Source organism: Antedon mediterranea, chromosome 6 (genome assembly GCF_964355755.1).
Source record: "Antedon mediterranea chromosome 6, ecAntMedi1.1, whole genome shotgun sequence".
NCBI classification, from domain to species: Eukaryota; Metazoa; Echinodermata; class Crinoidea; order Comatulida; family Antedonidae; genus Antedon; species Antedon mediterranea.
In genome coordinates, this window is record NC_092675.1 from 7,623,083 (window position 1) to 7,733,867 (window position 110,785).

Sequence of the window (110,785 nt, forward strand, 5' to 3'; positions counted from 1 at the left end):
AAATAAAGTGTTCCAATGCTTCAATTTTCGGTGACTTTTAATATGTCATTATAAACTACATTTGGAATGAAAAAATCAATGTTTCGTTACTATTGCAATTTGTGGTGGGTTTACCTCTAAATATCACTAGATTGACTGGACTAAACGTACTATTGTAGATATAACCCCACCGCTATTTAATAAAACAAACGAGGGCTATAACGTGTTAACACTGGCCAACCCTTTATTCAGAGGGAACAACCAATTTAGGGGAAGCATTGTTTTGTCCCAAAGGAAAGTCAGGTGCGTTGTGTAGAAAATGTAGTCATTTTTAAAGCTTTGTTCCCACAGGATACAAACGCAATCACGTAACGCAACATGTTGACCATTTAAGCTTGGTTCCCACTAGAACGTAACGCAAGGACGTAAACGCAACGCAAGCGTTTTAACCAATGACAAGCGAAGTTGGTTCCCACTAGAACGTAACGCAAGGACGTAAACGCAACGCAAGCGTTTTAACCAATGATAAGCGAAGTTATCACAAGCGAATAAGCCATCGCTTGTGATTGGTCTATTCACTTGCGTTGCGTTACGTCCTTATGTTGCGTCGCTAGTGGGAACCACGCTTTAGCAATCACAAGCGAATAAGCCATCACTTGTGATTGGTCTTTTCACTTGCGTTGCGTTACGTCCTTGTGTTGTGTTGCCAGTGGGAACCACGCTTTACAAGCGAAAGTTTGAATAATCCAAAGCTTGTAGTATAATTAGCGCGCACATGACATAAAAATAATACGCATTTGGCCCTCTACCGTCTTGTGAAGTTTCAGGCAAATAAAAAAAAGAACGAAGGTTGGAATCTATCTATAATTTGTTTATTTCAAATATTGCAAATTAAGTGTACACCAAAGGAAGCAAACGTAATCAATAGCTGTGATTATGGCTATAATAATTATTATTATTATTTAATGTATTATTAGGCCTATTTATTATAATTACTAGTAAGATAAATATAGCTATATGCATCTACCACATATCAGACAAGAAATACAATTCCATTATTGTTGTTTAAATACTAATAATAATGCTTTGATTTATAAATAGGTACAAAAATCAGTAATTGTCGTAATGTTAACATAATGCAGATATATCCCGAAACATACTTTTAATGTCTTTTACTTGTCGCGTTCGTTTGGCAGTTGTTTGAAGTAGGCCCCTAAAAAAACACCTGAGTACTTAAAATAACAGTGGAACGTATTACACTTAATAATTCATTAATGTTATACAGTAGGCATATATAATAAATAATATCAATGGTAATAATCCCGTGACGTCACTGATTGCACTAAGCGAGGACCATCTAATGGAGGGTAGACCTATAGTTATTAAACCATTTAATAAAAACAAAAGCAAACTCATTAATACTATTTTATCAACATAACATAAATAAATTTATAAGCACCGTTAAAATGACACTGTCGATTCTCCAATCTACAAAACAGGAATAAAAAATAGAGGGTTAAATACATGTTTGGAAAAAAAGTAATAAAAAAATATCAACTCAACTCGTAATTAATCTTCACAAGAATAAAGGTCAAAGGTTATGAAACCTTTCCCCAATCTTAAAAAGAAAACATACCCTAAGTTGAATGCTCTAAATTAAAGATTCGATAAAAATGCTGCAATATCAATACTAACATTACATGTGCTTTTTAGTTGCAATAACGAAAACAAAAAAGTGTGTGGGGGGGGGGGGCGGGGTAAACTTGGGAACATACTAGCACTTAAACTTATCTTTGGTATAAACTATTGGTCAAATAAATTAAAATGTAGGTATTTTAAAATGTTCTTTAGTGACTGGACACAGGAGGGCATAGTTTATCATAGATAATTCCCAACCAAGTTAATGTAATATTTTACTTACAGTATTCTTAGTTAAATTTTCCAATATTATTCAAATTATCCTAAACTATAAACCAGATAATAATGTTTAAAAGTTGCATCAAAAACATGATATTTAAAAGTATACAGAATTAGATTATGTATATATATATATATATTTCATATAAACTAAATACAGTATACAAAAACATTGAGATGGTCTATTGATATACATTGGTATACTGCAATTAGCAGAGTAAATACTTAATTGAATACAAAGTATTGAATTGCTTCAATAACAATAATGTAAACAGAGAGAAACATGTATATTGTGTATATGAATTAACTAACACTAATTGAAAAAAAAAATAAAAATAATATAATAAAAATAAAATAACTTGAATTTGTCATTAAATCACAATTTTATAATAATTCCAGTTTAAAAAAAAAGAAATAGCAAAGAAGTGCCTATGAAATAAATTAAAATAATTTGATAATATAATAGATAATAAAAATGAATGGACCCTATAAACACATACTGAATATATCTGTGCACCAAGTTTGTTTACCATTAAATTAAATGTTTTAAACATTTTTAAATAAAAATTAACTAAGACATGTTTTAAACCATTTATGAAATACTGTTCTTATTCCATAAAGACAACTCAAATGAGACACTCTAATTAAGGACCAATTTTTCCCAATTTTCAACAATCTAGGACCAATGTTGGTCATTGCCGGGATCTAGAATCCACCAAGGGGTCAAGAGAAGAAGTTTTAATGTCTTCAAATATACACAATGAATTAAAATGATGCAACTAATGCCCAGGTCCTAGGTGGTCGATGATTTAAAGCTGCCTAATCACCAGAGCAGACTTCATAGATGCTCAAAGAATATATGCTTATTAAAGTGGTCTTTAATTAGAGACAAACAGAAATTTACAAGATTATAAAATCTTAATGAAATCCTGTTCCATCCGATTGACTGTTAGAAATACATTTGTCTGATTATAAAACATGATGATCAAACTATATAACTTAAACCAGATTACAATTATTTATGAATATTCCAACACAACTAAACTATTAACTAAAATGTTAACAGGCAATATGTAAACTAATATGTAATATATTATTATTTGTTTGCAATAATAAACAACAACAAAAAACAACTATAAATAATATTATAGAAATAAAAACAGTATCACTAGTATAACTATAATAAATATTAAACTCCAACAAACGGAAATCAAAATATTACATAGCTAATATGTTTTGCACCATTTAAAGAATACAAACCAAAAACATCACACACTTAAGAAACATAACATTTCTTTTAAATAGTTAATTTAAGAATAAGTTATCCTATTATTCTGTGGTATAGGTAAAACAATGTACAACTGTATATTTACAAGATCAATAGATTATTTCTTACATACATACATATCTAAAGTAGATACTGATTAGTAGATATATGTTAAGGCTTAATTATTATTTGCATTCAATTCACTGAAAGATCCTTAAGAATTTTATATAGTATTTATCTATAGTTGACTCATAATGTTTAAAATTGCAATTAATACTACATCGCTATAAATGCTAAACATTCAGTGTCGTCCAATAACAAGAAAAATGTACAAAATAACTATTTGTCCTCAAACTGTTCTTTTATCGTCAAAATCAGCCGTAAATGAAAAATGTCTTTTAGTAATTTTGATAATTTTTCAGAACTCAAAAATGCATAACTATTGTTTTAAAAAATAAAGAAAAAAACAGTGAGAAATTTAACTAAATTAAATATGTGGCATGGTTTAAGTTAAATGTTTGAGTTAGCATGTGAGGTAATCGGAGGAGGCAAATTGTGGCCAAATAATTCAATTAAAACAACCAAAATAATTTTCTGGCATGGTTTAAAAATACAATGCTGAAATGTTGAATCACTATTAATGGGACACCACTGGGACCTAAAAAACTGTCCCCTTAAAACATATATATATTTATTTCTTCTTGTTAATTTCACTTCAGAGATGTGTCGCTAAAAGATATATTGTCCCCCTAAAAAAAATTTTTTTTTAAATTTTTTTTTAATATGCCATTTTAATTTCACATAATATTAACTCTGACCAACAATTGGATAAAAAAAATATTTACTTAAAAAATGTAATTTAAAGCAAAAATTACTTCAATTATCTGTCAGAAAATGGTTTTTGGTTAAAATTAAACATTTCTTTTGTCTTTTTATAAGTAGTGAAATAATTTTTTTTCTTACAGAAGTTAAAAACTTTATTAAAACTGCAAAATGGCCTATTTTAATTCTGATTTTATTAATCTTGATTTTTCATGTTTTTGGGGGACAATACATCTTTAAATAGTGGTTGGCCATAATGTTAAAATATAATTTCCCCTTATTCCTTAATAACATGTCTCCTGAATGAGGTAGTACCCCCAAAGGAGAGGTTCAACTGTATTAGACTGATGGTTAAAATAGTACATGAAATGCAAATGTGAAAACCAAATGATTATTAACATTTCAGTCCTGCTGAGGAATATGATATCTCACACGGCTCATTAATGAAATTTGATTTGATATAATGGACCAAAACTACACAATTGTAGACACATGATTCATTAGCCAATGCCAAAATGTGATAATCAATGCACATTTTAAATAAATGCGGATTATTGTATTCTGTATTTGAATAAATTGAACTTGATATGTTTAAAAATTGAAACAAAATGTCCCCTGTGTGTCATAAATATTTTAGCAACTTATCAGGCATACCATTATTGGTAATAACTATAAAGAAAGATACTCCTGAACATAAGGTTGGTGGAGGTGTGAATTAGTTCACCTATACAAAATGTGTTACAATACAAAAATGACCATATTTCGGCATCCACCATTTTCTGCCATTTTTGCACCATCCTAAATAATAGATATTTTTTAAAATTAATAACTTAAGCATTGTAAACATTGCACGGTGGAAATTATGTAAAGGTTATTAAGTTTTACAAAGAAAAATGTATTTAAATATATGACTTGTTGTAATAATGTAAGTTGTATGAATACACATAAATTACCACACATACCTGTTGATGTGCACGTTTGGTACACACACACACACACATTCATAATTACTCCATGTTAATACTTACCAGAAGTCTGACAATTCTATACTTTTTAAAAATGCATTTTACAATATTGCTTTTGGTTCTTTAAAAATCGAACTATTTCATGCTATTTATAAATTATTTATAGTTATCAGATAAATAGTGTATTACCACAAACTTAGCTGATATGCATTGGTCAAGTATTTTTTAAACACTACCATAAAAAGTCCAAATACAGTGGACATTCTAGATTGGAATAATTATTATAGTGACCATTAGCTCCTTGTGCATCAGTAGATATTCAGCAATTACTTCATGTTTCCATTAAAGAACCACATTTTCCTCTAATGCATAAGGAGATTCCACTGTATTTTATTCTGGTACAATCTAGCCTATTTAACAGTATATAATAATCTGCCCTTCAAACATTCTAAACCTCTATTTGACAACCACAATCAACAAACTTCACACTCAGAGTGGTATTAATACTGTAAAATAGAAATTTTAAAAGTTCACAGTAAAGTTTTAAATTTAACCGGTTTGCTAAAAAAAAGTGTACTGACCCTGTTTCGAAAAGATTCTACGGATTACTGCAATGATCAGTAGTTACAATTATTAAAACTTCTTAATATTTCTTTAAATTTAATATAAAACAAACGAAAACACAATTCTAAATTATAATAATGATATAGTAAACATAGAACCCTTATTCATAGATACAATGTCAAAATTATTGTTTGAATAAACAGTCAGAAGAATTCAACCAAGAAGAACATGTTGTATCTGCTATGTAATTTGTACAACTTCTTGATGAACTCCGATTCTTACTGGATTCTACCGAAATATCTAGTACTTTAAGTTTAGACTCACTGCCAAATGCAGTATATAGTTAGTGCTTGCTGCTGCTTGTAGCCTCTGATTCGTCAACGTCTTTTTCGTCCGTCACCCCTTTTTCCTTCAGGCCGCTTATTCCAACTTTTCGTCCTTCTTTCAACCAGTTTTCCCTGTTTTCTTCAGTACCTTTTTTCAATGGATACAGTTTTTCAAAACCAATTGTTAAAGCCTAATACATAGAAAAAAAAACAAGTATATTAAAGAAATTTATGTTATAAAAGAGTTTGTACCTTGATTCATTTATATTTTTAATGTGTACTGTGATAAATTTGAAACCAGTACTGTGATACCAAACAAAAGACAAGTAAATACAAGCATTCATTATCAAATCAATACATTAATTTTCCTGAAAATCAATAGACATGTTCTGTAAGAATATACCTACTAACACCAAAACATTCAGGACGATAACTAAAAAATTGTGAATACTATCGTGTTAAACAAAGAAAGCAAGTACCACTTGAACAAATAAATAGCTCAGTACATTTATAGAATAGTAAACAAAAATGATAATATCATACCTTATATATTGGAAGGCATATTGCATCAATAAAACTAACTTGCATTTTTGGCAAGAGATGGTGTTTCTCTCTGTTCATCATATCCTTTAAAACAAATAAATAGGTGGATTTATATAGCTCATAAGATCTTTAAGGTAGATTTTACTCTATTTAATAACATGCTCCTCCTCTTAAGCTTGGTTCTAACTAGGACGTAACGCAACGTAAGTGAGTTGACCAATCACAAGTGATGGATTATTCGAACTGTCGCTTGTCGTTGGTCAACACGCCTACGTTGCGTTTACATCCTTGCATTGCGTCCTAGTAGGAACCAAGCCTAAAGGCCATTTTATGTCATTACAACCATCAGTCATTTTTTCACTATGACAGGTGATCAAGTACACCAGAGAAACCGCGCCTTTGATCACTTACTGCTGGAATTGGCGCGTTACAAATTAGTACTATTGTTATTATTATTATTAAACTGAAACTCTTTTCATGTTTTTTTTGGTGTATAGTCTTTGTTTGGTGTTTCAGTCGAGCGGTTAAGGAAGGGGCCTAAACAGCCAAAAATATTTTAAAACTGGGTTCAAGGCCAACACGCTTCTAGTTTATTTCGGTTAAGGACTCTAAACCGTATATCATTGAGTGTACACTGTTTGTCCATGTGGACAAAATTCATTTGAGCTGAGTAGGGGGTTATCCCGGTGGACTGGCTTATTTACTACCTATCTGATAGGATAGTGATTAATTTACAGTTAGTAATGCTTGGTCATTTGCCTAAAAAATAAACTTAAAATAAAATTTTGTAGGGAAACATACCTCTGGCTCCACATTTAATTTTCGCTCCAAATCACCCTGTTCAAAAAACTCTCCAGACACTAGCTCAGCAACCTAAAATGTCAAACAAAAGTGGAAAAGGAAATGTCAAACAATGTGGGTGAATTTTATAGCAATTCAATAAAAACAGAAAAAAAATACAATTATCAATAATTTACATTTTTACACAGCCTTTTAACAGTGGCAAATCAATAGAAAAATCAATCGAAAAAAAAAAAAAATCATATTAGCATTTTTTTTAAAAATAAAATTGATTGCTTATACTAACTGGGTTTAATATATTTAAACCTTAGTGTATGTCGATGTGATGTTGATTCATATATTTCTATTTTTCATGAGTAGTGTACAAAAAAGACAAAATTATGTACATTTTTTAAATGTTGGACAATAGATGCCGTTGAAGCTTTCGTATTTCATTTCATTGATTTTATTTCATTTATTTTATTATTACTATATTTAATCTAAAAATTACCAGCAATTTTAAGATTGCAGAACTACCTCCTAAAAACTTGCTGGTTATATGTGAGCAGTGGAGTAGCTCAATGTAAAGCTCTGTCTACACTATCAAACTAGTTTGACAAAAAAAAAGTGTGATGTGCTCAAATATGGTAGTGATATGCCCAAATATGGTAGTGATATGGCATCATCCCATTCATATATAAGCATTTAAATTTGTTTGCCATATAAAGTTTGATAGTGTAGACAGATCTTAAGTGTTTACGAATGCCAGTTGGATACGCCTAATATGTATTCAATATTTTACTTAATTTATTACTTGTACAAACCTCTTTCTGCACTTCCCACGGCTTGCTGATCGCAGACACATCGCAAGCTGTCATCAGCATGCCTCGCAAAATCTCCCGGTTTTCCTCATCACACCAATCGCAGTCTTTTGATTTGACTAGGTTAAAAAAATCTCCTCTTGATCTGGAAATTCAAAAAATAATTGATGCCGATCATAACTGATGTGTTGAATTGTTAGTATTAAAGAGATCTTTCTATAATGGCCTGTTTCTGTAAAACTGTATATTTCACAAATATAATTTTTAGGCTAAACCACATTTCCGCTCCCAATTAAACCGTTTAAATTTGTACATTGACTAATAACATTAACAATGCCCAAAATGCAATGCAATCCGGCGTTAAACGTTCACGATACAGCTGTCAATCAAATAATCATTATTTTGCGTTGCCGCTGAAAGTTGCATAGCGATAACCGGTTAAATGGTGTTCCAACATGGATTCAATTGGTGTTTTAACCGTTATTTTCAAGCTGCCATTTAACCGGTTTTTTAAACTGTTGCCAGGAAATTGGGGTTAATTTATTCACACGATAATTTTTTTTTTTCGAAGCAGAAAAAAGACCTACATGTATGTACTATGTGTAGTATAATCACAAGATGAATACACTAATGTCACTCCTATAAAAAATCTTACTTGAAATAAACAGCCAGGTCTGTTGAGAGTATTGCATGTTCTACAAGACGGGTTACTTGTGAGTAATCCTCCGGAGATAGGTTGTTAAATATTTCACAACCCTAAAATTTAAAGTTTAGCAGAATTTATTTATCCAACAAATTTATATTTTAAGTACTCCTATGTGATAAGTGGCATTTGTTTTTTTTATATTTTATATCAATATTATTATGTTTATTTTTTCAATCATTTTACTGTAAAGCTTGGTTGCCACTAGTTACGCAACGCAAGAATGTAACGCAACGCAAATTGATTTGACCAATCCCAAGCGACCAAACCAAGTTTAATATAAACATAAACAGTCAACTGATGATGAATACCTAATATAAATAACACGTCAATACAGACATTAATTTTAAACATTTAATTCAGCCTGATTAAGACAATACAACATCTATTTTTTTCTGTTAATTTTTAGTTTTTAAGCTTTACCTTGCTATTTAAGATCATAATGCACTGATCAAAATGATGATGCTCCATAACAGACGTAGAATACAGCTGTGCCAACGATGATTCAGTCCTGAAAAATACACAAACTTCAATTATTTCACTGAAAACAATAAAGGTTATATACTGGGGAGTAAAAAAGATTCTAGGCCAGTTTTCCAAATGAAAATGACCAAACAACTCAGATTGCGAACTGTAAGAAAACCATCGAAACATACTTATAAGTTATATAATAATAATAATTCATTCTACGAAATGTATAACATTTATGGCATAATTAATAAAGTATATTACCTTACATACCATGGTATTTTGTAATGTTTTTTTTATTTCCCTAATAAAAACTATGTCAAATTTATGAGCCTAGCTAGGCCTGACGCACTAGGCCACCTAGGTGTATGTATTATAGTAAGCAAATTTCACACGTTGAAAGCTATGCTAAGCAAACTGGATGAGGAAAGTTGAGATTTGGCAAACATTTCAGGGCAATCCGGAAGACAACATGGCAATCATGGAGACTGCAGGACAACCATATTGACTATACATGGCAACCTTTGGAAGAAAGAGTAACCATGGTGACTAAAGGGAAATAAAAGGGAATACAGGAAACCCTGGATAATTCAGGAAAACATCCATCGAGACTCCAGGCTAACTTTCATTCATTCAGTCATTCATCAGTGGAAAATTACTTCCATTTATTGTCATTTGCAAATAAAATATACATAGAAATTATGTTTGCTCCGCAATATACAAAAACAGATAAAAAAAACTCAAAAGTGTCACATCAGTCTTGTACGGTATACTGACAAGCATTCAGTGGCCAAATAAATGAATGATTGACTATACACCAAAGACACCAATGTAGATATCTATTTAAAGATATATATTGTTGATATTTCAATAGAATTATAAATTAAACAACATCTATTTTTCATTGTAATCAAATTTAGTATAGTAATTGGTAAAGATAAGTTAGAACATAACAGGTATAAAAGAAATTCTGTGTACAGTAGACAAGAACGTCAATACCCATCTATTTAATATGGATATTTAGAAGAAAAAATATATATAATATGCTGATTAATTCCCTGTTCGCTGTACACACCATAATTACATAAATTTGAAATCCATAGAAAGCAGGTTGCAAAAATGATATGTACACGCTGAGTAGCTAATCAAATGGCTTAATATGTCTGGCTTTATAATAATAATAAAAATCTAGTGAGGCATGGTTTATGAATATAACTTGTATAATCATTGAAGCTTGAATGTACTAGGTGGATAACATGTTTTATGAAAAATAGTACAGCAATATTTTGTGTACTTCGTGCATTATGTTTAGATTGGATTGTGAAATTTCATTATCGATCATAAGCGAAATTGAAAGAAATGTTGGCGTTATATCAAAAGAATGTATTTAAGTGATGTGCTATTGATTACAACAAATAACCTTTCAAAAGTATTGTCAGTGATACATATTTATATCAACTCAATTTTAAATTCTTATTTTAAACTATTTTGATACAAATGGCATCTTAAAGTATTTAATCAGTTTCATTATTACATTTTATGGAATACCTTATAACATGCATCCTAAAATCCTCCGTGTCAAGAAGTATTGTCAATCAATTATACTTACATTATCTGGTACTTATTATTTGTACCTCGATGATCAAGATCGTGACAAAAACATGCGACTAGGAGTGCCATACATTCTAGGTCAGAAATCACATTGCACAGTTGACCGGTCTAAAACATAACAGTGGAAACAAAATGTCAGCATCACAGTGTGGTAAATAAATTTTGATATAGAATCGAATTCAGAAATTCAAGACACCACAATTTTGATAAATAAGTTATTATTTTATTTGTTTGTTTTTATTTATTTACACTGTGTAACACCCTACTCGTCTCAAAAGATGTACTAGGTTTTTTAAAGTGCACATGTGCTAGATGTGTACACTAGTTGTACGGTTTTATAGTCCTTTTCCAAGAAGACTCGTTCTACCACAAGAACTATGGAGCGAGTGAGCCTCGAAGGCTTGCCGATGTTAGAGCTACATAATATACGGATCAACTGTTTTAACTGCTCGGTCACTCACTCACATGTTCTCAGATAAGGACAGTGACTAATAACTGGAGATCTGACTTGGCTTGTACTTTCAAATGAGTAGGGGATTACCATGGAGGATGGGTAAATTTCACACTCTGTCATAGACCATATGTAATGTAAAACCTACTGTTTATAGTCCACTACAGTGTGGACATAGTACAATATTTCATCCATAAGTAGAAATACATATTATTCGTCATATTAGTAATATATTGTTTTAAGATTTGCATGGCGAATTCAAATGTTGATATAAAGTTTGTGGTATATTAGTTCTGAAAAGAACTGTTGAGTTTCTCGACGTTTCGATCAATATGCATTGATCGTCCTCAGGAGTGAGAATGCAGAAAGTCCAGGAAACTTGGAATATAAGTGGAAAGGGTGGGACTGGTGTGAAAGCCAGAAACAATAGCAAGTTCACACAGTGGGAGGGATTGAAACTAGATATAGAAGAGCATTGTTTCTTTTTTGATTAGTTATAATATTGTAAACAATGACTTACTTTAAGTATTGCAAACATTGTTTGGGACACACTAAATGCATGTTTCCAATTGTGATATGTCACATTGCGATAATTTTTTCGTACGCTCAGTAGCCACCGACACATTGTCTGAAAGAAACAAATATCTTCAACTTAAATGAAAGTAATACCAAATATTTGAATAAATGTAATTATATACAAGTGGTATATCCATTTGCTAACGGTTAAGCTGAGTTACAATGAGAGTACGCCCACACTAAAGTTTACATTTTTTTATACCAACCAATACACATTTGATAGCATTTCACTTTTCAATGCACATTAACAATAAGATCTGCTGAGTAGTAACTAATTATGATCAATCCTTTTGTAGAGTCTAGTAATTAATACAGGGGAACTGCAATCCACTGCCATAGTATCAGAAATTGCTAAGGACCTGGGTTCAATTCAACAACAACCTAGGTTGTAATGCACGACTCTTTCAACTCCACTCCCTAAGCCTCAAATGAGACTTAGTTTGTAAGCACAATAAATTATTAAATAGTTATCCATCCTGTAATTGAAGAGTTACTCGCTGTTGGATGTGTATGAAATCTATACAAAAAAAACAAAAAAAATGAGACACTCCTCGACCATAGTTCTGGCAAGGAAGAACTAAATGTAAGAAAGTAGATGTAAATTCACTCTTCCCTTGTCCATTTAACCCTGTCATTTCACTGTGTTCAGTTACTACATCCATATTATGGAAGCTACAAGAGTAGCCCTATATTCCAATGGAATAAGAAGAAACTAACTATATGGCAGTCTACCCATCATCCAAAAGAGACTATAAACAATCCATATTGGACAAAATGTGGATTACTTCAGTTGATGTTTCCGCGTTTATAGTACTATCAATAAAATATACATGCATGTATGTATCAATTCCAAAAATTATATAAGAAAAATATTCATAATAGAATATATTTAGGCTGAATGCACCAATGCGTAACCAATTTGCTTTTTTTTGTAACACGCACGAGACAGGAAGTACAACATAACCAAGGCCGTAGTGAGAGTTTAAAAACAGACGAGGCAAAGATGCTTTAAATATAATTATTATTTCATAAAATATAACGATCTGTGCTGAGGAATTGGGGTGGGTGAAGACAATTTTAATCCAAACCATTCCTATACTATGCAAATTTATCACACATCTATGCTAGTATAATAAAATATCGTATACTCTATCTCTAACAAATATTTCAATCTACTATCAACTAAAGCCGAAGTATAGTCGTTATCTCGGAACCATTCTACTGTCACCACCAGGTAGGCTTGTTTCATCAGTGCTTCTGTGAAGGGATTAGTTGGGAGCAGGAACGCCAGTAGACCAAACCAAATACTGTTTTGATTAAGATCATGCTGGAAATTACCTCAAGAAAATTGAAAATTTTAGTAAGGATGGCTCTGGCCCTGATAACATTCTACAATAAGACTTGGTACTACTACTAGCTCTGTTATTGGTCTAGTGAAGCATTTGGTACTGGACCATGGCATTGGTAAGGAAGCACCCAGGTACTCATTTATTTGCCTTTTAAACATACTATATAAAGCTCTGTCTGCACTATCAAACTTTATGTGACAACAAATGTGATGTGCCCAAATATGGTAGTAATATGACATTATCATGTCCATATATGGGCACATCATATTTTTTTTGTCACAGAAAGTTTGATAGTGTTGACAGAACTTATAAAATAGAAACATGGAGAATAGATTAAATGACAAGGCTAACATTGAAATACACTTTATTAACATGGATCCATCAAGGCAAACTAATCAATGCACTTACAATCTTCTAATACCTACCTCATAATTTATTCGGAACTTGTTAAAAAAGTCCAATTCGTGAAACATGCGGATTCCCGCGATCAGCATATCATCTTCTGTAAACCTGAGTTCATTGAATGAGAACTTTGCCAAACCTAATTCAGTATTTGACGGGATAGACATTTTCTGTAAACAAAAAGATACAGAGTGAAATAATGAGAAATGCTGTTTATATAATACTTAAAGGTGCATTCACACTGGATTAAAAAAAGGAAGATTTTATCATGACTATTAGTAATTATGAGTAAATATCAAAGCAGCTCTAAATTAAATTTAACACAGCTATTCAATGTAAGTCAGTAAGACATACAGCTCACAAATTGTTTAAAAACAACAATTCTACTTAAAAAGTTTAACTCTGTCAAACATGTTGTTGAGTGCTTGTGAATGTTAAATGTATTATTCTGGCCCTCAAGCTTAACTGTAAATTGAGGAAATTCGGATTAGGCCCTCCACGAACCCACGGCAGCCAGCAGTGCAGCGCCTACCAGATCAGTACACTGGGAGACGATCTCCTACTCTTTTCAAATAGTGTACCAAGTTATATAATGTGCACTACTAAGTACACGGGACCAACAGCTCATCCCATCCAAAGGATGAGGCAATGAGAGTAAAACCTTTAGGATGCAATTAGTATGGTACAGAAACCTCGAACCCATGCCTATCACCTGATAGTCTGATATTATCATTACATCATCACTCTTTGGTATATATACAGCACCCGCCGCTATTTATGGTCTCCCATCCAGAACGCAACCGGGCCCAACATTGCTTAACTTCGGTGATCTGACAAGAACCGGTGTTTCAACGCATATATATACATATGAAGTTTTAAGTTCATGCTTATTTATTTGCCCAGGTAAGTTTGTTTCATTTTAATATGACTAGATTTACCTTAAGTCTTAATGCCTCTTCTTGAGAAGCTGTCGCATGGTATGAAAGTGTCTGTAAAATAAAACATTGATACCAAATGATATTCATGATATAATGTATAAATAATTTTTAAATATTCTACAGTAGATATTAATACTATTATATTTTTATTGAAAAATATTACTCATCCCATAATGCTAATTTAAAATAAAAATATTTTGATACAAAAGTCAGCAATAAAAATAAAATTTGAAAAAAAGGTAATTGAAATTAGGTTAGGTACGAATTACTTTTTCTACTGCTACTCGTGGTAAGGCCGTATGTTACGTTATAGCATTAATGCACTTGTCAATTGCATGACCCACTATACGACCCCCGGGAGAGGTGCGTCATTTTTCCGATGTGCGTCATACTTTTGAATACCATGACGCACCCGTGCGTCAAAAAGGTGACTTACCTTTAGGTGACCATGACGCACCCATTTTGACGCACAGTGACCATGTTGTTTATGATATGGTGGGTGGTAAAGTGACGGACATTGACACACCTTGTTCATTGATGTGACGTACCATCTAGGTTTTTTGACGCACCCCTGCGTCAGTAATTATTTATAAATGACGCACCCATGACGCACCTCTCCCGGGGGTCGTATAGTGGGTCATACAATTGACATGTGCATAAACAAATGTAATATACTGCAGTACTACAGTAGAATGATGACATGGTCACTCATGTGTAAAAACAAGACAAGCAACCTATCTCATTGTAATACTAAACTAATATTTATGAATAACTAAGGCTTGCAAGAATTAGGGCACACCGATAAATAGTACTTATTCCAAGCATGGTAATTCCTGATTAATGATCTACTATGACTACTATAGTATATAATTTGCTTAGATACACGTATTGAGCTCTGTCTACACTATCAAACTTTATGTGACACAAAAATGTGATGTGCTTATATATGGACATAATGATGTCATATCACTACCATATTTGGCCACATCACATTTTTTTTGTCAAACTAGTTTGATAGAGTAGACAGAGCGTGATACTTTTGTGTTTAGTGGATCTTAATGGTTTTTTTGTTTTTGTTTATTACAATTACAATACATTTTTGCTCAAATTAATAGCTGTTAAAGGCTACAGTATCTTGTCTATAATACCTTCGGGAGATAATTTATCAGCTTGCGATGTAAACATTAGAAATCGCTTTAAAAGAAATATGAAATGTTAAATGACCCATGCAACTGCCTAAAGAATTGTACCCTGGAGAAGGAAGACTTTTATCTCAAGATTCATAACTAGTTTGGCAGTTAATTTGTACAGACGAGACTGGCTTGCCAAATAGGCCATAAGAGAGGCCATCACAACTAATAGAAAAACTCTGCCTGTAATGGTAAATCTATGCACTACCAGGATATATTTTTTACGCATTTAGCTGGAGAAACATAACGAAACTCCTATGATTATTAAGAGACTTAAGAGATCTGTATATTATACTATGTTGGAATACACTACAAATAATAAATAAATAATCAAATTCTAGGTGCTAATAATGGTAGTGAGTTTAAACAATGGAGGAAATAGTTTGACTTAAAATTAGAATTTAGACCAACTTACTAACCTCTAAAGCAACACGTTGCTTGGCAACAGCTCTGCAAGCATTCTCATACATGTGTGTGTTTGTTATGCCAAGTCCACAAAAAATTGCAAATGCCTGCAAAAACATAAAAAAAAAACATAATTAAACGCAAAACTACAATTAAATAAGTATTAGGTAATGTTTAAAACAAATTAAACGCAAAACTACAATTACAATCTTACAATTAACTAAATATTAGGTAATGTTTAAAACAAAATAAACGAATCAATTGAATAATATGGAAGATCTTTTTGTTTCGCAAAATTGAATGTATTTCTAAATGCAAGATTATTATCTAAACATCAGACTAGTGTCATAAAATACATTCAGAAGTAACATCAATAAATTATAGGAAGTTTAATGAGTATCGACTGATTGCAATGCCAGTGATGTCACATCATACCAGACAAAGGTCATCACAATGTACCATTTACAAATTTTCATATTATAGTATGTATATAGGTTAATTTTCTCATTTTCTAAATTAGCAATTTAAAATCAAAGTGCGTATCCACCACACTAAGTAAATGTAGATAGAGGGTACTTATAGTACTGTATCTAAAATTTGCCCAGTATCATAGGAAAATTCTGTAACACAGTTGTATCATAGATGATAAGCCTAACCCACCCTTCTGTAACATAACACAGGGGTCACATGTGATACATGTATTGAAACATTTGCCTATTATGATAAACTGGACATGCCATGTGGAAATATAATACAGAGAATCGGTCATAGGTGGGCTAAATTAAAAAAACAAATCTACCAAAATGCCCATCTTGTTTAAACCTACTTTTATTAGTTAATTGCTCTAAAAGCTCTGCCTACACTATTAAACTAGTTTGACAAAAAAAGTGTGATGTGACCAAATATGGTAGTGATATATATAGGCACATCACATTTTTTGTTGTCACATAATGATGTATACAGAGCTTTATTTAAACCTTAAAAAATCAACATTACCTCAAACATCTCTTCATCATTCTTGTTGAAAGCAACTCCGTCTATTTTGTTTACAAGTAGACTGACGCCCACGATGGTGCCATTTGCATTCCTTATTGGCATGCACAACATTTGTTTTGTTCGGAACCCTGTTTGCTCGTCACACTGTGGATTAAAAAAATGGTATTAAATGCAGATGTTTACATTTTGTAATTTTTGTAAATATAAACAATGAATATTGAATTAGTCAACACTTATTAATGGGTTATCTTAACTGTCAACAATGGTAGGTGATCTAACTTTGGGCCAGCCCAGGGCTGGTCTAAACGTTTTGGAGCATTTAAACTTCCAATAAGTAAATATAGTTGGTTTCTATGTGTGACAAATATATGTACTGTTATGCTGACAAACCAATTGAAATATGCAATATTTACCCCAATTTTGCACAAGCTATCACAAGACTGAATTGGCTTGTAGACATGTGCAAATGTAATAGCTCTATGCTCTATTGATGTGTTGGTATATTGCAATTTTAAATGGTGTGTGTTTAGGTACTCTAAGAAAAGACGTTTTCCCCCTATCTATGATGTATGGAAATGCCATTTGCATATTGGCTCAAACATGCAGCTCTTTCTTCTAGTAGGCACTCATAAACACATGATTTTTTGTTATATCAAGCCATTGCATATTAGGTCAAACATGTCAAATTCACAAAAACCAGCAGTTGCAGCCAGCTTTCAAACAGAACAATTTCATTTACTCTGGCTGGCATTCATTCAAGCATTGATTCACTTCCCAAAGTCCCTGGGATTACGTGCGGCTTAATTTAATTGGTGAGTACATTACGAGACAATCATTCATAAACAAAAACCAATTGAAACTGATGTTGATGGATTAGAATAACCAGATATTATAAGAATGTTAAATAATTAAATTTACAGTACTGTGAATACTAGAGATACAGAATGGACACATATGTATAAGATATACTGTATTTCTGAAAAACAAGACAGAACTACTCGAGCTACAAAGAAAGCCGTAAAAATGTAAAAATCAATTTATATTTGTCCTAGATATTATTTCATTGTCTTTCAGTACCCCCCATGAGAATAAGTGGCTTAATGTGTTAACGCTATATCACATGTTTACGAGACTATAAACTATGACACGCAGCTCGCACTGAATGAGCCTGTGACGTTTGTTGTGACAGAATACGGTAAAGGTCATGTTCATCTACTAGTTACTTGTCAGATGCATTCAATGCTAAAAATACATTATTGACAACATATAAATGTAATAAATCTTATCAAGTTGATTTTGAATTGCCTTATTGTCTTATTTCTATTGATCTGATTTTATACTTAATTTAATTCCAAGGAAATGAGTTATGTCATCCATATCATATTCAACTAAATTGTTGAACGAAAGTGTTAAGAAAATACATTTTTCATTTTTGTTTAAATTTACGATCAGCCAGACTGTGTAATACTAATAAATCTTGTTTAAAGTCATTAACTGCAGACAACCAGTGGTGGATATGTATCAGAGAGTTACGTTGGCAGAGAAGGAAGAAAAAGAAAATGTGACCAAACTTTAAAGCTATGTCTACACTATCAAACTAGTCAAGCAATTTAAAAGATAACTTGAGACGTTTTATATTTTATTCTTTATATAGTATTTTAATATTTATACTGTTCATAATGTTTTATACATAGCATATTTTCTTATATATTATCTTATCCATTGTATAGTATTGTATGTTTTTAACTGTTGTTATTTTTATTGTAATTTCAACCTTGGAAGGCAAATTTCATTTACTGTGTATTTGACAATAAATTTGAACTTGAACTTGAACTTGAACTAGTTTGAAAAACAAAGTGTGATGTGCCCAAATATGGTAGTGATATGCCCAAATATGGTAGTTATATGACATCGTCATGTCTATATATGGGCACATTTATTGTCACATAAAGTTTGATAGTGTAGACAGAGCTTTAGGGAAATGTATTTAAGTTTAAAAAAATATTTCTAATACATAATTTCTCCTTACCTTTGAATCAAATTTCGGCTCATTATATGCATCTGATATATTCAAAGTCTGTAAGATAAAATTGGATTGGATTTTCATTATTAAAAGACTCTGAGCTTTTATAACAATATTACAAATTAACTTTTGTCATGTTTGGTTGCTTAATCTCCTGTATGTTGATTTTTAAAATTACCAGTTAACTTGAAGAAAGTTATGCTTGGTTGAACAGTTCTAGGGTTTTAGGCTGGCCAATTTCTATATAATACATATGTGACATTCAGTCTTCAGAGCTAGCTTCTAGTAAAATTTGTTTGAACAGTTCCAAATTCTTAGGTTACCAATTTCTAGAGTTTGGTTGCATGTATTCATATAGTTGTGTATGGTTGAATGGTTACTGTAATGTATTACGGGTAATAGTTCCTCTCATTCAGTCTTCAGGGCTGCCAGAAAAATTCTACTCATGTTTGGTTTCAGATTCTTAGGCAACGACTTCTAGAGTTTGCTTGCTTAGGGGTTAGATCTTTATCCATTAGTTACCAGCCAACTTCTACAAAGTCATGTTTGGTTGCACAGTTTCAGGTTTTTATGCCTTATTTGTTTACTGCAATGTATTGTGGGTAATAGTTTCTCCCATTCAGTCTTCAGGGCTGCCAGAAAAATTCTAGTCATGTTTGGTTTCAGATTCTTAGGCAACCGACTTCTAGAGTTTGCTTGCTTAGGGGTTAGATCTTTATCCATTAGTTACCAGCCAACTTCTACAAAGTCATGTTTGGTTGCACAGTTTCAGGTTTTTATGCCTTATTTGTTTACTGCAATGTATTGTGGGTAATAGTTTCTCCCATTCAGTCTTCAGGGCTGCCAGAAAAATTCTAGTCATGTTTGGTTTCAGATTCTTAGGCAACGACTTCTAGAGTTTGCTTGCTTAGGGGTTAGATCTTTATCCATTAGTTACCAGCCAACTTCTACAAAGTCATGTTTGGTTGCACAGTTTCAGGTTTTTATGCCTTATTTGTTTACTGCAATGTATTGTGGGTAATAGTTTCTCCCATCCCGTCTTCAGGGCTGCCAGAAAAATTCTAGTCATGTTTGGTTCCAGATTCTTAGGTAACCGACTTCTAGAGTTTGCTTGCGTAGGAGTTGGGTCTTTTTCTATTCAGTTACCAGCCAACTTCTACAAAGTCATGTTTGGTTGCACAGTTTCAGGTTTTTACGCCTTATTTGTTTACTGCAATGTATTGTGGGTAATAGTTTCTCCCATTCAGTCTTCAGGGCTGCCAGCAACATTCTAGTCATGTTGGTTGCACAGTTCAAAGTTTGTAGGCAGGACAACTTCTATGTGTTAAGTTGCATACAGTAGGTAATATCTTTTCCATTCACTCATCAGTTGTTCTTCTAAAATTCATCTTTGGTTGCACATTTCAAAGTTTGTAGGCAGGACAACTTCTACAGTTGGTAGCATACAGTGTAATATTTGCTCCCATTCTTCAGAGCTCATGCCAGCGATCACACCTAGAAAATTATTTGTGAATCCAGAGTAGCTTCCAGTTTATCCTACAATCTACGATCCTCTGGGGAAAGTCCGTGTTTGGCTAGTTAGCTGGTTAGAAAGTAGTTTGTTGCATGACACTATTATTTTCCTTCAGTCCAAATTGCCAGCCAAAGTGTAGCCACCATGCCATTCACTTAACAGTTTTTTGTGTCATAAATACACATTTTTCCAACATTTGATAGATCTACAAACAACCTTTAGCTGACACTAATAATAAACTTTCTTCTCATAAAAAAATAATGTTAAATACATTCTTGAAACACATCTTGGTCTGAACTCTGATATTTAAAGTTACACTTTTGAACTGTCAGAAAAAGATCTTTTGTAATGTTTACTTCAATAAAGGACACTTATGTTAGTAAAATATATTAAATATACTATTTTATAGAGTATTAACCTTTATTAAAGGGACATTTTTGGAACTAAACAAATAGTAAATAGGTGTGCTAGTGTTAACAAATATATAGCTCGATGTTTGATTCACAAGTCCCTTATAATAGGTTCTACTGTTATAATAATTTAAAAAAAAAACAATATTCAGTTTTAAAAAAATGATTTAAAAAGAAGAAACATTTCCATGTAGTAATGTACAATCTGTTATTTCTAAAAAATACAACAATAACTGATTACTTTTATTGATTTTAGTTTAGTATTCATGAAACATAACTATTTTAAATGTTAATGCCAGGACTCTGTAGAAGTTATACACTAATGGACTTTAATAGTAACATAGCCATGTTTAATGTTTAGCTACTGTATAAAGTAGGTCTGTTTTCTAGACATGCTTGTATGAACAACTCATTTACATGTCTACAGCAATATAAAATGTACAATAAAATTATTTTCATCAATAAGGGAATTTGTTAAACTGTTCCCTTTCTCCACATTTTGTGGTTATCAGAATTTCAGTTAATCTTAAGAAATACAACTTCCTGATGAAAACCAATATATCAGTGGATAGTTATATATACAGCACTTTAGTCGTGTAATTCATATTAAATCATACTAATAACTTTAAGGTTTAAATTTAAATTAAATCACATCTAAAAATAAACAATGGTTATTTATACTACAATGAAATAGATACAGTAGAACATCTATAATTAATCAATAACAACAACACCACCACAAACAACCATTATTTAAGGTAAATTAATCAATTAAAGAAGATATATAGAGAAAATTGTATACATTTGCCTGTTAGAATGTTTAAATTATTCAATAACTGATTTAAAAATAGTAAATTTTTGAAATTTGCAAATATATACAAAATGTGCATGTTACATTTGTTTCTATTTAATAATGTATGATTATAGAGCCAGGTTTGAGTATTTATTATAAAAGGAGCACATTCCTTCATAATAACGACGACATAACACGTAGAACTTGAATTCCGTAATGACGTTGTAGCGTGAGACAATGAAAATTGACACTTGATAATGTTTTAAAAACCATACCTTGGGGAAATGTTAAACAAAAAGTAGAGCAGCAAAAAATCATATTGAGAAGTTACATCAATTTTTAATTAGTTTAGTGATTTTACAAAAACAAAACATGATATGTAAGTTGTGTTTATTGATTTAAAATAACAATACAGTAGACCTCTATTAAGGGGACACTTTGGCATCCAACAAAGGATCTCTTAATAAAATGTCCCCTAAATAGGGATTAAATGTAGCGTTAAAACATATACAGTACAACCTCTATTAAGAGGACACTTTGGCATCTAACAAAGGATCTCTTAATAAAATGTCCCCTAAATAGGGATTAAACGTAGCGTTAAAACATATACAGTACAACCTCTATTAAGGGGACACTTAGGCATCCAACAAAGGATCTCTTAATAGAATGTCCCCTAAATAGGGATTAAATGTAGCATTAAAACATATACAGTACAACCTCTATTAAGGGGACACTTAGGCATCCAACAAAGGATCTCTTAATAAAATGTCCCCTAAATAGGGATTAAATGTAGCGTTAAAACATATACAGTACAACCTCTATTAAGGGGACACTTTGGCATCCAACAAAGGATCTCTTAATAAAATGTCCTCTAAATAGGGATTAAATGTAGCATTAAAACATATACAGTACAACCTCTATTAAGGGGACACTTAGGTATCCAACAAAGGATCTCTTAATAAAATGTCCCCTAAATAGGGATTAAATGTAGCGTTAAAACATATACAGTACAACCTCTATTAAGGGGACACTTTGGCATCCAACAAAGGATCTCTTAATAAAATGTCCCCTAAATAGGGATTAAATGTAGCATTAACACATATACAGTACAACCTCTATTAAGGGGACACTTTGGCATCCACAACAAAGGATCTCTTAATAGAATGTCCCCTAAATAGGGATTAAATGTAGCGTTAAAACATATACAGTACAACCTCTATTAAGGGGACACTTAGGCATCCAACAAAGGATCTCTTAATAGAATGTCCCCTAAATAGGGATTAAATGTAGCATTAAAACATATACAGTACAACCTCTATTAAGGGGACACTTTGGCATCCAACAAAGGATCTCTTAATAAAATGTTCCCTAAATAGGGATTAAATGTAGCATTAAAACATATACAGTACAACCTCTATTAAGGGGACACTTAGGCATCCAACAAAGGATCTCTTAATAGAATGTCCCCTAAATAGGGATTAAATGTAGCATTAAAACATATACAGTACAACCTCTATTAAGGGGACACTTTGGCATCCACAACAAAGGATCTCTTAATAGAATGTCCCCTAAATAGGGATTAAATGTAGCATTAAAACATATACAGTACAACCTCTATTAAGGGGACACTTTGGCATCCAACAAAGGATCTCTTAATAAAATGTCCCCTAAATAGGGATTAAATGTAGCGTTAAAACATATACAGTACAACCTCTATTAAGGGGACACTTAGGCATCCAACAAAGGATCTCTTAATGGAATGTCCCCTAAATAGGGATTAAATGTAGCGTTAAAACATATACAGTACAACCTCTATTAAGGGGACACTTAGGCATCCAACAAAGGATCTCTAAATGGAATGTCCCCTAAATAGGGATTAAATGTAGCATTAAAACATATACAGTACAACCTCTATTAAGGGGACACTTTAGCATCCAACAAAGAATCTCTTAATAGAATGTCCCCTAAATAGGGATTAAATGTAGCATTAAAACATATACAGTACAACCTCTATTAAGGGGACACTTAGGCATCCAACAAAGGATCTCTTAATAAAATGTCCCCTAAATAGGGATTAAATGTAGCATTAAAACATATACAGTACAACCTCTATTAAGGGGACACTTTGGCATCCAACAAAGGATCTCTTAATAAAATGTCCCCTAAATAGGGATTAAATGTAGCGTTAAAACATATACAGTACAACCTATTAAGGGGACACTTTGGCATCCAACAAAGGATCTCTTAATAAAATGTCCCCTAAATAGGGATTAAATGTAGCATTAAAACATATACAGTACAACCTCTATTAATTTTAAATACTGTAATTTGTAAATGTTTGTAACATTTGCAATTATAATAAAATAGAAATTTAAAAAGTAAATAAACAGTTTGTTGTTCTCATAATACTCATAATAAATGCACCTTATCTTTTTATGATTTGTTTCAAAAAATAGACATTTAAAAGACAATTGAGGTGATTAAATTTAATAAGTATTGTCACTAATTGTGACCTGATCGAGTAATGCTGCCCCCAAGGGCTTTACAATGATGCACATACTACGCAAAAACAAACATGCAATACGCTTTACTCTACTCAAGCAAAAAACTCACAATTAGCATTGCCTTACAAAAGGTTGATTTACAGTTCGCAATTCTTATTCAACTGTCACAAATATTCCCCTGCGTGTCAAGGAAAATACGGTCGTAGATAGATGAGGCAGCTTACTACGAAACTATGCGGTGTAAATCACTCTGCGTTTAAAACAATTAGCATAATATGTGCTGTGATCCCTGCTGGCCAAATGCTATAAACCTTCCAATTGGTTTTATTGCGATTAATTTCCACGAATAAACACTTCGAAGATGACATTATCGCAATGTCATCATTTGGAAAACACTTTAATTAGATTTGATTTATGCGAGTGCTTTGCTATACCAATGCGCTTTTAATTACAGGCCCATTCGAGTGAGATATCTTTCGTCTGGAATGTCCTTCTTGTTTCTAGAGTTATATCCTGGTGGTTCCTTGTAGCTTTAAATAGCGTTGGATATTTTCAAAAAACTACTAAACTAATCTACTATGGATATTATATCAAATGTTTAGATATATCTTTGATAACCTTTCCAAAACTGTTAATAATGTTAATAAACTTTCAATGGATTTACTGTAGTTATGACTAGAACTAACTTGCGTAAAATTACCTTAATTCATGAACTTGTTTTACGTTGTCCTGGCATATCTTTTATGATTATTCTAATTAATAAATTTTGTTGACAAATGCAATTAAAGTGTTGGATAATCTGTAAGAATCTCCAAATAGTCACACGATCTCATTAATTCTATTCTGGATCCTATTTTTAATACTATTCAGATACAAAGGCTATGTTCCTATTCCTGTTATTATCCTCATGAAAGTAAATCCTGTTTTCAATGTGTTCATTATTAAATCCAAAGTCCACATAGGCTGCCATCCATCTGTATGTATTACTTCACCTTTCCTAATAGTCCAGATGTCTATCATAGCAAAAATGATTATTCTGTATTTAAAGAATAGACTTTTGTTTTGTGACACGGTTTGATAATCTAAATTATTCTTGCAGATAGTGATACCCATAACTTCATCCATGTGATAAATAGTTCAGTTTGATAATCTCAATTAATGTTATTTAATCTGGTAGTGATCTTCAATCACTACAGTATGTAATAAATCCATGGTACAGTGAATATTCCATATCTTTGCTCCTTTTTTTTTATATACAAAATCCAATTTTTGCTACGGCTACAAGGTAAATCTCAAATCAACTTTCATTGTACTCATCATTGGTAATTAGCGATCATCACTACTTTTAATGGCCTAATCTTTATTTTAGTAAATCCACTTTACGACATTTAGTAGAATTCTCGACAGTCAAATCTAACAACGTGGGTGGAACTATCAGAGATTGGATTATGAGGTTCAAGTTAACCTTACATATGACAAGATGTCAACTACTCACACAGTGAGAACTAGCATTGAATACAACAAGCTAGGCCTCACATTCCTGTCCAGAATTAGTACATATAAGGGATTTTCAACTAAAGAAACAAAGCCTTGTAGAATTCAATGTGATAAATGCTATATAGAACATGGTTTTGAACTATAAATCATTCACACAGTATAATGATAATAGATTTGTCTCAAAGGAACAGTGGACATCTCTCTCTCTCTATAGCATCCTTCATGTCATGTGGTTTTTCTACACATTGTCAAAAACTAGATCTTACCTGCCCTGTGGTAGCCACAAATCCTGTAATACCCATATGTACAGGGAAACGACATGAGGAACTGTGAAATGAGAAAACAGAATATTGATTTAAAAATGTATTAACTGCAATATGTTTGATATTGTATTAAAAAACATCTATTAAAATCTCAGGAAAATTGCAGCTTTCAAGAGATTGCTATCTCAGTAGTGTTAGAATATTGCGGTTTCTTAAACGTACTGTAAAACTTAGGCCTGTTGATATTTACCCAGGTAAGTTGGTTTTACTGATAACTTTGGTGGGCAGAAAAAAGAAATGAAATGCCTAATAAAAAGAAATGCCTAAAGATTGCTCAAAGTATGCATTTAAAAATATATATAAATTGAAAATAATAAACTTAAAGTTAAAATATGTATTACTTTCATGTGTATTTAAATTTTGCACTGATTGCTTGCTGGAGGAGAAGAGTGATTGTTTGAACTCTCACATATGTTTCCTAAAATCAATTTGTGTGCACTTAATAACGAGCTAGGGTGGTATGCCCTGGAAAAATGAACAACTTGGGGGTTTTACTGGTGTCATATTGAAAGATCTGTAAAGTACATGTGAGCCAGTGAAGGTGAAATTCGCACATATTCAACACCTATTTAAATATATGTAGGGGTAAAGGTGTACATTTCTGCCTCCACATTCACACTTTGCTATTACACGTTTGGATAGTTAGTATTGACAGGATGCTTATATCTAGATATAAATAAGCAAGATAAATTGCTTATTGACATATTTTAATAAATGATTAAAACATTTTTAAAAGAAATGGGAAAAAAAACATAGGTGCATTCTTTATATGATATAACAAATGTTTATTAATAAACTATTTTTAGAATATTACATCTTTATTACAGTTATTTTCTAGAGATAAGAAAAAGAAAACATAGGTCTTATTTTTATATTATTTATAAAAATATTCTCTTTAATAAACTATTTTAAGAATAAATATTACTTCTTAATTACAGTTATTTTAACTCAAGAAAGGACAGACTCTTTATCAATAGATTGTTTTTTGATAATGGACCATTAAATACGGCAATGTTGCCTTGGCATTTATCAATCTTTTTGCTTAATTCAAGACATTTAAGAAATGTTCTTTTTATCTTGGGCAGTATACCAACATTTATCTCGAAAGATGCAATAGTTTTTATAATTGCACGTGAGCAAATCTTAAGTCTTTACCAAGAGAAGACTTGTTTTACCATAAAACCATTAACATAGCGATAGACATAAACCCATGTCAAAGAAGTGACATGGGTTACGGTAGCACTGTCAACTGCTCTGTCATTGACTCACTCACAATTTACTATACATACCCAGTACTAGAGCTGTTGATATTCTGACCCTTATTTTCCAAATCTGAAGTCCCTAGCTCATAGACCTGTGAGAATATTCCCTGTAAATTACAGAAAAGAAACAAGAAACTGTAAATAAATCAAGTTATAATACTATATTTTCAATTGAAATTTGGGGATTCATTAGATTCTATCACATAACCATTTATTATAATCTCTTGGGAGTCAACTATCGCAAGGGAGCCCTCAATTGGCAATGACAAACAAACAAGTCATGTTAATTCATTGTCTGCCTGGTTGTGATGGATTTAGGATTTTGGGAAGCCCATAGGGCCTAAAAAATGTAAAATGAAGTATAGAATTAATGTTCTATTTTTTTGCATTGCAATTTATTGGGAACAGGGCCGGTTGGGCTACCATTGGATCCACTTATAATTGGTGGGACGTGCTACTTCATTCAATTCTTCAATACAGTTTTGGTGGATTCTAGGACCATGTTAGACCAAATAACAATATGCCTATGTCCTTAGGTTATTACAAATCGAAGGCCCCCTATAGGACATTAGTACCCGGTGTTACAGTGGACTAAAGGGAAGTGGAGTAAAATTGAGGCTATTTGTGAAAGAGCCTATGCTGTGCATTGAGTTTCAAGTTTAGGTATCATAATGCATTACATTGTATCGGAAAAAATATCCACTCTAATGTTATACATTCACCAAATATCCCATTATTACCACTGACCACAACAAATACATCCAAATTTCACATTAACAAAGCAATTAAAACCAAGAGATTATTAGTATAGTAAGTTTTGGGATCAAACCTAGAAAAACAAGACTTAGAACAAGCTGTTCAAATGATTAATAACTATAAAAGAATAATTATTTGTTGATAAAAAGTGATTTTCCAAAATGTGTCTGTACCTCCACCCGTGTATTTAGTAATCAAGCATTTATGGTAATTTTGCACTGTATTGTTATCAATTGTTTTATTTTTAAAGTTGAGATGTAAAATTTTAAAAATAAAATTTGTTAGTACAGTATAGTTGTTCATTCATGAATGTGTACAGAATGGATTATCATGAGCTCATAAAAAACTTTGTCTTTTGGAAAATATCAGTAATTTTAGATTTGATTTGATTCACTGGGTGATAATTTCAATTTAATGACTTTTTATTAATATTATAATTTTGGGGGAAAATGACTTTAAAAAAAAAGAGTTTTTTTTTATTTATAAGAAACAATCAATTTTTATCTATGAATCGATGATTGAAAAATAACTGCAAGTGTAAAATCATTATCCAAGAAAACAAACATGCAAACCTCAAACAGATATGTATAAAAGAAGAATTTAAAGTGCATTGATGCGTGGTGAAATGTTTTTATTTAATACTATTCATTTAAAAAAAAAACAAATCAAAACAAACTTGACGTGATAAAGAAAATATATCGACCGAGAGCATAATTGTTTTTCTATACATTCATTTTTAACACAAAGTTAGAATAGAAGAATGAATATCATGTTATCAAATTTAAAATAAAAACCAAACCCAATCAACCGAAACAATAGTGTTTCATATTGAATATTCCAATAAAGATCTTCTGACGATAATAATTATAATGATAATATGATTTTAATTATGTAAATTTGAGCGTCAATGATTATAATGATGATGAAGATGATGATAATAATAACAAAATTGAATTTATTGAAGTAATAAGAAATGAGATTATCCTTGACCTTATAATGATAGATATTTATGAAGTATAATTCTCTACTTCTAAAGTCAAATTGTTAACATGAGCTGGATTCCATAGCTACAATTATAAACAAACATACTGGAAACTACACCTGGGCAGAATGTTCTGCATCGTAAGATAACTCTATCGGACAGTTCTAGTATGTGTAGGGGTATGTGACAAGTATTAAGCTCTGTCTACACGATCAAATTTTATGTTAAAAAAAAAATGTAATGTGCCTATATATGGACATGATGATGTCATGTCACTACCATATTTGGACACAGCACACTTTTTTTGTCAAACTAGTTTGATAGTGTAGACAGAGCTTTATAAGGAATTAAAGTTTACATCCCGAGAAAGACATATTGATACCAAACCACAACACCCATCAATACATCCATGATAACCAGTATAGGAAAATTACTACAAACAATTTACAGTATAAACTATTAATAGTCATGGTTTAAATCTTTCAAAAAACTGACAGGCATGTCAACTTTTCTTAGAAAATATCATTTTTATTTTTACATCCAGCAATCTTTAAAACCAGCTTTTAAAACTATTAGATGGTCAGCTAAATTGGATTTCGGGCTAATAAACAAACATACTGACTTGCTAAATGGGATAGTTGAACATTAAGCTATTAAAATCAACAAAACAATATTTTTACAAAAATATTCATATTCTTAAAAAATATTTGGTAAACTGTGTCTGATTAGAAAATGAATTAAGAAGTCAAAGTATAAAAAGCGGAAATTAAGTTTAATAGTTTTTTCTATAAATTTTGCAATTATAGTTGATTAATAAACGAATCTAACTTTTGCTATTTATATATTCTCATTTAATACTTATTTATTACTTATTTTTTAACCTTTACAAATTAGTCTGTCCATATTACTGTATCTCTTTACTTTATCATCTATTTAAATAATTTCTCTTCCTGTTTATCGTTAAAGAATTCTGAACTGTAATTGTAAATTAATATTTTTCTTTGCTATTTGGTATTTAAAATACAACATAGTCATCAGCTCTAGTCTATAACATTAAGTTTGACGTCAATTGAAATGGAAATGTTTTTATGATGTACGTAAATGATTGTGTTTGTATTTTTAACTCATGAACAGATAATGGATGACCTCAAAATAAGAAAAAAAAGTTGTAAGTTCAAAGCATAATTACAATGAAATAGTGTTCTACATTTAAATTGTATGCCTATAAATGTTGCCAAGCAATATCAACCAAATAATGTTCAAATTTCTTCATTCAATATGATACTAGGACTAAAATAGTTTTTCTAAATTCTTTGTTTTAAAATAGTTTGGTGTTTCAAACTGTATGACTTTTACATAAACCATCAAGCCACGATGCTGACATCATATTTTTAACTTAAAAACAGTTACCATACTCTTGGTAGAAATGTTGGTGGCATGTTTCTCTATAAGTCTACAAACATAATAATTAATTGTTTTAAACTAATCAGCATTGACTGTCACCTAATAAAGCTTCATACGATGGTTTATAGGGTGAATTTACATACAATAATGTGCATCAATAAATGGTTAAATATTAACACATTTAAAGTCTTCTAATTAAAGGTTATACACATTTTAACCAGGATTATAGATTCTACTTACAGATCAATCAAGGTATTAGAAAAAATGAATATTCAAGTAGAAAAAAATTATGCTTTAAGATAAGGAGGCGATGGACTGCTTCATACATCATTGTGTTGTTTATCATATTTTCTAGTAAACATGTTCTGTTTCTCTCGTTTATTATTATAAACGTACTCTCTAAACATTTATCAACAGTCCAAGTGTTTAGACACTTCTTCCCTAAGGACACTATCATATGGAACACCATGTTAAATTTATGAGGCATATATATTCACAATATGTGATATACCGAACCAAATAAAACATGGCAAATTCTCGCTCATAAATAATGAAAGCAGTGTTCAGAGCGCCGCCATTTTGCTATGAAGCATCTACAGTATGGCCGTACAACATTTATGTTGAGAAAATTTAATACAACACTATAACTATAATTCAATATTCCCCTCCTTTCTTATTCTCCATTATTCATACAAAAGCTTCCATAATTAGTTTCAGACATATTTTTCTGCTTTGGGCAGGATGGTTTGTTATTTGTGTTCCTGCATTTTTTTTCATTTCAAATGTTTGTTTATATGATTATCCAGTCTTTTTGTCTCCTAGTGGTCTTTTTATTTTCCTTTTTGCTTCCTCCATTGTTTGTTTAATTGGTGTATCACCTGGTAGTCTAATTATTATCATTTCTTTACAATTATTTAATTATAAAAAATAAATTTATTGCATGGTAATCTTTTTAAGCACAATGATAATAATAATAATAATATTAGAGTTACAAACTATTATATAAAATCAAATGTTTTTACTATTACTAAAACTGTATTTTTTGAGTGAGGGTGGAGTTTTTATTGCATAATCTAACCAGAATGCTAAAATATGTTTAGATTGTACAATATTCCTAAAGTTATATTTAAAGTGAAATGCACTGAATTTACTACATTGGCAATGAGATGAACAATTTATATCATGAATAAAGCAATGGTAATTGATTGACATCATTTTAACATTTTTGGGGATACACAAATGATTTAAATATAATATTAGTATTAAATCAATAAGCTATAATGTTAAACACATTATTTGTTTTTATTACCTACAAAATAATCTTTAAAATGCAAAAACAGGATAGGAGATAATTTCCAGCGGTGTACTAAACAATTTATTTAAGACCAAAACAGTACATAAAAAGGTAGAAAAAGAATACAATATAAAAGTATATAATATATAATATGTAAATAGAAATAGTTCAATAGGTTATATAAAATATACATAAGCACACGAAAATTAACTTTGTTGGAGAATGCAAAGAGGAGAAAAAAGCCATTTTAAATATCCAAAATCGCAGTATTATAAGACATAAAAACAACAAAACACATCAATCGGCTAAAGCTCAGAGACAAAAAAAAAACCAAATAAAAAACGACACTCTTAGAAAAAAAGTATTATAAACACCAATTCATTCATTAAATAATTTGACATACATGATATGTGTTCATATATGGCAAAGAAAAATAATCATTATATATTTTTGAGGTGATAAAGAAAATTTACAATATTAGTAGGCATGCCTATTATAGTAGAGTTGTACTTATTTTTTGCTGAACGTAAAATGTTAAGAATTTATGACTTGTAAAATAATTGGTTATGTAAATAGGATAAAAGCAGGTAAAAAGCAGACATATCACAGTCTCAATGCTTGAATAAATGCAATTTCTACAAACACTAATAGATTCAGGGGAAGAAATAAAAAAATAGCAAGGTATAAAATGCAAAACCAATATTAGTAAATAGAATAATATAAATAGCGTGTTATTTGTTTAAAATGCGTGAAAATAGATGGAAAAAAGTCAAGAGAAAGCAACAAAAAATGTGAGTATGCAAAGGAGGAGCAAGTTGCTTATGAATATGCAAATATGGGAGGAGCTTAGGTTATGAATATTCACCGTATCCTTCTCCTTTATCTGTCGGCGTTTATTTCGCTTCTGTGAACATGAGCAGAATTAGATGAGAAATAAAAACAATAACTAACAAAGCGATGAACTAGGGTAATTTACTTTTTTTTCAAGCAAAGAAAATGAATTAGAAAAGATGGATTTTTTTTATATTTTGTGCCTTCTTCATTTCTTAAAAAAAAAAGAAGAGAACAATATCAACACACAAGCATGTACCACAGCCAACCATATATGGAGCAAAAAATATCAATTCATGAATAAACATGAGATGGTTGTGGTGGAATGTCTGAATATTACGCTACTGCAAAACGTTTCATTATCCAGAGTAGTAAGGAAAAACAAAATTACATGTAAATATGCAATTATTATAATACATTATGTATATTAATAATATTGTCTGTTGACCTCTCTTCAGCATCTGACCTTTAACAAAGCAATGCATGAATATGAAATCAGCAATACATAAATATAGTATGGCTATTATATTATAGTTTTTATTAACAATGTTGTTATAATAAAAGAAAAAGAAACATGATACAATTATAGCACATGATTTCTTTCACATACATACCACAACATTGAACACATTTAATAACATGAAACAAATGACAACATTAAAACAATGTTTACACCTGAAAACAAATAAAAATATGGAAAAAAACATTCAATCATCAACATGACATTTAAGACAGAAAACACAACATTACTGTACGTTTTTCTTGATTTTTAACCACACTTCACAATAGAAAGTTAAAATAAAAGTGGAAAACAGTTATGCTAAAATGGTTTCTAACGTGAGTGAGAGACAGCAATGTGGGAGTTATACTGAAAAAGACAAAAATCGATGATGAAAAAGCTGAAGATGATAAAGATATGATCATGATATTATAATTCATGAAGACGATGATGATGATGATTATCATATTAGATGATTATAATATGAAAATGATGTCAATATGAATATTATGATTATATTTTTTTATAATGTGATAATGGTAATGATTTCTAGCATACTTTGACATGAAGTTTACAGAAATATTCTATTCTTGGACTATTCTGGAGCATTTTTAATAAACACATCAATTCATAAACTTGGTAGAACGAAGCCTATAAATAGACTCATCTTACATACAACAACAAGGTGGACCTTTCTGGCTTAATGGTTTAATTGAGTTCTCTGCTTGACTCCAATCTACACACAGGGTTGGGATGAAGAGGTGTTAGTAAGCCTAAAACTAACACACATTTCATTGCAATAACAAGCTGCCGAGCCTGAGCAAATCTTTCAAACCATTCTTTAAAACGCAAAAATATTTACAGAGGCTGAACCTGATATAAGATTTCAAGATCAGTTGGCAAAGATTACGATTGAAGCCGTCTGTACTTAAGGGATATCTTGTTTAATTATAGCAAATTGTCTTGTTTTACTTTATCAATTATTCATAATCAATTTCCTTTTTCATACATACTGTAAACATTTTTCGATAGATGATACAAGAATCAAATAAATTTATTGCTATATATTATTTTGGTTATAATATATGAGGCAATCTATTTGTTGTAGCTATACTTCAATAAACACACTAAAGTATCAGTGAACAAATTACTATACCTGTATTATGATAATTCTGTCTATAAAAATGAGGAGGCACAAGACCTAATGTTTATGGTAGTAATAATAATAAGTTATGTTTGCCCAGACTACCATGTTCATTTCTTTGTAATGGTCAAGTATACCCATTTCTACAATGTCTTTCCTTCTTAAAGCCTTCTAGCATCCCTCCCTCCTCAAAAGATGATCACAACATCTTTGTTGCAATCCCTCCCTCCTCAGAAGATGATCACAACATCTTTGTTGCAATCCCTCCCTCCTCAGAAGATGATCACAACATCTTTGTTGCAAACATAGTTGTCATGCTATCTCTCATATTATATTCCAAGTTGCGATTCATCTTCTCTTTGACAGCACACATCTATGACAACTTAAATTGATGCATTTTCAATGAGAATTGTAATAAAAGATCATTTCAACTCAAGAAATAAAAAAATGCTTAAAGAGTCATTAGATTGCAAGACGGTTTAATGTTCTCAAGTCTAGTCTACTTGTCTGGGGTAATTTTCAATCCTCTGTATTTAATGTGTTCTCTCGAATATCACCATAATATTGTCCGTAATAAATTTGTATGATAATGTAGAATTGTTTATATCCACTTTTTTTTTTAATGAAGAAGAATAAAGATACAGCAAAGAACCTATGGAATGATCACTGCAGAATCTGTTTAGGATTTAGCCTATTCTTACTCCTAGTTATTTTTCATTGCTGACCTAATAAATATTAGTAAAGTGTTTTATAGTGTTCTTCTTTTCTGTTAAATATTTTATATTCTACTATGAAATACACCCGGAACTATAGTATACCCCTTGTTCATTAAAAATGTCTTCCTAATAAAAGGTTGTTCCCTGAATAGGGTATCACAAAAAAATCATTCTACTGTAGTTTATAGTATCAAAATGTATCAGTTTTGTTTAAAAAAATATTAAAAAGTATTAGAAAAATGTACCAAAAGTACAGTGAAATGTATTTTCTGTCAAAGAAATGTTAAATACTGTGTTGTTTATGTCCAATATTTCTGACAGGTGACAAACTGGTCTATTGATTTGGATTTATCTACAACATTTGCAACAACATTTGTCGAAAAGAGTGAGTGGCATTTAATACAAAGGAATGATAATAACTGGATGTATGAGAATTTTCAAATAATTTAAATAAAATTGGGAAAAAATATAATATTGTCATATAAAAGAAGTTCATATATGTTTTTTTAATTTAATTATCATTTTTGGCTAAATTGTTAATGTATATTGCATCCCTGTCATCATATATCTGTTTAATTACGTATTAAAGAAACGTTATAGCTAAAATTCATCTTTTGTACGAATTTTATTATTGTTATTATTATATTTAAAAAAAAAGACAAATGCGAATTTCAGCTTTGTCGCATACATAGATAAATGTAAAGTCTCTTGCATACGTCAATGCGTATGCATTTGAATATGATGACAATTACGAGACAATTGTAATAATATTCCACAATGAACGGAGATTGCTATGCATCAGGCTTCGGGCTTGCAAGATATGAAATGCCTATAGTTTGTGTTGAATTTCCGACAAATCGTGCAATATTATAAATTTGTCAATTTATTTCAACTGAGCAATAAACTAATTCATTAATTTAGTATTGCATATCACAGAAAATTCTTGATAAGAATTTCACTGTTTGAATCATTGATTATTTTGTGGGTAGATTGTAAAGAGCAAATCTAATATTTTTAGTTTATGATAAATTAAGAGCAAAATTAGTTTATGTGTGGAATTATTTTCCAAAGTATTGATTCAATTTGTTAGTTTTCTTTAAAAAAAATGTGCCTGCATCTCATTTGAGGCTTAAGGAGTGAATAGAAACAGTTGTGAGTATACCTTGAGATTAAGCACCAACCTAGAGCTCCACTACATTATACCTAACATAATTTCCAAATGAGGAACAGAGGTAAAGGGAGGAACCAGAATTGTCAAATTAACCTGTTTCAGGAAGTGAGGTATGGAAAACTCTGGCGAGGAAGCTGTCGCAAGACAGAGAACTCAGTGAAGGATCCAGGAATACAGTGCTAGGGGCAAGCCCTCCTACTTTTGACAGCTACTTTTTGATATATTTAATTTAATATTATTTTGCCCTTTCCCATTTGGAACTGGGTAATGTAATTAGATATGACAAATAGGTAATGAGAAACCCATTGATTTGTTAGAGTGGGAAGGAAAAGAGATTGAAGACTGAGGTAACTTTAAGCATCTATTTGATTTCTCTAGTAAAAAGAACAGCTTATATTCTTACATAAGCAACAATCTGGGCCGGATGTGGAGATTACAGAACATAGCCTCAAGAAATACAGCGAATGAACTTACAACCTTATTCGTGTGTCAAACATTAAACCTATACGCAAGTCAATTGGAAACCAACATAGGGTATCGAGTTGTGTAGGTCGAAGTATCATGTTTCGCTGACAAAACACTGAACTGCCTACGTTTGATTGGACAAGGCAGACGAATATCTCTATTTAGTCCGTACTAATATTGAGCTATTTTTTTTATAGATTAGAGGCTTTGTTGTTAAAAGCAGACATCAAGCTGGGGTGAGTCGTATAACATTCGATGATCACATGACCACATCATAAACATAACTAACGAACAGAACATTAGAGATTCAAACGCAATGCAACACCCTATTTGGTACGATATTACTGCAAGATTTGCAGAAAAATTATAAGATAATACAATAATTATTTAATGAAGAAATACTACACTCGGATTTCATGAATGATTAAACATAGAATGAAGAATAGATTTGATAAAGACTATTAGGTTACTATAGACAAATGGTCTATAAGATATATACTGCATTCTAACTTTGATAATGCCGAATGGTTCTATAGAACATTAGATAAACATCATTTTGTTGACCATAAACAGAAAAATGGTTTTAATGGTTTTAAATTTATATAAATAACATTTTTTTACCATTTTTGTAAACAATATCTGACCAATTCTTGGTCTGTAGAAATAGGTTTTAAAACAATGACCTCCTTTCTTATTTAAGATTTAAATGTTATATTTTATTACTTTTCTCATTGTTTTTATACTGTCCTATCACGTCACGCATGAAAAATTAAACTTGGGTGTGAGTCACCTGGCAGTCCTCTTTTGACCTGTTATTTTATATTTTGTCTTGTCTGTCTATATTTATATCTATCTATAGTATAATCAATGCAAATCAATGCTCCAATCCAAATAATTGTTTCAATAGCACTTTAGGGTAAAGAAGTTTTCTTTCACAATATTTTTAATGTTATCATTTCACATCGTAAGTTGGAAACTTCTTGATATTTAAATGGTGGATTTTAAACTTTACAATGATATGGGTTTGCAGGTCGCTTCATTGATATTGTATTTACAGATACAGTATAGAGATTCCTTTTATTATCCAAACTCAAATATTGGCTTGCCTAAAATAAAAATATGGGGAAAAAAAACTACTGTATCTAACAAATCTGTTATATTTGCAAATCTTGTATTGTAATTCAAGAGAAGGGAATCATGTACTGGATTTTACTTCCTGCAACTTGTTGTTGTTTGATCTTGACACCTTGTAAGAGATAAGACATTCAAACAGTCTATGGTGACAAGAACCTTGTATTCATTGCAGTTCTTCTGTTGCTTCGTAAGTTTGGGACATTTTATACTAATGATATGCAACGATCTGATTCCATGCAATTCAAAAATATCATATTTTCAAAGTCTTCAGTTTCATCAAGTTTTAAACATCTCAACTAATTATACTTGGCAATTCGAGACTACAAATACGGTAATGCATTTGCAACATTTTCTACTTGGCCAATTTTGGAGCATCGTGATACTACGACTGTCCCTCTTAATTATATGCAATGATGATACTACAGCACGCTCTCCCCGAGGCACCTTCTAAAAACAACTCATCGTTATCGATTCAGCTGCAAGTTTACTATAAGTAATAGCACATATGAAATTACATAGAGAACGATAACGCCATTATAAAAGGTTGACCAGGAGGTTTAAAGTGGGTCTCTTTGTCGTTTCATTTAAATTTTAAACATGACATTCTTTGAGATCAATCGAAATGCATAACTTACATAGCTCATTATAGTATGCATTTACTATCACAACAACCACGCTTGATTTATTATTGTCAAAAGTCTTGTGTCTAAAATAATACTTGAGCTTGTTTACGTAGCTTTATATGAAAAGCATAAGGACATGTTCAGGTCTATGTAGTTTTTTTTTATTACAAATAAACAAAATAACATTATAATTAGTTTTACGTTTTTGTTACAAACTGAAGTGTCACAGATCAGGGAGAACATCTGGTATGTAAATTTGATTCGTTGCATGACTTTCAATAAATGTTTACCCCACTATAGCTTTGTGTCAAACGAAAGACAGTGTCATAAGAGGTGCCATCCAATAATCTTTTCCAAGGTCTAACCAACTGTAGTTTACGCTAAATGCGATAAAAACCATATTAGACTATATTAATATGAGTTTAACACATGCCAATACTTCACTATGACATGAGACAGCAAGCTTCTTTTCACACTCCAGCATGGGTTTAACACATGCCAATACGTCACTATGACATGAGACAGCAAGCTTCTTTTCACACTCCAGCATGGGTTTAACACATGTCAATACGTCACTATGACATGAGACAGCATAGCTTCTTTTCACACTCCAGTATGGGTTTAAACACATGTCAATACATCACTATGACATGAGACAGCATAGCTTGTTTTCACACTCCAGTACGGTTTACTCATGCCAATACTTCACTATGACATGAGACAGCATAGCTTGTTTTCACACTCTATTATGGGTTTAACTCATGTCAATACATCACTATGACATGAGACAGCATAGCTTGTCTTCACACTCCAGTATGGGTTTAACTCATGTCAATACGTCACTATGACATGAGACAGCATAGCTTGTGTTCACACTCCAGTATGGGTTTAACTCAATGTCAATGCGTCACTATGACGTGAGACAGCATAGCTTGTTTTCACACTTTCGTATACTGAACCAATTTAGAGGCTGCCACAATTAGGCAAGCCCCGAGTCGACTTAATAAGTGTGAAAGGGCTCTCATTTCTGATGAGAGCTTAGCAGTTCCTAATTCATCAATTATGAGAGCTCATATCGGTTTAGTAGCTCTAATAGAAGAGGTACAGTACTTAAAAACATTTTTCATTGCAATGACTAAACTGCTACAATTACGTAACAAACAATGTAAGAATCAAATAAATGTGTGTATTTTTCCAAATTTTTCCAAATTTAGAAGTTTTTAAAGATTCTGCCAATCCATAGTTGTCATGTTCATATCTTTTCCGCCGTATCGCTTTATTTACATATTTATAATTATATTTTATAACTTATAGTTATTAGTTAATTATAAAAAAATATTTGGAGCTATAATAAGTTTTTGGACAAATAATAAATTAGAGATTATTTGTAAATTTTGTTAACACATTGTTTAAACTGGTAATCAACAAACAGGACATTGCAGATACATAAAAATTGAATATATTTTAATTAATTTGTATGTAATTAATATTTTTTCATCATCTTGTACTCCAATAATAAACATGACATCAGTTTTTGCAACTAACAGAGTCATTATCATTGACAGTTTGTATAGGTAACAGGACAGATTGTATTAATTGTGTTTACGTTAAAATTTGCTCAAATGTAAATTATGACTATTCTTTCTGACATACAAGTATCTTATGACATGATAATTTGTAAGCTATTAAAAACTGAAAAATAATAATTTAGTCTTTAACAATTTTATAAATGTATATGTATTCAAATCCAAAGAAAATAAATTGGTTATACTTAATATGTTGTTTTATATTATTTCATAAATTAAACATTTTTTAAATTAATTATAATAATTTAATATAATTAATCACTACTAACATAAAATAATTATATATCTTCTTTGATTGACTTGTTTCAATGAATTGTGGCCCTGATTTTTTAACTTTTGGCAAACAAGCTAAAATTTTGAGTAGAAATGGCCGAAAGTGTTTAAATAACAAATTTACACATTTTTATTTTGCAAAAATAATGTACTAAACACATAAAACATTTGACAATTAAAATCTACCACACAAATCTACTCTTCATCTGTCTCTATAAAAACTAGGCCATAAACATGTTTAATAGATTTTTATATAATTTTTCAACATTTTTATAGCTTTAGCAATAAGCATAGTATTATGTAGAATGGTCGTATAAATATTTAAGGCTAATGGGATGAGGGGGCGGTACAAACATATGCAGTTAAGGTATTAATTCACTGTATAATGGGACAACGAAAATGACATTTAAAACTGTAGGTTTATAAATACAGAAAATGAATATAGAAATATAATTTACAAGAAAGCTGTTCTGGGTTAATAAAAGCAATTATAAAACTTAAACAGTTAATTGGATAGATAATTACATACAATAAAAATAAACAAAACAATTTTAAATATAAAAATAGCAAAGCAGAAAACTAAATTATTTAAATGTTATGTTTCAGTGGGTTACTACGTCAGAATTAAACAGCTAGATAAATAATCCTAAATTAGCAAGCAAGCTTTTAATCCCGTTAAATCCGTTAAATATTATTTAAGTAATTAAATAACTTAAAAATAATTACTTGGGTACTGTAGAATTACACAACTAAGATACTGTAGCTAGATAGAAAACATATAATTAATATAATTTATGAAACAGAAAAATTATATTAGTTAATGTATAAAGGGGACATTATGTCACAACTAGATAAAATAAGCTTAAAATAAAATTATTTTATATTAATATCATATGGGTTTATTCTTACATTCTATAGAAATTAAAACATGCACATTATAATAAAGAAGGGGCCATCACAACTCGAACGGCTGAATACAAAATACCTTTTATACAAACTTCACTATAAGCTTATTACGAGGGAGTAAATAGCCTAACGAATAAAATCTATACGACGTGATTGCATGGTGTTAAAAGTGCGGCAAGTGTCTTTCGTGAAAACCCTGAAGGAATGCCCGAGAGGATACAAAATCATCACGTTACTTCACAAGTATTTGTTAATTTTACGAGTAGGGGTGAGGGCATCTTTACAAGTTTTTACTATTTATTATATTACTGAAGAAGTTGTGAACTGCTAAGTAAAGATATCAAATCACATTTCAATTCAATTGATTTATAAAGAAATATGTATTTTTATTTTATTTATTTATTTAATCACACTCTTGTATGATACAAGATCCGCCAATTATGGCTATGTATTTATATATGTATTTAAAAAAATAGAATCATGATTTTAGAAGTACTCAAAAACAAGTTTCAATGTTGTTGTTTTTTTTGTCAATAATTATTGTTTGGTGGTATACAGTAGACCTACACTGAAAAAAAAAGACCCGCAAAATATGGACAAAAAGGATTGTTTGTTTGTTTGTTTGTTTTTATTTTTTGCTGATATAAAAATCAACAGTGGTACAGAAAATATATATACATCAAAAGTCGCAGACTTAACAAACAACAAAATCAGAATAAAGACAACAACAAGCAACGAGTAGGAGCAAAGGATAACCCTCTAAACCCGGAGGTTTGTATCCTGAGGGGTCCCGTACAGGTTGACTTGAGAAGAATATTAAAATTACACTTGAGATACACCCGGCCCATGACAGGAATAAATGACACAAATAGTAGAACATGCTAATGACGATGAAGTGTGTTGATATACACTTGCACTGATGAAGGGCTAGTGTTGGCCGTAAGCTCTGCTAACTTTTCTGGCTGTTTTACTTTATCGTTTTGCTTTTCGCTTTTTTTTTTATATCTCCATTTAACCAGCCACTGATCCCACAGCATTGTAATTTTTTCAGTATTTTGCCTTTGGTTTTATACAAATATATATATATATATATATTATAAAGTAAATGGTCTCCCATAATTTTCTATGTCTCCTTTATAAATGGCAGAAGTGGTCCTGTTCAGTCTGAGTGAGTGAGTGGCCGAGCGGTTAAGACAGTGGAACCGTAATCACGTAGTCATAACATCGGCAGGGGTTCGAGGCTCACTCACTCCATGGTTCTGGTGGTAGAACGAGTCTTCTCGGATAAGGACTATAAACCGTAGGTCCAGTGTACACAACTTGCTCGTGTGCACTTTAAAGAACCTAGTACATCTTTCGAGACGAGTAGGGGGTTACCCGGGTGCATTAGTACATCACAGCCACTGATCACCAACTGGGCCCTCTGGGAGATCAGTCTTTGACTGAAGAGGTCACCCAGTATAAAGATAAAAAAAAAATAAAAAGACAGTGTTCCAACTATTCCATTTTCAGATGGGGTAGAAAGTTAAATGGAAACTCAACTGTACTTCTTGAAACTATACTACTTTAAATGTTTGTATAAAAATGAATCAGTAGTTATTGTGTGAGACAATGATCCTCATTGCCAATTATATATATTTGGTGTTGATAGGGTTCATTGCTAATTTTGTATAAATGGATTTAAGTATACAATTTTTACTTTTCCTGTTGAATAAAATGAAATAATGCAAATGAGATTTCAAAAACAAAAATCCTGATATTTGTTTTACTCGATGTGAAATTGATTGTATGTTTAAAAAAAAAATAAAAACGTCAAACAGTTCTTGATGAGTACGTACAAAATATGTTAATTTCATATAAGGCAATATTTCCGAATCAGAATATGCATGGTACACCTGCAACTGTACTGTAAAACACCTGCTGATAAAAAGCAATGACAAACAAATCGGAACACATAAACACACAACAATTTACATTACAAGTAGCAACACAGACAAAATATAGACAGATTACATAATAATCATACACTTATAAACCACTCAACATTTAAATTTTAAATGTTTTTTGTACATCCATATATGGGCTAAAAATATATAATTGAAGATTAAAAATTACATTTTTTATTAAAATTTTAATTTAAGCATCAATATTCAAACATCAATATTGGTCTAATGAATGATATTCTAAAGCAAGAAGTCACATGTTGAAATCAAGCTAAAGACATTTATTAGATTGCGCAAAACAACAAAAAACTTTGATAGAAATTAGCGATTATCCCATCCTTTTTTCATTAAAAAATTATTTTTTTTATATTAATTTGCTTGTTCATTTTATATAAGTATTTTCTTTATGGTTATTTTTTTAAGGCTTCACAAGCAGTTCTACAAGAAATGAATGCATATGGTTAGAAGAATGCACTGGTAATTACATACACAATATAATGCCATAATGTCATAACAATTTTTGATTAATTCCTAAAAACCATAATATTTAATATCGCAAATATTTAATCAACAGCTGTTGATGCTCACTTACCCTTGGAGACTCGTCCACAAGCAGAATTGAACACCGTTCACAGCGAAGAAGCGATATTGTTAGCTCCAGTATCCGACGCATTATGCTAGAGAGTGTACTCTGCTCTTCGAATATCACCCTTGCTAAATCAAGAAGAACCTAAAAAAGTACACAAAATAACATAACTAAAGCTCTGTCCACACTATAAACTTAATGTGACAACAAAATGTGATGTGCCCATATATGGACATGTATAAGTATGTATATCACTACCATCACATTTTTTTGTCAAACTAGTTTGATAGTGTAGACAGGGCTGAATATGTATATCTTCTAATTTATCATTGTCATTATCAGCACTTTTAATGCTCTTTTTTATTTCAAAAAAATTTTGTTTTATAAATATGTGGCATTTAATTGCTTTTTTTTAATCATTAGTATTGCAGTCAGGATTAGAACCCAGGCTTTTACAATTGGTAAACAGCCACCAAGCTACTGTGTCACTCTAATAACCGAGTAGAATCTTATATCTACAACAATGCTACTGTCTAATTTAAGTAAGTTTCAAATTAATGATAATTGGTTGTTATTCCTCTCTTCTTAGTATAATTGCATTCAATAGAACTCCTCATAATAGTGGCATCTCACCCATATTGAGGTAACACCCATATTGAGGGAAAACCCATATTGAGGTAACACCCATATTGAGGTAACACCCATATTGAGGTAACACCCATATTGAGGTAACACCCATATTGAGGTAACACCCATATTGAGGTAACACCCATATTGAGGTAACACCCATATTGAGGTAACACCCATATTGAGGTAACACCCATATTGAGGTAGCACCCATATTGAGGTAACACCCATATTGAGGGAAAACTGTTTTGGTATTGAAAGTGTCCCATAAATAAGAGTTCTTAATACAGTAGTAGTACAGTACCTTGTTGCGTTTCACTTCCAGCATGGCACGCTGGTACAGACGAGCATTATTAATACCGATTCCACAAAACTGCAAGTATTGTTCAAACACCTGTAAAGATAAAATAAGTTTCCATGTTTATTTGAATAAACACCTTGTTTTAAATACATGCCGCTCATTAATAAATGCTCCCCAACAAACCCCTCAGAAAAATTTCTTTAACAAATAAGCGCCCTTGAGTGTTTATCTGAATAAATATGGCAATAGTCATACAGTAAATCTTGTATAAAAATTGAGCAATTATAATTAAATACAAGGACACGTTGGATTATTACTTTTCAACATCCGTAAATATAATTGTTATCTGTAAACGTGACATCTAATACTCCGATGATAGTGCGCAATTAAATATTTTTGAAAAAGTGAAAAACCACATGTTTATTGGTAATACTCTATTACTGTATGTCCACCATAAAACTTAAATTTTTGTGGTTAAGTACGGCTGCAAGCATGTAGGTAGGGGTCCGGGACCGCGACAGAACGAGAACGGATGGGGACCCTCTAAAGAAATTGCATTTTATTTGTCAGGCATTTGTATGATTTTTTTTTTTTTTTTTTTTTTTTTGTTGATTTTTTTTTTAATGCGCCTTGAGCACTCTTGAGTGGAATGTGCGCTATAAAAATCCTGTTATTATTATTATTATTATTATTATTATTATTATGTAATTCTTATATATAGATCAGCCAGTATTTATAATAATTTTTAATTTTCAAGTCTTTGTTGGGACCAGCTTCCCAGACCATTGACAGATGCTTCAGTCCTAAAGCCCATAAAGTTCACCCTCATTTTGATTCACTTTAACTGTATTTTGTCTTTATGTCTTTTATGTGTAAACTGACTTTGGGGTTGGGTCAACCGGCTCAGCTACAGTGATTACGTTCACTTAGGTTGACGCTCTTCTCCCTAATTTCAGTTTTTTTTTGTTATGTACAGTACATACTGAAAATGAAATAGACCGAATAAATAATGAAATAAAATGAAATGAGCATGACAGCGGTTAAGATGCAATGTTTAAATTATAAATGGGTAATAATTGTAAGTAATTATGAGTATACGAACCCCTGTTAATGGGACACTTTAGTGGCTTAACAAAGTGCTCCTTAATAAGGGTGTCCACTGAATCTACTGTATCTACATAATGGTGCTATTTTAAAAATAATTTTTAAATAATAAATTAATAAGACCATTATCTTAAACATGATTAAATAGAAACATTTCAGTTGCTTTTTCTGAAATTATTAAATGGCTTTTCTGGTGTATGTAATGATTTATGTTTAGCCCCTAGATATATTGGATTGGTAAGGTTGTTGCCCTGTAATTTCCTCTAATTATGCATTTGCATGGTTCTTTTTTTCTTTAAATTTGCATATTATTACTATACTCATGAGATTTTTCATCTTTATACAAACTACCTACTGTATGCTATTGAACTCTACCAAAGTGTACAGTAGGAACGTTGACAAAAGTCAAGTTACGATAGTTGCTTTCCATAATAATGTATGTGTTAGATAGGACAACACAGGACAAAATCAAAGAAAAGTACTGGTATTTAACTGTAGAAATTTATCCTAGTTTAAAATTTTGTCAGACTTTGTGCAAGACGTTTTTTCTTTACAGTTTAGGCGTGGTCATTTTTTTTTTGGAGAGTCAGAACATAAATCAAAAGGACAGGACAATAAATCTAGTCTTTGAATATGATTGGCGGATATGTTTCAAGTTGTCAAAATGCTACATCAAGTAGGGCAGGTTTAAGCAAATAGAGTCGGCAAACAACGTTAGAAGACGGAGGTTTTACCTGTCAACAGACATGGTTGCCATTGGCTACAAGTCATATGCGTACAACATGTACAGTATCTTGACATGACACATTCGACAATATTGAAGCAAAAAAATATATACTAATGGTGCGTACAACATAGCTAATAAATTTCTCAATGTTACTGAACATAAAACTATGTTAATAAATTCTCAGATGTAGTAGGAAATAAAATAGGTAATTGAAAAGAAACCTATCCAATGTTTTATACATTTGTGTGTTAAATGTATAAAATGTGTACGGTATGTATAAAAAAAGATTATAATGTACATACATTATTGTTCAACAATATTTTGCCAATTTTAATTAATTTAAGATTCAATGACGTAAATAGAAAATTTTTCTTTTAAAAATAAATTATTAATTCATAAATTTTCATTTTAGTTTGAACTCCCCACACAGGTTCTTTAAATAAAACATTAAAATAGACCATCATGACAATAAGAATTTATTAAATACGTTAGTATCTAATTATAGAAACAAAAATTATCTAAGCTATGCTCCATTTAAAGTCATTATGACGAAATGTAGAGCTGATCTCATTCAGTCTTTGCAGCACTACCCTAGAAGCTACAGCATGGTGCTGCCAGTACAGCTCTGCCTTAATGATCCAATTCAATCTGTTTTTGCGAATTAATTACTATTATGAATACAATATTTTTCTTTTATAATTATCCAATAAAAAGTTTAAATTAAATTACTAATAGAATTCAATTGTGGGGGAATATTTACATAGATCCTGCATTTAAAATTACTCTCACAATATGTGACAACACCTAACTTATTACCAAATGTTAATAATGGACAATCAATGGTGGAAATGGTTTTGATAATAATATTAATATTTATATTATATTTTATTTTTAGAAACTTATTTTGTGTACCTAATTTTGTACAAGAAATATTTTAAATGAAAGAGAATGGTTCGTGAACAAATTTTTAATTTTAGCCTAATTCCAAAATTTTGCTTTTACAAAAACAGGTCCTCTTTCAGTATATAGATGGTAAAGGATATGTACAGCCTTACCACATTTAAACATCATTTCTTGTCACTTAAGTTATAAGCATTGTTTGGCCATGGTTATAGAGCTTGGATGGGTGACCATGTGGGAATATCAGGTGCTATATATGGAGCTGGGGCCCCATTATGCAATTAATACAAAACAGCAATGCTGACCCTTATGGCAGCCCCTGCATCTAGTAGTATCTGCCTCAGACCATGGAGAAAGTAACTTACTATATTTCTCTGGACAGTCGGCATTGGACACTGGCATTGGACACTGGCACTGGTTGGTCCTATCATTATCAATGATTGATTCAAACAACAGTAATAACAGAATTATCTATGTGAATCCTAATACTCAACAGACATGAAATGTACAGTATACTACTGATATCGGGACAGTGAACAGATTCAGCCACATTTCCTACACCTAATAATTTATATTTACTGTATATCAATTTAACACCAAAACAAAGTAATACAGTCGCTACACTTAATAACAATTATTTACTGTAATATCAATTTAACACCAAAACAAAGTAATACAGTCCCTACACTTAATAATAATTATTTACTGTAATATCAATTTAACACCAAAACAAAGTAATAGCAGGTTGAGATAGATTGTTGTATAAAGTCTACATGTAATACCAATACTCAATATACCCTTCACGTAACCTATGATGTTTACATAAGACCTTTCACATTAGACATTTCTATGTTTGCTTAACCGCTTTACGCCTCTATATAAAAGCAATAGACATGGCTTTGGCATTTTATATATCAACTCAAAATCTGTCAATCTTGTGTGAGCATTGTGAACGAATAAACTTATCAGTCAAGATGACCTATTCATTATTGTATATTTATATGGAAAAATATGCTTATGGTGTTTACAGCTACTATAGGATCTGATGCATATCAATACATAGGCCTACAGAATGACATTTTCAGTTGCAGTTTAATCTTCTAGCAACCAACCAATTGGGTAATTTTATTTTGAAAAAAAGCAACGGTTAACAACAGTTTATGTTCATCAGAAATGGGGGTAATTTATTCACACGGCCTATTACTCAGTTAACAGGCAGAAACAGGCAAAAAATAATTTGTTTTAAACTATTAAACCAGATTTCTTGACATCAGGATTTGGCCTATGGATATACAATAAAATATCTACTTTGTACTCTATAAATTATTTAAAGGAAACAGTGCTATAAGCAGTCACAGACAATTATGAATATATGCGTAAAGAGCTCTACCAATTTGATTATACAAAACATCTGAAGGCAATATAATCAGGTGATATTCCCATCGACTTCCCACGGGACACCGATACTCTTAACACAACACTTGGATATTAGGGAAAAATCATTTTCTGTTTAATTATCTTACGGCACCTAGGCAAGTGATAATGGATTCAAGGCATGGAGGGAAATCATGTTAGCATAGGATATTAACACTGTAGACTGTTTTGCAAAAAAACGATAATTAGTTACATCTAAAACATTCGGGCTCTATTGGTGCTTTAACTGGCGCCTGTCCGCTTTGCACTTATATTATGTTGCAAACCTCAAACTGCAGAATTTACCTGGAATATACAAGTTGTTTTCGCACAAGTGGTGTGAATTCACAGTAATGCAAGAAAAAACATTATTACATCAATTCACTGAAGCTTACATTTAACACACAATGGACTCTACTTATTCAACCTAGGAATGCTTTTCTGCAAATCAGAAAAACTATCAACTTACAAACAACTAACTATCCAACTAATGTTTTCCAAACCCCTCAGTCATCCATGTGTAAGTTTTCAAATAGCTTGTGTTTATGGGAAATCTTTAGGCAATTTGTAAAAATGAACGATAGATATGAATAAATCTGCTCACATTTCATCATGGTTAAAGACAAGACAAGCTTTTTTTTAGATTTTGATTGTTCTTTACAAAAACTACTTTGCTGCAGCTAAACACTAATGTAGCCTGGAAAAAAAACTAGGATACATCAAGGTGCAATGATGTCCCGCCTTAGCCATTAAGTTTGTGTTAAGCAAACAATTACTAAAAAAAATGCAAACAAGAAAATGAGAGACAAGGATAACCGATGTGTATACAAATCTGTGTCCCGAATGAATTGTTATGAAGATACGACAGTATACATTGGATGTATACAATGAACAGAACATTGCCAGAAGGTGACGACTTCAACTAGACGTGTTTAATCAAGAACAAAATGCAAACAACATACTATCGATCAAGGCATTGGCAAATTGTAAACATAGGTTTAATGAGCACCTCACAATTCTCCTTGAAAAAGAAATGTAGTAAGAAATTTATTAAAAATGAAAAAAGAAAAATGAGATGTTATTATAAAGACAATGACAATTCAGATGAATCCTAATAGTGGAATCCTAAATACATGTGCTTTCAAAAGCAGATGACCATCTCAAAATATAATTAACCACAAGAGATCATTATAGTCTATTTATAATTATATGGCTTCCCTCAATTAGATAACAAATAAACCCAATCCAACAAACAAAAATAATTAGGAAAAAACACCTGATTAATTTGTTATTCAAAGAAAAGGCATAGAAAACTGGACAGGCATCCTGTACAGTGTAAGTAACTGGTAAATACAATGTAGCGTATTGATAAATTATACTCAATTTCGTGGCAGCAAAAACAGGACAAATTTTAAATTAGATGTCAAAATGGTGCCTTTGAGTCAATTACCGATACATCTTGACTGTTTGATGAGCACATCACATTTTGGATGAAGTTTTTTTAACAAACCACTCCTTATTATATTAAATGGTTTTTTTTATGGGAACTTGAAAAAAAATTTGAACAGAAATGCAGTCTAAAAAATATATTGTTTTAAAAATCATACAAATAAACAGTTTTTTTTTATTACAGCAGAAAAATTCTAAAGGCTTTTTTTTTTATTGTTTTCGCTTTATCAGTGGTGAAGCTGTGTGTTTATTACCTTTCTTTTCAAACAAACTTCAAACAACAATAAATATTTCTAAAACCACAACAATTCACTGCCATCAAATAATAGAGAATACAATTTTTCATATGCTACCAGAATCCCACCTGACGTTCAGTAATAGTTTTAATAATAAGGTTAAAAAACTTCTTTGAAAATTTGACAAGTAAATTAAGAAATTCTGGATTTCTGTCTTCTTACAAGTAAAGCTTCACTAACAATCAGCATGTCTATGGCCCGATCTATATGCAAATAGTAATAAATGCAATTTATCTTCCGAGACTAGATAACCATAATACATGTGAATGCGAATGGATACATTTTACATTTGATCGTTGACAAAATTGATCGTATATGAATTGATAGAGCATGCAAAATAGTAGTAGCCAATGGAAATTGAAATTATGATGCTGAATTAGTTTACAAGATGATTTCTAATCTATAATTTTCACTTTCATTAAAAAATATATGGTACAGTACAGTAGAGAATTAAAAAAAAATTTTTAATTTTGTTATACTAGCCAATTTGAAGGGGATTTATTTAAAAATAATTTTCATTTTATTAAAGAACCAACAAATTCTAAAACAGATGACAGGTAATGCTATTAAATGTACAGAGAGCCCTCTAGAGGTTGTGTTCTCACTTCTATACAGTAGGTTTTCCTACTGTTGGTTTTCAACCCTGGATTTCCCCTTCAAGTTCATTTCATTTTCACAAGATGTCTGCGAAGTAGGACGGAGGAGCTACCAGTTCAAATTCCAAGCAATGCGTACACAGAACTCTGTCAGCTCTCTATCAACTGACCAGTAACCTGTCATGTAAGCTAAAGTCGTCGATTGGACATCTTCCTAATTGCAATCCAATTAGGCCATGGAAAATAGGTCTGTACACCAGAATTGTTGGACAGAAAGTTGAAATATTTTTATCAATGTAGCACCCAGATTTTTTAATTTCTTAATTTTGATGACCATACCATACATCATGATCAAGTACCCTTTTACACCATGTTTAATGGCGGGAAATTTAATTTTTTTATGTTTGAAGACAATGTCTTTTTTTAATCCTTGTAAAAGTCATCTTTTTGATAAATAACTGAGAAAAATTTCTATAAAAAAATATTGTCCCAATATCAATCCCACCCTAACCCTCATATTCCCATCTTATACATTCATTTTTTTGTTGCTTAATATTTATTTTAAAAGGTTATTGACATGTTAAATGTAACTGTTTAATAATTATTATAATACTTATCTTTTGTATGTTAATTCAAATTGTGATAAGCTATGATTAGCTATATAAATAGCTACAGTATGCGCCTTATTACCATTTTGCCAATTATTTTGTTATCGTTGACAATAGAGAGATTAATATTTATAAATTCTGAACATGGTTTTTAACAAATATTTTTTGAAAGCCAATTAGTGTGATTTTAAATTTACTTATTTTAATTTCATCTATTTGTTCCACAGTGAAGCTCTTTTGCTCGAAAGCCAGAAGTACCAGAGATTCATTACAATCTCACTCTTAGTAAATCCTTGAGTCATGAATACTCAATTCATTCAATCTATGTGATAATTTTTAATGACAGTTGCTACTGTATCATGGACCTACAGTACCTTGTTATTAACTCATGCTAATTTAACTGCGACAACAGTTCAAGGTAAAGATGCGATAATAACCTATGTGATACTTTCTTTAACACATTTTCTTAATATGTTGATCACCTTATTATAGGATAAAATAAATATTAATTATAAGCACATGCATCGAAGACAGTTGCAAGCTCATGGTTATATCAGAGCAAGATAAAGTTTTAATTCATTTAATTATCAATTTTAATTTGAAAATTACAGTACCTTATTAGGAACTTGCTATTTAAATTTAACCTTTAAATAATATTAAAAGAGATTTAAATGGTCTGCAATATTCCAATTTCATTTAGAAATTGTATTGACTCACTGTAGGTTGAACTAGCGATAATAATATTCAGTTTATATGGAAGTATGTGTATTGCATTGTGAGAGGTTCTCTGGGCTGTCCACATACGATAGACGATTTCAACATAGTCAACCATGTATCATAATTTACAATTTACCATGGAGGATAGACAATATTAGACTGTGCGTCAAATTCATTGTTTCTTATTAATAATGCCTGTTTTCTATCACCATGGTTGACTGATATGTGTCTAATTAATTCTGTTTTTATATCAATACAAACCTGCCAATAAAAAAGACACAACTTCAACTGCGCAGCAGAAACGTGAACAATTTAGAATTAACAAGTTTGGTGTTTTAAACAGGCCCAAGATCAAACAGTAAACTTCAGTATCTAATTCAATTAAAATTACCATTAGCAAACATGACTTAAATACAGCCCAAAAGCAATATTTATTAGGAAAAGAACAAAAAAAAATAATTTCAAGAACCCCAAGGTTTTATTTTACATTTGAGTAACAATTTGTGTTTAGCTCAATTAAAATGTAACCTTCAACAAGAAGTCCGCTCGTCATGTCAACAAACATGCATTTTAGAAATTTAAAATGAAAAATTAATGTTTATATCTTACAATCATCTCATTTCAATCATCTCATTATCATCAATTTTATTTATTTAAATACACTATCAAAGATATTCGCCCCAAAGTGGGTACATCTCCCCCAACTACTCAACCTCCTGATCTAAACCCACTTCAGGCTAGTTTTTAAATGCTGTAAAAATGTCAGTGCAATTATGGTCACTTTAAAACCTTATTACCTTCTGCCAACTGAATTTTTGTACTCTGTATTCTTTTTTCCGAAAATAAAAGATGAAATGAAATGAATAAAATTATTATTACATTCAGTTGATTTGTACCTGTAACCTTTCACGAATATGATAGGGTTTTAACCATTAGACCACAGAAGATAAAAGAAGACAAATATCATACTGTACCTGTTCATCAGTCTCATCGAATGCCTCTGGTTTATCGATGCCGCCAAGTTTGTTGATGACCTCCGCCACACCGATGACCTCTCCGCTAGGATCTTTGATCGGCATGGATAGCATACTACGCGTTTTATACCCTGTGCAAAGGTCGACTTCACAATTGAATCTAGAATCCTGTAAGAAATAAATAAACAATTAATTAGTACTGTACTCTTATCTTTATATTACATTGACGGTATTAAATTAAATAATTAAATAAGACTGAATAATAATGATAAACATAAATAATAATTGAAAACGGATTAATACATTGATGAAACAAAATTATGTTACCATAAAATAAATATTAAATTAATAACTTTCTTAAGTTAAGAATTTAATAAAAACGTTAATAATAAAAAAAGACTCTTTATCATTCGAAAATAATTGTCATTGCTTAAATAAATAAAAAACAATTATGTAGGCGTATATAATACTTGAATAATAATTTTTAATGATACATATTTATAAATTAAATTTATTCAATTTCTGAATTTAAATAACATCATTGCAGTCAAATTAAAAAAAAATTGTTGATTAAATACATATTGATAAAATCATTTATTGAAAAATGATGTAAATATTATGTATTTTAAGTCAACTACAGCACCTGCATAAATATATAATTATAATAATAATATGGACTAAGATTTAACTTTCATATTTCAAAATAACATGATTGAATAAATTAGATGTTGATTTTGAACAAAAAACAGCAATAGTAATTACATTTAAACTACCTGTATAATAACAACATTATAGGAAGAATAACTTATTATAATTTGCATTATTGATGACAAAATGGCAAATATAATCACCCATGCATTTCTATACCTTCACAAGAGGTATTTTTACAGTCTCTAATAGTGTAGCAATGACTTACTGTATATAATAATATCAAGGTTGAAGTTGAAAGTATACATAGACTACTGTAGCTTCTATTAGCATTACATTGTAAGAAAACATATATTATGGGTATACACAGGATAATGTACTCATGATACTAGATAAAAATAAACATTATTTTACTACAGTAAAATGCTCATGGTATAATGATGTGTATGAATATAGTTTTATCAAAACTATAAATATCATGTTTAAACTATTTATAATATATTGATTATTATTATATGCAAGTTCCACAAACATTTATTAAACAAGGAGATGTACTGTATTGGGAAGATAATGGACCTAACTTTGAGATATATTTTTGAGGTTAAAACCTGGTTTTTACTGGGAGGAAGGCACATTATTTATCATTCAAATTTTGTTTTAATCGAAAAATGTTTATATTATAGTTTCTATTTCTATATATAAATACTATTATTTATTAGTTTATAATATTTAAATCGTCTATTGTTCTGAAGGCCTCGGTTAATGATCAGCTTTTGCCACCCTCGTAAAATATAACTTAAAAAAAACCCCAGCATTTTCTTGTCAACAAAAACAGGATAATGTGAAATAATGTGTAATATTCCCAACATGCAACACAGGTGCAGTGGTGCATGACTGAGCAGTGGGCACGACCTCAAACTAGCGTACTGTCTGATTGGCCGATTAGATGGTCGTTCTCAACTTGCTTTTTGAGCTGTGAATGTGTTGATTATCTAGTTTTATCTATGGCATGATCAGATCAACATTAAAGGTTGGTAAGATCCATCACCGGTCGGTAAGAGCCATCACCGGTCGGTAAGAGCCATCACCCGGTCGATAAGAGCTATCACCCGGTCGATAAGAGCTATCACCCGGTCGGCAAGAGCCATTACCCGGTCGGTAACAGCTATCACTCAGTCGGTAAGAGCTATCACCCTGTCGGTAAGAGCTATCACCCTGTCGGTAAGACTTACTACCAGGTCGGTAAGAGTCATCACCCAGTCCGTAAAGAGCTATCACCCTGTCAGTAAGAGCTATCACCAGGTCGGTAAGAGCTATCACCAGGTCGGTAAGAGCCATCACCCGGTCGGTAAGAGCCATCACCCGGTCGGTAAGAGCTATCCACCCAGTCGGTAAGAGCTATCACCCAGTCGGTAAGAGCTATCACCCAGTCGGTAAGAGCTATCACCCAGTCGGTAAGAGCTATCACCCTGTCGGTAAGAGCTATCACCCTGTCGGTAAGAGCTTTCACCCAGTCGGTAAGAGCTATCACCCAGTCGGTAAGAGCTATCACCCAGTTGGTAACAGCTATCAACCAGTTGGTATGAGCTATCAACCAGTTGGTAGGAGCTATCAACCAGTTGGTAAGTGCCATCACCCGTTCGGTAAGAGCCATCACCCGGTCGGTAACAGCCATCACCCGGTCGGTAACAGCCATCACCCGGTCGGTAAGAGCCATCACCCGGTCGGTAAGAGCCATCACCCGGTCGGTAAGAGCCATCACCCGGTTGGTAAGAGCCATCATCCAGGTCGGTAAGAGCTATCACCCAGTCGGCAGTCGGTAAGAGCTATCACCCGGTCGTTAGAGCCATCACCCGGTCGGTAAGAGCCATCGCCCGGTCGTTAAGAGCCATCAGCCGGTCGGTAAGAGCCATCGCCCGGTCGTTAAGAGCTATCAGCCGGTCAGTAAGAGCTATCAGCCGGTCGGTAAGAGCTATCACCCGGTCGGTAAGAGCTATCACCTGGTTGGTAAGAGCTATCACCTGGTCGGTAAGAGTCATCACCCGGTCAGTAAGAGGTATCACCCAGTTGGTAAGAGCTATCACCCGGTCTGTAAGAGGTATCACCCAGTTGGTAAGAGCTATCACCCGGTCTGTAAGAGCTATCAGCCGGTCGGTAAGAGCTAACACCCAGTTGGTAAGACTTACTACCAGGTCGGTAAGAGCCATCACCCAGTCGGTAAGAGCCATCACCCGGTCGGTAAGAGCCATCACCCGGTCGGTAAGAGCCATCACCCGGTCGGTAAGAGCCATCACCCGGTCGGTAAGAGCCATCACCCGGTCGGTAAGAGCCATCACCCGGTCGGTAAGAGCCATCACCCGGTCGGTAAGAGCCATCACCCGGTCGGTAAGAGCCATCACCCGGTCGGTAAGAGCCATCACCCGGTCGGTAAGAGCCATCACCCGGTCGGTAAGAGCCATCACCCGGTCGGTAAGAGCCATCACCCGGTCGGTAAGAGCCATCACCCGGTCGGTAAGAGCCATCACCCGGTCGGTAAGAGCCATCACCCGGTCGGTAAGAGCCATCACCCGGTCGGTAAGAGCCATCACCCGGTCGGTAAGAGCCATCACCCGGTCGGTAAGAGCCATCACCCGGTCGGTAAGAGCCATCACCCGGTCGGTAAGAGCCATCACCCGGTCGGTAAGAGTCATCACCCGGTCGGTAAGAGTCATCACCCGGTCGGTAAGAGTCATCACCCGGTCGGTAAGAGTCATCACCCGGTCGGTAAGAGCCATCACCCGGTCGGTAAGAGCCATCACCCGGTCGGTAAGAGCCATCACCCGGTCAGTAAGAGCCACCATCCAGTCGGTAAGAGCTATCACCCAGTTGGTAAGAATTACTACCAGGTCGGTAAGAGCCATCACCCGGTCTGTAAGAGCTATCACCCGGTCATAAGAGCCATCACCCAGTCGGTAAGAGCTATCAGCCGGTCGGTAAGAGCTATCAGCCGGTCGGTAAGAGCTAACACCCAGTTGGTAAGAATTACTACCAGGTCTGTAACATTAGCAATTATCATCTTGTCAGTAAGACTGTTTTTAAATAGACCAAATTCCAATAGTTCCTAGTTTATTGTTTTATTAACACAATTAGTATAAACTAGATTTAAACTTGCTAACTTGACAACATGGAATTTAGTTTTTTTAATAGAACAAAGTCTTTAATGATTCCAATTGTTATTAAACACAATGATAAATTACCTGACACTGTTTATTTTTAGCAGTATTAAGATACTTGATACTAAATATTACCTTGATTTATCATCAAGACTAACCCTCTTTAAAAGAAAAATTAAGATTAAGCTATATCCTAAAAATGAGTGTTGTACGCCTAGCAAACAAACTACTTAAATACCTTAGAATAATCCATACAATTTAACCGTTACTTTATATCTATAAAAAAAATCCTTCATCTGACACTTATGCCAAATGATAGGATTAGGTTTTTGATTATAGGAGTTATTCTACCTTGTGTGAGAGTAGGTGAAATAGCAGTATAAAACCTATAACTGTTGATAGAATCTTTCTCAACAATCTATCAATCTTCAACTTAAAGCTATGCATAATATACTTAAGAACGCCACTCATTTCCTTTTTTACATACTTATCGTGATAAAAATCAAAATGTTAATTATAATTTATAGGTATTTAGTATTTGCTGGTTTATGGTTGGCTATAAAACGTCACATTTAAGAATATATATGCAATAAAAAATATTCTTTTTTTAAGGGTATACGTAATTATGAAAAATGCTTGTACAGTTTAAAAAAACCACCTACTGTACAGTTGTATAGAGAATTAAACAGAAGTGTGGCACTTTTAGTTGGGCTTGAGCCTAGTACCAAAAATCTATAGCTTGTGAACATTGAAAGTTTCATATTTCCAGCAATCATGTTATTGAAGTATTAAATAAATTAATAATTTGGTTCCAAAATAATTTTTTTCATATAATTTTCAATTTATGTTGGAATCAATGTAAATAGTAATTAGTAAATCAATTGTGTTGCATAGCCCTGTGTAAATTATATAAATCATACTGTAACATATAGAAACAGTGGTCATATTTGGAAAATCATCTTATAATCACGTTGAGCATAGTTCATCGGCGAAAGTTCCGTATTTTTAGTATCTGCGACCTCTCGCTTACAGGGCAAGTTTTATACCACCAGACCACAGAGCCATATATGGTAGTATATTATTATCCTTTATAGATTTCATTAATAACAATTACTGTAGACAAGTTAAGTAAAATTACATGAAAAATATGATTTTGTAGGTAAATACTAGGATAGTGTATAAAAGACTAAATCAAACATCTGCTCACTACTGGATACAAATTTGAATTTGCACAGAATTCTTATAAAATCCTGTCTTTATATTTAAAAGCCGCAACGACCGATACCTACCATGAACATTTTCTTAGACAACTCCGACCTCCGAAGTCCAATTATATCGATCAATTAAAAAAATTATCTGGAGAGATCACAATAACTTTGTTTTGTTTGTAAACCTACCCTAACCCGGCCATAATTTTTGATATTTTTTTTTATTCATTTATTCAATTTTCAGCCACAAACAACATAAAATACATGACAAACGGTGCAGCACCCTGGAGATTGCCATGAGTGCTAAACACTATCGAATTGGCTCTTCATACTGGACTTCAAACATAAAATAAACATACTGTATGAACCATTCCATGTATGAACAGATAACAATACGCCGGGTCAACTCCGGCCTTCAAAGACCAACTACTGTACAAACGGACAATTATTAAAAAACCAGTACGGAATGATGACGTAGTTATTCAGAGAATTTTGTAAACACATTGTAAAACCACACTAGTTATCGATTACAAACACATAAATTATACGAAGAAAAAACTATTGCTGTTAATTTATTCATCAGTTACAGTAATATTATAAACAGGTGATTAATTACTGACAGCATTACGAATAAATTAGCGACAATTGTCAAAACTGTACTGATTGACAGATAAAAAACATGTCAGTCAATAATCAATTTATTTATTTTAGAGCTCTTTTGAGACAAGATTTTAACAGTAAAGAAAAATACACATGTTGTTAATCAATCACCAGCACAGCAGAAAAATGCAACTGACACTGACTATAGCCTATCTTGAATACATAATGTTGGGCTTTACTTAAAGATTTAAATATCATTTAAAAAAATTAACTAAAAACCAATGAGCCATATTCACCAATCACACTTAAGTTATACATTTTCATTAATATATAAACTTCCTAAACACTAAAAATCCATATAATTATATTAGATGGGCAGGGCCATGTTTGGGAAAAATCGTCTGTTTGACACGAAGGTGGAAAAAATCCTTTAATAGAGGTCGTACCATCACTTACTATCTTTAGCTACAACTCTTAAATATTACTGCCACAGGGACATCTTTGTGGATGACAGGGAATAATTTCGCCAGTGTAGCATAGCAAAAAGCTATACAAATCAACCTTTTTGCTACATTTTTCTAAAATTGTGTAGCAAAAAATACAATACAAAACTATGTTTCTCGACTCAAAAATCAGTTTGATTAGCAATATTGCTAAACAAAATTTATAAATGAAATTTTCCCCTGGATGATACATACTGCCACAGGGACATCTTTGTGGATGCTACATACTGCCACAGGGACATCTTTGTGGATGATACATACTGCCACAGGGACATCTTTGTGGATGCTACATACTGCCACAGGGACATCTTTGTGGATGCTACATACTGCCATAGGTACATCTTTGTGGATGCTACATACAGTACTGCCACAGAGACATCTTTGTGGATGCTACATACTGCCACAGGGATATCATTGTGGATGCTACATACTGCCACAGGTACATCTTTGTGGATGCTACATACTGCCACAGGGACATCATTGTGGATGCTACATACTGCCACAGGTACATATTTGTGGATGCTACATACTGCCACAGGTACATCTTTGTGGATGCTACATACAGTACTGCCACAGGGACATAATTATGGATGCTACATAATGCCACAGGTACACATTTGTGGGTGCTACATACTGCCACAGGTACATCTTTGTGGATGCTACATACTGCCACAGGGACATCTTTGTGGATGCTACATACTGCCACAGAGACATCTTTGTGGATGCTACATACTGCCACAGGGACATCTTTGTGGATGCTACATACTGCCATAGGTACATCTTTGTGGATGCTACATACAGTACTGCCACAGAGACATCTTTGTGGATGCTACATACTGCCACAGGGATATCATTGTGGATGCTACATACTGCCACAGGGATATCATTGTGGATGCTACATACTGCCAAATGTACATCTTTGTGGATGCTACATACTGCCACAGGTACATCTTTGTGGATGCTACATACTGCCACAGGGACATCTTTGTGGATGCTACATACAGTACTGCCACAGGGACATAATTGTGGATGCTACATACTGCCACAGGTACACATTTGTGGGTGCTACATACTGCCACAGGTACATCTTTTTGGATGCTACATACTGCCACAGGTACATATTTGTGGGAGCTACATACTGCCACAGAGACATCTTTGTGGATGCTACATACTGCCACAGGGACATCTTTGTGGATGCTACATACTGCCACAGGGACATCTTTGTGGATGCTACATACTGCCACAGGGACATCTTTGTGGATGCTACATACTGCGACAAGTACATCTTTGTGGATGCTACATACTGCCACAGGTACATCTTTGTGGATGCTACATACTGCCACAGGGACATCTTTGTGGATGCTACATACTGCCACATGGACACACTACTAAAAGCTTACGGTTGAGGGAAATTAAAGTCAGTGATGTAATTGAAGTAGTTGTAGTTTAAATAGTAAAGTTAATCTGCAAGTACTGTAGCATTGTTACATAAAAAACGCATTTCTGCTGCAACTTTCTTCCCAAATAGTCCATGTTTTGTAGCCCAAAAATATTAAGGGATATGTGGTTTATCAAGCAATCAAAGGTAGCTGGTTATTGGAATTTTCCAAAAATGTGTAATTCATATATTACTAATTAAAAGTATGTATTGCTTCGCATCAAGCTACGCTAGGTTAAGCCTACTTCTTTATTAGATTGTACAAACATTTTTTGGCCAAGAAACTGGAGTTGATTCACATATTTTTCTGCATTTATTCTACTGTAGGTGAAATTTGACTCGAACAAACTTTAGCTAGTTGAGTTCTTGCAAAAATTACATCTACGCACAGCATGATACTACTTAATTGAAAATTTTATTGGCTTGCAAAGGATATTAACTTTCAAATGAGGCATGACAAAATAAATATAAGATTTGCATCCATAGGGCCTGTTTCTGCATTATGCAGAATAACCATTCATTTGAGAATAGATTAAAATAAAATTGATATACATACTACTTACTTACATGTACTTTTGGTATATTATTTGTGCTCCAAAAAAAAATCCCAAAATATAATGTGCAGGTAGTGATCAAATAGTATAGATGCTATGGTATAGAACTAGAGTTCTACAGTTATTTTGTACTGCAACTAAAAAAGTTGCAGAGCAAAAAAATTAGTTAAATGATGTTGCAACGATAGTCCAGTCAATCTAGCAAATATAAGGGGGTGACCCACCACTAATTGCAAAAGAATTTATTTCACTGCAGTGCATTTCAGCATGGCTCCCTAATCAACATACTAAAAGTCCCCAAAAATCTAAGCATGGGAAATTTGCTAATTTGCATAATATGCAAATTAGCTTCCGCCATTAGAAAAAAATCAAAATATTGCCATAACTTTGGATTGGACTGTCCAATTGAAACAAATTAAGTGTTCAAAGGTATGTTGTCATGGTCAGTGAACAAGATAAACATACTTTTAAATTAATTATTTGATTCTAATTTGCATAATATGCAAATTAGTTATTGAAATTGTGTAAAACAGATCAGAATTATGCTAAAACTTTAGTTTGGATGGTCTGATTTAAACAATTAAATGTTCAGAAGTATTAATGACCAATTACCATGATAGCCATACTTTTATTTCAATTCAGTATAATGCATATAATTTACATAATATGCAAATTAGCTCATAAATAGAAGTACCTTTATTCTGGGTATAAACATTAGACTGGAAGCACCTAACTAAATAAGCAAGTACCGGTAAGGTTTTGGCAGAAAATATAAATGAACTAGAAGTCATATATCAGAAAGTCAGCAAAAGTATTCATAATATATAAACAAGACAGTCATACCCTTAATCAAATTACAGTTTATGAATATTTACAAAATATGCAAATTACCAATAGACTGGATACACAAATACACAACAAACAAGTGGGGTTTTCCTGAATACATGAACCATATAAAAAAGTCATCACATCTATGTGTGAATATTGTACATCATGAATTTCAGGTTTTACCATACACTGCATCCAGATTGTTAGGAATCAGTTATAAAAATCATTTTGGAACATTTCATAGAATGATGGGACTCATTGCCACTTTTACACCAGAAAAATGTCTACATAAACCTGTACCTAGAATGTCAGTTACAACATCATCAAAGTAGGCAGGATTAACATCAAAACTTTCAAATCCCAGCACACAGGACTTCAATCAATGGAAGTGTATGATTCAACGTATCATGTTGATCTTCTGTGGGACGTGGTATTTGCTCTTCGCCCCAAAATGCCTGGGTGGTCAGGTCTAATGCAGGCCGTAAATCATGGTAATTATCCTGGAAAATCATTGATGCGATTCCTGCTCATGATAGATTTAAATCCATCTGACATGTCATGTATCTTCTCCACACTCTCGTATGTTTGTGAACAAGCTAAGGCATACAATGTCACACTCGTTATTACATTTGATCAACCACTTTGGTGGAAAGCCATGATGATCATCGAATCAGAGCCAGATTGCAGTTATCTGAAGTCTATTGTCCTGAGACTAGAGGGCTTACATATGGAAATGAGCTTCTTGGGCTGCATTGGTTATATTATGGCAGGAAGTGGTCTACAAGTGATCCTTGAAGTAGCATATGCAGGAAATGCCGTCAAGCATATGCTGAGTGGAAAAGCAATCTCCAGAGCAGTCCGAGGACATCTCTTGGTTGATGCTGCCTTACATACCATATTACTAGCTAATGCATATAATCTTCCTATATCCCCTTTTCAACCTGATCAACTACAACACAATCGAGACACAGAAACAACCTGTGAGAACGATCAAACAACAGAACATTCAGAAGAAATGGAAATAGAAGTTGATGCTGAAACACACGGCCAGATCAAGATTTGCTCGAAGCCAGTAAGATTTTGGATAATCTAATAAATGATCCCGACGCTCATATTGACCTTTCCTCTTCAGATGTCCTTACAAGAATTACTCATAGATTGAAAGACGAGCGGAACTTACTTAGTGATAAAAGGACTGCCCAACTCTGGTTGCAATATTTGGACATGGTTGCTGTTTTTAAAAAATTCATAAAAGCTGAACGTGGGAATTGGACTTTACATCTTTCAGCAGTAAAGGATATGTTACCTTTTTCTGCTGCGGCTGGGCATAACCTGTACACAAAATCTGCGTATCTGTACTTGCAAAAAATGTACCAACTCGAAAAGACTCACCCCAATGTCTACACCAACTTCATAAATGGTTTTCATGTGATTAGAAGAAGTGATCGGTACTGGGCAGGACTATCTACCGATCTTATTATTGAGCAAGTCCTAATGAGAAGTGTCAAAACAAGTGGTGGGTTAACGAGAGGTAGAGGCATGACAGAAGTTCATCGGTTGACCTGGGTACTGGGAATGCCTTCTTGTGCCGAGGTAAACTTTGCAATGCAAGAGCTCACCAGTGTTAACTACAACACTAGGGAGCAACACAAAGACACATCACAATCTCGTCAAAAGAGACACAGAAGATACTTAAAACTAATCGAAGCATTCAAGGAGTGGGGTCCATTTGGTAGTGAGTCATCACTGCGTAGCATAGTAAGTGGTGTTGCTGCTACTGACAATGTAAATGTGGGCCAGTGTATACTTGAATCGATGGTTGGAAAGAACATTGATGAGTTCTCTTTCCAAAGAAAAAAAACAAGCAGTCACACTTGGATCCAAAACAGCTGTTGTCATTTGCGGAGATCCAGTCCAAGTTGATCCACAATTACTCTTTCAGCGATTAAGTGTTATCGCAACACGTGAAGAGGTGGGAGATCCCGCAAATTTATTTAAATATGAATTTTGCAGTCATCCAACTGCATTATTCGATAATGTTGGGCTTCCAAGGGAGGCAAATAAGGCGACACTAGCCGATGCCCTTTGGGAGATTGTAAAGCAGGATCAGACAGACCCCCCCCCCCCCCCCCCCTTAATGATCCACATTATGTGCTTGATTGTGGTGCCCTCTTGCAACGTTTATCATGGTCAAGAGGTCAAACATTTGACACTATTTGTCATAAATATGTATCATATGTGACAAGTCGGTATGGAATTCCAACTATTGTATTTGATGGTTATGAAGATGGACCTGCAATCAAAGATGCTACACACTGCAGACGTACAGGCAGTTCCAAGGGACCAAATTTTTTGTTTACAGGAGAGACTTTGCTAATTAAGAAGAAAAATGAATTTCTGACCAACAAAGTAAACAAGCAACGATTTCTTCATTTGCTGAGTTTACATCTTGAAAAGGCAGGTTATACAACAATTCATGCCAAAGGAGATGCAGATATCCTAATTGTCAAGACAGCAGTTGAGTCAGCAAGGGAGTTCTTGTTGGTGACGATCTGATTTGCTAATCCTGCTTTGCTATCATGGAGATACAATTGAGAAGGACCTCTTTTATACCAGAAATAAAGACCAACACCAAAAAGCACAAGGTATGGAACATACAGAAAACAGTGATGATCTTGGGGAATAAATTATGTTCCAGACTTTTCTTTGTGCATGCTTTACTTGGATGCGACACAACGTCGAGAGTATTTGGTATAGATCGGAAATGTAGCACTGAAGCAAGTCCAGAACAGTGTTGATTTCCAGCAATTTTCTGACCTGGTTACTAAAGAGGGTGCGACAAAGAAAGATATAATTGCAGCAGGAGAAGACTCTCTGATTCATCTCTATAAGGGCAAGTATGGTGAAAGTATATACGTTCTACGGTACAAGCGATTCTGTGAGAAGGTGGCAAAGAGTAGCACATGTGTTGAACCACAGACATTGCCTTTGTAATCTGCAGCTACACAATACCATAGTCTGCGAGTATATTTTCAGATACAAACATGGAAAGAAACTGCTGCACAAATGAAAGCAGAAGAATTGAGATGGAAGGTAACTAATGGACAACTGCTGCCACACACATCTCCCGGCTGCACCTGAAAAGTTGATCAAGATAAATCAGATGTAACTGCAAAACTGGTTGCAGTACTAGCAGATGCACTTGTAAACTATATTCAATTAGTTGTACATGGATATGTGGGGTGTGCAAAGGTTCCAGTTGCACAAACTCTTCTTCAGTAGATATAGATGATCTCAGTGATAATGATTGATATGCTTTACAACATTTGAAATTCCAGAATCATAAAGTGCTTTATTTATTCCCGATTATTTTTAAACAGGTAAAATCAAGAACAATATTACAGTTTAGATGATCCGAATTTGCCTGAATTATATGCAAATTTGATTTAAATTTTAAAATCAAGGTGGTTCTTTAGACATTGTTTTATTGAATCCAAATTTAAGATTCTCGTTGCGTGATTACTGTATGAAGGAGCTAATTACAAATTATACATAATCCTATTAATGTTATTAATATGCATATTTTCATTTCGAAAATTCACTATTAAAACAAAAATACGACATTTGGAATGTTAATTTTGAATAATATGCAAATTTATTCTAATTTATTCCTAAAGCGTGTTTAATCTTTCTATTGACCATGAAAATGTGAGTTTTACTGCTTAGTTTGATTGAATTGCAGCATTTTATGCACATTTATAAAGAAAATAGATTAATTCATCATGAAAAAAGGCTAATTTGCATATTATGCAAATTAGACAAATTTCCCATGTTGGGATTTTGGGGGACTTTTAGTATAGTGTTTAGGGGACCATACTAAAATGTATTGTAGTAAAAAAAATTCTTTTGCAATTAGTGGTGGGTGAAGGTACTATTTTGACTGGACTACGACCAATTGTAACAGTTACTTAGAGAAGCCATTATACCAGGTTAAGCCAACAAAAATAGTACCTAAAAAACTTTTAAAAAAAATAGAAATCTACTAGAAAAAAAAACAATAGGGAGTTTTCGCAACCTTACGATAACGAAAACGGATACGTCACACATTTGTGAAACTTTTGAGCTGATCCCTAATTTCATATTCGTAAAGCGTATTCGTGTTGACGAATATCACCAGTCATATTCGTAACTACAAAACGAGTATAGTTTTTGATCTATTTTGCACATTTTGCATTTGAATCAAGAATGATTCAGGATTATAATATAATTATGTATTTAATGAAAGTAATTTACTAAAGTAATTTACTAAAATGCCAGGCCAATTTTGATAAATAGCAGTTTTTAAAGTCCTCACTCGCTTTGATGTTATGCTAGGCAGCCAACCACCAAGCAACATGTACATGCGCTTTGCTCAAATTTACCGCAGTCATATTTTGGACGGCGCCCTCAATATTTCGTTGCCATGCGAAACAGATTTTTACTGGCTTACAAAAACGAATACCTGTGCGTGACGTATCCGTTTTCGTTATCGTATTCGTAAGATTGCGAAACCTCTCTATTATCATAGTTCTTTCTTCTATGGATGTCATGTATGTATTCAAACCTCAATGTGATAATAATAATTGCACTGAAAGATGAAATATGCAATACATTTTGAACGCAAAGAAATTTACAGTCAAATGAGTATACATGTTTAAAGTGGAGGTCAGACTTATAGTTTGCAATCAATACATACTTGTGCAAAAAAAACAGCCAATACATTGGAAGATTAAGAATAAATCAAATATATGTAACTGATGTTGATTGGCTAGGGAAACAAACTGCACAGTAATAATTTTTCAATGTAAATTTTTATAATTTTTTTACATTTTGGTTGGGATCATCTTTTTTCACATGTGTTTACTTAAAAATCATAGTGGACGCTATTGATTTCTTCTTTTTTCTGTGTGTTTTTTGTTAATTCCATTTCTTTTATGGTAGTTTAATTGTCAAAAAGCAATAAATATTTTACATTTTCAGTTCACATTGCAATTTATTATATGTATTTTTTAAACTAACTGAAATTCATCAAATCCATCTACAGTACAAGGTGGTAATCTTCACAAAACTCTAGTACTGTACATGTTTTAAAGATTGTTTTTAGTACAGTAGCTCTTTAAGCCGATTTTCCACTAGGCGAAAATTTGTTCGCGCGAATCGAAGGCGTCAGCTAATACGCATGCGTAGAGAAGAATTTGGAAGACGTAAACATGAATACACATGCGTACAAGCTGGCGCGTTCGATTCGCGCAAACAAATTCGCCTAGTGGAAAATAGGCTTTACAGTTGATGTATTTTATAGCACCCTCTCTTGTTTGTCTATCCTTTTATAAATTCTCCAGATAACTACACTTTATTCTAATTTGGGACCTCCGAAGTTAGAACAGTAGTTTATAAGAGAATTTGAACAGAAACAAATTAAATGGAATTAAAAGTTTAATATTTCAATTACTACAAATAATTATTTAAGTTTGAATGAATACTGCACTGTATTAGGCATACAATAAAATAATATTTACGGTAACCTTTTTAATGAATAAATTACATTTATTATATTGACAATATATTAATTTTTTTTTTCCCTAATCATGTCATACATGCTTTTTCCAATCTATGTAAAAAGAGAGTTTCAAAGCCAGTTCATTCATCTTGAATATTTTTCCTAACCCGTAGGATGATCACTGACTATTCAAGTAAATCTAAACAAAGCATTCATTATGGGTTTTATACAAGAAATGCCAAAACTAATAAAGCACAAATTGCAAGGACAATCCACAGAAAGATAATGCCAATTCAATCCATCTTTGACAAATATTTAGAGAGATATAATATGGATCTGGGTAATATAGCAATTCCACAAATTGATTTGGATTTTGTTTTCTTTTAGTACAACAGCAAGGAACAAAGTGAACAGCATAGCTAACCATAGTTGTTAATGTTAATATTATACAGCATACAAATAGTACTAAATATAATAGCAATATATTAAATATGAAACTTGGCCTATTATATGGATTTGGGTATCTAGTTTTTTTGTTTTTTTTTAGTTATTTTTACTTGTTAATTTACTATAGTCTGTATAGTCTTCAGCAATAATTAATCACAATAAATTCAGAATTTAATCAGCAAGAAATATAAATTTTGATTCTACAGTGATAAAAACCAATTCCAATTAGGTTTTACTGATGTTTTATTATAATTAAAAAAGAAATTACTTTTAAGATCACGAAAATGTAAGAGATATAACTTTTAAAATATTAATTAATTTTACAATTATATTCGACTTATAATTATATTTTAATATTGTAAAATTATGTAGGCATGTAAACGTTTCCAAATGAAATTTATTATTAAAACAATATGAATATTAATATATAAAGAAACAATAAAGTATTCATTATGGAATTTTCTAATAATACTAACACCTAATATAATATTTTATACATAAACATTAATAGCCAACATGGAGTCTAGAGTACGTTATATTCAGGGATGTTACAAACCAGGTCATTCATTTTAAGAGTTCATTTCTCAACTTAAACATATATATGATCAATTTGCTTTAATATACAAGACTCATTTACATGTTCCAACGAGCACATTGAATATGGCAAGGCTGACGAGACGAGAAAAATTCTTTAAAAATGGGACAGCACATTCCAATTACGAACGCTAGTTGCATTAATTCTCCATTCCTAACACGATACTCCAGAATATCATTAGAAACATGGCAAATAAGTGGAAGAATGAAAATCATATTTAGAATTCCCCATAGGCATGTTATTAAATATGAATAAAAAAATATAGCATTATTCTTATCATACAATACAATAAATAAAGTTCAAACAATAAAGTAGTTCACATAAACACATTCTCTTAGAATTTTTTACAAAACAACAGAAAATGTGTAATTATAGAATAAATACATTAAGATATTCTGCAAATAATAAAGAATAAAAAGTTAATCCTTCGATTAAAACTAGAAAATTAAATATTCAACTGTTAATATTAGTCAATAACTCCAAAAATGAACAATTAAAGTTTGCAAAAAAACAAGAGTGAAGGGATAATAGCTATTGGGTAGGGTACTCAACAGGCAGTCTGCAGACCACAGTAGCATTACTGCTACAAACAACAATTTAAACATTTTCCATGAAGCAAAGAACAAATGTTTTTTTAACACTACGGCCAAGAAACCCCACTAATAATTTAACGGTAAGTGGAATGGAAAGGCGCATAACTTGATCTGTATCTATCCTGAGCGGGTTTTCCGCTTAACCGCCTGTCTGCTCCGCATTTTGTGTAAATTGTTATAAGGTTTTCATTCTATATTTTTGTTTTCTGCTTACCGATTTCACTTTTCTGTTTGTTACGGTCTTTGGCCTATAAGGAGAAATTTTGTTGGGTCCCAAAGGTGTTTTACTGTAAAAATATAATATACCCTATAAAATGACTTGATTACTGTATTTTGGTTTTTCTTTAAACCCCCTGTACTACACCTAGACAGTTAAGACCACACTAGAAAAATTGAAAATCTTCCACTTCCTCAATTAAAACAATGTATGAGGCCAAAGAAGAATCATCATATGCTCTTTAAGGCATCCTGTAATTGGCGATATATAAAAAAATTGTGCCTGTATGTTCATTCTGTACTCATACAAATGTATAATTCATACTGCGAGCAGTGAAATAAACACCATCATGTTAGGATTCAATATTTCGACATTAATTATGTCATTATTAGGAATGAATTCGTTTTAATGTCATCATCAGGAATTTGTTGATGATGACATAATGTTGAAATATTGAATCCTAACACAAAATGTATTTAATTGCTTGGAGTGTATGCTTCATACATAACATTAAAGTGCTTTAAAACATGTTTACCATAGTATGAACACATTATATGTGTAATCATTTCTGTATCTTTTGGTTTGGTGATACTTCTGGACTATCATGGTAACTCTATGTCCACATTGATAAAGTTTTGGCATGCGCATTAGCGTATGACGCTGATAGCATGGTCAACGTATAAACTGCAGCAAAAAAGAAGAGAGGGTGTTCAAACACAAGGCAACACTTATCGTTATGATGACATTTCAGGACACTTCTTGTTACTAATTACAGGATATATTCTGATTGGATAGAAAGCTAAATTAGTACGTCTTATACTAAAACGGTACGGTACAGGGTCTTACGTTAAAACACTACTGTACAGATACAATTTTTCAGTGTCATCATAAGCTAAAACAATGTAACTCCAGCCATGTGAACAGGGCCTATAAGGCTAGAAATTTGTGGCCAATGATTTATTTTATTAATTTTTTTTAATTTTATGTCTTAATAGGCAATGTGGAAATAATGTGGATTACCAATAGTGAATTTATCACTGTCCTATCAGATATGTGGTAATCCCCTGATACAGGGCCTATTTTGTGAACCAGTTCACTAGGTATAACCCTCTACTCCTTTCGAATAATGAACTGGGTTCTTTAAAGTGCACACAGGTTACTGTGTACACTGAACCTACGGTTTATAGTCCTTATCCGAGAAGACTTGTTCCACCACCAGAACTAGGAGCGAGTCGGCTTAAACCCTTGCCGATATTGTTGGCACTTAGGTACGGTAAATGGCACCCCTGCCTTAACCGCTCGGCTAATTTACTCGCTGATTTATGTGTAAGTAAGCAATTTACTATTGCCCCATTATGAATCCCAATTTTAAACATTCAAAGGAGTAAAGACAGAAAGGTAAACCAAGGTAATACAGATAAGTTAAAGTTGCAGAAGATGCTTTTGTTATTTGTGATCTTTTCAGCCCTATTCCAAACACTTAGATATTTAGACACTTTAGATATTCTATCTTATTTATCACTGGAGAATCTTCTAATTACCAAGGTGATTACGGTACTAAATGTTACAATAGCAATTTTCCATTAAAAAAAGGGTTTTAGACAGGCCAATTTGTATGCGTTCAGCAATTCGTATCTATACTGTACACATGATAAATTCAGGCCATTGCGAGATGGTATCAACATTATTTATTAGCTTTGTTTCTGAATTCAAATCAACAATTTGCATCACTTGATCAGTCTTCTCTGAAGGAGATGATGATTATCTGTAGATGGATAGTTTGATTGAATTTCTTGAGAGATTAGAAAGAAGTTCATGAAGAATCTCAAAGGACTTAATTAAGTGAAAATCAAATATCTAATTGATGAACCTTGAGTCCGACCTTAGACACACATCACTTGAAAAGTATCAATGAAATTAATCCAGATATAATCTGCAATGTTATATCATAACAATGGTAAAGATTGAAATCATGAAGCAAATTTATTCTTAATTTCTTTGATAAATGTGTATATAAAAGTTTATAAAGAAGAAAGTGTGAAGTTGGAAAGTAGGTTGCCTTGGACCGTCGCATTATAAAGCAAGCTGGTGTGATGTAAGAAAGTCTATGACCCCATTTACACTTACGTTTGGGTCCAGGGCCGGTCCTGGGCCGGTTGCAAATATTTATCTTTTAGGCCGGCCCCAGAGCGTTTACACTAGCGACGCAGATTACTGGTCGTAAATAATTTTATCGGAAGTACCATTGCATGCTGGGATACAAAGTACAGTTTGTTTACATTTTTTCTCTCTCGATCGTCAATTCAACTCTCCGCGCGAACCGACTGTTTTATATTTATACTGTATTGTTGTTTTTTTGTCCCATTAAAAACAAAATGAACCCCACTGTTTTATATATAATATGGCTGTATTTTATGTATATGCGAAACAAGCGGAGGAATACTTTATTGAAAGAAGATGTCTGAAAATAAATTTAACTATATAAATGATGAAGAAAACAAATTGTCGCCCGAAAAGGAGGAAGGTATGTACTGAAAATGTCAGATCGTCATAACAACAACCTCATAAAAAGGTCAAACGTTGTTCACGGTTCACTGCGTAAGCCGGCCCAAACGTAAAAGCCGCTCCTGAACCTACCTGGAGAGGTGGCCCAGATCTGCGTCCGGCCCAGGGCCGGCCTAACTTTTTGGAGTATTTACACTTATCAATTGCCGACCCAGGGCCGACCCAGGGCCGGCCTAAATCGTAAGTGTAAATGGGGTCTATGACCTGCCAGTACCAGTTTGTGTCACTGTGTAAGATACCTTTTCTGTGATTGCCTCATCCTTCAGATGTTAAGCTGTTGGTCCTGTCACTAAACTAGCAGGGATATTGTCTGCATCATCTATTAGGCATAGTATTCTTTTGAAGGATTCCTGTATCTGGAGTCACAGGTTTCCCTCCAGAGGACTCCATATGAACATTATTCCTCCTTCACCATCATTAGTGACACCTCTTGACATAATTGTTGTAACATTAAACAGGCTAAACTTAACTTGCCATTGCCAATGATATTGCATAGTTAGTAAGAAAATCTAGGAAATATTTCTAATTTACAATTTAGAGTCTCAAAATTCCCAAAGGAACATCGGTTTAAGAACGGTTCTTGCCCATTGAGAAAGGAATCAATTGGCCTAGTCTTTGTAATCGTTTTGTAAGATTTTTTTTTTGTTAAACCATTTTCACCGACAAAACTAAACAGTTCTTTTGGCAATTGAAACCAAAATCAATTGGTGTCTACCTTTTTCAAAATCGGTTCTTTTTTTTTTTAGTGGAACCAATTTCGTTAGAAAGACAAAACAATTTTTTTTGCAATCAATACCAGAATTTTAAATTTTTTTTTTTTTTTGTGGAATTAATGCAAGAGAAAGTCATTATTGAAAGGAAAACTCTCTTGCTCAATAGAAATGTGACCATAGTCAAAATGGCACTTTTTTCTGCAATTCTCATATGATAAGCTAAAATCAAGTCCTTTATTTCTAATCCATACAGTAGTAAAATAGAAAAATGTATTCAGAAATCTAAATCTCCAATTATTATATTCATTTTTACTCAGAAATGTTTACTGTACAAGTCGACACAAACTGATATTCTTCTAAATACTCAATTTATTTCAGCATTTTATTTCAACCTGTATTTGATCACTGTTGAAATTTAAATGAAGCGTAACAAGTAAATTTATTCAGCAACGAAATAAATCTACAATTGCATATCAAAGTAGATGTGTCCATTATACTTCCACAATATAATTGCCATATTCTTGACTATATATCTATAAAACAAGCATACTTGAATATTGATTTTCTAGAAATCGGTTTTTATGTATTTCAGAACAAAATATCTCAAAAATTGTACATTGATATTTTCTGTTCATGATCTATTACAATATCAAATCATATAGAAATTATTATAATTATATTATGTTTAAAACAATGTTTTTATTTCAATGTATATACACACACACTGTGCATTATTCTTATGTAATTGTATTACTTTCATAAATTATTATAACTACTGTAAAAATGATCAAATTATTTTAAATAATATAAATCATCTGTTTTAATGCATAAAATATTTTTAATATTAATGTTATGTATGGCTTAGTATTATTTAGTATTGGTAATAGTATTACTATTTTCTTAAATAGCTGTTTAAAATATTTTGTAGTACTATAATACAATGTACGTCTTTATTATTAGCTTCTTTAAATATATTTATACATTTTTAAAAATAAAATATTATATAATGCTACAATTTATGCGTGCTTAAAATGTTTTGTGTAAAAAATGTTGCCATTACTAATGCTGCTAGATTTAAATAATATTTTTACTACGAATAAAACATGTCTTTGCATGTCATTATTTGAAATGACATTTTTTGTATAATATTACTGTGCATGCCGTTGAGACTCGTATAAAATAGTATTAATATTTTATAATATTGAAGGAATGTGAAATGAAACTATAGTTTTCATAAAATAGGTTATAGTAATATTATTTTCATATTTAATTATAGTTTTATTATCTTTGGATCTTAGAAAAACAGATTTGGATTATTAGGATTTAGATATGAATCCATATTCAGTTGTAATTCTCATGTCATTTTATAATGGGCCACAATTTCATTGTATAATATTGAACTTTCTTGGTCCCCAATAAAACGTAATGCAAGAACAAAAATGGACCTCCTCATGTAAGCCACAATTCAGATGGTACATCACTTGAGATAACTGGCAACATTTTGAAATGGGTACACTACAACAAGCCACAATTTTATTGTATAATATTGAACACTCTTGGTCCCCAATAAAACGTATAATGTAAGAACAAAAATTTGACCAATCACAAGCCATAATTCAGATGGTACATCGCTTTAGATAATAGTTAACTAGCACTGCATGTATGTAGTAATGATCTAAAAATGTATATTAAACTTCATACTGTAGAATAGCATAGACATTTTTAATAATATACAATGACCATTGAAAACAAGACAAACCAACAGATAGTGTGTATACCATAACTCTATTATGTTTTTGTGATCCATTGTCCTTTATTTCCTTGCCTGCAGTTCAGTTTGTTCTTTTGGATTGTTTCTCTTTTTGTCCAAAAGGTCAAACGAAATTTTATGTTTCACATCCAGTATTTCTTTTAGACACCTATGAAGTATTGTAACGGTGTGGCGCAGTATGTTGTACTACTGATTATTCTATGCCCGCCGCATTGCTTGTATCCTTAGGCAAGACACTTACGTTTACCCAAGTGTACAAATGGGTACCTGGTATTGTAAAACACAATTGCTCTGATTACTAGCTGCATTCTGTTTGATCCAAAAAATGACTGGAGTAATAATTATTAATACTAAAATGACAATTTTAAAACTTCTGTATGCATTTAAAGACCAAGTATTAACTCTAGACGAGTATGATCATTCAAATTCGATTCAATTTTTTTTACTGAATGACTTACTTTTTTATGTAAATAAAAATATCAAAAATTCATGCAGTTCAAAAATGTCATGAGGCAGGGATATGAAACTATTTAAAAGAATCGATTTGGACTAATTGATTTTAAGGAAATCTTTATACAATAGCTCATATGTCATGAATTAGGCTAAATCATTTTTAATAATTCAAATATACTTTAGCAAAGCGGCCTAGAGCAAAATGTCCCCTTCCACTGATCTAGATTGATCGGATGGCCTAGCAATATTGTCATAAGCAAATTGTGTTATGTACAGTAGTGGTGTTGGGTTCCAATAACATGGATTGACCTAAACATTCCAGCTCTGCTAAGGTGCCCCTAGATATCTTAGTGTTGTGCTTCCATCACTTATTTGCCATAGTATACTTTTAAATGGCTAAAACAAGCTAGAATTAATTATACAGTATGTAACTCAAACTACTGTACATTTTAGTACAAAAGCAAATTAAATCTAATTGGCACAACTCATGAATTTCAATCAGTTGAGTCAATCTATATATGCTTTAGGTAGTAACATTTTACTCCATTGATTAAGAATACAAATTTAATGGTAATGCATACATGGCAACATCTGAAATTAAAAAAATGGGAGGTGGAGTTTTTTTTTTGCAGTGTGTGACATGACAAGCGGTATATCGCATGGTGGCTATGTGAGGGGAATCCCCTTTCCATTGAGAAAAAAAATTAAAAAATCATGACCGCAGATGTTCGTACAATGGCTTAAATATTTTTAATTTGTTTGTGTATAATATAAGCCTTTTTGTTATATTTTAATGCAGAAAACCACACATACTGCATCAAAATTCAGTTATCTTTGTAATCCAGGAGAAAATGTGGAAAACCGGGAGCACAATATTAGGCTAAGAGTCTCCCAGCCAGAATGTATGGTCATTTAAGGTATCAATTTTTGTTACTGGAGAAATAAAAACAAAAAAAGCAAAACAAAAACATTAGACAGTACAAATTCTGCTAATATAATAAGTGTTCATTATTTATGTCAGGTAGTTTTTATAAAATTGTCTAATACGGTATGCATGGTAGCAACTACTAATATCAACAATTTACATAATCATTCTGCTATTACTTTAGGATTCTCAATACTTTAATTATCATGCAGATAACATTTTGATAAATATTGCGTAGTGTTCTATTAATAATTAATGTTTATTTAGCAACGACACATATTAATGACATGAAATCCAAGACTAATGCAAATTGCAATGGAAATACTTCAAACATCAAATTACAAATTTGAAAACATGATTTTGGATAGAATTGAAAAAATATTAGTAAAGAGCGCCCTCAAGATTACTGATAGTTCTCTTTTGATGTCCCCAATGTTATTATTCAATGAGGAAAACAATAAATATACAGTACTTCTGAAATTTGAATAAAACTCATCATTGAATGAAATTAAATGTAAAAGTTTTTTGTCCCTCAATAAGTTCCTCACTTCAAAAAGTTGGCAAACTTTAAAAACCTTTAATAAGGTAAGTCAATATCCAAGTTCCCCATTTTTAATTAATGTACAGTACTGTTACACAGTGATGTAACAACAGCTATGAGCGCTCACTGAATAAATCCAGGGGCCCAGCGGATGAGCAGCCTGAATTCAACTACCCAGCATTGGAGGTCCCCCTTAGGAATGCTAAACCATAGGCAGAAGCTGTTTTTAATATCATATTTTAGTATCCTATGTTTAAAGAATAGTTGTATGCAGTGCATTTAATTTTTATTTATTTATTTATAGTAAAATCAGTTTTAATTAAGCTTGGTTCCCACTTGGGCACAACACATTGATGTAGGCGCAACATAAGTGATTTGACCAATCACCAACGATAGTTTGGATGATCTATCGTGTTACGAGTGGGAAATTACTCACGTTAGTGTTACTTGCGTCGCTAATTCTACTTGAGAACTTGGGAAAGTGGGTGTCCATGTCCACCTCCAAACCAGTACATTTAAATCCATGCAATCAACATGTTTATTAGTAAAAACAATGAACATTGAAAATGTATTTCAACATTGAATACCTTGGAAATTATCTGTTATCATAATGAATAGATAATAATAATAGATAGATATATATGCCAGGCCTTGTCTTTTAAGGCGAGTGAGTGCGATCACTCACCTACTGTAACACACTCCTAAACTGAGGAGTGCGATTTACAACACGCCTAAATTTGGTAAACTTCTACACACGAAAATACAAACAGCACACCTACAGTACCCCTGAATGTATTGAGGAGTGCAATTTGTAGCACACCTATGATTTTCAAAAGACAAGGCCTGATATGCGCAAATAAACGATGTCTTTATGCACTCGACAATAAAGAGAAAGAGTGGAAAACAAAAGGAAGAGAACAAAAAGACAAAAACATCAAGCTAGCATCCAAACAGATCTTGGAAAACACAGCACTTTGAAACCTTTGTCTCTTGCGCTTTATAAATGTTATTTATTATTATTATTATTATTATTATTATTATTATTAAACCAGAGTATAGGATACTGTAGATATATATATATATATAGATATAGTACATACCAAATAAAATATTCTTCCATATATATTCCGTAAAATAGGTTAAATATGTTAATAACCAATAATTTTACTATCCTAGTAATTAAATTACTTCTAAATGCTTAATTAACAAAGTACTCAACGAATGACCTTTGAGCGTCATTATAATAATTTAATTAAATGAAATTATAAACAAAAATAAACTCAACATATTGTACATGGAAAAGAAAATAATAGTATTGTAAATAAGACAACAAAATCATAAAAAACAGTGTTCGTAGTATTAGTATTAGTATTATTAGTATTATAATATTCAAAGTGGTAAGTCGATCTACAATACATTATAATTGCACTCGTTAAATACACATTCCTGTCTAATGTATAATCATTACCTCGATGATTGCAGTCCACTAAATCATCATTGAAATTGCATAATAAGTTTTCTTATGATTATAGATTCAGTTGCTTTTATTTGATCCTTTTCTTCACACTAAAGTTGGTCCTAGAGTAGGTTGGGCCTAAATATGGTCAAGTCAATCAAAATCATCATTTTGTGTAAAGTTTTAGGTCGGTCGGTATACGCTCATTTGCTGTGAGATTGTGGTGGTTGTTGGAAATCTTGACGGTAGTTGACAAAAAAATATTGTGACCTTTGACATATTATTATTAACATGGTTTCATTTTAATCTAAAAACTATACTATCAAACTTTATGTGAAAACAAAATGTGATGTGTCTAAATATATGGTTTGATATGCTTAATGATAGTGACAGGATATCATCATGTCCATACATGGGCACATCAAATTTTGTTGTAACATACATTTTGGTCTAAAACATCTCCAATTCAATTCAATTCAATTCAATTTCTTTATTGCTGCAAATGCCATCATATATCATCATCATAATATCCGCTTAAACATACTACATCATACAAACATAATTATACATATTTACATTTAAAATTTAAACACATAACAAATTATAGTCATTACTACTGTAGTTATTATTATTCTTAATTATTATGCGATTTAAAGCTATTCTAAGCACTTGGTGTTTAAATTTTGAAAAAGTGTTTAAAAAGATTGAATAACAAGGTAATATGGCTCCTACATGAAACGTTCTCCAGATTTGAAAAAAAAAAAATATCAATTTGGTTGATATTATTATTTACAAATATATCAATATGTTTAAAATCACACAATTCTCTACTGGTTGTTACAATCCTAGTCAAAAATATTTTTATGTCAACATAAACAGACCATTATTTAATCAAGATGAAAAATTATATAGTACTGTCATGTTCAATGAGAATACAGTAGAAATATTGCTTTGTACTAGTACTGTATACAGTACTGTATACAGTACTGTAGTAATAATTGAGTGTAGGAATGTTTAAGTAACTGTGAAAATGAGAAATTTATGAATGTTATCCGATAATGCTCAGATCACGCAATCATTTGAAAATTTACAAAAATTAATATCAAAACTGGTTTATGTTGATAATGCATTATTATCCTGGGATTGGTAACATCTGCTTTCATGTCTAAAAATGTACTCATAATGTACAACAAAACCAATAATCAACCGTACAATATCTACTCGCAAAAATGTGTATAAAGCACTTAGTGATATTGGTTCAATATGATATAATTGTAGGAAAAAAAATGCCTATCAATGAGCAGTTAAAAAGTGTTCATTACTAATAAAACATAAATATTATTATTATGGCATGTTAGTAATGAGTGCATTAGTGGTTTGCATGCGCTAAGAGAAAAAAAACTACTGACTTTTGGAGTTGTTCATCAATAAAAAGCAAATTATATATTTTTAAATATTTTTAATTTATTAAACCTAAAAGTTATCAATATCAGTATCCAGTATTATTATTAATTATGTCTTCTTATAAAACAAAACTGTAATACCAGTCTGATATTTTCTCCACAAAAAAAATAGTGATAGATATTAAGAAGAAGATAATCTATCCAATCCATAAAACCATTTCCACAAGGCGTCTTTTCAGTTTTCCTAGTAGAGTATAAGAGGACAACCACCAATCATGTACTAAACAGGAAGAAAAATAAGACAAACTCCATAAAGAAGCAAGGATGGATTTATTTTTCCATAGAGAATTACCAGCTTCTTATATCTTAGGACCTCCCAACATCATGTGCTTAAATAGTGGTTGGCACAGTTCATTGAACACTGTCAAGCCTGAGAGGTGGTATTCTACATAGAGATCTCCCTGCTCTCTATGTGGGATAGGACACGCAATAAGACATTTAGATGGGTGGTATTGGTTTGGTTAACAAAGTCCATTGGACAACCAAGTGCAGGGGATAAGTGGTATCCCACATAGAGACGTTACAACTCTCCTGCCTGTACTTTAATGGAATTAGACAGTCAATTGGACACCCAAGTGCCGGGGATGAGTGGTATCCCATCTAGACGTTACAGCTCTCCTGCCGTACTTTAATGGAATTAGCAGAGTCAATTGGACACTCAAGAGCCTACTGTATAGTTACCCCACATAGAGACGCCACTGTACTTTTCAGTGGTATACAGTATATTCGATCAAGATGAGCCTAATATTATGGTATTTTTATGTAGACCTCACAGTTATTACGGTAACAGCGAATAACACTGGTTTCACATTCCAAACTCAAGAATTGGAGTGTCCACCTATCTGATACAGTAACGCACAATTCTCCCTTCTCTACCTTCGTTATTCAAGGTGTTTCATGTCTATAAACAATCGTTTAAAACAAAACACTTCTAAAAAGTAAAAATATGTATTGTTTATCTTCATTTTGGTGTTTACTAATTTTACACATACTGTACAGTGTAATGCAGTCAGTACACTAACTGAACAAAATTTTTAATTTTTCGGGTTTTTCAAGCAGTTTTTTTTCTCTCATCAAGAGAGGCCGAAAATATTTTCCATCAGCACTCGCACACTACGTACACGTATATTTATCATTACAGACTAATTCGACATGAATACGCAAGGAAAATACAGTATGAATACCATAATGTACAGTAATATATAATGATCTTTATGCCTCATTGCACATATGATATAATTACAAGTACTATCCAATGAATATTCAATTTCGGAAATTGACTTTGGTTTAAAGAAAGAGTTAGTACATCATGTTTGATAGTTATAAATTAAATTCATGCTCTAAAAGAAACGTCCATGCAACATTAGAGACACAAGCTAAAAGCTTTCGACTTAAAGTAAATTAGTTTTAATATTATTTTCAAAATTAATGTACAGTCCGCCAAAAAAGTATAAAAGCAGATTTTTATTAAGACTGCATTTGAGTGTTATAACCATGGAAACATCACTCTCTAGTGATGTAATGTCAAGAGTTTTAAGATATACTGTGGACTAAAGTACTCACACACAGGGTGCCATTATTAACATGCACATTAGAAACTTAATTAATCAATTAATTGATCTTACACCTACAGTATCAGTACTATAAATATAATTTGCTGAAGAATAAAGATTCTTCCACTAGTAATTTACACTTCTTTTCTCAGAGTAATTTACTTTCTGTTGATACCAATACTATGGCCTCCCCTATCCCTCACCTCCAGAGTCCTTCACTTTCTGTTGATACAAATACTATGGCCTCCCCCATCCCTCACCTCCAGAGTCATTCACTTTCTGTTTATACCAATACTATGGCCTTCCCCATCCCTCACCTCCAGAGTCCTTCACTTTCTGTTGATACCAATACTATGGCCTCCCCTATCCCTCACCTCCAGAGTCCTTCACTTTTTGTTGATACCAATACTATGGCCTCCCCCATTTCTCACCTCCAGAGTCCTTCACTTCCTGTTGATACCAATACATTACTATGGCCTCCCCCATCCCTCATCTGCAGAGTCCTTCACTTTCTGTTGATACCAATACTATGGCCTCCCCCATCCCTCATCTCCAGAGTCCTTCACTTTCTGTTGATACCCATACTATGGCCTCCCCCATCCCTCATCTCCAGAGTCCTTCACTTTCTGTTGATACCGATACTATGGCCTCCCCCATCCCTCATCTCCAGAGTCCTTCACTTTCTGTTGATACCGATACTATGGCCTCCCCCATCCCTCATCTCCAGAGTCCTTCACTTTCTGTTGATACCAATACTATGGCCTCCCCCATCCCTCATCTCCAGAGTCCTTCACTTTCTGTTGATACCAATACTATGGCCTCCCCCATCTCCAGAGTCCTTCACTTTCTGTTGATACCAATACTATGGCCTTCCCCATCCCTCACCTCCAGAGTTCTTCACTTTTTGTTGATACCAATACTATGGCCTCCCTCATTTCTCACCTCCAGAGTCCTTCACTTCCTGTTGATACCAATACTATGGCCTCCCCCATCCCTCATCTGCAGAGTTGTTCACGTTCTGTTGATACCCATACTATGGCCTCCCCCATCCCTCACCTCCAGAGTCCTTCACTTTCTGTTGATACCAATACTATGGCCTCCCCTATCCCTCACCTCCAGAGTCATTCACTTTCTGTTGATACCAATACTATGGCCTCCCCCATCCCTCACCTCCAGAGTCATTCACTTTCTGTTGATACCAATACTATGGCCTTCCCCATCCCTCACCTCCAGAGTCCTTCACTTTCTGTTGATACCGATACTATGGCCTCCCCCATCCCTCACCTCCAGAGTCCTTCACTTTCTGTTGATACCAATACTATGGCCTCCCCTATCCCTCACCTCCAGAGTCCTTCACTTTCTGTTGATACCAATACTATTACTATGGCCTCCCCCATTTCTCACCTCCAGAGTCCTTCACTTTCTGTTGATACCAATACTATAGCCTCCCCCATCCCTCACCTCCAGAGTCCTTCACTTTCTGTTGATACCCATACTATGGCCTTCCCCATCCCTCACCTCCAGAGTCCTTCACTTTCTGTTGATACCAATACTATGGCCTCCCCTATCCCTCACCTCCAGAGTCCTTCACTTTCTGTTGATACCAATACTATTACTATGGCCTCCCCCATTTCTCACCTCCAGAGTCCTTCACTTTCTGTTGATACCAATACTATAGCCTCCCCCATCCCTCACCTCCAGAGTCCTTCACTTTCTGTTGATACCCATACTATGGCCTCCCCCATCCCTCACCTCCAGAGTCCTTCACTTTCTGTTGATACCAATACTATGGCCTCCTCCATCCCTCATCTTTAGAGTCCTCCACTTTCTGTTGATACCAATACTATGGCCTCCCCTATCCCTCACCTCCTTCTCTTTTTGAAAGCTAATACCCCTTTCACACCAAAACTCCGGAGTGTCTCCGGAGACACCCCGGGGTTTATGACCATTCGAAACGTCGAGAAACTCCGGAGATACCCCTTTCACACCAACCTAGCAACACCTGGGTTTATAAAATAAAATTGTAAATGTCGCCCTCTATTTTGTTTGTTTACATAACGACGATCATTAGAATAATTTTAATTAACAATATTTTTAATTTAATAATTACTTTCAAAAGTCTCAGAAGTAATATAATGTTTTATTGATACTACTAATTATTTTTTAAACCCGCTATATATTTTGTACAAATATTTAAAGTATTTTGAAATAAAACTAAAGCAATGAGTGATCGTGTGAGGATGACCTTTTGACCCGAAACACTCCGGAGTTTGATGTTGGTACCTTTCACACCAAAACACCGGGGTGTCTCCGCAGTTCGCTCTCCGGAGAATGTTCAGCTGTTCAACCCCGCAGTTTTAAACTCCGGAGTTGCTTGATTTTACCTTTCACACCAAACAGCGGGACGTCAACTCCGGGGTGTCTCCGGAGTGTCTCCGGAGTTTTGCTTTTGGTGTGAAAGGGGTATTAGATAATAAACCACTATTTGACTCATTAAATGTTGTTAGCGCTCAGCATTTACAAAGTCCAGGATCTACAGTACCACTAAAAGATTTATACATATACTGTACATCTTGTTTTTAATGATCACCGGTTTGTTTGAAATCAGATTTAAATATTTGATAATTATATAATTTAGAGAACATATTATTATTATTCATGACAGCAGAAGATGTTTACAACAATGAGCACAACTTACCATTTATATACATGTACCTCCATTCTACAGTCTCAATTGGTTTTGTTGTTGTTATTATTTTAGTATTCTAGGTATGCAATAAATACAAAACATTGCACATTTTGCAAAATTTGTCCTAAACCCGCCGTCCTATTAAAATGTTTGCTTCTTTGGTAATTATGTTATAAATAAATAACATTGATTTTGTTATAAAAAAAATTAGTCTGTCACTGACAAACACTTTTGTAGAAGTAAAAGCAGGGAGATGTTTAAACATTTACAGTATTTCTATTTTATATTTCCCTGGTAAAAGTGGGAAAACAACAATACAACTTTGGTTGATTTTTTTTGTGAGGTGTGTACTAAATTTAGGACAATTGTTAAACTTGTCTAAATTGATAGAACAGGCAATAACTGTTTACACTGATTTTGTCATGTATTATTATACTATAGTAATGCGTACTCTATAGAGCACTTAGTCCTTAACTGACACACACAGTCTTCTTTATCCTATTGTTATAGAATTATCTTTATTATCTACAAAAAAACTATTCTTTGTAGAGTAGCATATTAAAGGAAATGTCAAAAATGTCTAAAAATATTTTATAGGTCTCCACTTTAAGTTAAAGACCCATTCCCTACAATTTGTGACGTTTTGTAAAAATAATGCATATTACTTTAAAAACATTATAAACTTAAATGTTTGTTTTATGGAAATTATGATAAAAAGAGAGTTTAACAATGCACTACCTATGTAGCTTGCGGCGAATGTCCTCTTGTGGACAGTCTTTAGTCATACATGTAGTCATACATGTAGTCTAGCTAGACTTTTTGTAGGCCTAGCTGGTAAACATTGGTAACGTACGAACATTGTACGCTAGTAGAATCGACTTATTTTGCACATTTTTAACCGTTTAGAGACGAAAAAAGTTAACTCAATAGAACCAATAGTAGTATTTATTTTTACATTAAATGTAGTTTGTGACCTTAAATTTGATCTAAAAAACATCGGGAATGGGACTTTAAGTATTGGTTGTAATTCTACTTTTATTTTATGTTAAATTTACTTGCTGACCGTTTTTTTTATTAAAGTTTCATTTATTTTTTAATTTTAGTTAAATAATGTAATTTATTTTAGTAATAATGTATTAAATGCTAGAACGTACCGTTTTATAAACATGTGCCGCTGATCCAAAAAAGCGTTGTTCAAATAAAGTTTGAGTTTAGGGAATGGATCTATTGGAATTTGAAACTATTACAATTTACTGTACTGTAAAAAAATGCGAAAATCAATCCTAGTCCAACAGACCATGCCATTATCAAAGAGAAAATAAATTATCAAAAATACATTATTAACATACTGTGTCATTTGCAATACTATAAAACCTGGCCATTATCTATTGTGTGATGGAAATATAATTTTGTAAAAGGCTAAATCTGTCCCTGAAGTGTTCAAAGCTGCTTTTATAGTTTATTGTCGTATGTTATGATGAGTGGAGACCATGTTGTTTTGATGCATACTGAATGTAACAATAATAGTGAATCTAATAATAGTTATTATTCTACTGGTCCATGGACTTTATGATGAATTTGTGGGATTCAGAATAATTAACCAACCCCCTCAAAACATTGTACAGCTTCACAGTGTCTGTCAAGCTATTATAATAATATTATTATCATGAAGGATATACAGTAATTGTGCTGGACAGTGGTATGCTTTAATGCTTTCTCCTAATTTCAACATACAGTAGCACTCATCTAAGAAACTCTGGATATCTGAAAATAATGTTTTCGTACACAAACCCAACGTCTTGAAAACTGTGCAAAGCGTGTAAATACTTTATTTGTCACTCTCGTAACGTAACATATTTCAATAAATGTACAAATATACACTTCAAATGAGACAAAAAAGACCAAAATAAATCAGCTTTCGCTACTCGAGTTTTGGCCTTTCTACGAGAGTACAAATGGGTGGTATTTGTAATATCTGTGATATGACAGTGACTCCATAACTGTTGACACAACACCAGTGTTTTTTTTTTATGGTGTGCGTTCTCCAGTTTTGCTAGGCGATGTCAAAGGGGTATACACCTGTAGTCCAACAGCATGACTATGAATACTGAAATGCCCAAACTGCATGTATCATTATTCCAGTAAAAATTGTGCGTTCCAAGCATTTAATAGTCCATTGATAATGATAAAGCATAGGTTTCGGCAAGGAATTAACTCTACTATTATTATTAGTAGTAATTGATATAGATTTTACATTGCAATCGCCAATTTTCAAGATGAGATTAGATCAGCCTTCTACACAAGACATTATCATCTAATCAGTATTATAATAACTCCCTTTTTCAAATTACCAGAGTGCAATAATTACTTCAATTCAGTTAATGATACTGAATAATTAATGCACAAAATCTACTGTATCTCATTTTAAGCCCCTTCTTGCAGGGAATATTACCATTACCATGCATGTTTCTGTCCTAAATGCAGACATGTCTGTATAAATAAGTCTGACCTGCTCAAGCCCTATTCATTACTAGGAATATTCCAAGGATAGGAGAAATGAAAGCCATGCATCCCCTGCCTCTTGTCTTGTTCTTGGACTATACCTTTTGTGGAGAAGGCTGTTTTTTGTTTTTTTTAATTTTAAAGTACTTTTAGAGTTATAATCTCGCTCTTCGAGGAGAAGGGGCTATTGTCGGTTTATTCAAGCTACAGTACTGTACTGTAGTCACAAAATAGACTTGGCTATTTAAGTGCTGGATACAGTATCCATTGTGCAATGCCTGCAGGATACATATTATGTGTATTGCATACAATAAATGGAAATTCAAGTGATTAATTTAAAAATTAAAAAATCACTAAAATTTATTATAAGATATAACATAAGACACAATTTGCTATTGCAAAAATGATCACATACAGTAAAGGAATACCTGTACTAATATTAGAGTGGGCGCATCCAGGGAACAAAAAAAGGTCAAAGGTAAAAAAGGCCAAAACAATTGCACAGACACACAGTACTGTACAATTAGTAGACATCAAATACCCAGAAAAGAACTGACCCACCTTGATAGTATGATTTTAATTTGGGTATATTAGCAAAATAAGCATCTGTAATAAATAGAAATATAAATTTCAATTCAATTCAATTCAAGTACTTACTTCATATGCATTTGCAATGTTGACAGTCTCTCCAGTTTTCGCTACATATCCCACGATTCCTTTACCCCATGCTACCTTCACTATTTCTTTGCCAACAGATTCCTCGACTGTAGAATCAATCGTTACGTCAAAGAGCTTACTCACAAGAAGGCAATTCTCCGTTCCCTTCCCTTGAACCAGGAAAAGTGAGCCACGATCCGCACGGGTCAAAATCAACACGTTTTGCAAGATTTTATGACAGAGGCTATTCTGGTCGAGATCATTCGCAATATCCTTCACAAGCTCCATAAGAATTCGCCGGTCTTCAAGTTGTTTGAGTTCATTGATGGAGTTCCTTGATCGTACAGGAGGTGACAATTTTCCCTGGTGTGTCACTGATGGTCCGAGAAAGCTTGGAGAGCCGTCAACCGTTTGAACCATACGACCAAGAGACCCACCAGCTTCACGAAGCTCAAAATCTGATGCAGACACCTTTCTAACAGGCGTATTGCTTCCAGATGAACTGTTTGGCGAGTGGTTTACATCACCTGCCGCTGGTTTTACGCCTTGAGAGACCGCTGTAGCAATGTACCAACCGTCAATCATGCTTCGCGTTGCTTTACGTGCAAAATAGTCGTGCGTAAACTCAGGATGTTGGTCAAGCCAGATTTCTATCTCCTCGAAACTTGTTTGTGGCGCGTCGGCTGTTTTGGATTGGGATGCCATCGATTGGCTGCTGGTATCTGATGCGGCCATTTTGGGCCTCTTCTCTGTCTGATAGTGACAAGTTCCCTCTACCACCATCAACAACTGGATGTGGGCCAATAAGCTCCAAATGTCACTCCAAAAAGGATGTTTGCAGTCAGCTCTTCAGTAGCCAATCATGGACCATGAAATATCCAAAATATTCTATAAGAAAAAAGAGGATGCTACCCCATTAGTTCACATCTTTTAGAACAGAGCATTTAATTATTAGTAAATGCTTTAACAGAAAATATATTAATATAATTTAATTCAGCATTTACTTTACAGTGTAAAAGTGCTTATATTAACAAAACGCAAGTACAGCCATAGAGATATTGTAATATCTCTATAGGCCTAGTCTATGGTACAGCATTAGCGACTTTATGCGCTATGCGGCTATGTGCACATCAAGTAAAAAGATTAGCACAAGCCATGTGGCGCGTCATAAAAACGAAGCATTGAGACGCGATTTTATTTGCCGGGGGGAGCCGAACAGGTATGGATCATAAATGCACCTAGGCCTAACTAGAATTACTGACGCAGAAGTGGTAAATAATAGGCTCAGGCATATACCGGATTCACCTACACATAGAGGTCACGTTTAGGCCTTCACGTAGAAATATAATTTATGTTGTAGGTGGCCTGTACTCGACCGCACGGCGTATTGTACTGTTGATTTCTATAGTGCAGAGTTAGAGTAGCCTAGCTAGGCAAGATAAGATGACCACAACAACCGACCTGTAAATAGGTTCATCATTTCAACGATCTTTAATTACGTAATAATTGAGGGAAAACAACCTACCATCACAGTTATTATTGATTTACACGTAATGGCTATTTCACCAGCTACATATCCAATCTGGAATGTGTACACCTTTGTTGTTGTACGTACACACACAGCAGAGCATCGGCAATCTTCTATCTCTTTCCTCTCTCAATGTGCGAGGAGATGCGGCTCGATCAACTTGCAAAATGTAAACATTCCGACAGTGTAAAAAATCAGGTGTGCTAATATAGAGGGCGCAATACAACATTTTGCTTTGGTCAAAATTTAAAAATTCAAAAATTATCGAAAAAAAAATGTTTTTAAATAATCCTGAACAAACTTGTAGGCATAAGTAATTGTGATTGTAACTTTTTGACTATTATTCGTGACCAATGCTATGTCATACTCTGTATTTATGCAAATTATTACAATAAGAAATTAGTTATGCATCTAGGCCTACATTATTAATTTAATATGTATATCGAAAACAAATTATCTAAAACCAATTCAAGTGGTCCAAGATACGATATCAGTACGGTACTAGGTTTATATTCGCTATACCTGGATATCTAAAACAGAAATATATTTGTTCAATATTAGTGTAAGGACTTCCGACACTTAGGGAAGAACAACTTGATTCAAAATAGGCCTACTATTGGTTCAACTGGGAATCTCCTATTGCAACTAAAAAATGACAATGGCTTATTCAATAATCCGAAGTCAAGCATTGCATATAATTGTTCTTGCAGTGCACGAATGCACATATTGTTCTGAATATCTGATGTATAAACTAATTTATTCTGTACTCTATTCCCCTGTTGTATGATATTACACCAACATAACCCAATGGCATAAAGACCGAGATTTCTAGTGTCCTGTATATTTGATAACAAGATTCACTGTAGGCCGGTTGTAAAACCAGGTAGGCAGAAATGATTATTGTTAATGTATCGGTTAATAACTCATTTTGGCTCTGACAAACAGCAAGTAGGCCTATTCCCAATTTGAAAGTAGCCTAAATACGTCATGGATTAATGAATGTATTAATCCATGGCTTATATAGTGGCGTCGTGGGCCTACCATGTAACAACTCTCTCTCTAATAGTAGGCCTAACCCATCCTAAAACACACAGATAGCCCATGGAGGTAAACCTCCATGGATAGCCTAATAGTGACCCTGGATTACTAGTCCAGTCCCTAAGGGGAGAAAAAGGGGTGGGATGTTACCAGACTGGATACAAATTTTTCAGTATAGCAGTTTGGTAGAGTATAGTGTGGAGATGCCAAAACAAAGTTACTGGAAATCTGATTTGACCTCTGTAACCTCTGACCTCAATTTTTATATTTTTCTATTATATAACTAAAAATCGCCATATCTTGACAACGCAGGGACATTTTACATTAATTTTTTTTTCAAAATGCTTGGAAGATATATATTTATATTCGCTATAATGAAACTAATTGTACAAAAATGGCCGCAAAGGCTTTATTTTTCAGTTTGACCTTTGACCTTGATTGCCTAATATCTCAATAACACGCAATCTCAGAGATTTGAAAATGGGCTCAAAATGTTAAGAAAATAAATCTAATATTTAGTCTAATAGAAACTTTTTTCAAAAAATTACCATAAATTAAGCTTTTTTGACCCTTGACCTCTAATGTTTGAATATGTCAATATCTCGGTAACTATTTGTCCTAAAAAGTTCAGTTTGGTGTCAAATTGTTTAGAATATACACATTTATATTTGCTCTAACAAAATATTTTGTCAGAATTCAATTAGAAATGTCATTTTGAGCTATGACCCATCGTTTTGCATATATTTAGCAATTAATAATCTATAAAAAGAGATCGAGAGAGGGGAGGGGGTTGGGGTGGATGGAGAGACACATATTTTTGTTACATGTTACACAAATGTTAAACTCTGTCTACACTATAACATTTTTATGCGACAAAAAAATGTGATGTGCCCATATATGGACACGATGAATGACATATCACTACCATATTTGGGCACATCACACCTTTTTTGTTAAACTAGTTTATAGTGTAGACAAACATGTAAAAAATATGTGTCTCTCCATCACCCCAACCACCTCCCCCTCTCTCGCTTTTCCAATGCTACTGCATGCATCTATACACATCAAAATGACCGGAATTGTACTGGAAAGTTTTTAGCTACATTTGAAAATAAGTCCCAGAGGATGGGTGTATTGTAATGTTATCAGAATTATGGCAATTGTTTGTAATGGGAAAGTTTTAAAACTACATTTGAAATATTTGCTAATAATATCACATGCTATTAAATATATACTTATTTTCCCCCTGACAAAAGTAATGTTGACAAATATTTTTGTTGAATATGCAATTTTAATGTCACACATAATAGTTTCACCAAAAATTGGATTGAAAAAAAATGATATAGTGCATACCCAAAAAAACTGTAATTCAAAGCAAAAAATAGGCTGGAAGTCTTTGTGATTTTGGTTAAATTAACTGTTTATTTTGTCTTTAAAGTGATATTTACTCTATTTTTTAGATTAGCTCTTTGATTAAACACCTCTTCCAATGCAGTGAAGATCTTAAGTGTCGCCTTGTCTTACTAATCTTCCTTAACTTCTCTTTGAACGATCGTAATCAATATTTGTTGAGGTATAATATTTCCCTCTAATATGGTAATGCCTGTTTTATTGAGTCAAATGCTTTCTGATAATCTCTAAATCAAAGATTTGGTGATATTAATTTCCTTTTTATTTTAGTTGATTGACAAACTGTATAAGATGGTCCTACTGTATAAAGCCTTATATATTGGTTTATTTACTTCTAGTCGGTCTCTGATTTTGTTTTTTGATTACTTTTGTAAATTAATGTTCGTTTGGTCGGTAATGGTTGATGTCAGTTTTGTCAGGATTAAAGTTAAATTATCATTGCTTCTCTTAATTTCTTCTGGTTTCAAAGATTTTGTTAGTGTTATGAGCTGGATGTGTTATTGCCTCATCAAGCCAAGATGGTAATTTTGACTGCTCACTGGTTTGTTTTCCTTTTATATTCCACTACAGTATGTTCTTGAAAAGAAATCAACTTTGTAATTAATTTGTCTTTGATCCTTTTCAGATTTCTAATATTTTAAACATATGTTTTTCTTTTCTTCGCTTTTCCTCACTGTTTCAAATATTTTATTTTTTCAACATACTTCAAGCAATTAATTGATAATTAGGTCATATGTTTTATGAGTATCAAATCACATTGGTTAATTCTTCTTTTCTTTCTTTAAGATCCTGATTTTCTTTTTTTTTTTATTGTTATTTAACTTTTAAGTTTATCTAATTTTTTGTTGATATTAAGTGTTGCTCTTACGGTGTAGGTCTACCATGCGATGGAATTATATATTGAAATTAAATTAAACATTAAGTTTTAAGAAAATTGTAAAAGGCTAAATAGGATATTGAATGTAGTTCTGGTCCATTAAATCTATATTTTAGGTATATTATTATAAGTATGACACACGCACGCTTAACAGTATATCCTGGTCATACCTCAAACTGGCATTTCCAGTAAAAATATGATAACATCTTCTATTAGAGCTAATATAAATGTTTACATTTTGAACATTTTGACACCAAGTTGAACTTTTTATGACATTTGGTTACAGAGATACAGACATATTTAAACATTAAAGGTCAAAGGTCAGTAAATTACATTTCCTGTGGATTTGGAAGAACATGTTTAATTAGAGTATATATAAATATGTATGCTCTTAACAATTTGAAACAAATTTCAAGAAATTTTGACCAGTAGTTATTGAGATATAGTAAGCCGAGGTCAAAGGTCAAAACATTGAGAAATTACATTTCCGGTCGTTTTTTTGAAAAAAGTTCTATTAGAGCGAATATAAATATGTACCCTCTGATCTATTTGACACCAATATCATTTCAATTGTCAAACCCGTTGCGGAGATATGGCTGTTTAAGATAGAAATATAAAAATTAAGGTCAGAGGTCACAGAGGTCAAATCAGATTTCCAGTAACTTTGTTTTGGTATCTCCATATCATGTTCTATCAACATGCCAAAGGGCACACTTTTATCCACTATGGTAACATCATTTCCCCTTAGGGACTGGACTATACTGCTAAAGCTTTACGGTATTGTTGGCTTATTGTTTCTTCTGTCTTTACTATGACCGAGTTGAGAAACTTGTTGTGTATACAGACCAGATAAATATACAATGATTGTTAAGGATTTCCTTTTATGAATCGAAAAAATGTAACTATTGTATATTGTTATATACCCCCAGTACCTTTGTACAGTAGTAATGTATTGTAATATAATGTAAAGTATTGTAAAGCTGACTCAAAGATAGATGCATTCACTTCGACTACTTTTTAACAACTATTTTATTCACAATTCTACTATCTATATGACTCATACAAATTGGTATAGTTACAGGTGGTATTTGTAAACCAACTGATAACATAGGAAGTGTATACTGATAAACAAATGTATCATCTTGCCTACTGGCACCATAGCTAGACATAACATCTCTCCCCTCCTAATTTCACATGTTACATTTAGGGAGTGTAATCAATTAACCAACGTGGTTTATAAACTTCACGTCTAGGTCTATCTTTATCAAATGTATGTACAACAGTATCTTTCTGTTTCTGTGTGGTTAGATCATTTGTTAGGTATTTAGCATTCCAGATCTTTCCATCATCTAGCTCATATGTAGCATTACTAACAATTCTTTTAATTTTTCCTCCAGTATAGAACTTATTACTTGATTTATCAACATGTCTCGGATTCTTAATTCGTACTGAATCTCCCACTTTAAATTGTGGTTTCCTCACATTTTTCTTATCATCGTAATACTTCTTACTTTTACTTTGGAACTTTTTAACTCGTTCCTTTACCTCAGTATGTTTAATTCCATTTTGGTAACCATCTGTAGGTCTTACATTTAGTGTAGTAATTAATTTACGCTTATGTAATAATTCTGCAGGAGATATGCCTGTAACAGCATGAGGTGTAGATCGATAGATCATAAGAAATTCTAACATGGCCTCATTCCAATTCTTATTATTTTCATTGGCCATTTGAATGGTATGTTTAATTGTTCTATTCATTCTTTCAACTAATCCATTACTTTTAGGATAGTACAATGATGTTCTAATGTGTTTAATACCTCTCTCCTTTAAATAATTTTCAAACTCTATGGATACAAATTGTTTCCCATTATCGGATACCAACTCATTTGGTAATCCTTCTCTTGCAAATATCTGATCGAGAAAATTACATACAAATGTAGATGTAATATCATTAGTAAAAGAAACTTGTTCAGTACCCCACACAAACGCATTTTCTTTCCTTAGCAAATACCTTAATGGTTCTGATGTAGTCGCATAATTTGGTACAAATTTTGCATAGTATCCAAACATTCCCAAAGCAGTTCTCAATTCAGAGATGTTGTTTGGAATTTTTGCCTCGATTATGGCTTTTACATGGTCATTATCAGGTTGAAGTCCTGAAGCCGAAATTGTATGACCTAAGTATGAAATTTGTTTCACTCTAAATTTGCATTTATCAAGGTTTAGCGTTAACCCTGCCTTTTGTATTTTACTTAGAACATTTTCCATATTAATAGCATGTTCATGTTCATCTTTACCAAAGACAACAATATCGTCAAGATAGCAACGTACCCCCTTTGCATTCATTAGGATTGAACTCATTGTTTTCTGAAATGCAGATGGTGCGGAAGCAAGACCAAAACATACTCTCTTATAACGGTAAAGGCCTTGATGCGTAATAAAAGCAGTTAAATCCCTACTTTCTTTATGTAATGTCAATTGATGGTACGCAGATCTAAGATCTAACGTAGAAAATACAGTAGCACCATGCAATGAATTGAATAATTCTGAAATATCAGGTAAAGGAAATTGGTCTACTACAAGTTCTTTGTTAACTTCTCTTAAATCTATACAAATACGTACATCACCGGATTTTTTACCTACTACGACAATAGGACTTACCCAAGGACTTGCATTAATTTTCTCTATAATTCCTTGGCTTTCTAACCTATCAAGTTCTTTAGCAACTTTGTCTCTTACCGTAAATGGTAAGCTTCGTAATTTCTGAATTTTCGGTGTACAGTGTTCGCGGACCATAGCTTTATGTACGAAATCCTTCGCGAGCCCCACATTCCCATTGAACAATCTCGGATAGTTCTTTTTCAGTTCTTGCTTGTATTCAGCATCATCAATTGTAGTAGTATCTTTAGCAACTTGGACGTAAGCAATTTGTCCTTTCACAATGTTAATATTTAGGTTGCTAATCAAGTCCATCCCGAGAATAGGCGATCCTTTTTCTACAATGTAAATCTTCGCGTGCACTTTATTCTCTGGCTCACTGGCAAGGGTAACTGGTAAATTCACAAATCCATGCACATGTATCGGTTCCTTGGAGTAGGTCATCAGTTTGATTGACGCCTTTTGTAGAGCTTCGTTGACAAAATATCGATTATAGATTCTTTTGGGTAGAATTGTAACTGGTGAACCAGTATCTATGGTCATGTTCACTTTTGCTGAATGACCTATCAATACGTCAGTGCGTAATTTTCTGTTAACCATCACATTAACAGACATGGTTTCATCAATATTTTCAATTTCAACACTTCTGCAAACACTAGCAAAATGTCCTATCTTACGGCATTTATTGCATTTAGCTTTCTTTGCCTTGCATTTGACATCATTTGCTTTGTGCGATTTCGAACCACAACGAAAACAGTACTCACTGGATTTGTATTTTGCTGGCTGTTGTTTAGGTTTGTAATTACTCTTTCGTATCTGCTCAACAGGTACTGGTAGTTCAGCTTTACCTATTATTTGGCATTCTTTTGCAGCATGTTCGCATTGCCTTGTAATTTCTATGGCAGTATTTAATGTAAGTTCAGGTTCCAGAAGTAATCTTTCGCGAATACGGGAAGAATTAGTTTTCTCAACTAACTGGTCTCTTATCATTTCATCAGCTATTACACCGAAATTACATGAAATTGATAATTGTCGAAGTTCTCTTACGTACTCATCTGATGTTTCATCCTGGAGTTGTCTACGTTGACGAAATTTGTATCTTTCCGCTACAACGTTTAATCTTGGGTTAAAATGTGCCCGCAATTTGGCAACAGTTGCATCATATGAATTAACATCATCATTTGGATCAATTTCTCTTTCTGGTAAAGAGCTGTAAATACGTTGACCCTCAGTACCAAGACAATGTAGTAATAGTGCTTTTCTTCTTTCAGCATTCCATCGGTCACTTCCAGACGCAAGAGTATAATTTGTAAAAAATTCAAACCATTGTTCAAACTTTAACGTTGATTTGCCTGGAGTAGGTAGAAACGGTACTGGTGGTGAAATTCCAGCCATTGTATCACTTAGAATTTAAAATCCGATCCTCGTCGCCAATTTGTTATATACCCCCAGTACCTTTGTACAGTAGTAATGTATTGTAATATAATGTAAAGTATTGTAAAGCTGACTCAAAGATAGATGCATTCACTTCGACTACTTTTTAACAACTATTTTATTCACAATTCTACTATCTATATGACTCATACAAATTGGTATAGTTACAGGTGGTATTTGTAAACCAACTGATAACATAGGAAGTGTATACTGATAAACAAATGTATCATCTTGCCTACTGGCACCATAGCTAGACATAACATATATTTTACCTGGTAAAGGCATCAGCAATATAAAATTATCAGAAGGAAATCGGAAGCTGTTCGGCCCTAAACAATCTCCAGAAAATATGCTATAACGTTTTTTTTTTATATAGGATCAGGAACATGGTGAGAAGATTAACTTTAATTTCAATTGTCACCTTTATTATTACTATGAGTTTGTGGTACTCAGCGCATTCCAGGGCCAGGTGAAATGTTATTCTTATTATTATCATAATCAGATACATTGTCGTCATGATCATTGATGACGTCGCCATTAGCATATATCTCATCACTCAAATTATCATCGCAATCAACATTTGTACAATGTTTCATCATTATTATGATGGAGTTGTATTACTCCGTGATTAGACCTAACTATTATATCATCAAATTCCGCATCTTTCATCAATATCATTATTTTATCTAAGAGTAATTAGGCCTATAATGATATTGATGGGGATGAATACCCTCAACATAGGCGGAATACATATAGAATGTATCTTACATTTTACAATTGAGGCACATGGATGCACCCATCTCGGCTCCCCCACCCATATTTCAAAATTCTTTTTTTTTATTTATTTTTTTTATTAATCCTTATTTAAAGATTTATTATATTGTCCCCCCAAAACATGAAAAATAAAGATTATTAAAATCAGATTTTGAATAGATTATTTTGTAGTTTTAATATACAGTTAATCACTTCCATAGAAAAGAAATCGGAAAAAATTAATGTTTTCAAAATAAAAATGAAAAAATAAATGGTTAGGCCGAAATTTAACCAAAAACTCATTGACTGGCCGCCAATTTGACTATTTTTCGCTTTACATTACAGTTTTTTAAAGAGGGTAACCCTAAACAGCATATGCTGGCAATCAAGGGGCCCTTTCTTTCACACGATGATCTTACTTATTTTTTGCGCACTATATTTTTTAAGAAATAAAGTCGGAGTAAACCACAACGTGTATCATGCAAAACATGGAAAACACAAAAAAGTGAAGGACAGAAAAAAAGAAATGAATCAAAAGATCGATGTAAGTTTTTTTTGTTTAATGTTCAAAGGACAATTTGTTGTTGGATAGGGGTTCTTAATATTATAAGTATGTTATTATAATATTAATATATTCGTTATACAAAATGTATTAATGTATGCCACGTGATGTGAAATCAACCAATCAAATGACAAGGATACACTTTGGTATGTTCCTGAAATATAACATGAACTGAGAAACTATAAGGCTCCTCTTTTTAAAGACGATCGATGTAGGCCTGACTTGACCGAGAACAGGGGGCGGATCCAGATTTGTTAATAAGAGATTTATTCTGGGAGCCTCTCGATGAGCTCCTGGAGATGTAACTCTTAACATAGGATCAAAACTTCAATTTACCTTAGGCCTAACATTATTACGTTATTATTGAACGTTCTGGTTTTTCTTTTATAAGTGCAAGGAATTTTTCAAAAATGGCCAATATCAATTAGGACCTAACCCCGATTCGTTTTTATATAATCCTTTAGAAAGCAAGAAAGAAGCCTAAACATGGCAATCGAAGTAATGGCACTAACGAAAAGAACACTAAGTTATTAGAAAAACTGGAAGAAAACTGCAAGAAATCAATTGGTCACTATGGGTTAGATTCAGTTACTGTGGGAAACCAGGCATACACTGGAAATAAGCTTGTAAAAGGACTAACACTTGTTTACAACGAACAACCAAAATGTATTTTTAACTTGGCGCCGTTTTGCGGGGAAGATTTCTGGAAGTTACTCCTAGCAAGAACACAAGGCTTGAAATACAAAAAGCCAACAATTGGTCGAATCAACAGAGCTTTACATTACATGAAGACGTTGTCACAATCTGATTTTTCCGATCGTCTAAATACTTCGAAGAAGGTTTTACTGATACGAGACCCACTGAAAAGGATGATTGCGGCTTATAGAGATGCATTCGAGGAAAAGGTAGTCAGGGCTGAAATCAAAGACGTTGTTTTGAATATGAATTCATTCTTTAAAAGACAACCAAATTCAACCTCTGACATCACGTTTCCAGAGTTCTTTCGTTACGTAGCCTCATCTCCATCTCATCCGACAGCCAACCGTTTATGGGGACCACTCACGAACCCACTGATGGTGTGCGACATCAAGTGGGATTGTATCTATTCTATTGAAAACCATTATGACGACTTCAAATACATACAGTCTGGGTTAGGTTTTAAAATTCCAAAAGGAGTCCACCTAGCTGAATTTAAGAGTAGCCTCATTATTCCAGATACAGAAATACCAAAATACTATGAGCGTGTTGACAAGAAAGCTTTATCGAAGTTCTATAAACAGTTTAAATTGGATTTTGAAATATTCAATTATAAAATGGCAACAATAAGATCTATGAAGAACAGCTAGCTATTGTTGATATAGAAATAATACATTCGTTTGTTTATCCTTGGAATTATAATTGATAACACTCTTACATGGAAATCGCACACTTCTGCTTTATGTAAAAACTCAACTAACTTCCTTCTCACGCACCTCTAAATTTGTCAACCAGTCGACATGTCTTCTCCTCTATAATGCTATATTTATTTCCCGCTTTGATTACTGCTGCTTAGTCTGGGGTTCTAACTCTAATACTAACCTCTCTTGTAAACTACAAAAAATAAAAAACAGAGCTTTACGCATTATTCTCAAACATAATCCTATGTCACACCTCTCTGATGATCACTTTAGACTAGCCCATACCATTCCTCTTCAGAAAAGACTCCACTACCAACTTGGTTGTCTTACTTTTAAAACCCTAAATCGTCTTGCTCCTCAAGGCTTATGCCATCTCCTCACTAACGCAGATCAATCCTTTATAAAAAGCATCGGTTTAGACAATCGCAACAGAGGGGGTGGGGGGGGGGAGGATGTATTTTAGTCACGATATCAATTAATCAATTTGTTTTTATCGCACGTAGGCAACGTAGACAATTTATTGTTTTCTTGAGTGTATTTAGTTTTTTAATTTTGTTTTAATTATCCATTTTCATACTTTATTATTACATAGGTGTTTACTGTTGGGTATTTGCCAAGTGTTGTAATAAATAATTATGATTAGTGTGATATTGATTTGATTTTAATCTTCCAACTACGTCTCCAACTTCAATCTATTCACCAATATATGTGCTTCTAGTCTCTTTCTACACTCCGTATCTGGTGAAACAAAGAAGAAAAGATAAAAAGAGAGAAAGAAGGGGAGCTTTGATTTAACTTTTTATAGAGTGTATACATATCTGTTTGTTAACTTAACAAAAACACGTAAAATGCAGCAATATAATATTTCAATTCAGTAATCAGCCTAACTGACGTCATTAAGCGTTCAATAGTATACGTCTATTGAATATCGTGTGACCCTCCCACAATCCTTCAAAATCAAAAAGAATTAATCTTTTCATGTTAATATGATAAGAAAGCGCAATAAACGACTAGAATAACTGGATTTGTTTAAATTTCCTGTTATTCCTCGTTAAGTGTTGAGATTTTACTCCAATTAATGATTATGTTAAAGACTTATAAAACAGGACCATATACGTGAGCGTGCGCAAATTTGAGTTAGTGTTTACCGACCGACCGACCGACATAGTGAGCTATAGAGTCGCGTTACAGCGACTAAAAATCACAATACATATTCAAAGAGCTCCTGTACATTGTATAACTGAACACAATTATTTTGTTGATGAATATTGTATACAAATCAATATTTTTATTTTATTTTTTTTTGTGTTCTCTTGATGCACCATGTGTGGAATGCATTGTCTCCAAATGTCATATCTCAGTTAATTGCTAATTGCATATTCCAACGAACAGACAGCGTAAGCGTCCTTTGTCCAATCAGACTTCAAAGTACTAAATTAAAATGAAAAATCCGTACTTCGACAACAACAAAAACACACAAGCGGCAACCATGATGGAGAAGAAGGGAATCTTTGGGCTTTTCTCGCGAGCCCTTGTTTTCTGGTGCGCGGTTGTCATGTGTGATGCTGAGCTTAGCAGTAGATGCTACGGTAGTGATTCAGTATTTAACTATCATCTGTTGGAAATGGGCACGGGTAACAGAACAATACCGCTGTCAAGGTATAGAGGTAAACTACTGCTCATCGTCAACACGGCAACATACTGAGGTTTTACCGAACAATATCTTGACTTGAATGCACTTAAACAAGTATGTATTGAAGAAATAGGCCTACGTTTATAGTGTTTTTATTCATCGAATTATACAATAATAAATAGAATGCACTTGATTATCAATCAATTGCGTTTATTCTGTCGGAATCCTAACCACCTTTGTTGCACGGTATACCATTAATCCTTTCTTATGTTTCTATTTTAATCAACATTGTTAATAATAATCATTGACTGATTTATTGGAAATAAGATTTACAAATAAACAATAGTTATAAATTCATATTTTGTTGTATTTTCCCGATCTTCAGGAGTTCGGAAACTTCCTTGAAATAATAGCAGTCCCATGCAACCAATTTGGTCTACAGGAGCCAGGAAACGACCACGAAATACTTCATGGTTTGAAGTATGTCAGACCAGGAAACCACTTTGTGCCAAACTTCCCAGTCGTGTCAAAGGTTGACGTCAACGGGCCAAAACAACATCCACTCTTCCGGTCATTAAAGGTGATGTTATAATGGACACTAGCGACTAATTAAGTTAGATTAAATTAACTTGACTTGTTTTGGTTATTGGAGGTAAATATTATTAACTTATAATTTAATTATTTTCAATTTTAATAGAAAGTCTGTCCTCCAGTAAAAGAAGAGATCGGCGACCCAGACCGCTTGTATTGGTCTCCTATTATGACATCAGACATCACGTGGAATTTTGAAAAATTTCTCATTGACTTTGATGGTGTTCCAGTCAGACGGTATGATCCGAGTGTAATTCCCGCCGACATTATACCAGACATCACCACCTTGCTTTTAGAAGCCCAACTTTTAGGCTAACACTTTCCACTGTACATAGAATAACACATTTCGCAAACGTGATTACGTATCATGGTTATTTAAAATCTATTTTCAATCTCTGATAGCTAGAATAATACTTAATGACGTAACGGTCTTAAAACTGCAAAGTAGGGCGTGTTACTGATAATTCACAGTATTTCTCAAAGGTTCTTGTGCATTCGAACATTGATAAATAGTGACGTATTATTAACGTTTATGTAGATCAGATATTAGAAATAGGTGATAATAAAAATATTTTAAAATAGATCTTTGGTCATGTCTTTATCATTGTGTAGAATTATACATGGGTACACGATCTGTGATATATTCGTGGGGTTTTTACGTCAAGAAGATGTGGAGTAAACCCTATATAAAGAGGATGTATCCTCTCGGGACCCAACACTATAGGGGTGTTCCATGAATAGATGTTAGTCGTAGTGTAAAAATATAATATATTTCCCATCTTCGGTTCACAAGGAAGTGTCCCTCTTGATAGAGATGTCCCCTTAATAGGGGTGTACCGAAGGAGGGATTCTAATACGCTTGCTTTATTCATTGCGCCCTCAATAATGTCAGGATTATGATTCCAAATTTAGTGTCTGGTCGTGCCTTACTTTATATCAATGTTTGTCAAACTGCGTTGGCGAGAAACATAACCGTTGATTTGATACAAAATTGAATATCACTTAAATCCAAGGAGGGATACCAACAACTTCTGTTGTAGCCGCGTTGAAATACTTGAGACTGAATATAAAGAATATACTTTATATTAAACACGGTAGGCCTATGCCTCAGAATACTAAAAACAGGCGGCACCAACTATCTAAGCTTGGTTCGCATAAGCACAATCGCAACCTACACAGTTCAGATAATTCCGTTCAGTTTATATCAAGTCTTTCAAAAATCATAATAGATTTAATGGTAAAACAAAACAAGGCCATATACACATGGCTGTAGTCGCGTGCTCAAGTTTGTGTTTACCGACACCGACATAGTGAGCTCGCGACTAAAAGCACAAGATGAGATGATTTTAAGGAGATAAGAGATGCAAAAGTAATACTATGACTTACACCTCCGACGGGACTCGAACCCGCAATCCCCGGCTTAGGAGGCCGGTGCCTTATCCATTAGGCCACGGAGGCTCTTGATTAAAAGCATTTACAATGCACGTACGTACGTTACATGTTAGTGGGTACGTAACAGAACTGGTCTTATTCGCATAAGCACAATCACAACCCACAGTTCAGATAATTTCGTTCCGTTTCTATCTGTAGTCTTTCAAAATCAAAATAGATTTAATGGTAAAACAAAATAGCTGTAGTCGCGTGCTCAAATTTGAGTTAGTGTTTACCGACCAACCGACCGACCGACATAGTGAGACTAAAAACACAACATTACATAATGTTAAGGATATAAGAGATGCAACAGTAATAACATGACTTACACCTCCGACGAACCCGCAATCCCCGGTTTAGGAGGCCGGGGCGCGATTTTTTTTTTCGTACATAAGTTGGGGACCCCCTCATGAAACGTCACAAAATAAACATGAATAATTCATCAGTTAAATTTTCTTGTTCCGTGAGCACCCAAGCGTATAGCAACAAGAAGTGATTACACAAGAGTGCGGTACGATTCTAGGCCTATCTCCGCTGTTGTTGCGGCGTGCGATTTCATAGAAGAATAGCGGCGTTTTGTGTGGATTGTCGAAATAATCAGCCTTTAGTTTATGGTGTTTTTAATATAATTTTTTTACTAAAGAATTACGTGTTAAAACTATAGTTTCTATTAATACTATTAAGCCTAATTATTAGTCTCTAAACCCATGTCTATTCTTGTAGTAGTAGTGTGGGTGTGTGTGACGTGTGTGTGTTAGGTATGACCAAAGATAGTTTATACTATAGTGTAACTATCTTTGGTATGACACAATCCGAGTAATAAGTCAGCAAAATTAAACAATAAACATTACACAAAAATACATTTTTATTCTCGTGGGTCAAATCTTCCCATCTCATGTGTTCATATACGCGCATTTTTAAAGTTCCTTTGTATTGAGTACATGCATATTATTGTTTGATAATAAAATAGCAGAATTAAAAAAATACAGTACACAAATTATACACATTCTTTATTCTTGTGGGTCTAAGCTTTCTTTGGGCTATGTCCAATGAATTACTACTTAGTTTAATGTCTTGCCGTACTTGCCTAGCTGTCGATTAGCCTCGACTCGACACATTTTGTGTGAAGAACAGTGCGCGAAGGCAATCACGTGAATTGACTTATAATCCTAGGCCTACTGTAGAAAGTATCGTATCGCAGTTGTGTAATCACTTCTTGTTGCTATACGCTTGGGTGCACACGGAACAACAAATTTAACTGATGAATTATAATATTCATGTTTATTTTGTGACGTTTCATGAAGGGGTCCCCAACTTATGTACGAAAAAAAAATCGCGGCCGGGGCCTTGTCCATTAGGCCACAGAGGCTTCTGACTAAACAGTTATCTAGTCATTTAAAATCATAATACATTTAATGGTAAAACAAAACGAAAAAATACAAGATGACATGATTTTAAAGATAGGGATGCAAAAGTAATATCATGACTTACACCTCCGACGGGATTCGAACCCGCAATCCCCGGCTTAGGAGGCCGGTGCCTTATCCATGAGGCCACGGGGGCTTCTGGTCAAAATTATCTGTAATGCACTTACGTCTGTGCGTTACGTCATATAACAGAACTCATGGTCTTACTCGCATAAGTAAAATCGCAACCTTCAGTTCAGATAATTCCGTTCCGTTTTTATAGTCTTTCAAAATCACAATACATTTTATGGTAAAAAAAAATTAAAAAAAGGACATGATTTTAAGGATATAAGAGATGCAAAAATAATAAGATGGCTTACACCTCCGACGGGACTCGAACCCGCAATCCCCGGCTTAGGAGGCCGGTGCCTTATCCATTAGGCCACGGAGGCTCTTGATAAACAAGCATTTGCAATGCTCATACGTCTGTGCGTTACACCCTAGTGGATAACTACTAGTCTGCGGGATGCGAGTTTGTTCTCGGTTTCCACTCAAAAGTAGGCCTAACTCAGTAGTCAGCAGACATGTAGGCCTGTTTAGTTTAGCGTACACAACTAATTACAATAACATTTAAATAGTGTATAAAACCAAACTTGGCCTGCAGAAATGACAAATTAAAATCTAAACTATTGATCGAATACTTGTCTTCTGTTATTACTCAAAACAAGGCAAAGATCAAGCAAACAACACACGTAATAGATGCTCACTAACATTACAATCACTATCATAATTGGCTACATAGGGACCTACATAACATAACAGCTTTTATGTCACCATCTCAGAGTAACTTCAAATACAATATTTTATTGTATTTTCGGTATATAACGTCTATATTATATACTATTATATTCGTCTAAAACTAATCTAGTATTTCGATATAAAAAAGAACGGAAATTGTATTAAATTGTCTCATATATATAATATTGTCGATGGACCTCAAATAACGGCCAGCCCACGTAGTCCAGTGAACCCGGCCTACTTTTCATAATTACGTAATTGTTTGGGTATAGTCTTTCTCAATAAGTTAAGTTGTATTGGTGATTATAGGATCTAGTTGTTAAACCCGATTCCGAGATCAGAAACGACACTTACCCGACAACTCGTTCAACTATGAGAGTTTACCCGACCATCACCTACGACACTTTCTAACGTCGTGCTTTGTAATAAGCCTAAAGTTATCACACTTTGTAATAACTGAGCTGTCGAACTTTGTAATAACTCATTTTGTCGCACTTTGTAATAATAGTCCGTCACACTTTTAATCATTTCGGCTGTTGCAGTTTGTAAATGTTTGATTTCATTTAGGCCTAACTCAAAGTCTTAAGCTCTGTCTACACTATCAAACTTTATGTGACAAAAATGTGATGTGGCCATGATAATGTCATATCACTACAATATTTAAGCATATCACTCTACCATATTTTGGCACATCACACATTTTTTGTCAAACTAGTTTATAGTGTAGACAGAGCTTTACTGCGTTTTAGCACGAACTCCACCATGGTCTTCGTCTTAGGTATACAAAGTGTGAACAATCAGTATAGTTATCAATGACGAAAACCCATTATAAATTAGGGAAATTTATTAGAAAGTGAGGCAACTTTATTATATTGATTTCTGCCCACGTTCGAACTGGAAAAAAAAAATTACGCGTGCGGCGGCAAAATTACAGAGTACGACCATTGCTACAAACTGCCACGTGATACTATTTAAGTAAAGGGAAATTACCGTACGACTGGTTTAGGTGCCACAGTTAAATAAAAACAAAGGATCGAGCTAATTAACTAAGGTTTGTACACATTAACTATCTTTCTTTCTTGCAAACATTTAGGCCTAACTAACTTTTACTAGGTCCTAGTTTTGTCCTAAAAAAATCACATTTTCGGAAGCTAGGCTTGTTGTTATATTATCATGACTTTTCTATACTTTAAAAAATGATATAAGTTACAAACTGATGAAGCAGTAAATATAGTAGTGCTATCAATAACAGAAATGAGGAAGCAAGTACATTCGCACCAGATCAACAAGTGGGCCTACTATCATACTTGAGTATATTTGGTCACAAGGCTTGAATATTCCCACGCTTAACACTATCGTCCATAACTGTCAGATTTAAATCTTTAGTTAATTTCGATTACTATTAACGTAATGTTTTTCTAAAAAATTATAGTCTACATTTCTCTGCACAAACACTTCTTTTTAACACAATATCCAATTATTTACAGGTTCTAGTTGATTCGTTTTTATTATAAGAAAACGTTTTTCATACAATAAAAGAAATAAACACTTTGTATCTCGATTTTGGATTTGTTTGGCTTTTCCTTTTATTTTGTTTACTTATGAACTGTGTGACCATTTTTGTCGCATGTGCTTTTTTGTCTTCTCATTGTTTTCGTCGTTTCACGTTGATCGTATTTTCTCCTTTCTTACCACGTTTTTAGTTATATTTGGTAACAATTTGATTTTATATATATTGCTGGGCAGCCCTTTTCAATCATAATTGCTTTTGGGGATTTTGCCCTCTTAACTTGTTTACATAATTAATGTATTGAAAATAAATTCAAGCTAATTTGACTTTGAATAACGTTCATAACTGTTACATTTAGCCCAAACGAAAATCTTAATTAACCTTATTTTAATTGTTGATATGTAAAACTTAATTACAAGGATTCACGAGGTACTTCAAAATGGCCTTCCTTGTCAGCCAATTGTAAAGCCTACTTGACCCAAAACAAGTGACGGCGACAAATGGATAACCGAGTTTATTTAATCCACAGGAAGATATTCTGTTCCGTGAGTTTGTCCACTCTACTATCAAAATAAAATACATTTTTTTAATAATACGCCTATTTTATGAATGTTTTGATGTCCTTATCTGAGTCTTGTCCATGGACAATAAACAGGGGATACCGAATGACTAATGATATATTATTATGTTATGATAGCATGTAAAGTTTGTTCCAACGTTTTAATCCAAAGATGTATGTAATAATAATAATAAAAATTACTTCATTCAGATTATTCGTTCTTTTTAATAATTACTCTCAACCAGTTAATCCGGATTATCAATGAATTACAAAGTCAACTACCACAAAGACGGATTCAGAAATTCGAAAAAGAGATTCAGGGGGTATAAATATTCAGGGGGTACCGTAATATTGTTTCTGCCAGGGTATCCAAGCAGAACCCTGCGAATAATGGATAAACTGATAAATAATAATATAGAAGATGATCCGGAAATGTCACAGTCAGAAATTACAAGGAATACCTTCCCAATGGTTAGCATATTATAGTTTTAACTTTCCTGTAACACACATTTCGAAATACAAAATGCCTATATCGCAAAAAGGAAGATTTTAAAACAGTCCTGTTCTCTATTGATGAAATTATTAGAAAATATTAGTAGTAGGCCTAAGTAAATAAAATAAATATTTGTGTATACTGTACCCCTTCAAATACGGCCTATTTTTTATTTTGAAATTTTACCTTTGTAAATTGTGGTTATATATTTATTGTTTCAATCCATTTTATAGAAAATACCGTACGTCAATTCAGCACTTGTGATGCCTTTGTATTTTTACCTCCGCCAAGGAGGTTATATTTTCACCCCTGTATGTTTGTGTGTGTGTCTGTTTGTCTGTGAACAGCTTGGAGGCCACAGATTTTATCCGATTGTCACCAAATTTGGCCACAATGATCTATGCCCCAAAAGCTCGGACGAGTTCGAATTTGAGGGGAAAAGGTCATAGGTAAAGGTCACAACTAACAAAAAACTATTTTACTGCTTGGAGAATACAGTTTTTTTTCCGATTCTCACCAAACTTAGCCACAATGATCAATGACTTATCATATAATTGTGGTTAAATTTGGAAGGGTCAGGGTAAAAGATCAAGGTCCACAAAAAAAAAAGAAATAAAAAAATAATTAAAAAAAATACCTCAGTGGGACTTGAACCAGTGATCTCAACTGTGAGAGGCTGGATACATAACCATTACACCATATTGTCATCCACAACTTTTTCGTGTGCAGTTAGCCTATTTACACTTAGAACTAATAAAAGAAATGTTAAAAAAAATATATTCAAGGGGCATTTTATGTAGGGGAAATTTTACAGTAGGCGGAGGTTTGTACTCTCGGAGTACCCTCTAGTTATATTTTATTATTGTTTAATTCAATAAAGATAGCGAGATATTAAATGTCATTCTAAGAGTCCAGCAAGGATCACATTTAACTATGTCCATAGTAGAGTCCATCAATGACGACATTAACCAATATTATATAACACCTAAATAATTTCCTGTCATTTGATTGGACGATTGTGGGTCACATAGCGTGCAATAGTACGCACTATTAGACGATTGTTTAATAGTATTTTTTTCGTGTACGAAAATAAATCTTTTCGCGTTTGGAAAAATATTTTGTAGGCCTACTATTGCTTTTGAAAATACAACAGCGCCTACCTTGTATTTGATTCAAATGACAGGAAACTATTTAGATGTTATATAAAACAAATAATGAATGTTTTATATTCTTGTATTGGTACAAATACATTTGGTGAATGATAAAATATTCATAAACATTCATTATTTGTATATTATATTATCATTCCACGCCAAGCTCTGTTTATAAATGGGCACATCACTTTTATCTAAACCTCTGCTCGGGTACTGATTTAAAAATCAACTCCTTACATAAAATTCTGCTTAGCAACAATGATATGAATTTAAAATGTTATATTTGTAAAATATAATTAGGTTTATATTATACAAACCGCATCCTATTTGTTTGTAGCAAGCCACGCCCTTGACACTTTAATTCTAGGTCCGGGGTATACGGAGCTAGCATTTTGTTAGGGATTTAAAAAGGGTGTCATAATTAAATTCCTGTTAAAATAACTGTATCAGTTAGATTACAAGGTAAGTCTGCTGAAACTAGCCACATATGATATCGGTCTACGATGTATTTGCAAAAAAAAGAAAGCCTATTAAAATGATATATAGCCTACCGGAACAAGAAAAACTTTCTCACTCCTAAGGAATCAACAGTTCTTTTCAGAACTATCACGTGGTGTACCGCAAAACTTATATCAACAACTAAACAACTCCTACCAAAGGGACCAAACATTCGGTTGACACTTTGTATGGCCTACCCTTCGTTCGGTTTGTTCGCTTTGTATGGCTGATCTCTGAATAGGAAGGTATGAACTTTACCTCACTATCATCGTTTTCACTGCAAAAGAAGTGACTCTTTAACCGAACTATACGTATACCGTCTGTACATGGTAGAACTCACTTAATTAAAACAAGTAGTTTTTCAAGAAGCCGTGAATAAATTACTTTATTACACAGTTCAAGAAAAGTTTAAAACCATCTTTACATACAGTTTACTTTTGATGAAGTATTAAGTGATACAATAAAACGGATCATGCCTATTGTACTCCAGATACTAAAGATGTTTAGTCTATCAAAGCTACCTGAATCAAGTGTTTCTTTCAATTGAAAATATTTCGGTATATTTATCTTTTTTTAAAAAACAAAACAATCTCCGGAAATCCAAGATAGAGTTTAGCTATTTGGCTCTTTTTACAATCTTTCCTTAATTTAATATAATAATTTTAATTGATTTGTTTTAAATATAGAATGCTATATTTAAAAAGAAAGGTCCGTCTCCTAAGCTTATTCACAATTTAATGCACGGTGCAGTATGTATCAGGAAGTCTCTATGTCTTGACCATCTTCAATTATAATTTAATATTCTGGTTGAAGTTTGCAAAAGTAATACGAGAGAAATGGCTTGTGTCAATTGCTCTATAACAGCCTGTTATGCTTGTTTCCCATTATGACGTAACGCAGCGACATAAACGCAACGTAATCAATTTAACCTATCACAAGCGATGGATTATCGTGTCGCTTGTGATTTGCCAACTCGCTTGCGTTACGCTTACGCCTTTTTTCAAGTGGGAACCAAGCTGCATAAGCCTATTTTGTAATAGCGATACCAAAATATGTTCTGTTTTATTTGATATACTATTATTGTATTTTAGTATTAGTAGAAAGTATTAGTAATTTGTATAGCTCTCTTATGGTTGAATACAGTTTATTTCTTTGTGACAATGTCATAACTATTGGCATGCAAGGAGACATGAGTGGCTCTCAGACACGACTGAAACAGAAACCAACGGATGATCTAAACAATAGGCATGCTCACAAATAAGTGAAAGTAAATTGAAAAAAAAAAAATACAAATTTATGGAATAATCACTTTCACCTCTATTAGGCAGCGATCATAAATATTATTATCAGCCGGCCCTGCAGTTTCTTCTCATGGTGTGCCCAATCCCATTTTGCCGAATTTTTGTCTCTATCAATATTTTAGTGAAAGTAAATTGAATGGAATAGTAGAGGAAGTAAAGAATGATTTTTAGGTGAACCATAAAAAAAACCCAAACAAACAAAACAGCTAGCTTGACTTGTTTTAAGTTCGATAAAATAATTGATATAGCTTATAAAGCGGTACTAATCATTTATTTATTCACCTACTATATTTAGGCAGCCAAATATATACATGCAATAAATTAACTAAACTAGGACTACATTAAAGTTGATGAAAAAATTCCAGCAAGAAAACTAACTAACTTTGTGTATTTTGTTCTTTTTTAAGCCGATTTTCCACTAGGCAAATTTGTTCGCGAGAATCGAAAGCGTCAGCTTATACAAGCAGCGTATGGAGACATTGCAGATGGAAACATGAATACGTAATCCGTATGCGTATAAGCTGGCGCTTTCGATTCGCGCAAACAAATTCGCCTAGTGGAAAATAAGCTTAATTGCTTGGTTCCCACTAGAACGTAACGCAAGGACGTAAACGCAACGCAAGCGTTTTAACCAATGACAAGCGAAGTTATAGACAGTTAGCAATCACAAGCGAATAAGCCATCGCTTGTGATTGGTCAATTCACTTGCGTTGCGTTACGT

At 32.9% G+C, this 110,785-nt stretch overlaps 3 protein-coding genes and 2 non-coding genes across 6 annotated transcripts; 2 read left to right on the plus strand and 3 right to left on the minus strand.

Annotated features, from left to right (window-relative positions):
• Window positions 1–734: 734 nt before the first annotated feature.
• Window positions 735–88,707, minus strand: LOC140050977 (dual 3',5'-cyclic-AMP and -GMP phosphodiesterase 11-like). Of its 2 annotated transcripts, XM_072096019.1 has the most exons (21): window positions 88,559–88,707; window positions 87,034–87,921; window positions 53,424–53,591; window positions 44,643–44,732; window positions 43,718–43,855; window positions 32,700–32,738; window positions 27,426–27,505; window positions 26,080–26,140; window positions 19,103–19,150; window positions 17,074–17,217; window positions 16,092–16,184; window positions 14,483–14,533; window positions 13,568–13,714; window positions 11,738–11,845; window positions 10,765–10,874; window positions 9,111–9,198; window positions 8,640–8,740; window positions 7,988–8,129; window positions 7,185–7,256; window positions 6,384–6,467; window positions 735–6,031 (listed from the first exon to the last, which is right to left on the minus strand). In XM_072096019.1, the coding sequence occupies exons 2-21, from the start codon at window positions 87,814–87,816 to the stop codon at window positions 5,858–5,860; spliced, it is 2,721 nt and encodes a 906-aa protein (XP_071952120.1). In that variant the 5' UTR covers window positions 87,817–87,921; window positions 88,559–88,707; the 3' UTR covers window positions 735–5,857. The 2 variants fall into 2 exon arrangements, with proteins under 2 accessions (XP_071952120.1, XP_071952121.1); XM_072096020.1 differs by lacking the exon at window positions 32,700–32,738.
• A 641-nt stretch (window positions 88,708–89,348) lies between these two features.
• Window positions 89,349–99,290, plus strand: LOC140051536 (carbohydrate sulfotransferase 9-like). The gene is made up of 4 exons (XM_072096782.1): window positions 89,349–89,444; window positions 96,355–96,447; window positions 97,179–97,275; window positions 97,758–99,290. The coding sequence occupies exons 2-4, from the start codon at window positions 96,365–96,367 to the stop codon at window positions 98,637–98,639; spliced, it is 1,062 nt and encodes a 353-aa protein (XP_071952883.1). The 5' UTR covers window positions 89,349–89,444; window positions 96,355–96,364; the 3' UTR covers window positions 98,640–99,290.
• Window positions 99,291–100,053: 763 nt separating this feature from the next.
• LOC140051805 (glutathione peroxidase 3-like) lies at window positions 100,054–101,486 on the plus strand. The gene is made up of 3 exons (XM_072097121.1): window positions 100,054–100,437; window positions 100,709–100,903; window positions 101,021–101,486. The coding sequence occupies exons 1-3, from the start codon at window positions 100,132–100,134 to the stop codon at window positions 101,228–101,230; spliced, it is 711 nt and encodes a 236-aa protein (XP_071953222.1). The 5' UTR covers window positions 100,054–100,131; the 3' UTR covers window positions 101,231–101,486.
• An 813-nt stretch (window positions 101,487–102,299) lies between these two features.
• Window positions 102,300–102,372, minus strand: Trnar-ccu (transfer RNA arginine (anticodon CCU)). Its single transcript has one exon. It is a non-coding gene; the product is annotated as a tRNA-Arg (tRNA).
• Window positions 102,373–104,130: 1,758 nt separating this feature from the next.
• Window positions 104,131–104,203, minus strand: Trnar-ccu (transfer RNA arginine (anticodon CCU)). The gene has a single exon. It is a non-coding gene; the product is annotated as a tRNA-Arg (tRNA).
• Window positions 104,204–110,785: the final 6,582 nt, after the last annotated feature.

Coding starts and splice junctions, on each gene's coding strand:
- LOC140050977 (XM_072096019.1), bottom strand. CDS start 87,816: ATGGTGGTAGAGGGAACTTGTCACTATCAGACAGAGAAGAGGCCCAAA. Junction 44,733..53,423: donor TCGATGAGACTGATGAACAG/GTACAGTATGAT, acceptor TTATCTTTACAG/GTGTTTGAACAATACTTGCA. Junction 17,218..19,102: donor AGCCGAAATTTGATTCAAAG/GTAAGGAGAAAT, acceptor TTTAATCCACAG/TGTGACGAGCAAACAGGGTT.
- LOC140051536 (XM_072096782.1), top strand. CDS start 96,365: ATGGTGAGAAGATTAACTTTAATTTCAATTGTCACCTTTATTATTACT. Junction 96,448..97,178: donor TCAGCGCATTCCAGGGCCAG/GTGAAATGTTAT, acceptor ATATTTTTTAAG/AAATAAAGTCGGAGTAAACC. Junction 97,276..97,757: donor AAATGAATCAAAAGATCGAT/GTAAGTTTTTTT, acceptor ATAATCCTTTAG/AAAGCAAGAAAGAAGCCTAA.